The sequence below is a fragment of the Sorex araneus genome, chromosome 2, assembly GCF_027595985.1.
Source record: "Sorex araneus isolate mSorAra2 chromosome 2, mSorAra2.pri, whole genome shotgun sequence".
Lineage (NCBI taxonomy): Eukaryota > Metazoa > Chordata > Mammalia > Eulipotyphla > Soricidae > Sorex > Sorex araneus.
Window position 1 is genome coordinate 294,295,021 of NC_073303.1, and position 131,296 is coordinate 294,426,316.

At 48.7% G+C, this 131,296-nt stretch overlaps 2 protein-coding genes and 1 non-coding gene across 11 annotated transcripts; 1 reads left to right on the forward strand and 2 right to left on the reverse strand.

Moving 5' to 3' along the window:
- The first annotated feature begins 2,143 nt into the window (after nt 1-2,143).
- MAP6D1 (MAP6 domain containing 1) lies at nt 2,144-7,866 on the forward strand. Its single transcript, XM_055125162.1, has 3 exons — nt 2,144-2,582; nt 6,136-6,256; nt 6,490-7,866. The coding sequence occupies exons 1-3, from the start codon at nt 2,200-2,202 to the stop codon at nt 6,568-6,570; spliced, it is 585 nt and encodes a 194-aa protein (XP_054981137.1). The 5' UTR covers nt 2,144-2,199; the 3' UTR covers nt 6,571-7,866.
- A 2,170-nt stretch (nt 7,867-10,036) lies between these two features.
- Nucleotides 10,037-103,537, reverse strand: YEATS2 (YEATS domain containing 2). 9 transcript variants are annotated; one of them, XM_055125153.1, is made up of 32 exons: nt 103,391-103,537; nt 82,312-82,429; nt 80,042-80,139; nt 79,004-79,096; nt 77,188-77,433; nt 75,161-75,276; nt 71,664-71,825; nt 62,865-62,976; nt 58,962-59,006; nt 55,627-55,807; nt 53,530-53,769; nt 51,897-52,055; nt 49,342-49,445; nt 47,503-47,610; nt 46,306-46,488; nt 44,352-44,610; nt 41,518-41,679; nt 38,723-38,919; nt 37,831-37,989; nt 36,937-37,029; nt 33,635-33,811; nt 31,677-31,857; nt 23,838-23,966; nt 22,913-23,011; nt 20,712-20,814; nt 19,420-19,493; nt 18,299-18,378; nt 16,997-17,198; nt 15,865-16,091; nt 15,010-15,084; nt 13,312-13,406; nt 10,037-11,316 (listed from the first exon to the last, which is right to left on the reverse strand). In XM_055125153.1, exons 2-32 carry the CDS (start codon nt 82,409-82,411, stop codon nt 11,208-11,210), a joined length of 4,368 nt encoding a protein of 1,455 aa, XP_054981128.1. In that variant the 5' UTR covers nt 82,412-82,429; nt 103,391-103,537; the 3' UTR covers nt 10,037-11,207. The 9 variants fall into 9 exon arrangements, with proteins under 9 accessions (XP_054981128.1, XP_054981129.1, XP_054981127.1 ...); XM_055125154.1 differs by having other exon boundaries at nt 13,333-13,406; nt 53,530-53,772; XM_055125152.1 differs by having other exon boundaries at nt 53,530-53,772.
- Nucleotides 62,118-62,250, reverse strand: LOC129403043 (small nucleolar RNA SNORA58). Its single transcript, XR_008629033.1, has one exon. It is a non-coding gene; the product is annotated as a small nucleolar RNA SNORA58 (small nucleolar RNA).
- Nucleotides 103,538-131,296: the final 27,759 nt, after the last annotated feature.

Here is a 131,296-nt window from a genome sequence, read left to right on the forward strand (position 1 = left end):
CTGTGTTGTGAAGTGCCAGTTATTCTTACCAGGATTTGGTTCTAAATGAATGTCACTTGCAAGAGAATTGTTTTTATGCTCTTCCCCCAGGAAAATGGGGGCTGGGGATGAGAGAGAGGAGAGAGACAGAGAGACAGGAGGGGAACAGGAGGGAAGGGCCGTAAGCCTGGGGCTGAGCAGTACTGGGTGAAACCCCAAAGCCCTGTCAGAAGAGCATTTGCATGTCTGACACCCTGGGTTCCATCCCCGGCACCAAGAGACCCTTGAAAGCAGCTGCCCTCTGCCAGGAAGGACCTAGGCAGGCATGTGTGCTCATGGTCACACTGCCGTGTGCTTACAGCTCCAAATCTAAATAAACCTGAAAGTGTTTTTCAGGGAGAGGAGGCTGTTATCACATGACATCCCATCTGGAGTCCAAAGTGGAAGTCCTGGGGCTGGAGCTATAGTACAACGGGTAGGGCGTTTGCCTTGCATGTGGCCGAATGGGTTTGATTCCCAGCATCCCAAATGGTCCTCTGAGCACCACTAGGAGTAATTCCTGAGTGCAGAGCCAGGAGTAACCCGTGTGCATCGCTGGGTGTGACCCCCCCAAAAAAGTGAAAGTCCTGCTAGCTGTGGGCAGAACTGGCAAATGGGTGATGAAGACACACCTCTCCATGGTGGTCAGGAAAAAAAAAAAATTGCCATCAACTTGACCTTCAAAGAAGGTCAAGTTCTTTGGAGGTTTTTATATTTTGATTCCCTACTGCCTACCCCCCAGCAGTGCTCAGAGCAGGGCTTACCACTGAGGGGCTTGGGAGAACCATATAGGTTATTGGGGATTCAACCCAGGTCTGCCACATGCAAAGCAAGCATCCTACCCACTGTACTTCCATTGCTCTGGCCCCAAGTCCCTAATCATTTCTGTCCCCAACACCCCTTCACATGGTAGCCTTTTCACAGCCTATGCCCCCAGTACCGGAAGTGTGAGACAAGGTGGGTTGCTGGGGGCCTGCCTTTCTCAGCTTTGCTTCTCTGCTGACATTTGATCACCCAAGGTCACATTCTGCCTGATCCTCTGCTTCTTGCCTCTTCCTTACCGTACCCCCCAAATACTTTGTCCTCACATTTTTTTTTTCAGTGGGGGTAGTGAGCTTGGGGATTTCGGGGTCAGACCCAGGAGTACGCAGAGGCTATTCCTGGCATTGTGCTCAGGAGTGGGAGAGGCCCAACAACTCCCTCTACCCACCTTCATTCCCCAAATCAGCTTCTCTGTTGTCCCCTAGGAAAGGCTTTTAAACTCCTTAGTAGGACAGACAGCCTCTGCTGCCGGGCTGAGGAGCACAGTGGCTTGAGATGCTTGAGATCTGTGCAGCTTTCCAAGTGGAAAACCTACAGTGACTAGGTTGTCACTCCGCCTGGCGTTGCCATATGGAATGCCGGGGACTGAACCCAGGTCCTCCGCGAGCAAGGCAAACGCCTTACAGACGGTACTATCGCTTCGCACCCTAACGCAGATATCTTTAAAGGGAAAGGTCAGTTGAGGGCTCATGCCTATTCTCAATGAAAGCTGGGATGGTTTGTCACAAATTTAGCACCCCAAGGCGGTGACTCAGGCAGAGTCGAACACGTGTTCTCCGGGAAGCAGGGCGCCCACGTCTTCGCGGCGATCCCCTCTTTGCTGCCCCCCGCAGAGCTGCGGAGTACAAACGAGGCCGGCAGGAGGGCCGGCAGGAGGACTGGTCTCCACTCGGCCTGGGACCTCTGGCAGCCAGGTCCGATGTGGCGGACAACATTCCCCAAAACCACGAATCTTTCAAGTCGGGCACTAGCAAACGCCTCCAGGCTGAGCATCTTCCCCCACGCGCCCCACTTTCGCACCCACTCTGTGCTTACCTCTCCCCGGAGGACCGCCCCCACGCTGGGATTGGAGGGACCCGAGTCGGGGCGGGGCCTATCCAGGGGCGCGCAGCCTGACACGGGAGCGGGTCTGGGTCGGGGGCGGGAAATGGGGCGGAGCCTAGCTCGGGGCCCGAGCCTGGTTCGCGAGTGGCGAGGCCTCGCGCGGGGGCGGGGCCTGAATCGGAGGCGGGGCCTGGGATCTAGCTCGCGAATGGCCGGGCCTGGGCTAGGGGGCGGGGCCTGGGGCGGGGGCGGGGCCGGGCGCGGGGGCGGCGCGGCCGGGCGCGCGCCGAGCGGAGCGGCGGGCAGCGGGGCGGCATGGCGTGGCCCTGCATCAGCCGCCTGTGCTGCCTGGCGCGGCGCTGGAACCAGCTGGACCGCTCCGACGTGGCCGTGCCGCTGACCCTGCACAGCTACTCGGACCTCGAGAGCGACGAGCCGGCCTCGGGCAGCGCCGCCTCGCGCCGGGGCGCGCCGCCCGCAGGTGCCCGGGAGCCCGGCCGCGACGTGCCGCTCACTCAGTACCAGCGGGACTTCGGCATGTGGACGGCGCCCGCGGCGCCCCGAAATGCGGCGCCGGGCCGTGCGGCGGGGGCGGGCGGCCGCCGGGCCAGAGCCGCGGCGCCCCCCGGGCCTCGGGCGGTCTACGTGCTCCCCGTCGGCGATGCGGACACGGCGGCGGCAGCCACCACGTCGTACAGGTAAGGGGGCTGGGGGCTGGGGGCTGCGGCCGGCAGCCCCTGGAGAGCCTCCCGCTCGCCCCTGCGGCCCGGGCACCGCGGGCGCGTTCGCAGCGCCCCTGCGCCCCCAGCCCGCGCCCCGCCGGCCTCCCACCGCGCGAAACCGCCTTGCACGCCGCCGCCGCCGCCCAGCCCCGGGGCCCGCTGTCTGAACCTGGGGGGTGAGGCCTAGGCGCCCTTCTCCCGCCCACCTTGGGAGCCCCCTGCGAGGGCGGCCCCTGTCTTGGCCTTCTTGAGGGCAGGGGTGAGGGTCCCGCCGCTACGCACCCGGTCGCTGCTCAGTTCTGCCCCTGGACAAATACGAATTCTGCCCCTGTGTCCCTTCTCCTATTTCAAAATCCCCACTCGGCAGAAAAATGGGAAATTCCAGACATCAGCAGGGGAAAACGATGCTCTCCTTAAACGTCCCAATCCCTAACCTGCGCTTGAGTGTCTCCGCCGTAAATCCGCACCGCACGTTTCCTCCCTTGGATTCCGAACCCCGTCTTGCTGCTAGACGTTACTGTATAGTGTGAATGTGGACAGGTGCAGCGTTTCATCCGGTGGCTAAGCATGTGACCGTATATTGATACACATGCCCCGTGCTGTTCATCTTGAATGCTTAGGCCCTTTCTGATTTGGAGTCCTTACAACCAGCAATGTCCCTTACAATATCCTTGAACTCAGGGTGCCATCTGAGGTGGACCCCCCTACACCCCCCCACACCCACTGATGGGGTCGGCTGGGCTCAGGGAAGCCCAGGTCAGACATAGGGCGCAGAAATGCTTGTCTGTGGTTTGGTCTTGGATGCTCCGGCCATGGACAGGGCTTACTCCTGAATCTGTGCTCAGGGATCACTCCTGGTGGGGCATGCTCGGGACTGCTTTTAGTGCTGGAGGTGGAACTTGCTGAGTTGGTCACCTGCAGGACAAGCACATACCCCCATACTCTCTGATCCTCCAGTCCCCTTTTTTTAGAACCAAACAGCAGGGCCAGAGAGCTCGTACAGCACTAGGACATTTGTCTTGCTAGTTCAGCCTGACACTGCATATGACCCTCTGAGCACGGCCAAGAGTGATCCCAGAGCACAGCGGGGTGTGGCCCCCGAACCAAATACAAATAAGAAATAAAAAATAAAAGGGGCACTAGAAGGTACAGAGATTTGCTCCACCGGGCACCGAGTCTTCTCTGCGAAATGGGCAGGGTAACCTTTGGGGGGGTGGGGAAGATGGAGGCTGCGCTGGGTCGAGACTCACTTCGCTGTCTCTTTGGAGCCGTTTGCTTTTGGTAAAGGAGACGTGTGTGTGTGTGTGTCCGTCCCCATGCCCAGGGCCGCGTGTGTGTGTGTCCATACCCAGGTCTTCACACTTAGGAGCATGCGCTTTATTCCAGCCAACTCCCTGGCCTGTGCAAATGTAGTTTTACATTTTAGAAACGCTTTTAGGGACTGGAGTATGGCTCAGGTGGCCCAGTGCCTTGCCTGTCCGACCCTGCATCCAGTGCCTGGCACCAGACACTGCCAGGGTCTGTGACAGAAGCAGTACATTTTTGTTTGCGTTGGGCCACACTCGGCCATGCTTAGGCTCTTACTCCGGGCTCTGTGCTCTGATTACTCCTGGTGGGGCTTGGGGGACCATATGTGGTGCTGGGGACCCAACCTGGGGATGGCCACGCGCCAGGCAAGCACCGTATCTGCTGGACTGTCTGTGCAGCCTCTGTTTTCCAGCTGCATCCGAGTATGGTTTACAAACAACCAAGCTGCCCTGCTGCCCCAAGGCACGTGGACGTCCGCCCGGACTCCGGCCCTGAGGTCAAACCTGGGGGTTCCCTCTCGGGCCGATCTGCCCCGGACTCGGCAGTGCCTGCGGCTGAGCTTCGGGAACGCAGATGGGCATGTTGGTGGCTGGCAGATGCTGCCAGGGCCTGAGCCACCCCGGGGTGCTTCGTGGTGAGAAGCGGCAGCCGGGATCTCTGGGCTGAGCTGTGCCCTCCTGGTTAGGCCTGGGTGTGGGAGACGGTCCTGCTCGGCCAGGGGAGTAGAGGATTCGAGCCCCTGAGACCTCCACCCCTTCTCCAAAGGCTCCCCACGGAGCCTCTCCTTGGGGATTCCCCACGAGGCTTAACCCAAGGCATCCCCTGGGTTCTGCACGAGCCCTGCTTCTTTCCAGAAGTGTCCCTCCTCCTCACACACCTGCCTGTCTTCCCTGGTGGTGGGTGGTCCCAGTTCCAGCCAAGGGCTCACCATGAACACACCTCACTTTCCCAAGCACCCCACGCCTGGGCCAGTAGCATGGGGAGCCTCTTTAGGCTGAGGCCCCGGGCCTGCAGCCCCAGCAGTGTGTGTGTGTGTGTGTGTGTGTGTGTGTGGTGGGAGGGGGGCGCTGCTCTGGGGGTCCGGCTGAGGCTCACGCAGGTGGGCCTGGGAACCTGCTTGCTCGGAGGAGCCTGCCATGGCCTGTCCCGGCACTTTCCATCCGCTTGGCCAGTCAGTCTGCTGCTCTCCCGGGTGGCCACCTGTTCTGCTGACCCCAGCCCCGCAGCCCCCAGCTTTGTGCACTTCCTGCCGGGGGAGCCTGCGGCTACTGGCTCAGGACCCACTTCCCCGGAGAACAGGGCAGCAGATGGCGCGGGCAGCTGGCCTCTCGGGCTGGCGGCGGCCCTGGAAGCAAACAGGGCCCGCGCGAGCCCTGGCTCATCTCGCCTCCTGGTACCCCGAGTGCTGACCACACACTGCCCCGCGCGGCCCAGCTGTGCTGCCGCCACGGAGAAAGGGCAGCTTTGTGGCCCTTCAGGCCTGACACTGGCCAGGGCGCAGGCAGCAGGGCGGTGGGGGCGCCGAGCCGTTCCCCAGACCCCACACGGGCCGGGGCCCGAGTTCCCAGGCTTCTGCCCGAGCACCTGCCGCCCGCACAGGCGCTGGCAAATGGAAGGGGCCCGGAGCTTGGGGCTCCAGCAAGACCACTGCCCCCGCGTCTGAGCTGGCTGCTGTCATGGACGCTTGCAGGAGTTAGGGCGAGAAAGGGGGGTGGAAAGAGGGGGGAGGCATGCGCCCAGCCAGGGGGGGTTTTCTGCACCACGTGTCCCTCTAGCATTGCTGGGTGTGGTCCAGGAGGTGGGAGGGGGGTGGGGGGGAGGCACAGGGCCCGGCGGCATCACATTCTTGCACTGAACCTCTGCCCTGGCTGGCTAAGAATTGTTCATGCGGGCCCCTGGACCTCCTGAGCACTGCTGGGAACCCCTCAGTTCCCAGTAAACACCGGCCTTTTCCTGTGGCTCACAGGATCTCACAGACACAGTGAGACCATCTAGGATGCCCTGGCAGGGCCTGGCAGCTGCTGAGCCTCCCCTACAACCCCAGCCCCAGGTCTCTGGACTGCCTTGATGGGTGGTGTGTGGGTCCCAGTCCCAATAAGGGGCTCACCATAAATGCATCCCCCTTTCACAATGGGGCCAGGTCTCACAGTGGCTTGGCCATGGAGATGAGGGTTCAGGGGTCACTCACAGGCTGACAGGTGGCCCTGTCCTCTGCTTGCAGGCAGGAATTCCAGGCCTGGACTGGTGTGAAGCCCCCCAGACCCACCAAGGCCAAACCCGCCACTGTGGTCACCACCCGCACCTCTGGATGGGATGGCAGCAACCCGGGGGCCGGTTTTCAGGTCAGTGCCCGGTGGATCAGCAGGGACCTGCATGTGCTGGTGTGGACAGGGGGCGGCAGTCTCCCTGCTAGGGGCTCCGAGAGGCTGTGGGTGGGGGTGCCGGGGCTGCTAGGCTGCAGGCCGGGAGCTTTCTGCCGTGCTGTGTGGTCTTCTCAGCACTCGGAGGACAGAGGGGGGCAGGAGGGGCTCCCCACTGCCCTGCGGGCCACTGACGGGGCTCTCGTGTTTTCCAGGTCCCTGAGGTGAGGAAGAAGTTCACCCCCAACCCCTCAGCCATCTTCCAGGCCTCGGCTCCCCGGATCCTCAATGTGTGACGGCCACCGAGAGGAAGGCCTCGGGCGGATCAGACCAGAGCCCCAGGCAGCTCGGAGGCACCATTAAGGGGGGACACCCCTCTCCACACGCAGGGGCGGCAGGCCTGGCACAGAGCAGGGACAGAGGGACAGTGACCCTGGCCCCCACCCGCCTCGCCTTCCAAGAGAGGCTCCACCCCTGCCGCCATCCTTCACTTGCAGAGTCTCGTGGCTCAGTTCTTCTGGGACGTGATGCGGCCCCCAGGGGCTGAGGAAGAGGGGCCTCAGGGGTCCTGGGTAGGGCCAGTTTTCCTAGGCTGCATGAGAATTTCCTAGCCTGCTGCCCTCCACCGGACCACGCCGGGGAGCCCTGGGGGCCGGTGTGGCCGTGGACAGCCGGGGCAGTCACCTGCATGGTGTCACCCAGTGTGGCTGGGTGGCCAGAAGCTGCGCCCCTGAGGAAGTCTCACCCAGGGTTCTTTTCCGAAGCAGCATTTCCACAGGACCGACACCCTTAGGTCTTGTCTTGGGGGGTGTATGTAGGGGGGGTGCATGAGGGTGAAGGAGCAAAGGACGTTCTGGTTTCTAACCTGATCCAATCCCAGTCCCACATCATGGCTGGGGCGTGACCCTACACTGGCTTGGAACTGGGGGTGCCCTGAGGCACCTCATCAGACTTTGGAAGACCCTGAGAGACGGCCCCGCGCCCCTTCTACTCAGGGTGCCCACTCTCAGGCTCGGCTCACCTTGTCTCCTGATTTTTGTAACAAATTCCAGCCGGTGTCAGCCTGGGCCCTGCACCCCACCATTCAGTATCTGAAGGCCCGCTCGGTCCAATCGGAGACCATGGCTGGAGGCTGCATAGAAGGGAAGGCCCTTGCCTTGAATGTGGCTGTGGTGAGCTTGAGCCTGGTTCAAATCCTTGGCACCATCAGATGGTCACTGAGCACCACCTAGGGTCACCACAGAGCAAGGTGTGGCCTGAAAGTCAGAGAGATGCAAGGCAAGATTCGGGTGCTTCTGGTCAGAAGCTCACAGGAGAGCAGCTGTGGGGTGCAGGGGTGGCCGCCTGGGGCTGCACAGATGGCCCCTCAGGTGCTAGCACTGCGGGCACAGCCATGTGAGACCCTAAGCCCACACGTACAGGGGGTTCCCGCCCTGCAGGTGCCTGGGTTTGCATGTCGGCTACTCCCGCGGGCCCTCTGTGGGGCCTGGGCAGAGTTAACAGTACAATCTCAGATGTTACTAAACTGCGGAAATGTACGCCTCAGATTCCTTGTTAATTTATTTCCTGGCATCAATGACAAACCAACCCGAGCGCCGTTTCTGTCCTTGACTCTTGGCATCCCGGGGCCATCTGTGTCCCGTGGGTGACTGCACCCCTTGTGGCCCCCTTTGCCGGGGCTGCAAGGCCCCTCCTGGCTGGGGAGAGGTCTCCAAGGGCTGACTGAGCACTAACTTAGGCAGGAGACGGGGTTCCACCCCCGGGACATCCCCACATGGACTGGCTTTGAAGCCAGACTCTGGGTCCTGGCCTCCGTATTCACATCTGTTCCTGCACCTGCGAAGAGAGGCGGGGGGATGGGGGCTCTCTGCGGCTGGCTCTGCATCACTGCGCCGTCCCAAAGGCCGACCCGGGCTCTCTGCAGCTCTGGTTCCCCGGCCCTGCCCAGCCCCAGAGCGTGCCACAGACACAGCGGCCTGGGTCAGCAGTGCTGCGCCTCAGGTGCCGATCAAGGGGGCTCACCCCTTCCCACTGACATGAACTGTGTGAGGGCCCCAGGGGGCTGCGTCATCCAATTTGCAGACGCGCACAGGCTGCCAACCGCAGCCCCGAGTGTTGGGTAGCAGGGGCCAAACACCTCAGTCATGATGATAAACTTAGACAGTCTGAAATGCAAAGGGAAAAAAATAAAATTTTCTTTTTGGGTCACACCCAGCGATGCACAGGGGTTACTCCTGGCTCTTCACTCAGGAATTACTACTGGCGGTGTTCAGGGACCATATGGGATGCTGGGATTCGAACCCGGGTCGGCCGCGTGCAAGGCAAATGCCCTACCCGCTGTGCTATCGCTCTAGCCCCCCAAAATAAATTATTTTAGGTGCATTTCTCTTAGAGATTTGCTCACATCTCAATCCAGAAACATGCTCTTTGCCCTTCTCATAGGTCTATAAATTACTTCACTAAAAATATATTTTTATACCTTACTCTATTTGAAGTTTCTATAAAATACATTTTTGTATTCTGTTAAAGAGCAAGTTAAAAATAAAGAGTAATTAAATCTTTATCTAGTTTCAGCTAAAAGCAATGACAAATGTGCGGAAATGTCATTTCGGTTTGGTGCCTGGCACCCCACAGCCCCCCAGTCTGGCCAAAGCAGCCCACTGAGCCGGGCGTGGCCCTGGTGTTGCCCAAGGCTGCCCCCTCCCGGCCCGCCCCAAAGACTAATGGTAACCCTCATACTGAGTGGCTGCTCCGACAGGCACTGCTGGCTGTCGCCCCCAGCCAGCCAGCCCCTAGCCAGCCAGCCCGGGGGCAGGGGAGCAGTACAGGACCCACCCAGGAGGAGCCCCAAAGTCCAATAGAGCTGGCTAGCCGCAACCCTGCAAGCAGGGGGTCCCTCTTCCGTGGTGTGGGCCTCTGAAAGGCAGCACTTGGGGCCTCCTGACCCTTGCCGGGTGGCCTGTGAGCGGGGCCCTTCACACCGGCTGGGCTCGGGCCATCCAGTAAGAGGAGCTCCTGGGCCAGAGGGACAGGACAGCAGGGCAGGTGTTTGCCATGCTCATGGCTGACCTGGGTTCGATCCCTGGCATCCCATCCACTTCCCCTGAGCACTGCCAGGAGCACGCGCTGAGCATGGCCGGGTGTAACCCAAAAAGAAAAAAAAAAAGAGAAGCCTCTGATTTAAATAGTCCGTAACATTCGTGTCAGTTCACCGTAACATGCTGTCCACTCAGCAGCTCCTGTCTAACGCTGCCCGTGGCCACGAGCTGCTGTCCCACCTCCCACTTCGGAAACCATGTGAAGTGGAAACTGAAGAAGCTGGGAGGCATCACAGCGCCTCCAGCACCTGCTGGGATTCTGCCTCTCAGGCTCGAGGGCTGTCAAAGCCTGCGGCTCTCAAGTGAATGGGTCGGGAAAAGGTCACTGGGCTGTGGGGGCAGATGGTGGTGGTGTGGAGGGGGGGCAAGTCGCAGGGACCACCTCCTGGGCACCAGGAGTGGGGCAGAGCAGGCCTGGCTGCGCTGGTATTTGCTGCAAGCTGTCAGAAAGCAGCACGTTCAGGGGCAACATGTATCCTGCAAATCCTTTTCAGACCTTTATGTAACCATTCCTTGTGTAACTGCTAGCTTCTTTCCCTGCAAACTCCTTTCTGGGAAGGCGTGGTGGGAGCGTTCCTCTCAGCATGGCCTGGCACAGCCTGCCTCCTCGGCCCCAGTGCAAGGAGATCCCCATCCTGCAGCGCTGCCAGCAGAAAGACCATCCTTAATACTAAAAGATTTATTGTGGGTACTTCTGTTACACAATTATGTTACACATTTAGATACAAATACATTTGAAATGTTAACACATAAAGGGATGGTTAAATCACTGAAGATTTCTGTTGCAAAAAGAGGACGTCTTCAAGTTTTCATACCTGGAAGGACTCTGTCCTCATTTGGACCAATCTTCCCTCGGTCGAGCTCGGTCATGGTCCCCAGGACTCGGCTGCCACCTGCTGCCCCTGTTCCTACTGACCTGTAGGCCCCCACCCTGTACCTGTCCTCGGGCGAAGGAAGGGCGGCGGGCTTCTCAGTCCCCGGCGACCCTGCACTCAGACACTGCCCGGCGCCACGGGCCTCCGGCTCTGAGCACAGCCCCGCTGCTTCCCCTGGGCTCGGAGGAAGGCGGCCGGGCGTCCTGCGGGCTCGGCGGCCCTCTGTGCCTGCTCCTCGCCAGTCCTTTCTCTACCTTTAAGGCACTCACAAGTGCTTCTGCAGAAACACTTTTCTTCTTGGGGGAAAACACGGTGACAGAAGAACGGAACCCTAAATCCGAGAGGATGGGGCACCCCCAGGAGCTGCTGCTCCCCATGGCCGACACCGCGGGAGCTTCTCGGTCACGCAGGGAAGCCTTTCCCTGACCCGGGCAGGCTTGGCCGGCCCCCTCCGATCGTGCCGAGACGGCGTAGCAACGCTCCTGGGCTCTACCAACAATGCATTCTGGCTGGCTGGCGGCCTCCGGGGGCTGGGAGGCCCGTCACACCGTGGCTGCCGGCTGAGTTCTGACGCCCAAGCCCTCTCCAGAGGTTCTGGGTCACTGCCGATCACCCCACCACAGAGTGGGTCCTGTCCCTCGGCAGCCAGGCTCTCCTTCTGCCCCCTGAAGGGCCCCAGAGCAGGGGGAGGCACCAGCACGGCTGAGCAGCCACTCACGAGCCTTATGGGGCAGAGAGACACAAGCTGGCCACAATGAGGAACCAAACTTCCATTCTTCGGTGGGGCCCGACCTGGGACCGGACACTGGTGTCCCGCTGAGCGAGTGAGGTGGAAGAAACGGTTTGGGAGCCGCGATGCTCGGTGGCACTCGGGACTCCTTCCCCGAGAGGGAGGCGCCGAGGCAGGCCAGAGTCCGGGCCGGCTTCCTCCCTGCTTCTCCGAGGGGCGTGTGCCGCGGCTCACTGGTCCTCGTTCAGTAACCCCATGTGCTTGTTTGTCAGGAAGTCCAGGAAAGGAATGTTGCAGATGGCCTGGTGAATGTTACTCACCGTGATCTCCTTGGGGACCCTGGTCCAAAACACAAAGGATGCCATCAGATGACAATCATGTCACGGGGTGAGCAGAGGGCTCGGCCCGGCACAGCCCCTTGTATTCGAGAGGGGTGAGGGAGTGACAGGCTCGAGCCTGTAAAGTAAGTTATTTAGCCCCTGCAAAGGGAGAGGCTTGGGGGTGGGGGAAGCTGGGGACACTGGCGGTGGTGGGAATACTGGGAACCTGACACAACTTACTGTGAGCAACATTATAAATCACAATGTTTAAAGAGAGTGACAAGGGGGCTGAAGCGATAGCACAGTGGGCAGCCTTGCAGAAGGCTGTCCCAGGTTCGATTTCCAGCATCCCATATGGTCCCCTGAGCACTGCCAGGAGTAATTCCTGAGTGCATGAGCCAGGAGAACCCCTGTGCATCGCCAGGTGCGACCCAAAAAGAAAAGAAAAATAAAAGAATAAAAAGGAGTAAGCTATTTAATGTACATGGATAAATCTCAAAAACATTATCTGAACAATGAAAGACGCAAATGAGAACATATTATCTCATTTTGGTGATAGTAGGCTGCACAAATGAAAGCCAATTTAAGATAAAAGAAATTAAGAAAAATGGTAATAAAAAAGTGGGAAATGAGGGTCATATTTTAGATAGAAATGTCTGTGCCTTGATAAGGACAGAAACTCATGAGTAAGCATAGATACACACATATTCATGTATATACACACATATTTATCAGAACTGATGGTCTCTGCACTGTTTTATGTGAATTATATCCTAATAAAAGGCAACAATGATTGTCTAAGCTGCTGTGGCAGAACAAGGAAGAACACTGTACTAGTTGCATTACAAGCAGCAAAGGTTTTAAGGAAACTGAAGACTTTGGGGGCCTCTTTTCTGTCTGAAGTAACTATGAGCATCTGACAAAAGGAAAATCAGTGCTCAAGGCGCCAAAGGCAGCGAATTTGATTCCATCAATGCTTTAAGGAGTGCTATTCTCTCAAGAAGACATCGAACAGCTCTGTAATAAGTGAGCTGATATTATAGTTAAAACCTCCCCGATTAGGAAACCTCCAAAAGATATTACGACTTAGTATAGTACCAATTCTATAGACCAACTCAGTAATGAGTCAGGCCTCATTCAGATACCAATGCCAGACAGAAGCCAACAAGCTCCATAGTTTGTAATTCCGTAATTACCAATTCTGCAATTTCAAAATGAAGAAATTCTCTAATAAAATATCCTTGCTGGGGGCTGGAGCGATAGTTCAGCGGGTAGGGCATTTGCCTTGCATGCGGCCATCCCAGGTTCGATTCCCAGTATCCTGTATGGTCACCTGAGCACCGCCAGGAGTAATTCCTGAGTGCAGGGCCAGGAGTAACCCCTGAGCATCACTGGGTGTGACCCCAAAAGCACTAAAATAAATGAAAATAATAAAAATAAAATATTTTTGCTATTATCCTTCTTGGCCATCTGCACACCCATGTTCACCGCTGCACTTAGTACAACAGCCAAGATATGGAAAGAACCTAAATGCCTGAGTATAGAGGAGTCTGCTGCTCTGGCCCCAAGACCAATTTCTAAAAAGAGGAGCCCTAGCTGAGGGGTTTGACAGTGACAGTGTCAAAGAAAGAGCTGAGGGATGCGATGCCTTTCCACAATGCTCTGCACATCGCGGCCACCGTGCTCACCTGTCCCTGCAAAGAGCTGGCAGGCGGGTGTCAGGAGCAGCTATGGGAGGAGACAGACCTCCGGGCAGAGCGGAGCCTGTGATCTGCTCTGTCCACGGCCCACAGCGCCGCCTCCTACCAGAGTGACTGGAGCATGCAGGAGGCCCAGGTTCGAGTCCCCAGCACACACTTCCCGGAGCACAGCGCTAGGAGTTATCCTTGAGCACTGCCATGTGTGGCCCCGGTCCCCAAAATCAAAAGAAAACAACAACCCACAGAACAACCCAACGAAGTCTTGCTGGGGTGACAAGACTGCCCAAGGCCATGCGGCAGAATGTCTGACGTACCCGCCCGGAGTGATGCGGTACCTGTTGTGCGACGTGGCCTGGTACCCAACGGCCAAGGCCTGTCTCAGGATGTCACTCACCAGCTGCTCTGTGGCCTGTGACAGACAGAAGATGCAGTTACTCCACACAGCGGCGAGAACAGCTTTCCAGAACCCTCCTCGCCCAACCTCTGCAAACAGCTCCCACAAAGATCGCAAAGTTCTTTTCTTTGGTTTTTGGGCCTCATCTGGCGATGCTCAGAGGTTACTCCTGGCTCTGCACTCAGGCATTCAGTGGTGCTTCAGGGATCCTATGGGGTGCTGGGCATCACACCAGGGTTGGCTGCAGGCAGGGCCAACACCCTACCTGCTGTACTATTGCACTGGTCCCAGAATGCTAAGTTCTTAAGAAAAAGGTAAAGGCCCATTTAGCAGATCACAAATACCAGTGGCCGTCACAAAGGCCGAGAGTCTGAGAAATCACAAACTGGAACTGTCCAGTGACCCATGTTTCTAAGCAAAGACTGAGGGTCACTTGTGACTGGTGCAGGACAGGGCTGGGCCAAGAGGCCGGTTTTGCCAAGCCCCTGCCCAGGGACTGCTGCTGTGGAGACAGGTGAAGAGAACCCCCAGCTCTGTGCCCGTCACCCCCAAGAGCACTGACAGAACGGCCTCTCCCCTCTGACCATTTAAAAAGCTTCTCAACTGGCACTAAAAATATCATTTCAGAGACACTGGCACAGAAGCTCCTGTGGATGCTCCCGATACTGAGAGGAAACGTGGCCTGAAGTCAGAGAGGGGCCTGGGAGCGTACCGGGAGGTCAAGGTCCTGTCTTGTGTGTGGCTGACGCCCTCTAGGTCCCTGGCACTGTGGGAAATGATGTTTGCGGTGGAGGCGGGAGTTGCCCTCAGGAGAGATGGGAGTGCAGCACAGCTGCCACCCCCTCAAAACAAAACCAAACCCCAACACCGACCAAAGCTGCCTAGGAAGGAAAGGGCCCAGAGAGAAGGCTCTGGGTGTGGCCCCCCGAGCCTTGGAGCAACTCCTCAGCACTGCAGGGCCTGCCCCCCAGACAGCCTCACCCGGCGCAGGGGAGAGGCTGCTGAGTCTGGGGGTCTGGTGCTGCCCTGGCCCGGTCTCTGGCCCCAGGTGCTCCCTGATTCCCAAAGCCCTGAAAAAAAGAAAACTCTAAAAGCCTCTCAAAAGGCCCATCGTTTCAGTGCTCAGCACCTACCTGCACTGTGAAGAGCCGGCAGCTGGCTGGGCCCTGGCACTCTGCCTCCATTTACTGTTTGTTCAGGGGATACTATGGGGCGCCGAGGATCAAACGTGGGTCAGTTGCTTGCAAGGCAAGCACCCTCTCGGCAGGACTATTGCTCTAGCCCTATTTAATTTTTTTTTTTTTTGCTCTTTTGGTCATACCCGGTGATGCACAGGGGTTACTCCTGGCTCACGCACTCAGGGATTATTCCTGGCAATGCTCAGGGGACCATAGGGATGCTGGGAATGGAGCCCGGGTTGGCCATGTGCAAGGTAAACGCCCTACCTGCTGTATGTACCATTGCTCCAGTCCCCCCCCTATTTATTTTTGTTTGGGGGCCACACCCAGTGGTGCTCGGGGGATCATCCAGGGTGATGGGACCATCCAGGGTGATGGATCGAGCCCGGGTTGGCTGCGTGCCCTCCTCACTGTGCTATCTCTCTGGGAGTAGCACCCACCTTTAGAATCATGTCCTCGATGACCGACGCATACACATTCTTGTGGAGGGCCACGGGCTGCAGGGTGATCCCGATCTGGAAACAAGGCAGAACAATAAGACTCGCTCCTCTGCCTCTGTGGCTAACCATGTGCAAACCACTGCACTTCTCAGCTGCCTCAGGACATGTGTGGGGGAAGACGAGCCCTGAAAATGTACTGGACAGAATGCACAGCTCCGGAGCACCCGAAGGGGGCTGCGAGACATGTCAAGATTCCACTCCAGAGGACATGGTCGGGATTCGCTGTGAACTCTGCCTATGAGTGGGGAGCCTGGACTCCAACTCTAAGGCCTGGCCTACGGTGGCTTGTGAACATAAACCGACGACCCCCCCCTCCCCTTTTCTTTCCCTCTTGCTAGTGGAAACAAACCCCGCCCCGCGCCTGGGGTCTAACCAGCTGTGCAAGTGACAGCTTTTCATGGGCTACTGAAAAGCGTCCATGGGGAGAAACCTTCTCTCCTGCCCCACCAGGAGGGGTGGAGGCAGGGGCCTGTGGCACTCGGGCTGGCAGTGAGAGCCGCCCTTGGGGTCAGTGGACTGAGCCCCAGGTGGAGAAGGGGCTCCTCGGTAGGCGAAAAAGAAAACTTGGAAGCCAAAGCCAAATGCCACCCAGATCCGGCTGCCTGTGCTCCCACCCCATCCCAACAACTTGCACCTGGCATCATCCTTCCTCGCCCTGGGCCCCGGCCCGGAGAACAGGCCTGTCTGCCTGGCAGAGGGCAACCCTGCACGCAGTTCTCTAGAAAAACTCAGGAGTCTGTCAGCGCCACGGATGTGTGACCAATCGCCACCACAGACAGCCCCCGACCCCCTTACCTTCTGTGTGACGTCCCCGATAAATTCGGAGCCCGGGGTCGGGGGCAGGTAGAATTTCATTTCCTCCTGCTTCTCCTCCTGCTCTTTTTTGATGTTGACTTTCAGCGGCTCGGCGAGGTTGAGGACGTCCACCTCCTCCTCCGTCTCAGGCTCCCTTTTCTGGAACTGCTGCAGGTCCTCGAGCTTCCGGCAGAGGCTGTCGGCCGAGGACAGTGACGACGGGCACTCTAAACGGGAGGGGACGAGGCTGCTGACACGGCGGGGCACCCACCTCCCCGGGGCGCGGAGAAGGGGGCACTGTCGGGGCGGCTGCTGTGCCGGAGGAGCACGGGTGATCCACGCGGGCACCCAGGCGAGCACCGTGCGTGGAGAAGCGGGTACTGGATCTGCCATTGGCGACAATGGCATCCTAAAGCCGCCACGAGCAGGGCCGTCCCCTACCTGCCAACCACTACAACCAAGCTGCTTTTCCAAGTACTTAAGACCTGGAAAATTCAGATGTGAAGTGGAGACAACGGCAAGCAGCCCCAGTGTCGCTGCTTGGGGGTAAGTGCCGACAGCAGCACTTCAGTGCGCGCCCCACCCCCCCGACAGAGAGGGCGGGCCTGAAGGCGGCAGGAGCGCCGGGAGGCTCCTGGCGACTCACTGAGTAAGGCCCAGACCAGGTGTCAGGGGGTGAAGGGGCTGAGGGGCTACGGCCGAGGCCAAGCATGGGCTCCCGGCTGCTGCTCCCAATGGGCTGACGAACCAATCAGCGCTCGGACACAAGCTCGTCTCTGGGGCCGGAGCGCTTGCCTTGCAGGTGGCCAAGACAATTTCCATCCCTGACACCCATAAGGTTCATCGAACCCACCAGGGGTGAGCCCGTAGAGCACAGAGCTCGGAGTAGTCTCTGAGCACTGCTGGGTGGGGCCCCAAACAAAAACAGGAACAAAACTCAAACCAAAAAACAGAACAAAACAAAAACCCCAAAATCCAACAAAGGGAGAAATGGTGCCGGGGAGGTTTCCTGGCCGGAGCACTGCACTGAGTCCTGTGCCGCAGGGTGTGGGCCGGCGGGAAAGGGCCCGGGGGCACGAGGCCTGCTGAGACAGACCCTGCGCCTCTCTCCCGGCCCCGGCGGGCGGCTCACCCGGCTCACTGTCGATGCGGCTCAGCACGTCCTCGATGGAGTCGCCCTCGCCCCGCAGGCTCTCGGGGTCCGGCGGGGTGTAGCCGTGGCAGCGGCACCAGTGTGCGATGTGCTTGGTCTTCAGGGGGCTCAGGTGGTGGAACCTCGGGTTCTTCTCCAGGATTTCTTGCAAGACTTTTCTCATTGTCATGGCTCTTTGCCACTTAAAGATAAATACATGAAAGGATCACGATCAGACTTTTCTCCGACTGTTCAGACAAATCGATGCTTCTGAGATGACTTACTGTAATAATCCACCCCCCCGCCCCGGCCCCGGCAATTATCTAACCATGTTACTTTATGATTTAAGAGCAGAGAGAAAGAATTTCCACCTAATATTTTTTAAAATGAACAGCAGCTGCCTCGACATGGCGGCAAGGGTGCTTCCTCTGGTCGGAAGCCAGGACTGGAGCCCCCCTCCTCCCCAGGGCCTCGCCCAACTCGCTCCTAGCCCCCAGGCACGTCCCTGTAGAGGCCACCTGTTCTGAGGACCCCATTCTCAAGAGTCACGGTCATGGAAACAAGGACTCAATACATACCTGAATAATTTTTTCAGTTTTCAGAGTTTTGATTTTAATTTTACCCCACAGCAAAGCCACCTAGGTCAGGCATTCATGCAGGAAAGGCACTGAATCTCAGAACCCTTTTTCTTAAAGTGTTCTTAAAACACTTATGTACAAGAAGAGCTGGAAAAACGGTGTACTGGGTGAGGTGCTTGCCTTGCCCATAATGACCCAGATTTGACCCCCTGTACCCCAAGTGGCCACCCGAGCCTGGCAGGGGTGACTGATACCTGAGCACAAAGCCAGGAGTAAACCCTGAGCACTGCCGGGTGTGACCCCAAAACCAAAACCAAAACTCAAAAAAACAAAAAAAGAAAAAAATGTCTGTACGAATCAAGTGTTGCAAAATGATTATCACCAATCAATTCCATAAACAGGGAACTTGAACTTAACTGAGTGGATCTTCCTTTTTGGAATAGTACAGATTGTTTTAATATATTAAAACTCATTAAAAAAAAAAAAGAGAAAAAAGTAGTAGACCTATTAAGAAGACTAGTTTTACAGGCCTTAGAAGAGCCACGTTTTTAAAGGAGGGAAAAAAAAAAAAATCCCACCATGAACTATTTTCTCAGAACAGGCTGCGCGATCCCCCTGCTCCGAGGAGCAGCTGTGGCGGTGGCTGGAGGGCACGCAGCGTCCCCTCTCCCGGACCCCCCTCGTGGAGGGGGCCTGTGTGTCGCGTGGGCAGACGCGGGGTTACCTCAGCAGCTCTCCTTTTCCCAATGTTCCAGCCATAATACTGCTCCACAGACTTTGCAGAAAAACAGCTGGCATCTTCACCTACAAAGCACAGAGCCAGCACACTCTGAATGCAACCGTTAGGATTTCAATCAACTCATTTCCTGGAGGCATGTCCAAAAAAATAAAAAAAAAGTCTCTGCCTGGTTACTGGGTATTTGTTCCTTACTAGGCAAGTGCATATTCAACACGGTGCAGAGGAGGTTCTTCTCTGGTGACAGCCACGCAGCTACCAAAGTCAATGGGAACGGGACAGGAATGACAGCACAGTGGGCAGGGGCTTGCCTTGCATGCGGCAGACCTGGGTTCAATCCAGGCACCCACATGGTCCTGTGAACACACTGCCAGGAGTGAGCTCTGAGCGCAGAGGCAGGAGTAAGCCCTGAACACAGCAGGGTGTGGCCTCAAATCAAGATAAATCAAGAAAAAAAAATTAAAGTAGGAATGGTACTCCACTAGGAGCCCTGGGGACCAATACACCACCTGGTGAAAAACAGTAAAAAGAACAAACAAAAACCAAACCCACTAAGTCAGTATGAATTCTAACACCTTGCAAATGAGTCTCAGCAAAAGTTTAAATCCCCCAAGATAAGGGAATAGTGTATCAGTATTAATTTACCATATTAACTGATTTTAATTGACTCAGTATCCCAAGTAACCCAAACCTTAAGAACCGAATTTAAAAGGTGCCTGTCAAGATGGAGGGCCAGGCTGGGGCATGGGGGACCCTGGGCACACCGGGGAGGAGAAGCTGACAGGTGGCGGGATTGGTGATGGAACACTTTATATCAAAAACCCAAGTATGAACAACTGTGTAATTCACAGTGCTTTGATAAAATACTGGATAAAAAATAATTTCCAAGTAGTTCATAGCTTTGAAAACCACAGCCAGGCAGGGCTGGAAACAGCTCCCTGGGTAGAACGCACCACACTGCATGCAGGAGGCTGTGCTGGACTCCGAGCACGCATGGTCCCTCAGTACCCACGGAGTCTGGGCACTGGGAGGGGAGTGGCCCCTCCGCACCACCAGGTACAGCCTTCCCCGCACCCCCCAGATTCATGTACGTGGTATAAATGTCTTACCTTTTGCGGTGATTAAGGGAATCTTCTTTACTACCGCAGTTAAGAGCTGCTGAATAGTCTCTAAATGGTCTATCCTGAGGACAGAAAGCATTTAAGACATAAATACATGCAGTAATCTCTAGTCCCAAACACATTAAATGTCAGTTTTGCAGCAAAACAGCTGGCTTCTTCATGTAGAACAGCTGGAAACGCCCAAGTTCTAGCTGTGTGTACATTCCTCTAAACCAGTTACGCTGACACGGGTCTGCCCCCCTCAGAAAGCCTTCTTTATGGGCAAGAGCAATTTATGCTTAAAAAGGATATGTTAAGGCTAAATAAATAAGAAAGCTGGTAATATCTGACTACGCAAGTATCATATTTTAGTTTCATACATACATACAGCACTGTAGCATTGTCTTCCCATTGTTCATCGATTTGCTCGAGCGGGCACCAGTAATGTCTCCATTGTGAGACTTTGTTACTGTTTTTGGCATATTGAATGTGCCACGGGTAGCTTGCCAGGCTCAGCCGTGTGGGCGAGATACTCTCGGTAGCTTGCCGGGCTCTCCAAGAGGGGTGAGGTATCGAACCCAGGTCGGCTGCGTGCAAGGCAAACGCCCTACCCGCAGTGCTATCACTCCAGTCCTTCATATACACACATGTACGAAACTAAACAGTAAAAATCAACCCACTGACCAAGCTACTATGAATTCTAAATATCGATCTCTCCATCTAATCCATCTTTGTTTGGGTGGGTAGTTGGCACAGCAATGCTGGAGGTGAGGAGTGATAGAGGGTGTGTCCACTCTGGTGCCCTGAGCACTGCCCGGAGTGATCCCGGAGTGCAGAGCCAGGACTGTGCTCTGAGCACTGGTGGCTGTGGCCCAAAAAGCCATGGGGGAAAAAACCCCCAAAAGTGTGTAGAGTGTGTCCCAACTGAGGATTCAGTGAAGAAAGTACCTATAACAGCAAAGCACATACAGGAAAGCTCAAGCTGACAGACCTCTAAGGCCCCAGGCGGAGGCTTCCCAGGCAGGCTCCAAGTCACGGCCGGCCCTGAGCCACACTGATGTGCACGATACAGACCCAGTCGGGCACCAGGGGTGATATGGGACCCACCAAGGAACTGAACTACACACGCAGGCACTGTGGTGAGCCTGGCCTCAGTGCTCGCTCCGTGTGCGTATGGTGCCAGGGAGCAAACCAGGGGCTTCACACGTGAGGTGAGCACTGTAGGGCCGAGTGACCTCACCGGTCCGAACGCTTCCTGGGAATACCCAAGCAACACCCCTGGGGAGGATGGAAGGAATTACTTGATGACATAGTTGCCCAGCTCCGAGCTCTCTTCTGTTTTCACTGCCGTCGGTCCCTCCGGAGAGAGGCAGCTGGGCCCAGGCGCTTCTGGTTCTGTCTTCACTGCAAGGCAAGAGTGACAGGAGAGAGAGGTCAGGATGCACCATGGGGCGGCAGGCGGGCAAGTGCCACCGCTCTTCCATGGGACTCGGGGTGTGGGGGGGAGACGATGGACGGGACAGGACAGGACTGGGATGTGGGCCAAGGGTTGGGGCAGCATTGTCCATGGCTCTGTACTGCCAGGATGACGGATTTTCACCCCGTGTGAGCAGCCCTCCTCCAGGCTTCGTTCTTGAGGAGGGTCCATCCTTACTCCTCATGCCACTCCTCTGAGAGGCGGGACCACTGTAACTATCTCTGAGTCTTCAGCTTCACTTTCCCTTTGTCCCTCCGACCAAGCGCAGGTGCTGATGTTAGTAAGGTCCAGTGTACCCGACTTTCCTTTCCTGGCTAGCCTTTCCTCTCCGTGTCGGGTGGCTATACGCAGTGCCGCTTGGGAACCATTTCAGTCAAACCTGGGGCTTCTGCGTGCAAAGCACGTGCTCCAGCCTATGGAGCCTCTCCCGGGCCCCTGTGCTGGAATATGAGCGTGCACCTGCATTATTCACATGGACCGAGACACTGTGCAACTGTGCCATCAGCACTACACTCCCCAACCCTTAGGGACTCCAACACTTCAAAGACAAAAACAAAGTCCACCCCCGGCCCCCCAAGTTCTAATACTCCAGTTCTGTAGCACAAATATATTCATTATATTTAAACTTTCCCCACAGAGACTATGCGGTCGATACTGCAGGCTCTGCTGGTAACATCATCACAGTGGGAACTACCTGACTGTGATGTCAGAACACAAACATGCAAATGAGCAGGTGTGGTCAGGTGTCAAAATTTTGTTTGAAATTCAGGCAACAAGGGCTGGAGAAATAGTATATCGGGTAGGGTGCTTTGCCGTGCACGTTGCTGACATGGGTTCGATCCCCCACAGCCCACCTGGTCCCCTGAGCACTGCTAGGAGTGATCCCTGAGTGCTGAGCCAAGAGTAAGCCCTGAGCACAGCCGGGCTTAAAACAAGCAAAACAAAACAAACAATAAGGCAGTGGACTGTATTCAACCAACATCTGCCTTAAGTTCCCAGTAGTTACAAACTGGCCTTTTCTCAGGACTGCGAGAGCCCGGGAGGGCTGAGGAAGCCGACCTGCTGCCCCCTCTTACGGCACTGCTCTCTAGCTTGCCTCTCCTCCCGCGGCCGTCGCAACTGTCACTTCAGACCCAGGGACCCTCCTGCGGACTCTCGGCCTGCTGGGCAGGCGGAGCAATGTGAGCCCAAGGAGGCGGTGCCAGGGATTACCTGGGCCACCCCAGAGTGCCCAGAGGCCTTCAGGGTCACCCTGGTGGTGCTCAGGGTCCTCCAGGACTGTTCCCTGCGATGCCTGGGGGACCAAACCGGGGTCAGTCACATGCAGGCATGAACCTGGCCCTGTAACGATCTCTCTGGTCCCTGCCCTTGGGGGGTTGGTTCTAGGCCACGCTCAGCGGTGCTCAGGGTGAACTGGCCACGTGCAAGGACAGCACCGTCACCCGGTATCATCTCTCCAGGCCTGATCTTGCTTCCTACTACCCAAGGCACAGAAAGCCCACCCACAGGGGATTAGTTCCAGCACCCCCCCCCCCGTACGGATATAAATATCTGCCCACGCTCAAGTCCCTTCAGAAAACAGGGAGGGTAGCGCTTAGGTCAGACGCACCCCACTCTCCTGCAAGCCAGTCTCCAGATAACGCCCTCCGAAGCTCTTAGCCCCCCTCCCCCACTAAGCTCTCTGAGTGCCGGTCTCTAGCTCTCCACAACTAAACATGCTCCTCTCCCAGTGCTCACCCTCCTACTAAGCTCGGTCCCCTTCCACACTCTACAGCAAACTCTCTCGGCATTCCTTTCCCTTGTCCTCACCTATCACTGCTTGCCTGCCACCGGAACGCTCTTCGACCTGATCACCAGTGACTGACGATGTCTTAGACATCTGGGCTTCTCCCTCCATGTCAGCTCTACACTACAAATACCGAGTTCAGTTTCTCGAACTGATTCGGGTGCCGAGAATCCAAGGCACCAGACTACAGCGGCAGCATGCAGAAAGGCTGGAATAAATACTGTGAAGGAAACACGTACCTTTGGCAACAGTTGCCGGAACAGAGCTGGGGACAACTGGAGTCGGGGCTGCGACAGGCAGAATGGCAGGTGACTTGTTGGTGGAAAATGACTGCACCACTGACAGGCAAAAAAAGAGGAAGGACATAACTTAGAAACTTTTTTTTTTTTTTTTTGCTTTTTGGGTCACACTCAGCGATGCACAGGGGTCATTCCTGGCTCATGCACTCAGAAATTAGCCCTGGCGGTGCTCAGGGGACCATATGGGATGCTGGGATTCGAACCCGGGTCGGCCACGTGCAAGGCAAACGCCCTACCCGCTGTGCTATCACTCCAGCCCCATAACTTAGAAACTTCTAAAGATAATGATCTCTGTCATCAGCACCCTACTAAGCTAACAGCACAGAAGTCCATGCAAGAGATGGGCATGGCGGTGCCTTTTCACACAGTGATTTGACATGGTGGGCTAGCTATTCACTACTAGCTTTCAACCGCAGAAAGGGGGGCAGACACAGAACAGAGGAAATAAAAATGCAACAAATCTCGATTTTCCCCAATGCCTACAGTGTCCCCCCTCGACTAGCTTTACAAATGGGCACGCATATTAGAGCCAACGCCCGGTCCGGCATGAGGAGAGGGGGGTGTGGGGTGTGAGGTGTGTGTCACGCATATTGGAGCCAAAGCCTGGTCCAGCGTGTGTGTGTGTGTGTGTGTGTGTGTGTGTGTGTGTGTGTGTGTGTGTCTCGCATATTGGAGCCAAAGCCTGGTCTGGCGTGTGTGTGTGTGTGTGTGTGTGTCACGCATATTGGAGCCAAAGCCCGGTCCGGCATGGGTGTGTGTGTGTGTGTAGAAGGGGGCACACAAAGGCCTTACCCTTGACAGGCATGGTGTGTGCATGTGTGCCTGTGCCTCTGAGTGTGTAGGAGGGGGTGCACAAAGGGCTTACCCTTATTGACAGGCATCAGGATGGTCTGCACACCTCCAGATGTATTGACGCTGAGTGGCCGGAGCTGGCTGGGGAGGGTCAGGACGGCCTGCTGGGGATTGGACTGGCTGGAGTGAATCTTTAACAACCCTGAAACACGCCAGAAGATAAGGTGAAGTTGGAAGTCAGACTCCACCTTAAAATCCCCATCTTCACACACACCATTTCACAGGACAAACATTTGCTCCTTCAATAAAGAGACTCTTCAACGAAAAGCCAGAAGTAAGACGCCAGGGGCAGAGGGCAGATTCCACAGACACACAATGATGTCACAGGTAAAGGGAAGGGTGCTCAAACACAGCGTGACTGAAACTCAGTGAACAGCTCTATCTCATGGTAAGTTAGAACAAACAAACCGACCCATGCTGTGGCAACAAGGTTTTATTTTTCAAGTGTCCTTTATGAATCTTTACAATGCAGTAGGAATTTTTGGAAAAGCAGAGTAGGTGGGAGAAAAAGTCACCCAGAGGTTCTACTTGTCGAGTCCACTAGCATTAATATTTTGAGATGGTTCTTCCTGTCTCTATTCTATGACAAGTTTATTTGCCTTGCACACAACTGCAACATGCAAATTGCACATATTTTTGAACTACATAACTGTCGCTGTATTACTTTAAAAACATTCCCTGTATCCTGACAGCCTAGCAGGTATTTCCAAAATTAGTTCTGAAGCATTCAAGAGTTCACTTGAGGGCATGAAAGCACATGCAAAGCACAATTTCCACTTGGGAGGCCCAGGTTTAACCCCTGGTACTGTTAGCCTTGCAGGAGTGCTAGGCTAAGTAGAAGTACTTCTCCCTAAGTAGGAGCCTGTAGTAATTGACACCTTGAGCAGTTGTGGCCCCAAAAATAAAAAACATTGAGGGGTCCATTTTAATCTAGTTGCAATTCATATGCATCTCCTTCACACTATCTCCACACGTCAATTTTTTTTTTAGGTTTTCGGGTCACACCTGGCGGTGCTCAGGAATCACTTCTGGTGGGGCTTGGGGACCATCTATGGGGTGCACACCTGAGAGAGAACCTGCCAGTCATCTCTTTGACCCCATTCCCATACATCGAATACTTCGACCTGTCTTCTCACCACGCCTTATAATTTCCCTTATCTGTGTAGCATAGCTTTTTCAAGTCGTACATTTTCGACTATCACCGGCCAATCCACTATCATTTCTCTCACCGCCCCCCCCCCACCGTTTTGTGCCACACTTGCGCCCGGCTCTGGGCTCAGGGTCCCTCCTGGCAGTGCAGTGCTAGGAATCAAACCCGGGCCTCCTGGATGCAGAGCACACGCTCAACCCATTAAGGATTCTGACACCCCACCCACCACTTGGCTTTAAAAGAAATTTCCTGGCATCCATCCCAAGGAGCAGTAAAAATCGGGCCAATGAGCTAAGGAGAGAACAGGTATGCCCTTGCCTGGACAATCTGGGCCTGATCCCTGGCCCTGTTTTGGGGCGTACCCCTCCCACAAAGTGGCCCCCAGGTGCTCTCAGCACTGTTTAGGAGGGTTACCCACCCACCTCCAAATAGAATAAAAAGAATTTGAAATTCTATTTTCTATCAAAATGTTACATGTTTGTCAGCTGAAAATTAAAGAAAGGGCAAAGCCCCCTCGAAAGTGAAAATAGTTGTGAGTGAAATCTCCAGGCTTTCTCGGGGTCGGGATGGGCTACCTCCCCCCACACCTCCCTGTACTTCCAGAAGCCTCGGCAGTCATGTCCACACCCCAAAGCTGCCACGGGATGGCTGCTTACGTCGTCCATGGTAGGGCATATCCCATCAAAACTCCCTTTTCCTCTGCTCAGTTAGTGGAATTGTTTGCAGCTCTTAAAGTTTTTCAAATGTTTCCTTTACAAGCATTTAATCTATTCTCAGACAGCCAGTATGTTGTTAGATCATTAACTGTTTTGGAAACGGTTCCTTCCATTCAACCATCCTCTGCTACTTTCCAGTGGTTTTCTGACATTCAAAAATGCATCCATTGTCGGTCCCACCCTTTCTTTGTTGGGCACATTCGTGCACACTCTGATTTACCTGGACCTTTGTCACAGGGCAATGATTTGGTAGATAAAGCCATGCGCCTTGTTGCTCTAGCACTAACTCCTGATCCACTCAAGGACGCGCAAGAGGCGTGTCATCATTCCATGCCCTTCACCATTTAAATTCCTCCACACTACGCCAGATGTTTGGCATTACTAGAGAGCAAGCCCGGCTTATAGTTAAAGGCTGCAAGACCTGCCTACCTTTCATGCCCGAACCTCACTATGGCGTCAATCCCAGAGGGCTTATCTCTGGTGAACTCTGGCAGATGCATGTTACTCATATCCCCACCTTTGGCAAGCTTAAATATGTTCATGTTACTGTTGATACCTTTAGCAGATCCCTTTCTGCTTCAGCACTAGCAGGAGAAGCTACTAAACATGTGATTACCCACATGCTGTCTACTTTTGCAATAATGGGACAGCCCAAGATTATTAAGACTGATAATGGTCCTGGTTATACAAGCCAAAAATTCAAAGACTTTTGTGCTCGGTTGAGAATTAAATATGTCACCGGCATTCCATACAATCCCCAGGGTCAAGGCATAGTTGAACGTGCCCACCAGACACTCAAAAACACTCTCCTAAAGCTGCAGGCTCAGGAGACATTGCACACCTTCAAGGGCAATTCTCGCCTCTTGCTTTCTCATGCCCTGTTCGTCCTGAATTTTCTTACACTGGATGACGCTGGTCGCTCGGCGGCCGATCGCCTGTGGCACCCCTCCTCTAAGGATAATTATGCTCAAATACTCTGGAAAGACCCTGTCACCGGTTCGTGGCACGGCCCTGACCCCGCCCTCATTTGGGGAAAAGGACATGTCTGTGTATATGACAACAAAAATCAGGGCACTAGATGGCTCCCTGAGAGATTGGTAAAATTATATAACAAACCTCAGGAGTCAAGTGACTCCCCACAAGATTAGTTAAATTATATTATTGAACCAGGGGAAACCACCCCTGAGACAGACTTTTCTGTTCTCTTACAGGAGACATCATGGACCTGCCTCGAATGCTGTTTTTATGGACTTGGCTATTTTTTGCCTGAGCGTCGCCAGCTTCCGCCTCAGTCTATCAACTTTTTAACTATACTTGGTTGGTTGTGAATGAAGCGGGCGATGCTGTCTACGCCTCCTCTTCCACTGGCACTCAACACCACTGGCCCGAGCTTAGAGTGGACCTGTGTCAGCTGGCCCTAGGAGCCAGCTCTGACTGGGGCACCCATGAATATCTCTGGCCCCTGGATAGGACCCCTGACCTTCCTGATCGTTGCTTCTCTAGAGGCGTACCCGGCTGTGGTTGCTATAGTACACGAGCAGAACTTACTCACACTGACTTTTATGTGTGTCCAGGCCCCCATCGAGACCGCTCGCTCTCACATCAATGCGGCCAGGCCTCTGACTATTTTTGTGCCTCTTGGGGTTGCGAAACCACCGGCACTACGTACTGGAACCCCTCCTCCTCCTGGGACTTCATCACTGTAAAACGCCTCCCAGACTTCAGCCCCTCCAAGTACCGGTTATGGTATTCCGACAGAGTCCCCGGAGAGCCATGTGACCACTTGAGCCCCGCCAGTGGCTGGTGTAACCCCATTGTCATTTCTTTCACAGCCAGTGGCAGACAACATGATTGGCTTAGTTCTCGAGACCTGCAATGGGGACTGCACCTCTACATGTCCTATAGGGACTATGGTCTGCTTTTTAGTATCCGTCTTCTTAAAGAACTTCCCAATTTACATAAAGCAGCTATCGGGCCTAATTCAGCCCTTCACTCCCCTTCCCAAGAGGACTCACACCCCTCTCCCCCTCCAGTGAACGCCCTACCAGCAGTAGCCTAGCCTATGCCCACATACTTTCGCCCCACACTTCCTGAAGGGAGCCCTTCCTCCTCTGAACTAATTTTGGAAATGGTGAATGCATCTGTTGAAGCCCTTCATGCTACCCATTCAGCCCGATACGAGCAATGCTGGATTTGCTTTTCCCCAAGACCCCCCTTTTATGAGGGTGTTGCAATTTTTGCTCAGGTCTTATTCACCAATGACCCCGAGGCCTTGAGATGGGCCCCAGATGAGGACCACGGCCTTACCTTGGGTCAGGTCCACGGTGAGGTCTTTGTCTCCTAGGACCCGAAATGCTCCCTCCTTTTGAATTGCAGGACATTTGTAATGTCTCCCAGCGCGTGGACGCCTCTTTCACCTATGTCTCGGCCCCGCCTGAGTCTTACTTTGCCTGCTCTGCTGGCCTTACCACTCATGTCGAGACCAGTGCCTTCTTGCGCACCAGAGACTACTGTGTCCTGGTCCACCTGTTTCCCAGGCTCTCCATTCATGACCCTGAGGATTTTCTCAGTTTTTGGGGAAAAAGGGGCAGTCTTACCCCGCCACAAAAGAGAACCACTCACAGCAATAACCCTAGCTGTTGTCTTAGGACTAGGCGCTACAGGACTGGCACTGGCATTGTCTCCCTAATTACTTCCAAACAGCAGTACAATCAACTCAGCCAGGTTGTAGACAGAGACATTCAGGAACTGCAGAAAGGGCTGCAAGATTTAAAGGACTCTTTAACTTCCCTCTCTGAAGTAGTCTTACAAAACCACAGAGGTTTGGATTTGTTTTTTTTACAAGAGGGCGGACTCTGTGTGGCCCTTAAAGAGGAATGCTATTTTTATGCAGACAAGACAGGTCTAGTACAGGATAGCATTGATAAGGTCAAAAGGAGCCTGGAAGAAAGAAAAAGGGCTAGAGAAAAACAGGAGTCATGGTATCAAAATTGGTTTTCCACTTCACCCCGGCTGTCCACGTTACTGCCTAGTCTTTTGGGACCCCTCGTGGGTCTCCTGATACTACTATTCTTTGGCCCTTGGGCCTTTAGTCGCTTAACCTCTTTTATTAAGTCGCAGATTGACTCGGCCACCAGAAGCACGGTTGCTGTTCATTATCATCGCCTTGGACCGATACCGCCTCCTGAAGAGGGAGTTCCTGACCAAGTCCCGGAGACAGACCGGCTCAACTTCTCCCCTCTAGCCGAGAGACTAGGGTCCCCTTGGTACCATAGGCTCTGGGCTCATTTCCCAGGGACACGGCACCCTGACATCCCCTCTCCCACTATGGGTCAGCTGTGAGGTTAGCCTATGACGGGATATAGTGTAACGCCAGACCCGAATAGGAGCAGCAAGGGGTCTCCATGACGGGAGTAGTGTGAGGCCTTACCTCTTGAGTCCCCATCACATTTTCACTAAGCGCTTACCCTGTGCAACCTCCCCTTAGCTTCACCTTGGGGGCGGCTGGCAGAAAAAATAACCAAGCGCCACATATAAGAGCACAGTGATGGCAAGAGTAAGAATCCCCTCACATAGCCTAAGACAGAGCCCCTGCCCCCTCGGGTCTGGAGGCACGTTACATAGCCTAAGACACGGCACCTCACCTACCCAGGCGGCTCTCAGTAGCCCTCAATTTTTTATATATAAAAACACAGGGGGAGATGTGGGGGACCGGGACCCTGGGAAAAGGAGAACTTAGCCATTTCCCCAGACAGGGAGTGCCCACCAAGATATTGTATTATGTAACAGACATCCTGTACCAAGGGCGAGACCCACAAAGATGACAGGCATATCATGTTCCAGTCTGCTGATCCCCCTTACGCAAATGCCCCGCGAATGCCCCGCGTGATCCACCCTGGCCCCCTCGCAAAAGCCTTGCCCCTCAGCCTATATATTCTGTATACTTTCCTTCAATAAACGAGACCTTGACAACAGTTCCTTGCTTGGTCTCCCTCTTCTTTCTCGCCCTTGCTATTTCAGGTAGCGCCTCTTCAGACCCTGGAATAACTTAGTCCCGCGGGACGGGACACATACTTCCCTCCATTCCTATATTGCCCACTGCTGACTGACTGGATATTATGATAAATAATTTTCTCCTAGATTCTGGAAAGCAGCATTCCAACTTTCAGCATTGCTACTAAGAAATCTGATGATAATGTAATTTCTGAGTTGTTCTATTTCTTTTTCCCCTTTGAAAGCTTTTAAGACCTTCTTGTCCCTGCTGGGCAGACTGGTCCAGGCTTAGGAGTCTGGCGCTTTCTTGGAATGGGGGTGAATTTCCCTTTCTGCCTGAAGGCACAGCAGCCCCCACCTGACACCCTCCGACACAGAAATGGCCAAGCTCTACAACCGAACTGCACCGAACTGCCAAGCCACCAAATCATTCTGTATCTACAGCTCCTGGACTGGACACCTCAAAATTTCACAGGACTGTCAGCCTGGTCAAATCACATGAAATCTGATGGGACCGCTGCACAGAAGATGACCAAGCTCAACGGGCCGCAACAGTTAACAGAGAAGGTGCAATAGCACCACGGAGAGTAATGTTCCTCAGACAACGACTCTGGTAACACCCTCGTGAGACAGAACAATGATGGGAATCAAACCCGGGTCGACCGTCAACCACAAATCGGTATCAAGCTATGGTTTAATAATCTCACTTGCCTTCATGTTGTAACAGTATGAAGGAAATCTGTTTGTGCCTGCCAGGGGGGCAGACTGAAGTGGAGGGTGGGACACGGGGGACGTAACTGATGGTGGGGGGAGGTCACACTGGTGATGGGATTGGGGGCGGGACATTTAAGGTCTGAAATTAATGTATTATCAACATCCTAGAAAATCAGTGTTACAATAATAATAATAATAATAATAAAAAAATCTTGTCTCTGCTGTTCTGATCGCATGCACTAAGGCTTCAGGTGAGCCGTCTAAGGGTTCTGGAGAGGGTGGCCTCTGAGCCAGAAGCTCAGGCCCTTCAGGTGGGGGATAAACTGTTTCCTATTACTTCCTGGGTGATTTCCTTCCCTCTAGTCCTGCATCCTTCCGGGAATCCCTTTTAGCTGGCTCCCTGGCACATCACCAAATGTTCTTAGCGTCGACTTCTTCGTCTGTTCCCTGCCTCCACTTTGTGCCCTCGCTGACTCTGAACGCTGTAGCCAGCGATCTGGGTGAAAGGGAAGGTCAACCCCGTGACCCTGTAGCTTCAGACCCTCAAACGCCTTCCTCTGAACAAAAGGCAAAGCTCTTACAATGACCCACAAGCAGCCTGATGTGATCTGGGCCCATCGGTCTGACTTCATCTCTGAGGAGCTACTCACAACGGAGACCTTGTTCTGGACAGTTTACAAAGCAGAAAAGAAAAACTACAAAAAACAGAACCTTGCAAAACATAATTTAAAAACAAAAACCTTGACAGTCATTAGAGCATAGTTAATTTTTTCATCTTTATTTTTCTCAGAACCAGGTCTTCAAACATGCAAGGCATGTGCTCTGCCATGAAACTGTATTCCCGAGGCCCTAGTCTGTCTGACTCTTTTATGAAACTGAATGTTCAGTGCAGTATCTCAAGATAGTACACATTAAAGCAGAGATGTTATTTATTGGATGCTAAAGTGTGATCAGAAAAGAGAAAGCATTCATTTTTCAGAAGTCTCATTTCTTCCATAACTTCTGTATCAATCCTACCACAGTATCTCCAAACACTGAGTTTCACAACAGATTTTTGAGCTAGAGCTACAGTATAGCTGGGAGGGAGCTTGTCTTGCAAGAGGCCGACCTGGGTCCGATCCCCAGGCCTGCACGTGGTCCCCGAGCCCAGCCAGGAGCGATCCCTGAGTGCAGAGCCAGGAGTGAGCCCTGAACACAAACACAAACAACCAGTATATTTTCCAAAATATTCAAGCCCAAAGCTGGGGAAGAGAAACGGCGTCATCATGGCACAACTGACCTGATACTGTAGCTTTTCCTGAAATGGGGTTGGCGGTGGACACCAGGGATGTAGCACTTATGACAGAGGGGGCAGTGGCCTTGCAGGTTCCCATGGTGGCCTGGCTCACACACACTTGCTGCTGCCCGGAAGTTTTCACGACAGAACCAAGAGTCGATGAGCTGGGTGCTGCTCCTTCTGACTGCTCAGCCCGGGGACAGAAATCACAGAAGACAAGCAGTGTGACTGGCCACAGAGAACACTGAGTGCTAGCGAGTCAGGCTATCGCAGTCTCTCATAGCCTGTAGGCAGCACATGCAGAAGGGGTTACCCCATTTAGCCTGCTTGGGGGGTCTCAGTGATGCTTGGGGGACCATGCGGTGCCAGGGATGCGAACTGGGGTTCCCACAAGTGAGGCATACGCTCGAGCCAACTGAGTCAGCTCCCTGGCCAAGGTTACAGCATTTAAAATCTAGTTCAGTGATTGCTACACATGTAGATTTCGTGTGGACAAGTAAATGACTAAGGAGTGTTACATGATTACTACTCTTAAAAACATAAAAATGCATCACTCCTCTCACTTCACAAAATGCTATGTGAACACTCACTAAGTACAAGAATATAAGCCCTGCGCACAACCAAGGTGTGGCCTCAAAAACCAACCCCAAAATACCCCCCCAAAACCAAGAACTCAATAATATCATCAAGAAGGCAGTATAAAGAATGAGATTTAAAAAAAAAAATCTGACTTGAACTTATCTTTCAAAACCTTCTATATTGATAGCACAGCGGGTAGGGTGTTTGCCTTGCATGCGGCCAATCCAGGTTCGGTTCCTCCATTCCTCTCGGAGAGCCAGGCAAGCTACCCGTGGCGTATTTGATATGCCAAAAACAGTAACAAGTCTCACAATGGAGACGTTACTGGTGCCCGCTCGAGCAAATCGATGAACAGCGGGATGACAGTGCTTCAGCTTAATAAAATACACTAAGTAGCCCCATCAGATAATGGGCTAAGATTCTGAACAGCCTTTTCTCCAAAGATAACTCTAAGCACATGTTAAAATGCTCAGTATCATTAACTACTAGGGAAGTGTAAATCAAAACGAGATGCCACCTCACATATACACCGAGGGCTATAATGAAACAAAACCAAAGATGCCCCCAAAACCAAGTGTCCAGCATGTCAGTATGTGGGCAAACAGAACTCTTGCACATCACTGATGGGAAATATACAGTTACTTGGGAAAGATTTTAGTCATTACTCAAGCACTGCAATTCCTTCCCTAGTCCTATAGAGCAAAAGAAAAAACCAATGTTATTCTACAAAAATGTGTGGTTGATGAAAGAACATAACCGAACTGTGGTTGTGGTGGGGACTGAGAGGGAGGACTTGTATGTGGGGACTGAGAGGGAGGTGTGTGTGTGTGTGTGTGTGTGTGTGTGTGTGTGTGTGTGTGTGTGTGCGCGCAAGATAATGTGGGAATTTATAATTATTGGGGATCCAGTTTCCTTTTAAAGCGCTGAAGAAACTATTCTGTAATTAGATACTAGCCATGATTGCACAAACCTGAAAATATTAATTTAAAAAAAGCATTGATATACTTAAAAAATGGCAAATTTTATTCAAATTAAGTGAAATTTACAAAGAGCAAAATAGGGGCTGGACATGGTACAGCTGACAGAGCACACGCCTGGAATGTGCCAACTTGGGTCCATTCCCCGGCAGTACACAGTTGACACCAAGCATCAACGGGCAGCATGGCTGGGATGGCCCGTGTGTACCGGGCACTGCGGGCCCAAGCAGCACGGCACCCTCGGCCCTTGTGCTAAACCCGCTGGCCTGAGAAGCACCTTAAGAGCACCACCAGGGAGGGGGCGACCCCAGCCCCCCACAGAGCTCACTGCTATGTCTGCTCATCTTCCTTTCGCCTTCAGCCTTTCAGCTTCATTCCAGTTTTTTCTGTCATGCTAATTCTCACCTGTTGTGCAGGCCCATTGGCTGAGAGGGCCACTGCGGGCGAGGTGGCAGTGGTGATGACCCCTCCCGCCACCCTCAGCATGGTGGTGCCAGGCTTTGAGAGCTGGGAGGTTGCTGGCACGGTCTTCAAGGTGCTATCGGATATTTTCATCAGAGATGCCTGTCCTCCAGGGGCGGCCTGCGGAAATGAAAACGGACTGAAGCCGAGTACTGACGCCCGGGCGAGCCGCACACCTCCTTCCTCACTTGCTCTTGCCCCAACTAGAGCAAGTCTAACAGAGCCCTGCGAATTGAGACTAAAGATGCTTGTGCATCTTTCTCAAACGTTCTCAAGCTTACCTTTCACCTTCCACTGTTCTTGCCCCTTATATAAAGTAAGAAATGCATTTGGAAATAATTATTTGGCACCTGTCTTCAAAAATAGCAGGCCATTTGCTACCAAAATAACTGAGTCTGATGTGATAAACATACAGATCATCTAACTGAAAAGGGTCCAAATTTAAGTGGGAAAGTTCATGGTATCCAGGCGAGCACAGTCTAATATTTTAGTACTGCAGAACTACTCAACAAATTGCAGCTTCAGCAGTTCGACATTTCTATGAATGGCACGAGTAAGCATTTCTAGCTTGGCAGACCACTTGGTCTTGACTGACTCCCGTAAGTCAATGAGATCATGCAATGAGTCCAGCATGTTCCCAGAAGATGTTACATAAAAAAAACAGAAAACCTGCGGCTCAGTTTGCTGACCCTGGTGTGAAGGATAACTTAGCACTCAAGGTAAGTGCACCCCCACGGGCACCCCACTGCTCAGTCTCTGAGGAGTCACTGTTGCCAGGAATATCAGAAAGTTTTTATTACAGCTTTATTTCATCCAGTATTTTCATACACTTTGCACGACAGTTTCAGCCCCTATTAACTGATAAAGAGATTGCCAGGTTACTAGCTAGTGACAGGAGGAGCTATAATTAGAATCCAGAAAGAGTAGCCATGGGATAATTTGCATTGAGGCCTTACACAAATTAAAACCACATGAGATATCACTGCACACCCACAAAAAGATTAATATCCAGAACGATGATAACCTTCCATGCTGCAGAGGGAATAGTACTTATGGGAAAATCGAATGGTGCAAGTGCTTTGCAAAACCATTCATTACTGTACAAAGAGACCTGTACGACAATATTCCTAACAGGATCATCCATATGCTCAAGCCTGAAAATAACCCAAATCTCCATTAACAAAAATAGTCATGCAACAAACTCCTACTCAAGAATAAAAAAGAGGGGCTGGAGCAATAGCACAGCGGGTAGGGTGTTTGCCTTGCACGGGGCCAATCCGGGTTCGATTCCCAGCATCCCATATGGTTCCCCCGAGCATCGCCAGAAGTAATTCTTGAGTGCATGAGCCAGGAGTAACTCCTGTGCATAGCTGGGTGTGACCCAAAATGAAAAAAAAAAAAAAGAATAAAAGAGTAAGATATTTAATGTACATTGATAAATCTCAAAAACATTATCTGAAAGACTCAAAAGAGGACATATTATCTCAAAACACTTAAACGAGAACATATCATCTCATTTTGGTGATAGTAGGCTGCACAAATGAAAGCCAATTTAAGATAAAAGAAATAAGAAAAATAGTAAAAGTGGGAAATGAGGGTCATATTTTAGAGTGATAGAAATGTCTGTGCCTTGTTAAGGACAGAAACTCATGAGTAAGCATAGATTTACACACATATTCATGTATAAACACAAACATTTATCAGAACTGATAGTCTGTGCAGTGTTTTATGTGAATTATATCCTAATAAAAGGCAACAATAATTGTCTAAGCTGCTGTGGCAGAACAAGGAAGAACACTGTACTAGTTGCATTACAAGCAGCAAAGGTTTTAAGGAAACTGAAGACTTTGGGGGCCTCTTTTCTGTCTGAAGTAACTATGAGCATCTGACAAAAGGAAAATCAGTGCTCAAGGCGCCAAAGGCAGCGAATTTGATTCCATCAATGCTTTAAGGAGTGCTAGTCTCTCAAGAAGACATCGAACAGCTCTGTAACAAATGAGCTGATATTATAGTTAAAACCTCCCTGATTAGGAAACCTCCAAAAGATATTACGACTTAGTATAGTACCAATTCTATAGACCAACTCAGTAATGAGTCAGGCCTCATTCAGATACCAATGCCAGACAGAAGCCAACAAGCTCTATAGTTTGTAATTCCATAATTACCAATTCTGCAATTTCAAAATGAAGAAATTCTCTAATAAAATATCCTTGCTGGGGGCTGGATCGATAGCACAGCGGGTAGGGCGTTTGCCTTGCATGGGGCCAACCCAGGTTCGATTCCCAGCATCCCTATGGTCACCAGAGCACCACCAGGAGTAATTCCTGAGTGCAGAGCTAGGAGTGACCCCTGAGCATCACTGGGTGTGACCCCCAAAGCAATAAATAAATAAATAAAATAATAATAAAATATTCTTGCTCTTATCCTTCTTGGCCATCTGCACACCCATGTTCATCGCTGCACTTAGTACAACAGCCAAATATGGAAAGAACCCAAATGCCTGACTACAGAGTGGATCAGCAAACTGTAATATAAAAAATGGAATACCATGCAGCTTAAAAAAAAAAAAAACAGCATCATACAGTTGGCAGCAACATGGATAGAACTGAGGATACTGTGAGAGTGAAGTCAGCTGAATGAAAGGGCAGGCTGGAGAATGATCTCTCTTGTATGTGGGACTTACAGATATAGAGCCACACAAGTGAGCTGGGGCGGGGGAGGTAAGGGGAAATGGGGCTGGGGTCCTTTAGGGAGGAAGACAGGTACACTGCTGATAGGTGTAGTGTTGGAATTATGTCCATAAGAAACCATTATTAACAGTATTGTGAGCCCCTCAAATAATTAAATTAAAAAAATAATTTTCTTATAAAATTGTTTCGGATTCCTCCACCCCTCTCGGAGAGCCTGGAAATCTACCGAGAGTATCTCGCCTGCATAGCAGAGCCTGGCAAGCTCCCTGTAGCGTATTGGATATGCCAAAAACAGTAACAACAAGTCTCACAATGGAGACATTACTGGTGCCCGCTTGAGCAAACTGATGAACAATGGGATGACAGTGATACAGTGATAAAATAGTTAAAATTTTTTTTATCAACTTAAACTCAAACCAAAATTATACTAAATACAAATATTAAAAAAACAAAAAACAAAAAACCCAAACCCAGCATCAAAACCAAATATAATGACATTATCAAACAGGGTTGGTTGAGGGGCCGAAGGGATAGTACAGTGGGTAGGGCACTTGCCTTGCAAGCGGCTGACCCAGGTTCAATCCCCAGCGGCCCATATGGTTCACGAACCCTGCAAGTAGTCCCTGAGCACAGAGTCAGGAGTAATCCCTGAGCACAGGTGGGCGAGACCCAAAACAAACAAACAAAAACCATGGTTGGTTCAACATTGGAAAAATCAATACAATTGACCACATTAACAGAAAGCAAACTCAAAGATTCATTTCAATACACAAAATAAAAGCATTTGACAAAGTCACTGTTCATTCCACTTCCTGAAAACTGATGCTTTACAGTCATAGCAAAAGCATTGTTTCTTGACAAACGATACCAGATAGTCTATAACCTCTGCACGTTATTTCATGTTTTTAGAGACTTAGCTGCAGAGTTGTCTCAGCAGTCTCTTATTTAAAATCCCTGCCCTTATGCTTTGGCGTCTGCTAAGGAACGTTGCAGCAACAGGCACCAAAGCCCTGGGGGCAGTTACTACACTGATGCTGCGGCCGAAACAACCTGACACTATTCACAGAGTCCACCAGAAGCTTCCTCCAGAGAAATTTAAGAACGAAGTGCCAAGAAAAATTGTTGTTTTCTTCTAAGGAAATAACGTGCTTTCTTGTTCTTTTTTTTTGCTACTCACAAATAATGTGAATTTTATAACTGATGTTTCATTTACATTTTGCTTTAGTAAATTTTATTAGCTACCAACACCAGACTTCACTGTCTATGTAAGTAACTTTCTGGTATAGTGTCTTATTCTACTTATATTTTTCCCATTTCTTATTCTTCTAAAAAATGTTTTATTGTTCATTCCTATATAATCTTACTTTCTGGTGGGAAATAAATGGCATAGGCTCAAATAAATGCCACTATCACAACACATTGGGGCGGTGGTGGAGGAAGTGTATTTACCTGGGTAAACAGCGTTGTTTTTTGTCCAGAGATAACTTTTAATGTCTGCTGTCCTTGGGCAGAAGTTGTGCTGACCCCCAGCGTTCCCTGGACCACTGGCCCAGATGTCAGCTGTTTTCCAGAGGTCTGGGATGATGGCTGGCCAACTAAAAAGGTGCCCTAAGTGAGAACAAACAAACAGCAAGTTGGTAATCTCCAACTACGTATTCTGATGGCTCACATCACAGGGTCCCATGTCACAAGCGACAAATCACACAACCCAGAATGACGGGGCACAGCCCTGCTCTCTGCGCCAGTACCAAGGGTTATCCCCATGTCTCATACTTTGCAAAGCAGTTGCAGAGTGAGCTGCTAGAAATCCAAGTCCTACAATCTAGCCCTAAGTGCTATCTGAGTATCCAATAACTATCCATTCTTGTCAGTAAGGACCTCTGGCACCAAACCCCATGACCTTTCTTGGAGACAGCTACGACTTCCAATTCACGGGGAAGAACGGTAGAACCCTTCCAAGTTCTAATCTCGAGCCCCACCTAACTCCAAACACCCTAAGGTTGATGCCACCTCTTTGGTTACTCCGGCTTAAGAAATTTTTCAGCAGCACACTCAAAAACATTTGAGCTAGAAAGACCCAAGTTTAAGTCCATATTCTACGACTTTCTCACCAAAGATACCTTGGGTAAGTGACTGAACGCTTCCCGAGGATGGACCCAGCTGCTTCTAGGTATCTAGCCAGAACAAGCCCGAACTTACACGGGCTGTCGGCCCGGCCACGGGACATACCGAGTCCTGCTCCTGGAGCTGCAGGGGGAAACCGGCAGCCACCTGCAGTCCCTAGATAACTACGGGGGCGGGGGGGGGGGGGTTCAGAGAGGCCGGGTTCAAGCGGGCAGACCTGCGGGGTTTGCTTGAGGATGTACGATGTGTATGTGAGGTGCTGGGAGATGCCGCCAGGGCCGGCGGGGGCCTGGGTCCCGCCAGTCCCCGCAGTGCTCGCTGCTCCTCCGGCTCCTCCGCCTCCTGCGGCTGCGGCTCCTGCAGTGCTGCCACCGCCGCCTCCTCCAGCGCCCGTAACGGAGCCAGACTGCAGGTCTAGAAACACAGCAAGCGACACGTCAGCACACAGCCGTCAGGAAACACAAATGCAAAGGGGACACCGAGGACCCTAGAGAGAGGCGCCCGTCATAGCCCTATACCTCCCCACCCTCCCCTCCCTTTCTGGAACTAGCCTACTCTGCGGTAAGAGGAAGTCTGTTTTTGCGTTTTGGGTCACACCCAGCAATGCTCAGGGGTCACTCCTGGCTCTGCACTCAGAGCTGGCCATGCTCACGGGACCATATGGGATGCTGGGAATCGAACCCGGGTTGGCCGTGTGCAAGGCAAACGCCCTACCTGCTGTACTATTGCTCCAGCCCCCAAGAGGAAGTCTTTTTGAGAACTGAAGACGGAAATCAATTTTGAGGGGGGGGCAGCACACCCAGCAATGCTTGGGGGTTTCTCCTGGTGGTGCGTGGGGGAGGGTCGTATGGGATGCCAGGAAGTGAACCTGGGCAGGCAAGCGCCCTCCTGCTGTACTATCTCTCCAGACCCCGAAACCAACTTGCTATCATTGTCTTGTTTTCTCCGAGCCATACCTGGAAGGACTCAGGGCACCCCCTGGGGTGTCAGGGACTGAGCCTGGGTTGGCGCCAGGCAGAGCAAGGGCCCTTCCCTGAAATGAGTCTATTTTCGATAGATGATTGACTAATTCAGTTCTGAATACAAAAATTAAAAATAAAAGTAAAAGAACATATTCCTGCCAACTATTTGGACTAAGCTGTGGGAGATTAGACTGTCTGACAGATACTTTCTAACCAAATGCTGACTTAACCGACATTTCAATGTGCCTGGAGACATGTTTCCCAATGTGGTGGCAGCTGATTCCTGTCAGCGGAACTGTTAAAATTTCATATAACTGGAGAGTACTCTTGCTTATGTCTCCTCTGCACTGGAAAAAATGAACATTTTCTCATACTTACACGACTGCAAGGTCCCTGTGTTTTTTAATTCCACTTTACAATTATTATTTTTGTCACACCCAGTGATGCTCAGGAGTTACTCCTGGCTCTGCATTAAGGAATTACTCCTGGAAGTGCTCAGGGAACCATATGGGATATGGGGAGATTGGTCACATGCAAGGCAAATACCCTACCCACTGCACTACCACTCCAGCCCCTTTAATTCCACTTTAAAGCCTATGAACAGTTTTTACTTCCTGCTTGCTGACATAGCACACATAAATTAAAATAGAAATCGCTTTGGATGAATTCTATTATGCATTTCTCTTTCTCTCTCTCTTTTTTTTTTTTGTGTATGGCCACAAACAGATGCTCAGGGATTACTCCTGATAGTACTGGGTACTGAACGTGGGTCTGCTGTGTGCAAGGGAAGTGCCCTCCCCACTGTACTACTGCCCCAGCCTCCATATCTAACCTCCTGACACACCAGTTTAGGTACAGGTGAGGTGGGATAACAAGGGAAGAGAGGGGCCAGAGAGACAGCACCGTGGGAAGGGCATCTGCCTTGCATGCGGCAGACCCGGGTTCGATCCCCCAAGCACTGCCAGGAGTGATTCCTGAAGGCAGAGCCAGGAGTAACGCCTGAGCATCGGCAGGTGTGACCTAAAAAGCCAACCCCCCAATCGAACCCCAAAACACTAGGTGAGGGAGCACAAACCAAGCACCATGACCAACACACACATGCGATGAGCCCATGCATGCACTTTGGCAGGAGCAGCTCCTGGGAGGCTGAGAACCAGCCGGAGAAAGTGTGTTCGTGAATGTCAGGCTGTCAGTTTGGTCCAATACCACAAACACACACAGACATAGGCAGACACAGACACATAGACACACACACACATGCACGCACACACCCTTTAATTAAAAAACTAAAAAATAAAAAACTCCTTTTACCCTTTATGTTCTCTCTATGTAAGTTTAAAAGTCTTGATAAACACCCAATTTTTGGGGGGTTCTGAAGCTTATGCACGGTGGTCTGCATTGCTTTTTCCATCTCTAAACACAACGCACTGAGAAGCTCATTTCAGGAACGCGAGTAGAGACACCGATTCCAACCTTATTCCTGTCTCCGTCCAGATAAAACAAACACGGGCGGCAGCTCCTGGCAACACCCAGTGCCCCCACTCCCCAGACAGCCCTGCGGGGAGGAGCCCCCTCACTCAGCTCACAGCAGCAGCTTCAACCCCAACAACCGTGTCTCCCAGTGGCACATCCTGCACCCCGAACCCTGCATAAGTAAAAGCAGGATAACAGTATCACCGTCTAAGATTAAGACATTTAAGCCTATTTCTAATTAAGTCGTGGCTATGTGGGGTGAGAGTGACAGTACAGCAGGCTTGCCTTGCATATGCCCAACCTGGGTTTGATGCCTGGGGCACCTCATGTGGTCCCTCCAGCACTGCCGGGAGTAATTCCTGAGTGCAGAACCAGGAGTAACCCCTGAGCATCGCCAGTGTGGACCTGTGCCACCCTCGGCCCCCAATTGTGTGCATGTTAAGAATCCACTCGGGCAAATGCTGCCACTCACGATGCCCCTAAGTGGAGCTATGGAGCTGTGGACAGGCCTGAAGTAAAGCAGGAGAGCTGCCCTCCGTGGACAGCCACGAGCCAACGGCTCTGAGGAGCGACTCACTGGCACTGTTGGTGGCTCGCAGGATGGCGCCTTGCGGGATGAGCAGCAGCTTTCCTTTCCCGGAAGGGTTCTTGCTGTTCGTCGTCAGGTAGAGCTTAGTGCCCGGAGGCAGATTGGCCAAGTTGGCCAAATTGGTGGCGGGCAGTTGCAATGTTGCCATCACTGGAAGGGCACAGGGGGAGAGAAAAGTTAGAAAGAAAGGAGTAGCAAGAGACACTGTGAGGTCAGTGCCATCTCTGAAGCCAAAACGGAGCAACGAGACACTCCCTGAAACACAGTGACAGGAAGGCCAGCACCTGAGACGCACAGACAGGCCGACGCTTAAAACATATTTCGCTGATTACAAATAATTTACTGAACCCAAGAGACAGTACAGAGGGCAGGGCACTTTCCTTGCACATAACTGACCCGGGATTCCATCCCCAGCACCGCATATGGTCCCCTGAGCCCCAAAAAGTGCTCAAAGCTCATCCCTGACTTGGAGCCCAGTTACCTGGGCACGGCTGGGTGTGGCCCCCGAAATGAAAAAGATGATTTACATACCAGAAGAGATCCACTGTAATTATGAACGGGCTGCGCCTCAATCCCTTTTTAACCTTGTTCACTTCCTGTGCCCACCTATCCTACTGGATGGCCCCTTAGTCTTGTGTTGTGGCCCCCTTTCCAAGGTCTTCACCTAGGAACTCCCCACCCTGGAATATCCTGGGCCTGAGAAGGGGACCATGAGGACCCCTGCTGAAAACACTGGTTTAGAATAACATCAGCCTATCTATAATGGTGCACACAAATCCTTCCATTTGTTTAAAGCCCCTTTTGGTCCAAATTCCTAGCAAAAGGAAATCTACTGATTTGCAACAGTATTTTTAAGTCTTTCTCACTTCCTAAACACAGGTGCCAATATCTGGCACATAAACTGTGGAACTATTCATCACCTCAAAGCCAAAGGACAGACTTCTCCATGCCCAGGGGCCATGGACCCGCTGGGCACGTCTTCAAGGACTGCAGGGGAAGAGTTACCGAGACTGCTCTGGATGTAAACCTTCAGGCAACAGAAACCTCTGACCCAGGGGAGCCGGCCCAGGGAGAAGCTCTTGAGGGGCCCCTACAGCCCACTGGAGCAGCCCTACACCTCACTAGCATGCCATGGCATGGTTCCAGCCCCCCACGAACCCACCCATCTCCTCCTGCCCTGTTCCCTTCCAAATGCAAGCAGGGCCCCTCCCCTGAAACGCCTGCTGTGATGAGGCCACTCACACCCAGAACCCCAAGCTCGCTGCAGTCCCTCCTGCGGTCAATCACCCCACCAGTCATCTGGACAGCACCCTGTTTGCTGGGGCTTTTAGCCCACCTCTGACGCTGACACAGCATTAGAGGAGCCTTTGGTTTTTTTTGGCTTTTGACCCCTTGCTGCGCAAAGAAACCTGATTCCTTTGAGCCCAAGCTCACCATTCCGGTCCTTCTCTTGCTCTCCTTGAATGAGCTCCGCCTGCCGTCCCTTATCAGATTCAGACTCTGATCCTCTGCACTGCAGCTCACTGATTTCACTAACACTCTGACTCCCAGGGAGCCTGACCTTCTGAGTGCTAAGACCATCTCCTTTCAATCCATCTCAAGCACTTTCCTTGCTTTGTTTGCTTTGTTTTCTGAGTCACACCCAGAAGTGGCAGTGCTGGGGTGGGGGGTGGGGGTCCCCTCTTGGCAGTACATGAGGGAACCATGCCATGCCAGGGGAGAGAACTTGGGGCTCCTGTATGCAAAACTATTGTCAGCCTATTATGCTAGCCCCCAGCTCAGCACTCATCTTTAACATTACTGATAAATTTGGCCATTGCTAGCAACATTATCACTTCTGAAATCTTTATCTGCAGGATCAACTTGCCTTCTGATTTCATGCAAAATTCTTAAGCCTCATTAAGAGTTTCAGTTCAGGGGGCTGGAGAGATAGCACAGCGGGTAGGGCGTTTGCCTTGCACGCAGCCGACCCGGGTTCAAATCCCAGCATCCCATATGGTCCCTTGAGCACAGCCAGGGGTAATTCCTGAGTGCAGAGCCAGGAGTAACCCCTGTGCATCGCCAGGTGTGACCCAAAAAGCAAAAAAAAAAAAAAAAAAAGAGTTTCAGTTCAGCACGTATCTTTTTCCTGCATACTGTTCTCATACCTTCAGAGAAACACGCCAAGGCCTAAACAGTGACTAGGGCATTTGTTTAACTCTTGATAAGCAGAAAAGGCACGAATCAAAATAACTTCAAATGCCGGGGCTGGAGTGGCAGTACAGTGGGTAAGTTACTGCCTTGCATGCGACTACCTGGGTTTGGTCCCCATCATTACCCATGGTCCCCTGAGCACTCACCAGGGGTAAGTGCAGAGCCAGGAGCAATGCCTGAGCATTCCTGGAAGTGGCCCTCAAACAAACAAATGAACAAACAAAAATCTTTAAATGCTGCTGGCAAAACTTTAAGTCTGATCTGAGATGCAACTCAAAGTAATCTCAAGTTAAGTACAAATAAAAATTACTCTTCAGACCTGAACACTGTATAAATAACTAGACTTATTAATTTTTAATTATTCTTGCTAAAACAAAGTTTTCTGGTATCAAAAAACCCACATACCAAAAATCCCCAATCTATTAATTACACACACACACACAGACACACACACTACTAATGGTTTTTTTGTGTAAAACCTTACATGAAAAAGAGCAACAGCCATTTTCATGCAGTCCCTGTAATAACAACCCACTGGGATTCCTTAGAAGAACCAAGTTCCAAATATAATTCTCGAAAGGACAGAGCACACACGAGGCTGCCAAGAGGGTTCAGGTGGTCTGCATTACCTGAGCCCTGCGGTCCACTCTTCGGAGGGCCAGTGGTAGTGACCTGAGCCTTGGTTAAGGCCTGCACCGGCTGGGCGACAATGGTCCCTCCACCTCCGCTCACAATTGCCTTGGCAACTCCTTGGGTCACGACTTGCTTGGGACCAACTGCTTTGGTGACAGAAGAGCTGGCTTTGGCCACAAGGATCTGGCCACCACTGATGGCCACGGCCTGTTTCACTGCCGAAGGGAGAGCAGACCCCACGGGCACCCCAACAACCTGTTCAAATAGAGCAGAGGAGAGATAGCACAGTGAGTAGCCATTGGCTTTGCACAAGGCCAGCCCAGGTTCAATCCCCGGCATCCCATATGGTCCCCCGAGCTCGCCAGGAGTAACCCCTGAGCATTGCTGGGTGACTGCCCGCCTCCAAAAAACCCCCAAACAAACCAACATAAAACCAGAGCAGAGTTCAGAAGTGCTTCTTCACAGGATGATTGCTTTTCTTCATGTAACTTGTGTTAACATATTGCTGTGACGTGGGTGTGATACTATGTGGGTGACGGGGCTCCCCAAGCTGTGCTCAGGACGTGGACACAGGCCCTTTCTCCCTGTCTGTCTCCCCGCCAACCCCCAACTATACAGCAGCTCACCATTGCTGGATGAGTGGATCTGCAGAATGCCAAGTAACAGAAAGCGGCAACTAACATATTCAGGGATCCCAAACAGCAAAGCAAGACGACACTGATTAAAAATCCCCTCTCATCAATCCCAGGTATGTCTAGGCAAAGCCAAGCCAGACTCTGACGAATACAAAGGACGTGTCTGAGTAGGAATGGCAGATGGCAGTAAGGGATTCACTAAAGAATTCTGGCAAAACGCTTGCAAGAGGCCACAACAGTTAGCATTAAGAAGCAGATGACACACGTGTCAGTGACTGTGGCACGAAAGCCCCAAAGTCAAATCTGAAACGCTTGCTCCAACATTCTTCAATTTGCCTAGTAATGAGTTAGAAAGAAAACCTGTTAAAAAATCCATATCGGGGGAGACTGGAGCAACAGCACAGCAGGCCGGGCACGTGCATGTGGCCATCCTGGGATAAATCCCTGTGCAGAGCCAGGACCAAATCCCGAGCACTGCTGAGGATGGGCCAAATCCAAAAAAAAAAATGAATATATTTTTCCTCAAAGTGAGATCAATCAACTCTGAATGTTCTAAAGATACGCGTGGCGCGTGGGTGACGGAGAATATTCACACTTCAGTGAATATTAACCGGGAGTTTTACGGCCAGCAGACCTGGGCTCCCATCCTTGGTCACGTACCAGCTGCATGTTCTAAAGTTACGCTGCTTATATTTCTAGGGCCCCACTTGCAGAACAAAGGGCGGGAGGGGAGAAGGGTGGGGTGAAGACCTCCATCAATCCATCCACCTTGCAAGGTTAAGGATTAAAATGTGAAGAATACAGCATACAACGAACTTGCAAGTACTCAATGGAGGAAAATACGGATCTATGTGCTATTTTCTAGTTCTCCAATACATCTATGGGCACTTGCAACTACAGAGAAAACACACACTGTGGGAGCCAAGAATCACTAGCCTGGCCACTGTACACAAGACAGCACCTAAGCAGGAAGCCCCCGGCAAGCAGCAGGCCTTGTTCTTGTCAGGGACCCACTTCCGATGGAAATCAAGGCAAAAATGGTGCCCATTAAGCCAGTACTCCCGTGCCAGCGGGAGAACATAGCTCTCGCCCCTTCAACTGTTCCCGGACACTGTACTCCAACCCCGCGCCAGGTAGGGACCACTGCAAAAGAGCAAATGGGTTTCATGACAACTGACGTGCTTTCCCACCGGGGCTTCCAGCCACAGGGTTTTCTGGGGCGAGCAACCACGGCTCCTGACCCAAGCCCTCCCACCCCCTGCCAGGACAAACAGCAGCGTTCCCACACTGGCCTCCCACCCCGGCCCACACGGACCTTGGAAGGTTGGATCTTTGGCGACTGGGCAGCCCCTTCTCCGGCAGTCACGACCTGTTTCTGAGGGGACACGGCGATCATGTGACCCCCCTTCACAGTGACATACTGAGGGAGTGGCGACTGGCTGGCCGCTCCTGTCGTGGGGACGTGAGAGGTCTCCCCAGGCTCCTGCTTGATGATTACCTGGCAACAAACGAAACAACACAGATAAACACCCCGGGGAAGAAGAAAGCTTCCAGGGTCCGACCTACTGGCTCTCGGTAACACAATCAGCGCAATCCGAGCTGTGGAGAAGGACTCTAGCAGACGGCACAAGGGCACTCTGAAAGGCACCGGTCACAGCCACCCTACCAAAAGCGGGACGTGGACGCGGACTGACACGTCTGAATTCAACGCTTTTCACAGCAGAGGCCAAGGAGCAGCGAGGAGAGAAAGCCCCGTGCAGCCTGTGTTCTCCGAAGCCAGTCGTGCCGAGCCCAGAGCAACTAAGGAAGCCCAAGGATACCCCCGACATACGGTCTCAGAACCAGACATACTTAAAAAGGTCCACGGGGGGCCGGATTGATATTACAGCGGGTAATTTGCCTTGCACGTGGCCAACCCGGGTTTGACTCCCGGCATCCCATGTAATTCCCCAAGCAACGCCAGGAGTAATTTCTGAGTGCAGAGCCAGTGAGCATTGCCAGTGTGACACAAAAAGCAAATAAAATAAAATAATAAAGAGTCCATGATTGGGGACCGAAACTATAGTATAGCATGTGGGCACTTGCCTTGTACACAGCTGACCCACGTGCAATCATGGGGTGCACACCCCCTTGCGGTCCCACAAGTACAGCCAGGAGTGATCTGGGCTGAGAAAACCCTGAGCACTGCCAGGAAAGGCCCCCAAATAAAAAGAAACCAAAAAAGTTCCATGTTTGGAGAGAGTACAGAGAGTGCAGCGGGTAGGGCGTCTGCTCTGCATGCCACTGACCTGTATTCAATCCCTGGCATCCCTTATGGTCCCCTGAACATAGAGCCAGAGGTAACCCCTGAGCATCACCAGGTGTGGCCCAAAAACAAAACCACACATGCACAAATAAAACTTCCACGTTCTGAAGTCAGTCAACTCTGGCACAGTACGCCACAGAAAGGACGATGCAGTGGGCAGCGCGACTGTGCTGAGTTACGGGGGAGCAGCAGCCAGTAAGTACTCACTTTCGTGAAAGCGCCAAGTCCTCCAGTTATAGGCTTGGGACTCTGAACCTTAGGGTGACTCCCAATTGGGCAGAGAGGCGGCATAGACGCAAACAAAGAATCCTCCTGCTGGGTACATAGTGAGAAAAACAGTGAAATTGAGGTAAAATGAGCGATTCCTAATCTTTCTCTCTCATCTAGACCAGCTATCCTGACATAAAGGGAAATGAACATATACATTCTTAGACACACAAACCAAAACACAAACAAATAAAAAAAAAACCCAAAATCAAACAAAAATCAAAATATAGGGGCTGGAGCGATAGGACAGCGGGTAGGGCATTTGCCTTGCACGTGGCCGACCCGGGTTCGATTCCCAGCATCCCATATGGTCCCCTGAGCACTGCCAGGAGTAATTCCTGGGTGTAGAGCCAGGAGTAACCCCTGTGCATCGCCGGGTGTGACCCAAAGAGAAAAAAAAAATCAAAAACAGAAAAACAACAACAAACTCCCCACCCACCAAAATCTTTGAGCTCTCTATCTACACCTGCACAGTGACCCTATTTAGAAAACACGCTGCAGCTCTGAGCACCCAGCTCCACAGAAAGACGCCGTCGCTCAGCCTCTAACCCTCAGACAACTCATGTCCAGCCTTTTTCAATGACAAAGATGGAGCCTGAATTTTATTTGCTTTATAACCCTAGAGTTTTGGAGGTAAATAGTGAGTGATACAGGTGCTGTGTTTCAGTCTCTATGACCTACTGAGGGTATCAGAAGCTTGACTTGTTTCTATGTGAAGTACCCAGAATACAGGGGGAATTTTTCAAGGATTTAGAAACTAGGGCAACAACAAAAACAAACAACATGAACAATCAGCAAAGCCAACGAAGGTCGATGTTCAAAATCACCACAGTTACCTCTAAGTCTCAGGCACAAATCTCAGAGATAATTTGTCACAAAAAATAAAGGGCGAGAAACAGATTAAGAGCATGGCTTAACTGTGCTAGGAAGAGGCCATCAAGAAATACTAAAAGATAGAATGGCAGCATGTGAAGACTTGAAGGAAGTTATTACAGTTTAAGCATTCATGTAACACAGAGTCACAGAGAGACCGTAGTGAAGTTAAGGGAGAATCCTTGCCTCTGGCCAGGAAACACTCGACAGGACACAGGAAGTGTCAAAACATAAGGAATGCCATGTTAGGCATTAGTCACATTAGAGGTGACTTTTTGAATTCTCAGGCGTCTGTAACAGAAAGGCCTTAGTTTAATAACAGGATTGCAAGCCAAAGGCAACAGACCCTGAGAGCTGGTCTAGAGAACTGCACTTTCCACGGAGGGGGGCTGGGAATGGGGGTGGGGGAGGCAGCAAGCAGTGTTGGAACACCGCATGCAAAATACCCTATCATTAATAGCATTGCAGATCACTGTGCCTAAAAATAAAAATTTAAAAAGTAATGAATGCATTTACCCAATACCTTATATGGTAAAAATTTGTAACAGAGCAACAACAAAAAAATAAAGCAACTTCCTCATCACAGTCAGTGGGGCTGCCTGCTTTGTTCTTGCTTTCTGCAGTGCAGAGGGAGGAGCCCAGGGCCTCACCCCAGTGGGTGGACCCTGGCCCCTGCAGGTAATCTGCAGAGAGTAGAACACACTTCCACACCAGGAAAGGCCCAGGAAGGCCGGGGGAGGTGCCAGTGCTGAAATCTTCAAGAGACCTAGCAGCTGGAGATTCCACACCTTGTGAAACTTGCATTATCAAGTGGCAATTTTTTTTTGAGCTCAAACTTCTGTGGCAGGGGCGTGGGGGGTGTGGGGGGGCGTGATCGGGAGAGAACAGACAAGACATGAGTGTTACCTGGACGGCTGATGCTACAAAACTGCTTCCATGGATCTTAGGAACGGGAGACGCCGTCTGCTGGGCGGCCTGGGCAGCTGCGGAGAGTTTGCCTGTAGGACTCCCTGATACACAGGACGGGTGAAAAAGACACACTATAATTCAATTTATTGACAGAGGAATCTGATTTAAGGTAGTGCCCGTAATTCTCCTCCCCTGAGATTTTAGTTTTGGGCCACACCCAGCGGTACTCGAGCTTACTTCTGCCGCTGCACTCAGAGATCACTCCTGGCGGGGCTCAGAGGACCATCTGGGATCTGGGGATTGATGCTGGGCAGGGAGTGTGCAAGGCAAGAGCCCTGCCCATCGGAATCTCTCTAGCCCCCAAGATTTGTGGGATTTTTGAAAGGCTTTTTTCCCCCTTCTTTTTGGGTCACACCTGGCAATGCACAGGGGTTACTTCTGCAATCAGGAATTACTCCTGGCGGTGCTCAGGGGACTATATGGGTTGCTGGGAGTCAAACCCAGGTCGGCCGCGTGCAAGGAAAACGCCCTACCCACTGTGCTATCTTGCCAGCCCCAAGTTTTGTTTTTTCAACTTTATTTCCTCTGAGCAGAGAGAGGACAGCACGCCCTGGGCTGTGGTTGGGTCCTTCCGTGCTTTGCAGCTGTGAGGTGCTAAAGGACCAGATCTCTGGGGACAGCACTCAGCTCTGGGGGCTGGTGCCAGTGACTGACCTCCCCTCCTTGCCCATCTCACAGGGGCTCGACCTGGGCCACTTATTTCTCACGTTTCATATTAAAACAAACAAAAAACCCACGAGCCTAAAATTATCACTAAAAAGCTCCTTAGGATTTCTTCTTTCAGAGCCGACCCACTTGGCTAACCTAAGAAGGGACCAGACGTTCATACGCTGAGAGCGACAGCGCAGTGGGCAGGGTGTTTGCCTTGCACGTGGCCCACGCAGCAGTGACTCCTGATCCCTGACCCTGTTCGGTCCCCCGAGCTCTGCCGGGAGCGACCCCTCAGCACAGAGCCAGGGAGGAGTAAGTCCGGGACATCGCTGAGTGGGACTTGGAAAGGAAGAGACAGCACAAAAGTCTAGATGACCAAGCGGGCAGCCTTCGCAGACCCTGTGACTCAGAGATGCAAGGGCGCGCCAGTCCTGGCTAACATGGTGCCAAAATGGACACACTGCTGAGAGTGTGAGCTCCCAGCTACCTCACTGCAAGGTTAGACCGATTTCAAAGTGCTGTCAATACTAAACACGCTATACTGCAGCTGAACAACTGCCTCAAGGGTCTGAGATGAAAAGAACTCCATTATCTACAGCCATGCCGCCTGCAGTGTAAGTTAAGACCAAAATTGGTAGCTGATCACCTACTCCACTTATCAAACACGCAAGCAAAGACTTTTGGCTGATTTCTTTACTTTTGCTTGCTTATGAGCCATACCTGGGGGTGGTCAGGGTTTATTTCTGGCTCAGTGCTCAGGGGTCCATCCTGGCAGGACCCAGGAGATCATATGAGCTGCCAGGCACCAAACCCGAGTTGGCCACATGCAAGGCAAGTGTGCTACCCACTGTACTATCGTTTTGGTCCTTTGGGCTGATTGCTGAAACGACATATCCTCAAAAGCCATCTATCTGCCAGCCCTTTCACAAAGGGAGAGCAGGAAATCTCTGAAAGGAACATTTTTAGAGGAATTACAGAAATATAATAATTGCTAAAGTACACAATTTCACCCCAAAAATATACTTGGAATGTCCCACATACAACCTAACTTGGAGAAAGAAATACATGTGGCTCAGATGTATTTCCTGTACTACCTGTTGTCTACTTTAGTCTACTCAATCTGTTCTTGTACTAAAACTTAATTTGGAAAAGCTAATGATCACACTGTCGGTCCAAAACACAAGCCTTCCAGATAAAAAGAAAGCTTTCTTTGGATTGCTGTTCCACTTCCTTGAGGGAAGGACCGGGTCCTGGCACGCTCGGGGGCTACTCCCTAGTCCGTGCTCCGGGCACCGAGTGGTGTCAGGGATCAAACACTCACAGCGTGAGCTCCAGCCCACGGAGTGATCTCTCTACTCCCAGCCCTTGTTTTTTAAAGGAAAATAATGACTAATTTTATACAAAGGCAGCAAAGGGAAAACTTGACTAAACTCCTATAATTTGTCTTTGATAGAAGCAGTTTTTGGCAGTGACTGGGAGCCACCAGGGAGTATTAGTGGGATGGTGTGGACCCAGAAACCAGGGTGAGTCATATATTCCCTCTTCTATTTGTGGTTTCATAGTAAGTACTAAGTCACACTAGGATTTAATCTTTTAAAAATAATAAGAGGCCAGAGAGATAGTACGGTGCGTAGGGTGCTTGCCTTGCATACCGCTCACTTAAACTTGATCCCAGGCATCCCCATATGGTCCCACAAGCACCACCAGGAGACAATTCTTAAGTGCAGAGCCAGGAGTGACCTTTGAGCATCACCAGTGTGGCTCAACTCCCTCCAACCCCCCACCCAAAACAAAAAAACAAGGGCAAACCCTTTCATATTGCAAATACTGATCCAACACACCTGCAGTGGGAGTGGTGGTGCCAATCACCTGCCCTGGCTTGTCCAGGATAACATACGGGTTACTGATGACAGAGCTGGCAGTGCCCTGCTTCACATGGACTGGAGTGGAAGTCGGCGTTCGAGGCAACGGTGAAGGACTCGGAGTTGATATAGGAGAACCTTGATGAATTAAAAAGAGAAAGAAAACAGACATAGTCAAACCACCCAAGAAGATGCCGAGGAGAAAGGGGGAGGGGCAGGCGACTAGGGGGAAGGGGAAGAAACTGGGAAAAGGGACTGGAATCACACCTCAAACCCTGAGCAGAGGAGTCAGGGCAGGAGGCGAGCTCCACCGTCACCATCTCACCCAGGACCGGTCACAGGCCTTAGGAGCTAGTTAGAAACAGATTCCGAGTCCTACTCCACAATCACCAAATCTAAGTCTGTATTTTGTTTTGGGGTCACAGCTGGAGATGCAAGGGGGTGCCTCTGGCTCCGTAGTCAGGAATTACTCCTGGCAGGCTCATGGGATGCTGATTATTGAACCAGAGTTAGTTGCACACAAGGTAAACACCCTCCACTTACTGTACTATCTCTCGAGCCCTATGTCTGCACTTCAGTTGAGACATATTTTTAATCATGTTGCTGTGGCACATACCTAAAATTCAAAATTCAAGGTCTTACCTAACAGCATGGAACAAGTGCTAAGAATTTCTAGATAATAAATCTCCTAATAACTTGGCCAGACTCAGAACACTAGCTGTACTCCAAAACACCTAAAATGTGTGTGGATTTAGGGGAGGAGTGGAGATTTAATAAGTAAACTTTAAAAAACATAAAAATGGGAAAACTTGATTCATAGTTTAGCCAATTCAACCTCTGAAGCATCAAATTTCAGATTATTTCTAGATAGTTGATAAAAACTATATATTCTTCACCACCAATTTCAAAGACTTGGGTCATTTTTCTACTTAGCTTTCTGCTTTCAGTGTCTAAGATTCCCTTGATGCCCCTATTTAGCTTTGCTTTTTATTTTAAGGCCACACTCAGGGTGTTCAGGAAACTATGTGGTGCAGGGCCTGGGTCTCCTGCAGTGTGAGCTGGGCCCCCTGAGCCACTCCAGGTCCCAGCCTTTCCGCCCAGACAAACGTGTTTTTTCTCAGGTGGTTAAATCAAAATAATCAAATATAATCTCTACTAGCAGCATGCTTTACAGCAATGTATAAAACTTGTTGAGGCAATGGAAAACTGAACCTCGGTGAAAACAAAGCCTTAGAACTACATCCTAGCGAGAACGAACTTTTTTAAGTAGAAAAGGGATTTCAATCCCCAACCAATTCCAACATCTGTCTTAACGCCAAACTAAAAGGTCTCCGATCTCTCCTGCTTGTCACTCTGGTTTCCACATATCATTCCAAAACTTAAAACCCACTTTAGGAATTTTAGCTGTGCTGGTGATAGAAGGAAAAACAAAGGAAGTATTTTGAATTTCACTTCCTTTCTCATTCAAAAGTTTCCACACAGAACGACCTGTCTCTGCTCTGGGACTGCTTTGTTCTGCTAAGCCAAGATGCCACTTGGAGTTAAGTCCTAAGACTTTTGGCCACTCCATCGATTTTCAAACATGTCAACTTTATACACATCCTCTGCGTACCAGAAACAATCTTGCAGCTCATGGTGATGGGCTGGAAGGATTTCCCGGGTGACTCAGGGTTCGAAACCTGACTTTGCGGTACAATTTTGCAGCTTGATGCTATTGGCTGAAAAGCTGAATTGCCATGGGAACAAAAGGTGACCTTCTGGGATGTTGTTATTTTAGTAGGCGTTCGTTCCAAGGAGGACGGCAATGAGTAAAACGTCGCATGCCTCTCAGCTTCTGTGCTGGCTGGGAATCCTACTTGAAATAAAACAAAGGATAATCATTAATCATCATGTAAAATCTTAACCACTGTAGAAAAAGGAATAAAAGAGAAAAAAAAAGGAAGGGACAAGAGAGATGGCACAGTAGGCAGGGTGCTAGCCTTGCACGGGGCCTACCTACCTGGGTTTGATCCCCGGCACACACGATGGTCCCCCTGAGCCCTGACTGATTGATTCCAAAGAATGATTCCTAAGCACAGGGCCAGCGCGAAGGTCAGAGCACCACTGTGTGTGGCCCCAAAACAAATCTCTTCTTTGGACAGCCACTTAAAGTGATTTACCAGTAAAAAATATATACGAAAGACAGGACTGCCCCTTTTTAGACATTCTTCGTGAAATGCAAATAGAAGCCTATTCCTCCTCCCTTCCGACGGAGGCCAGGCTGCAGGTGGACGGTGCTTGGGCAGGGGGCTGGATCCCGGGGCTCAGCCACGCCAAAGACATGCTCTGCCACTTAGTTACCTACTGGCCTGGGAGTTTTATTTTATTGAAACGCTTCTGTCAAATCAGAAAATACATAAACTATAAACTTCGTACTTAAAGTATATAAAACACACTTAATTCACTTGTTTTATTTAAATGTTTTGAAAAGAGAAAACTAAAAGGAGAGTACTTGTTATCTTTAATGATACCTGTATTAGAGGCTTATAAAGATGCAACTGAAATTTAAAAGCGTAAATCTGAGATTTATAAAAAGAATTAAAATATTAATATCACATTGAAAAGTATAATGAAACCTAACACTGTTTAGAATTGGCTTTATAGTTTATGCATACATGCTAGATAAATGAAAATTTAAGTACTTGATTATATACTTCACTGAACTAGAACGTCTCCCTGCAAAACATTATGGAAAACCATTAGTGACATCGATGAATAAAAATTTATTGCTTCTCATGAGCACAAAGATGTATGGATCTGTAACTGTACCCTCACGATGACTCTCTAATTAAAAATAAACTAATAAAAAAAATAAAAAATAATAAAATTTAAAACAAAAAAAAAATTTATTGCTTCTTGGGGGCTGGAGCAATAGCACAGCGGGTAGGGCCTTTGCCTTGCACTTGGTCGACCCGGGTTCAATTCCCAGCATCCCATATGGTCCCCTGAGCACCGCCAGGAGTAACCCCTGTGCATCGCTGGGTGTGACCCAAAAGAAAAGAAAAAAAAAAATTATTGCATTTATTGCTTCTTCAAAAACTGAGAGTATTTGGGGTAATAGCACAGCAGCTAGGGTGCATGGCTTGCATGACATCAACCTGGGTTCAAGCCCCAGTACTGCACAGTCCCCACGCCCATCAGGAGTGCTTCCCGGGCACAGCTGGATGTGCCCCCAAACAGAAACCTATCACTTTTTAGTGCATTCAGTTTCTGCAAAATATCAGTTCAACTTTCAAAAAAAAAAAGGTTTTTTTTGAGAAAGGTAGTACAGGGGTTAAGGCACTTGCCTTCATTTAGCCAAGCCTAGTTCAATGCCCAGCACCACGTACGCGACTCTCCACCCATCAGCCACGCCCCCAGCACCTCCAGGAATGAGCCCTGAGCACAGCCCGGAGGAAAGTAAGCCCCAAGTACTGACGGGAATGGCCCTCCCTGCCCAAATAACAGGGAAGAAAACAATTCTTTTCTGAGCAGATTAAAGTCTGCAGCTGTCTTCCTGACAGGGCTGGCAGAGGCAGCGTGCCCGCTCAGGGAAAGCGCATGTCCCAGACTCTCTACGAGCCCAAAGCAGCGGGAGAGCACCCTCTCACACAGATGAGAAGAAGGCTCCAGAATGACCACCCCGCCACCCCTGCCCCAATGCAGGAAAAATTTAGGAAAAATCAGTTACCTTTCTCCACGGAGGCATCGGGTCCTGGCTCGTGGGAGGGCTTTATGGGAGAGGACGCTTTCACGGGGGCCGGGATGGTCAGAGGCAGTGCCGGGGGCGCATCAGAGATGTCCGACTCGGAGGACGCGGGACAGGCGGAGTCCTCCCCCAGAGAGTGCCGGTGCAGCTCCACGTCCACCACCTGTCAGGCAACAGGCAGGCTCTGGCATCCCACTCCGTGTCACGGGGCCCCCAGTGCCTGGCTGGGAACACGGTGCTCGAAGGAAGGGCACACACCACTTCTAATGACGCTCTTGGGAAGTTTCAACCCCCAAACTGAGGGGATGGAGCATGTAGCCGGGTCTAGCTGAGTGGGCCGAGAACGCAAGCGGAGCCCTGCAGAATCTGGAGCCGTCCCACCGGCCCTGACTGCCCAGGGAAACTCCACCCCCCCACCTTTGCGTGACTGACAGCCCTCAGGAGAGCATCACCGTCCCATCACCTTTTCATCGGGGCCTTTCTAACTCGTTTGTTCGGAAGCTGCCCTGTCTGCTCCTCTGCTTAGGGCTGGTCTTTCTCCCCATTCTCAATACAACCAAGCGTGTGAGTCCTTGGGAAAAACAGCACTGTCACTCGCTTCTGGACCCCAGTACCTGGACCAGGGTCTATCACACAGTCTGTGCCGAAGAATCATTTTAACAGTGCATCTCCCAAAGCAGAGGATGGTTTAATTAGCTCATTGTGAGTCAATGGTTATGGCTGATACAGGAGGGGAAAGGTAAAAAAAAAAGTTGGGGGAAGAGAGAGAATACAGTTAAAGGTCTCACTTTCTCATTTGGAAACTACTGGGATTTGGGGTGTGGCTCAGTGGTGGAGCACATGTCTTGCATGTATGAAGCTCTATGTTTGATCTCTGGTATCAAAAGCAAACAACAAAACAATCACCACCATAAAGCTATTGTAATCACACAGTACGGCAGAGCCTGGCAAGCTCCCCGTGGCGTATTCGATATGCCAAATACAGTAACAATAACAGGTCTCATCCCCCTGGCCCTGAAAAGAGCCTCTAATTGTTGGGAAAAATGAGAAGAGGCTGCTAAAATCGCAGGGCTGGGACGAAAGGAGATGTTACTGGAGCCCACTCAAGTAAACTGATGAACAATAGGATGACAGAATACTGGCATAAAGATACATCACTAGAATAAAATATGCTCATAAAAAATGGTTCAATCATGTATGGTTGTTCAAATTGTTTAAATCAGTTTGGGTGATACAGCTATAAGAATGCTTTTAAGTTTACAGTACTGACACATTAAGTTACTGCACCTTCCCCCCCTCCCCCCCCCGCCGCCAGCACCAATGTGCCCCCGGCCCTGCACGAGTGTCCACCTGTCCCCCATATTGCCACATCCCCCTACTGGTACTCTCAGTTCTGTAACTTAAGGCCAAGGATCTGTTCATGTTCAATATTGTCTACTCTCGTGTGTGTGTGTGTGTGTGTGTGTGTGTGTGTGTGTGTGTGTAGGTGGTGGAAGCTACACCCAGCTGTGCTCAGAGATCATTCCCGTGGGTGCCAGGGATCAAATCCAGGTCCGCCGCGTGTCAGGCAACTGCCCTCCCCACTGTACTATCTCTCCAGTAGATAGTACTGTTTTTGTTTTTTTTTTTTTTGGGGGGGAAGAGTATTAAGACCATTCACTGGGAAAAGAACAGTATTTATCAAACAGTGCTGGGGAAACTAGATACCAACATGTATTAGAATGAAGAAAAGACCTAGCCTTATATTTCATATAAAAAATTATCTCAAAATGGATGAAACACTTAAAATATAGATCCAGACTTTCATACCACTGGAATCAGCAATTCTTCCTTGAATAGGACACTAAGAACAAAGTAGTAAACTGGATCCCACCTCAACTTAAAATAGTTGTACACTGGGTCAGGTTGATAGTACAGGTGATAAGGTACTTGCTTTGCATGCAGCCAGGTCTGTGTCAACCCCCAGCATGTGTTGGTCCCCTGAGTCCTGCCAGGAGTGATCCCTGAGCACAGAACCAGGAGTAAGCTCTGAGCACTGTTGGAAGTGGCAGAAACCACCCCCTCCCCCACCCAAATCTGTGCATTACAAGACACAGAATAAAAAAAATTTTCAAATCATGTATTTGACAAGGGATTAGTACAGAGAATAAAGAGAAGTCTTATAATACAGTAACAAAAAGACCAAACCAATTAAAAAATGGACTAGAGGATATGAAGAGAAATTTCCCCAAAGAAGATACAAAATGACATATAAAGACTTGAAGTTCAACACCAACAACCATCAGGGAAATACAAACTACAATCACAAGGGATACCACCTCCTACCCGTTAGAACGACAACTACAGGGTCGAGAGAAAAGGGGGGAGGGAGAGAAGGAGAAGAAAACAAGAGCTGGCAAACATGTGGAGAACCCACTCCTGACGCGCTGTCCGAGGGCCCGTGGACGTGGGACAGCTGCCTTGGGAAGCACCGAGGTGGCTCGACCACATGCTCCGGCAACTGTTCTGAGGATATACCCCAAGGCCTCGAAAGCAGGAACTCAAGCCAGATTCAGCACAATCACATTCTCAGCAGAATTGTTTACAACAGCCAAAAGATGTCAGCAACTCAGTACTTGCCGACACCAATGGATAAACAAGACGTGGAGTACCTCAAACAGAACCTTACTCAGCCTTTTCATACCGACAGTGCTGACACATGCTACGAGGAGAGCCCCTGAGACCAGGCTAAGCGAAGCTGCGCCCGTCGTGAAAAGACAGACACTGTTGTGTTCCATGTGCACGGTACCAGGGTAGTCAGACTCAGGAAGAAATGGGTGGCCCTCGGGGCTGTGCATGGCACAATGTCCTTTTCCAGGATGGAAAGATGTCTAAGAACAGATGGCGGCAAAGGAAGTGTTAACCTAGGTATTTTGCAAAAGAAACAGGGTGGGCAGGGCCCACTGTGTCTCCTAAGCATGTCTGGGGGCCCAATGACACTCAACCTGGCCGTGAGAGTGACAGTTCAGCACCCGGGCCCGGAAGGGCTGGGCATCACTGAGGCCACTGTAGCCACTTGGGTGGTGCTTAGGGGATCAGGTGCCAGCATCAAACCTGGGGTCTCTGAACGCAAGGATGCACCCCAACCACCGAGCTGCCTCCCTATCCCAGGAAGTGGAGTCCCATGTAAATGTTCACTTACAAGGAGGAAAAGGGGAAGAAGATAAACGTTCTTATTTTTTTCAGCACTCAATCCCCCTCCACCCCCAATTGAAAAATGAAGATCAATTTTCATTCTACTTATTCCCACGTAATTATACAATGAGGACAAACCCTACCGTTTCTGCGCCCAGAGTCTGCAGGCCGGTGTAAGTTCTATCCAGCTATTGAAAGACAAAAGGAAGAATGTTAAATTTCAGAGTTTATGAATCTCGGGACACAATCTTACCAAGTCTTCACGCTAAAAGTTCTCCTTGCTATGATGTGAACCGCAAACTCATCACTTACTAGAAGCACCCCTAGTTTTCTAGGAGGCAAATTGAGTTTAACTGATACATATAATAATAGGTGATTATTATATCTTCTACCATGCAACTCTTTTATAAAAAGAAAGCAATATCTGTCTAAGAGCAACTTTAAGGTGGAGAAAGTTCTAGAATGACCTCACTACCGCCCATCTGTCTGGCCACAGACGAGAACAGCACATACGTTCAGCAATCACGAATCACCAATCGGCTAATGAAGTTCCATGGTTGGTATTTACAAAGACCATGTATTTAAAAAGACTAGCTATACGATGAAAGGCAACAGTATCAACATTTTAAGAGGGACACTGATAAAACTATTAACAAAATAGCAAGAGGCAGAGGATAGGTACAAGAAATGCCACAAGAACAAGATCTGCTTGGAGAAGAAAACCATTTGGGAGAGGTATGAAGGCTGTCGTTGAAATTACTTTTTTAAAACAAAGTCTTGTTCTGTGTCAGTTCCATAAACCAAACTGGGGCAACAGAGATCAAATTAAAAACAATAAAATAAAAAGGCAGTTTAAAAGAACTAAAGAGAAAATGTTTCAGTCATTTATAAAATGACCCAAAAGACTGTCCTGGGGAAACTACCGTGCTCCTTGGAGGTGGCGGAGGGGAGTGGAGATGACGGCCTGCTGGGAAGGCAGAATACAAGAATTCCGTGCCTTCTGGGAACTTTACACTGTAAAGTTTCCCTGGCGCTTCAGTGTTTAACTGTTAATGAGGGACTGATGAAAGAGGGACTGATCTGTAGTAGAAAATTCAGAGACTGTTACGGGCTTCAACAGCCAGGAAAAGGCGATTTCCACAGGGATTTAAAGCATGCAAGGAATCCAACCAGGCATTCAAGGGGCTGAGCCTGAGTGAAGACACCGAGGTACCAGGCTGCTCCGGAACCTGAACTGATCGGTCTGGCTGGAGAAGAGCTTGCAAATGTGGGGGTCGGTGTGAGGTGGCCAAGGGGAAGGATGGACATCGTGGGAAATCCTGAAGAGTTCCGCGCGGTGGGCAGGAGAGCGTGAACTCGAGTAGCAGAAACCCCCAGTGGCTTTTCAGAGAGCCCCGGGACACCGTCTGCCTGCACTGACGGGGAGACCGGCTGCAGGGCCGGGTGGAGCGAACTGAGGGGAAAGGAGACAGCAAAGAGCCAAACGGGAGCCAGGACAGGCCACGAGGAGAGGGGAGGAGGATGGAACAAAGATCATGGAGAATAATGGTGTGGAACAGAAGAAATATTTAGAACAAAGGTATCAAACAGCGCAGAGAATCAACCCAGAAATAACAAGAGAATATTATAATCCATTCCTGCAAACACCACACAGTGACAGCCAGGAGTATGCTGAGCACTGTAGGGTGTGGCCCCAAAACAGAAACAAACAAAAACAGAAACAACACTATTTTTCAACACACCTGGAAATACCTTATTGGAATTCTGGGGTGTGACGGGAGGGCAGCTGGGGCCACACCCCGTGGTGCTTGGCTTAGGATTTACTCCTGGCTCTGTGCTCAGGGATCACTCCTGATGGAGTTTATGGCTGACCTACATGCAGTGAACCATGCACAGTGCTGGAAATGGAACCACAGTCAGCTGTGCCAAGACAAGTACCTTAACCCCTGGATTCCCGCTTCAGTCCTCCCTTACTATAATTTGTTTTGGGGTATATCTTGTGCAAAGATTGCTCTTGCCTCTGTGCTCAGGGATCACGCGTGGCAGGCTTGAGGACCAGGACTGAACCTGGGCCAGCCGTGTGTAAAGCAAGAAGCCTACCCACTGTATATCACTCTGGCCCTTACTGTATTTTAAAGCACTGTGTCTCCATCTTCCAAATAGGAATTCTAAGAAACACAGTATGTGGGAAAACTCCATAAACAGTTTGCTTTATTCCGGAGATTGGGTCTGGACTAGTCCAGCATCAGACGGCGAGTGCAGTGCCTAAAATGACAGCAGAGATTTCAGATAACGCTCAAAGTAAGTGGGACTGTATCCTGCCCTCCTGAAAGCAGTGGCTCTAAGTTCTTGGGTTTTTTTCCTCTCTGAAGTCATAAGGCAACAGGCAACTGGTCTTACAGAAATCTCTGGAAAAGAGCAAACTCCTCAATGGGTAAATTTAAGCATGCCTTAAGAATGGGAAAGATACATTTGCAGAACCAAGAAAAATAAAAGATTTTGCAGATAATACTCAGCTCAGCTCAGTTTTGGGAGCTATTAATGGAAATGGAAACAATGTGGTAAACCACCAAGGTACTTTTGGGGTTCAATATTAAGCCAAAACAAGGGTAGGGAAGGGCCGGAGAGATCATACAGCAGGCAGGGTGCTTGCTCTGCACACAGATGAGGGGAGTCTGATCCCCAGCATCTCTTATGGTCTGCTGAGCACTGCCAGGAGTAATTCCCAAGGCAGAATCAGGAATAGCCCCTCATCTCGGCCAGGTGTGGCCCCAAACCCAAATCCCTTCCCACCCCACCCCCACACAAAGGCAGGGGAAACTGCTCACAATGTCATTACTTCAGACACTCTAGCAGTTCAGAGAATACTTTCTGGTGCTTCCTGCCTATCAATAATCACAGCTGACTCAGTGAAAGCACATGCCCTGCATGTATGACGCCTTGGTTCAAACCTCACATCACACACCCACACATACTCAGATACAAATCAGTTTACCTCAGCCTGTGCCATGTAGTTTTCTGTGCTTTTTCACTTTAATTATTTCCCCCATGCCTATAAAACACTCTTTAAAATATAATTTCTCGTGACACATGATACACTATGTTGCTGCAGAGTGAAGAATTTTATCCTTTTCATTTTGGGGGGGGCCACATCTGGCTGTGTCCAGGGGTTATTCCTGGATCATACCTGGCTATGCTCAGGGGAGCATATGGATTGCGGGGCCAGACCTGGGTTGGTCTCATGCAAGGCAAGCACTGCACGCTGTACTATTATAGCTCCAGCCCCCCCTGTTTTTAATTAATGTAGGAGTACTGCAGTTTCGTCAGCCATCCTGAAGCTGACTAGAGCTGGCACGGACTCCGTTACTCTCGCATACACTGTCCCCCTTGCCTATCCACGAGCTGAGACAGGCAAGGTCTACGGGTATGCCCTGAACTTCCTACAACACAAAAGTATGAATGACAGTCTTGTATATAAAGTACTTCATATTTTCTAAAGATGTCCACTATATTATTAGGAGATGCACGCTCTTTATCTGATAAACAAAAGAGTTTATTGTTTTCTCCATTCTATACAGAAACAAATAAAATTTTAAAATACTTCAGTGTCTAGGGGCCGGAGCGATAGCACAGTGGGTAGGGCGTTTGCCTTGCACGTGGCTGACCCAGGTTCGATCCCTGGCATCCCATATGTTCCCCCAGGAGTAATTCCTGAGTGCAAAGCCAGGAGTAAGCCCTGAGCATCGCTGGGTGTGACCAAAAAGCAAAAAAAAAAAAAGAAAAAGAAAAAAACCCTTCAGTGTCTAGCCCCAGGTAACAAAATACCAGGTCTGGTCAGAGTCAAGTCTTTCAAATTATCTGTATGGTTCATCTTCGGTAGAGCATTAAATATAACACACTCAAAAAGATCTATCCTGCGTCTATAATCCATGGTTATTTCAGTGGATCATGAACTACTACTGTTTTTAGCAGCAGGCTAAAGAAACACTCGCATCTAGGAAGCGGTACCTTCAGATTACATACGACATCTACCCGCATTACGATACCTTCAGATTATGAATGATATCTATCCGCTTGTTCTGGCTGTCCTTAAAGTGAACTTGAACTCTGACGGGAAACTCACCCCAGCCTCTTCGCGTCAGGTGGAAAGGAGGCTCTCTAGGGAAAAACAGGCATCAGCTCATCAGTCCCGCTCACCTTCTCAAGCCTTTTTATTTATGAGATTCCAAAGCAGGCATGTTAAATGAAATAATATTTGGTAATAAGAAAACAAGCAAAGTGTTGATACACAGATGACTAGATGTCTCGTGGACAACATAAATGAGCTTAGGAACACCACACGGTGAAGAAGCCAAACACAGAAGGCCATGGGATGCGTGATCCCTCCTCATCTATGAAAATCCCGAAAACATCGGTGCATAGAGATGGCAAGTAGAGGCAAGACTGACAGGTGTGAGATGAGAAGGGTGGGGTTAACGTGAGGGGCCACTGCACACAGGAGGGGAGATGAGAATCCTTTAGAACAAGTTGGAGGCCAACCGGTGCTCAACACACACACACACACACACACACACACACACACACACACACACACACACACACACACACACACACACACAGCAGTGCCCACTCCCAGGGGTATGAGGCCAACCCGTGCTCTACACACACACACACACACACACACACACACACACACACACACACACACACACAGCAGTGCCCACCCCCAGGGGTATGAGGCCAACCCGTGCTCAACACACACACACACACACACACACACACACACACACACACACACAGCAGTGCCCACTCCCAGGGGTATGAGGCCAACCCGTGCTCTACACACACACACACACACACACACAGAGCAGTACCCACCCCCAGGGTTATGAGGCCAACCAGTGCTCAACACACACACAGACACACACACCACACCCCCCTCCCCCCAAGTGCTGGAGTGCGACCAGGGTCTCCTGGCAGCATTTGGCTTGCCAGAATTACGCCCATGTCCTGCTAAATGAAACCCAGGGCCTGGAACATACAAGGCATGTGCACTACCACTTGAGCCATAACCCTGGTCCCACTTTCTCATTCTAAAGAGGCCAGGTTTCCTTATAGTAGGCATGCCAGAAGTTCACTTGCTTCTGACTCAGGTTTTCTTATCTGGGACCAGAGAATAAGCTCAATGGGCTGAGCACTTACCTTGCATTTGGGAGACCTGGGCTTGACCCTGGCACTACATGCCCCTCCCCCTGCACCAGGAGTGACCTTCAAGCACTGCCAGGTATGGTCCAAATCAAAAAATAAAAGCAAAATGGGTTCTAAAGTTAAATCAATCTGAATTTCTCTAAAATGCTAAATTATAATAGAAAAGTTCAACTTCACTAAAATTTTGTTACTAAATATTTAAGAAACTTATATCACGTTCCTGGAACAAGGATGAACCAACGGAATAGAATTAAGAGCCCAGAGACAGATCTACAGGTAAATGAACAGATAATCATTGATAAAGAAGCTAAATATATGAAGTCGAACAAGGAAACCCTCTTCAACAAATGGTGCTGGGAAAACTGGTTGGTCACATGCAAAAAGTGAACTCAGACCCCTTTCTTACACCATACATTAAAAAAAAAATTTAAAAAAATATTCAAGACCACAACATCGGACCTGAATCGTAAGTTACACAAAGGAAAACAAAAGCCGAGCACTTCATGGCACAGAAGCCAAGAGGGATCTCCAATGATCTGATACCACTGGCCACGCATGAAACAAAGACAAATCTGGGACTATATCAAACTCAGAAGCTTCGACACTGCAAAGGAAATGGATGAGCAGAATAAAAAGACACTCCATAGACTGGGAGAGAACATTTGCCCACCATGCATCTGATAAAGGATTGAATGCAAGATTTACATAAAGTACTAGAACTCTACAAGAGGAAAAACAAAATAACCTTATCAAAAAGCAGGGGGCCAAGGCTGGAGTGATAGTACAGGGGGTAGGGTCTTTGCCTTGCATGTGGACAACCCGGGTTCCATCCCCGGAATCCTATATGGTACCCCAAACCCTGCTAAGAGTAATACCTGAGTGCAGAGCCAGGAGTAACCGCTGAGCAGTGCCAGGTGTGGTCACTCCCCACCCAAAAAGAAAACCCCAGGGGCTGGAGCCTGAGTCATGAGAGCCAAGAGGAACCCCTGGGCATTACTGGGTGTGACCCAAAGGAAAAAAAAGAAAGACATTTGCAACCCTATGTTCACTGCAGCACTATTCACAATAGCCAGAATCTGGAAGTAACCTGAGTCACCAAGAATAGCCGACTGAATTAAGAAACTATAGTACACCTACACAATGGAATACTATGCAGCCATCAAGAAAAAAAGTCACGGAATTTGCTTATAAATGGATGGACATGGAGAGTATCATGCTGAATGAAATGAATCAAAAGGAGAGAAACAGACAAGAATGACTGCACTCATCTGTGGGATATAAAAAAATGTAACGTGAGACTAATACCCATGGACAGCAGAAACAAGGACCAGGGCAACTAGTTCACGGGTGAAGTTTGCCACCAGTGAAAGGGTGGGGTAGGGCAATTGGTGTAGAGAAAGGACCACTATGACAATGATAGCTGAAAATGATCGCAACTGATGGCTGAAAGAAGAAAAGTGGGGTGGAGGAGAGAGGGAAACTGGCAACACTGGTGGTGGAAATGCATACTGGTGAAGGGCTTGTACTGGAACATTCTGAGTGAAACCCAGTCCTGAACAACTTTGTAACTGTATTTCATGGTGAGCCAATAAAAATTATTTCAAATAAAAAAAAGATTTTGAAGTACAAAAAATAAAAGGCAAGAGCAGATGGCTGGGTCAAGAATGCGATCCACAGAGCTGGAGAGGCAGTAGAGCTGGGAGGGCCTTCGCCTTGCACACAGCCAACCTGGCTCACTTCCCGGACCCCAACAGGGTCCGCCAAGCCCCGCCTGGAGTGATCTCTGAGCACAGAGCCAGGAGTAAGTCCTAAGCACTGTGGGTGTGCACCCGCCCCCCCCCTTAAAAACAAACAATGAAGTACTATTCAGCTATATAAGGAAAGATGAAATTATGCACTTTGCTACCACAAGGATGATCTGGAGAGTAAGACAGGGAGACACTGAAGGATGTCTTTCATGTGTGATGTAGAGGAGCAACAAAGGCCCAAGGCAACCGCAGCTGAGAACTGGTCTTCAGCAGGAAGCTCAGCCCAGGAGGGGAAGGAGGCTCGGGAGTCCCGGGACAGTGGTGGAGGAAAAGGGGTCTGGCAGAGGGTGTGGCGCTGAAGTGTTCCACAAGTGAAGCCCTACTACGAACAGTGCCAAGGATTAACCAGCGAAAGCAACAAACCTTCCGGCACGTACTCCAATGCTGCTATTTTCATTTGGGAACTCGGGGAGTCCGGGGGCTACCACACTGCCCGGTACCGTTTCTCAGGAGGGTTCTGAGTGACACCGCGCTATCCAAGCACTCATTTATTTCTGCATGGCAGAAACAAAATGAACGTTTCATCTGAAAAGTGTTACTTTACTTGACACTTGCTGTGGAGAAGATCTGAAAGACCCTGTGTTGTGCCCGAGGACGGACCCTAAGGCGAGCGGGTCTCGCCGGATTCCCACAGGTGTCAATCAGGTGTGCAAACCCTGGGAATCAAAAACTCCACCTCCCCCCACCCACACCACAGCAACAGCAACGAAGGAAATGGAAGGGACAAGAGAAATAAAGCAAGAGAAAAACTGATGGAAAAAGACTGGCAAACTATTAATCACTGGTACCGGGTACCTGAACTCAATACACTCTGATTTTGTGTATGTTTGGAATTTGCCATTTAAAAAAAACAATGAACTGACAGATTTTTAAGTACTCAAAAAACAGAATGGCTTAAGTTAATGAGGAAAAGAATTTATGCTTTAAAAATTAAAATGTCCAGGGGCTGGAGTGACAGCACAGCAGACAGGGAGCTCACCTTGCATGCGGCCCCTGAGCACCACCAGGAGTAATTCCTGAGTACAGACTCAGGAGTAACCCCGGAGCAACACCGTGTGTGGCCCCACATCTAAAGTAAACATAATTTTTAAATGTTTATGTGCATCATTAGTGTGGCTTCACTGCTACAAGAGAGGATGTCAAGACTGCAGAGGAAGGAACTGTCACTGGGATGTGGGTTTTGTAAACTAGGGAAAGTGTGAATTTCGAGAGGACAGAGTCAAGAATACGACCTGTCACGACCTGAGGGCCTGGGGAAGCTGCACAGGCGTGTGCGCGACTCCCGGCAGTACCGTCTGGATCCTAGGGCCACAGGAAGAGAAGCCTCTGGCGGAGAGCCACAGACGTGTGCACATGACAGGAGGGCAAGCGCCAGGAGTGTAACTGGATCCGACCCGAGCTCGAGGCCGCAAGGGCAGCCTGGGACAGGAGCACACCTGGGAGGGCATCCTGGAGCACGAGAGCTGATCAGAAAGTAAAGAGAAGCACACTCGTGTTCTGAACCAGAGGAAAAGCAAGCCCAAAAAACCAGCACGCCCCAGGTGGAGAAGGACAGGAACACCGGCAGAGACGGAACAAGGAACCCCCACGATGGTGAGGGGGGTTCTGAAAAGAACAGCTTGGTATCAAGCAAGAGCGACCTGAGAAGACTGAAAAGGGAAACAAACAGACACAGTAGGGCAGAGAAGCACAATACATTTTTATTTTTGGGTCACACCAGGCAGTGCTCGGGCGTTAAGTTCCTGCGGTGCTGGAGGAAGCATATGCCCCGAAGTTTCCAGGCCTGCCCCTCGGCCTCCTGCTGCACGGCGCGAGGCAGTACCTCTCCGGCCTGATGCGTACTCGAGTTAAGCATAAAGCAAATTCTTTTTCTTTGGTTGGTTGCTGGGGCCACACTCAGTGATGCTCAGGAACTACTCCTGGCTCAGCACTCAGGGGTCAGTCCCAGCGGTGCTTGAGGGACCGTATGGGATGCTGGGGATCAAACCTTCGTCAGCCGCCTGCAAAGCACGTGCCCTACCCGCTGTATCAACGCTCCCGCCAAAGACTAAAGCAAATACTAATGGTGACACATTTGGCTCTTTTGAAGCAGAAAGCCTGAATCAATCTTCCGGTACGTGTCAATGACAAGCTGTGTGTGCTGCATAAAACTCTCCCGGTAGGATGCAACACATCCGCTGTGTTCAGAGCTCCAGATGTGCCGAGGCTCTGTCCTTGTACACGGAGAGGAAGGCAGGCTAGAGGCGACCCCGAGCACAGAGGCCTGCAAAGGGAGCCAAGTTTGCACCAGGAAATTCCTCGACAGGCAGATTTTTAATAAGCAAGAAAAGGAACCTAAGACAACACATCACTGACACAAACATCATTCTTCAAATAATGTATTTCAGCTCTGCAGAAACTGGCCCCCTGAGCTGCCTGCACCCTCAGGTCTCGTGCCTCTGCGCACACCTGAGTGGCAGTCGCTGTTCTTCACGCGCGCAGGAGGGACTGTGCCGGGGGGGGGGGGGGGGGGGGACTCCCAGGTGCCTGGACGCAGTGGGGGGACTGACCATGCCCGTGAGACCCAGTGAGGAAGTTCGAAATGAAACGGAAGTTGTTTGTTGCTGTGTAGGATTTGTTTATTAAACTAAAACTTTTCAGAAAAAAAATTTTTTCACCCACAGAAGGACTGCCTAAGCTCCCCGAAGACACCTCTAGAGTCCCCAGAGAAGGGAAAGTTTGTCAGTCACCAAGAGAGAAAAAAGCATGTTCTAGAGGGCCTTTAAAATGGCATTTTGAAGGGGGCAGGTGAGCCCCCCTCTGCCCTCACAGAGCCCCGGCAGCTGAAACCTCCAGAACCCAATCGCTGCCATGCTCATGGCCACCGGCTCAGACCAGCCTCATCCATGAGGGAATCTGCTGAAAAGCTCAGGTATGCGGGTTTGGGGACTGAAATCTCCAGGCTCTCCTGGAGTCGGGAATGGGCGACCTCCCCCGATTTCCATTTTTCCAGGAGCCTGACAGTCACGCTCACAAACGGCCTGCCTCTGGTGCCAGACAAGCTCACTAACGGCCATGACCCAGAGACTCACAAGTAAATCTCGGAAGAGAGCAGCAGGCTGCAGAGATGGCTCAGACCCCAAAGTCACCATCCAGTTAAAAATTTAACTCCAGCTGTATCACCTTATTAAAAATTTTAATTTCTGGAGTGACATCTCATACTGACGTACCCACTGACATCTCCCACTGATGTACCAGGAGTAGACAGTAAGGTAGAAGGCAACCAATCTCAAGTTAAAAAATACTAGGACACAAACCTCATGTGACAACCTGTTGATAACCTCGTATATGAGGGCTCAATGGCTCCAGGGTGAGATACAACAATCTTCACATACTTTCTTCTAAGGAAACCTTTTTTTTTTTTGCTTTTTGGGTCACACCTGGCAATGCACAGGGGTCATTCCTGGCTCAGGCACTCAGGAATTACCCCTGGCAGTGCTCAGGGGACCATATGGGATGCTGGGTTTCGAACCCGGGTCGGCCACGTGCAAGGCAAACGCCCTACCCGCTGTGCTATCACTCCAGTCCCAAGAAACCTTTTTTGATCATTTTTAGAAAATTATTCACAAGAAGCAATACAAAAGAAATTATTTAGGGCGCTACTGGGGCAGGCTTGGGATCGTGGTTGGGAAAATTTGAAATAATGCTGGTGAGTAAACTGTAATGGTGGTGGGATTGGTGTTGTGTAATAAATTGTGAACAACAATAATTAAAAATTAACATTCAAAAAATTTTAAGATGGCATTTTTGGGCTAGAGAGCTATTACAGGAGGTAGGATGCCTGCCTTGTATGCGACCAAAACTGAGTTGCAACCCCAGCATCCCAGATGGTTCCCTGAGCACCCCCAGGCGTAAGGTCTGAGCACAGCAGAGTGTGGGCCCCCTCCAAAAAAAGCAAACAAAACCCGGCAGTTCTAGAAACAGGACAGGCTGCAGTGCCTCATCCGACTGATAAACTCGGACAGACCATCAGTCTTTCAGGGTCATTTCCAGGGGCCCAGTACCCATTACTCAGTGAGGGTTGCCATTGCATTTCTGAATCTATCAGCTGTGAATATTCTGTCTTCCTTTTGCACATCAGTTCTGGGGTATCTTCTGCAATCACACATTGTTACTGTCCCCCCCCCATGAACGACCTTCAAAAGACCCCAAAACCTAAATACTCCCAGCTAGTTGTCTTCCCCTTCCAGATAAACAGTGTGCCCCTCTGCAGCAGAAAACACACTGTCTGCTCCGGGGCAGCCCCTGAGCCTGTGTAGTCAGTCCCTCCGTGCCCATTTCAGCTCTACAGCCGCACCATCAAACACCTCCTCTGTGACCGGCGCCAGGGGTCAATGGATGCCTGAACTCGCCAGGGGCAGTCTCCAAGTAAGGGAGCGAGGACTCGCCCCAGGGCCCACTGTGCTGGTGGAACTGGTGTGCCCACAACGAGGAGGAGCAGCTGCGGTCTGACGCTCCAGAGGCTTCCTCGGGGTGAGGAGATAAAAGGTGCTCTGAAAACCAGTTGTAATCAAGAAAAACACCTGCCCCGCGCTCTCCACCGAGATGCGACCCGGGTGGCCATATGTTTGTGTGGCCGCTCTGCGGCTGATTGACCATGATCCTGAGGCCAGCTAGATTACTTCTGGCACCAGTAGCTGCTTGCAGCCATGTCTCTAGACTGTGAACTAAGCCATAGCCCCACGCTGCCCCAGGAAGGGAAATGATGCAATTTCTAACATAAATCTCCCTGGACTTAGTTACTAAAATACAGAAATCCCAAACCGAGACTTCATTCATATCTCTTCATTCTCAGCAACGGAAAACTAATTATCAAATGCTTCCTTTTCAGCAAGGCTGTTTTTTTTTTTTTTTGGGGAAAACTCCAACAACAATAGTGAGTGCTGTGTTGAAATATGGAATGTAATCAAGGTAAAGAGAAAGTGAAGTGAAATTTATCAGCTACACAGGCGGGGGTGGGTGGGAGATATACTGGGGTTTTTGGTGGCGAAATATGTGCACTGGTGAAGGGACGGGTGTTCGAGAATTGTATAACTGAGACATAAGCCTGAAAGCTTTGTAACTTTCCACAGGGTGATTCAATAAAATAAATTAAAAAAAAGAAAAAAAGAAAAACACCTGCCCCAAGGCCCCACATACATGGAATGCCAAAGGAAAAGAGTGTACTCTGGAAGTGGTTTTCCCCCGATACAGGAAAGCAATGTGGGACCAGAACGATAGCATGGAGGGTAGGGCATTTGACTTGCATGCAGTTGATACAGGTTCGATCCCCGGCACCCCATATGGTCCCCTGAGCACCATCAGAAGCGATTCTTGAGTGCAGAGCCAGGAGAAATTAACAAAAACTCTACTAAAACTGGAAGCAAACGTAAGAAAAATATAGAAGCTATTTTAGAAAGAGACCACAAAAATTCCCCACATTATTTATGTAGTTCTAATTTCCTATTTCAATCTTTAGAGCTTCATATCATAAAAACAAAACAAAACTAACATTATTTTAACTTTAAAATATTTGGGGGACCACACCTAGAGGTGCTCAGGGCTCAGTTCTGGCTCTGTACTCAGTAGTATCACTCTTGGTATAGTCAGGGGACCATACGGAGTTCTGGGGCTCGAAACTAGGGCACTGCAGTCACGGTGAATGCCCTGTCTGCTGCTCCGGCTCCCCCAAAGCCTCAGCCGAGTAAAATAATAATAATACAGGATTTTAAAGGATTCTAAAATCAAATCACTCTTCCTCCATTTCCATAATTCTGAACTTCTGAGGTTAAATAATTCAGGTGTGCTTACCTAACTTCCACGAGGTCATTTGGTTTATAGCTGGGATGAAGGAAGAACCAAACTTTCTTGACAAAATGATTAATGCTGGGTTCTCTACGAGATCCTCGAACATATACCATCCACTTATGAGTTGATTGGTCATTTTCTTCTCTCTTATCAGGAGGTATGTACCTAGAGGAGAAAAAAGAAAAGGAAAAAAATCTTGATCCCCAGCACTGAGAAACAAAACACAGAACCTTTTAGGAATATACAATAAAGATGAAAAATCTGTGCAATGAAAAGTAAGAAATAAATGTAAATTACCCTGTGCTTATGGACCAGGAGAACCAATCAACATAGTTAAGATAACCTCACAGCCCAAAAGGGACCTGAGATGCAACATAAGCTCAATCAAAATTCCCACAACAGTTGGGATGTGGCTGGGGGGGGGGGAGGAGAGGGAGGGTGTCTGTGTCCAGCAGGTGGGTTCGATTCCCTGCAAAGTTAGTAACAACAACAATAAAACCAAAATCCCAATAGAAGTTCTTCACAGAAGTAAAACAATCATTGAAACGAGTATGGGGCCCCAAAAGACACTCGATATTCAAAACAATCTTAAGAGCAAAGTTGGAGGCATCACATTTCCTGATTTCAAACCATGTTACAAGCGACAGCAATAAAAAAAAAACAGGATGCAACTGGCCTACAAATAAAACACTTGTGCCAAGGAACAGAACAGTACAGAAATAAACCTACAGGGATACGGTCAATTAAATTACCCCAAAAAAGAGCTAGGACACTTTTTCAGGAAGAAAGTCTATTATCTTCAATAAATGGTACTGGAAAAACTGAACACATACAAAAGAATAAAACTGGGGACCTGGAAAATGGCTCAAAGGGATGGCGCACAGGCTTTGCATGAGAGCACACCAGGTTTGACCTCTGCATCAAGTGGTCTCCTGAGCACTTCTGGGTGGCAACCTCGAGCAGTCAGGCATGACCTCAAACTCCCAAAGAAAAATAAAACTGGACTCCTATGTACACCATACACAAAAATCAACTCAAGATGAAAGATTCTACATTAGAGCTATAAAACTCTTAGAAGAAAGCGCAAGTGGGTAAGCTCCTTCACATCAGTCTTGGCAATGATTTTGTTTTTTTAGTTGATGCAAACACAATAAAAGCAAAAATTAACAAATGGCCCACACCAAACTAAAACGCTTCCACCACCACCAACTATAAAAGCAATCTACAAAACGAGAAAAGACATTTTCAAATCAGTGTCTGACCAATAAACAGAGGCCGGAGAGACAGTAAAGCACAGAGAGCCCAGGGCTGACCCCCAACACCCAGCAGTGTCCCACGCCCTCCAGAAATGAGGCCTGAGCACAGAGCGAGAGTCAGGAGCAAGTCCTGTGCACCACCGGATATGAACCAAAACCAAACCAAAACAAACCAAAAAAAACCCCAATAAAAACCTAATAAAAATCTGATTAAAGGACGGGCAGAAAACTCAATACTTACACTGTTTTCCCAAAGGGAAACTTGAAATGGTGCTTACCACCACTAATCATCAGGGAAATGCACATCAAAACCAAATGCGTGCTTTGACACCTCAAACCTATCAGAGTAGCTGTCATTTAAAAAGCACGTGATAACAAGTGTTCGCATAGCTATGGAGAAAACGAATCCCATGTGTACATATTCTTGGTGGCAATGCAAGCTGTGCAGTCACTAGGAGGAGAAACCATACAGTGGCTCCATGAAAGCACAAAGAAACAGCCTATTTCTTCGAATATATTCAAATTAAAAGGAAAACAGGACTTTGAAAAATTAGCTGCACTCCCACATTCAATGCAACATTATTCACAATAACCTAGATACGGAAACAACCTCCAAATAGTCAAAGGATGAATGATTTAAAAAAAAAAAAAAAAGGTGGGAGGGCAAGGAGGTAAATAAAAGGGTTAAGGTGCAGGCAAAGCACCCAAGCCCGGTGTGGGTCCCTCGGCATAACGGGTCCCGTGTGAGCATGTGAGTGTGTGTGTGTGTGTGTGTGCGCCCTAACAGTCTCATGAAAGAATGAAGCAAGACCAATCCGAAACACCATCACGTATATGTGAAGTCGAAACAAAAAGATCAAGTTCAGAGGCAAAGAACAGAGAAGCAGTTGCTAAGGAACAGGGCGGTGAGCAAGCAAGCGTGCGCTCTCTCGCTACGAGCAAGGGCATGGAGATCGGGCAGGGAGACAGCGGCAAGAGCAGAGCGCACGCCTCCCGCGGCCCTGTGAAACGGAGTGGAGCCCCGGTGGTCCCAACTACCACTGGGGAGGTCCCCCCCGCAAAGGAAAACAAAATAATGATACGGTGACTACAGTAATAACACTATCACGTAACTGATGTTTACTGAGAAATGTTAAGTGTGCTCACAAAATATCGATGTGACGCATGTTAATGAACTAGATGGGGAGAGTATTTTCACAGAGCAATTATCAGATTTACGTTAAATATCTTTTTGTTGTGTCAATTACTCTTCAAGACAATTAAAGGGAGTAAGATGGAAACCCCAGCAATATTTAATAGCTGTGTTGCTTAACCACACTCTTTGTAGTTAACCTTTTCCTCATTCTTATAATGTGTCTCTAGCAGGAGGAGTCGTCTCTAAGCTAGCTTTGTTTTCAGCGCTGGGAAGGTAGCTCTGTGGTACAGCCTGTGTTTCTGTGAGACTCCGGGCTTGATCCCCAGCAACACAGTCAGTCAGTCAGTCAGTCAGTCAGTCAGTCAGTCAGTCAGTCAGTCAGTCAGTCAAGGAATGTAGCTTCATGGTACAGCCTGTGTTTGTGTGAGAACCTGGGTTTGATCTCCAGCAACACACACACACACACACACACACACACACACACACACACACACACACACACTTTTGCATACAATAAAAAAAAAAAAATCTTGTTTTCCCAACAAGTCTATACATGTGGAAGTAAACTGGAATCTTTTACTTGTGGGCTAAAGAACTTCTAGAAGCCAGAGAGCTAGTAGAGAATAGAGATAAGGCCCTTGTCTTGCATGAGAACAACTCATGTTCACCCAAGCATGACAAAAGTAGCATCTTTAGCCTTCCCATTTTCAGGCTATCACTTTATTTCATGAGGCAGCACCCTCACTGCATTCTGATGAAAAGTATGATCATGGCCTCCTGTACTTTTATCTATGTTTTCACTGTGTTTTCCTTCGTAATGGAGTTACCTAACCTGGTACTTGTCCATTCCTGCCCCTGCTGCTCTTTTTAACATAGGAACTACTCTGAAGTTTCATGCAGTCCATTAGGATTTTATTTAATTTCCCGATGATGCCGGCAACTGCACCGAGGGTTTCACACATGTAGGACCAGTGCTCTGCTACGAGGCAGATCTCAGCCCCGCCTCCCGTTAAAATTTTAATTGGAATATTTACAAACTTAATAAGAATATGCCAGAGTATTAACATAACTGGTTGGCTGAAAATGAGACAACTCAACAGGATACTCACTTGGACACATTGCCCACTACTATTGTTTTCTTTATAAAAAGCCGTGAGGTCTCATCTCCTGTGAGATCAGCATTTCGCTGCTCTGTCTTATGGGAGCCAGGAATACTAGAAGGGTCCTGAAAGAAATCATAATCATAATCAATTTTCATCTTCAATTTGGAAAATGCCCAGTAGTGAGAAACCACAATAATCATACAAAGTAAAGAGGAAAATATTCAGATTTTCTTCCCCTTTGGTTTTATTACCCAATTCATAGCCCTGTGCACCACTTCGAATGCAAGTATTTTTCACTGATTTTGGTGTTAGTTTATATCAAAGTTGCACAGCAGAAGCCTGAGTGTATGACTTGTAATAGGTAGATGCAGCTGCTTTGCCTCTACAAACAGGATACGGAAGGAGATACAAGAAACTGCAATTTCGGGAAATGAGAGTGCAGAAAGGGGTCAATGTAATTTATGTGCACGCATGTGTGAGCAGGAATCAGAGTTAGGACCTTGCACATACAAGTGTCCTACCTGGTGATCCACATCTACAGCCCCCTCCCTCACCTTATTCTCTTCTATACTAGTCAAAATTTCCCAATGAAAAATACAGTCCTAACAGCTAATTTAAAATTGTTATTATGAAGACAGAGTGTCATGGCTCATATCTTGCTTCTCCCAGGTAAATGTATACTGTATCCCAAATGGGCAATTACGCAGCCTGTCAATTTCTTCACCTACTAAGTCAAAATGATAATTATAAACCCATCCGCAGGTACGTGCTGTTGCTCAGAACGGCTCTTAGAGTAGTGTTCGGTACATAACAAGCACTACTTGTGACATAAAATGAGCGTGTATACTATGCAAGAGCAGGTGAGTTTCTAAATCTTATCACCACTTTTAATGACAAACCACTTTTCTAAAAACAAACAGCAGGTAGGGGCGTTTGCCTTAAAGTACAGCAGGTTGGTTGTTTGCCTGGTATGCAGCCAATGTAGGCTCAATCCCCAGCATTCCTTATGGCCCCCCAGAGCCTGCCAGGAGTGATCCCTAAGCACAGACCAGGAGTAAACCCAGAGCACTACCAGATGTGGGCACTCAAAAAAAAAAAAAAAAAACCACACACACACACACACACACACACACACACACACAAACAGGGCTGCAGACATGTCCAATAGGCCAAAGGACATGCACTGAATGCAGGAGACCCACATTAAACCCCTGTTATCGAGACAATCCACATCGTTCCCCACCACCACTGGAAGTGACTTCTAAGCACTGAACCAGGAGTAACCCTTGTACATCAGGTATGGTTCAGATACCAAAAAACAAAAAAAAAAACAAAAACCCAAGAGGTCTGATGTTGGCACTATGATTGTGGCCCTTTTCTGTTCTTTATGTTTTCATATCCTATAATTTTCAACAAACGTATTTATAACCAGAGTAACTCTATACTTAAAAAGGAAAAATTAGGAAAAAAAAATCATATCCCTAAATGTGGAAACCAACCTGGAAATTTCCTTCATCAGAACTTTGGGCTCAACAAAACCATTAGTCTAATCTCATAAGGATTCCCCAGAAACTCAAACCACTTGCAATGGAAAATTGAAAATCAAACTGGCAGAGCAAGCAACAGATGGTTTTCAGTCCTATTTACTACTAGCCAAATTTCCAGCAGTTCCTACAGCGTCTAGTACGTTCCAGAGTAAACTGGAGAACCACTGCTCTTAAAAGAACAGACTCGAGTGAGGCCAGAGCTTGGCCAGCCACAGCACGGCCAACTCCCGCGGGGTTCATTCACATCGCCATGAATGGCCTCGAGGGCTGGTGCCAAGTACGGGAGGCTGGAAGTAGAAAGCCCTACATCTAATTCTTAATCCTAACACTTTTGGACAAAGCTTTCACTTCGTGGAGATTCAGTTTCCTCACTTCTGAACACAAGTGATTAACTTATTTTCTAGGGTTCCTACGGAGGCTCAGCGTGTGCACGCTGTGATGCGGGTTCCTTGTGCCTCCGGCTCCCTCCCTCCCGGCCAACTATACCCTTCCAGTGTTTCGGCCTGATCTCTGCTCCATGTTGTTGGAGAGTCTTTCTTCAATATCCAAATTGCTGCTATTGTCTTTGTCAGATAAGAAGTCATTGTGCTGAGACAGAGAATCACTTTCTGAATGATTGGCAGATGGGGTTTCCGGTCTCTGATTGGCTGGAGATGATGACCTAGATGGTGATTCCAAAAACTTCTTGATAGCAGGATGATTAAAAACCATTGTGTCATAGGTCTTTGATCCCTGCAGAAATGAAAGCAAACACAAAAACTCTGAATCAAATCCACCCAAAGGAAAAAACAAATGTTTGATCCTTCCCAAATCATTATCTACTTTAGGATCCTGCTTGAATCTTTCAACTAACCTCACTCATAAAATGAAGCCTGAACTCCTTTACATGTCAGCACTCCAAGGAAAAGTTACAGAGCACTAAGTATACAAAGTCATAACACCAACACCTGAAGTAGTAAAACATTCTGCAGGAAAATGGAAGATACAGATAAACAGTATAAGGATACAACTTAAAATTACATCTCACGGGCTGGGGAGATAGCATGAAAAGACGGGGCAGACACTTTGCACATGTGGGACTCTTAAAAAGACAAACTCAATCTAATCAAATTTTTAGGCCCAACCAGCAGTAGGAAAATAGAGGGAAGGAAGGAATTGCCTAAGCAAATATAGAAATCCATAATGAGGAAGAGTCTACAAGACCAAGCCTCAATCTCCTCAAGTAAGTCAACATTACAGGGGCCGGCCGGGCCGGGCAGATGAGGGCCACTCTAGATGAACTAAGATTACAAGAACCTTTTCTCTGTATCTGAACTTTTCCTGGCTAAGTACATGTGTGGCTTTTATCCTTTCCCGTCTTAGGGCCCAAAGAATGGATCCCACTAAGAAGGACAGTGAGAAAAAGAAAGTTCTGCTATGGGGGAGGGGAGGAGGAAGTGAGAAGAAAAAAACACCATCAACATTCACAAGCGCATCCACAGAGTGTGCTTCAGGATTCTGTCAAGAGCGCACATGGATTCCAGCCTCAGCAAAGCTGCCCGGGCCAAAGAACAAGGAACCTCCCATGCTGTTTCACTGTGTTCCTGGCCATAAAACACCACAGAAATGAAAATTCACTAAGAAGACTATACACTGGTTAATTCTGTGCCTGTCTCTAAAAGGAAAGGGCAGAGGGAAAGCAATTGGGAAATAAATGACCTCAGAGCCAATTGCAATCAAATGAAGAGGTATATGACAAATTAGACAGGGGCTCACTCTTACCTTTATATCTGCAAAGCTGAGCAACAGTGCAAACAACTGACCGGAGGACTAACCAAAGAGGAAAAAAGTGCGGCTAGAGAGGCAGTATAGAGGTTAAATTTCTTGCTTGGCACATGGCCAGCTCTGGTTCAATCCCTGGCACTGTTTACGGTTCCCAAGCACCGCCAGGATTAAGTGCTATGCTTAGCTAGTTGCAGCACAATAAATACCCTATCCAAATAAGTAAAATACAAATGCATTACTTGAGCCAAAGAGACAGTACAGCAGTTAAGGAGCTGCCGTGCAAGCGGCTGACGTGAGTTCAATCCCCTACACCACATTATGGTTCCCTGCTCACTGTCAGGAGTAACCTCTGAGCATAGCTGGGCGAGAACCCTGCCTCCTCTCAACAGAAAGGGGCAAGATGATTCGGGCTTATGGGCAATATAAGAAAGTAATATGAAACGATACGTCTGCACACAGTTAAGTTTACCCAACATTCATTTGCCCTCCCCTGACAAGTACGAGTGAGCCCAGAAGTGACTACACGAGAAAAACTTACCTCAGAAACTTTTAGAAGCCCAGCAGAAGCATAGTAGTTTGCAACAATGCAGGCACGAAGTTTATCCATCATTCTCCTTGCCTCAATCAGCCGCTAAAAGCAAATATTTACTCATTGTTAAGAATGGGAATTTTTAACAAAAGGGGGAACACACAACCCACACAAAAAAATAAGAAATGCAAGCGACTAAAAAGATTTCAGCTTCTCAAATAAGCAGAGGAAGACACATAAAAACCAGGGCTCGAGAGAAAGCACAGGGGTTATGGCACTGGCCTTTAACTTAATGCAGCCATGCCCGGTTCACTCCGCAGCACTGAGGCACAGAACTTACTGAGAACACGCTCCAGAGCACTGCTGGGCACGGCCCCAAGCTCCTCAACTCCCAAAGAAGAAAATCGTTCTAATAGGGGGGGCAGAGAGATGCAGATCGACAGGCCGGGCCATGCTGCACACAAGGGCCCAGCTGGCTCCCAGCACCCCCTAACACTGTCTCCAGAGCATCTCCAGGAGGGTACTGGGAGCACAGAGCTGGGAGCGGCTCCTGAGCACTAATGGGTGAAGGCCCTAAACCAGAGCAAATAAAAACCAACTACCTCTGATCAGACTGGCAAAAACATGTATAAAGGCACCTCTACCAATGGATACACATATTCTGTGAGAAATAATCACAAAGAGATTGAACACAACAGCAAAAAAGGGTTTCTGGGTTTTTTTCTGAGATGAAATTTTAAGTGATTTGTTTTCCCTCTCCCTTGTCTGCAATTTCACTTAAAGGGTGGGGGGGAATGTCTTTTTCTTCAAATCTAAAAATGGAGAGGCACAGACACACACATACACACACACACAGAAAAAGGCGCGATGCTAAAATAATCATGATTGGGGCCAGAGTGGCAGTACAGCGGGAAGGACGCTTGCCTTGCATGTAGCCAATCCCCAGCACCCCATTCGGTCCCCCAAGCTCGCCAGTTAAGTCCTGAGCACTGCCAGGTGTGGCCCAAAAACAAAACCAAAAAATAATATATATATATATCATGATACCTGATCAATGACTTCAATTTCATGTTCTTTATTCTTCATTTCAAGTGCAAACTGCTCCTTGATTATAGTCTCGATCTTTTGCACGGCGGCATCTCGAGCTACACAGAGAACACTCTTATGTATTATCTTTAACACAAGGCCTAGGTAATGAGTGGCTGTCTTGATTCACAGGCAGCAGAGAACAAAACTCAGGGAGCAGCACGTGAACGGAGAAACTTAGCTATCATCAACTACCCTCGGGTAAAAGCTCACTTCACTAATAATGCGGCATATCATTTTAAGTGTTTTCTGGTATTTGAGAAGACCGCAATATTCTGTCATTCCTGGGGGGGAATGCTGAGTCTAATCACTGGGGACATCAGACTGACCTAAACTCAAGGGCAGTCTGTAAAATAACTGACATGCTACTGAGATATTAATATGACGAAAGACGAAGAAAGGTCAAGGAGGGGTCACAGAGACATCTCCACGGGCTGGGCCAATGCTACGCATGCAAAAGGCCCAGGTTCCATCCCTGGCACCTCCTAGAGAGCAAGTCCTCGCCATCGGGATGTGAGGAATCCCTCACCAGTGCAGGGGAGGGTCTCCTCCAAAGAAACAAAAGCAACGAGGCGAGGGAGAGAGTTCGATGGCTGGGATGCTTGTCTGTCATGCAGAAAGCACAGGTTTGATTTTGATCCCCAGCACCGTATAATCCCCTGAGGTGGTGCCTCCAACACTGCAGGGTATGACCCCAAACTTTTGTTTTTGTTTTGGGGGCCACAGCAGGCAACACTCAGGGGTTACTCCTGGCTCGCACTCAGGAATCACTCTGTGTTTTGGGGGACCATATGAGATGCCGGGAATCGAACCCAGGTCAATCACGTGCAAGGCAAGCTCCCTAGCTGCTACACTAGCTCTCCAGCCACCCCCCCCTTTTTAAATAAAGTAATTGAAGATCAAGGCGATCAAAAAGAATAAAGAGAGGCTGCAGAGACAAAACAGAGGTTGGCACTAGCCTTGTGTGGGGCTGCTGCCACGGCTCTGCTTTGAGTCCTGGCACCACCAGAGCACTGGCAGGAATGGCCCCTGAGCAAGAGCCGGGAGTGGTCCAGAGCACTGTGGGGTGTGCCTCCTGTGTCCCAGCAAACAAACAACATGCAAACGAGAAAGAGACCGAAGGACAGTGGCAACTGCATGTCCCCTGTGATCTTGCCTAGCTCCCAGCTTAAGAAAGGGGGAAAGAGCTATAAAAATTAGCACAGGAACAACCGGTAAAACTGGAGTGTGGATGACAGATTATAAAGTACAAATCTGAAATGTCCTTATTTATTTTTTATTTTTTTGCTTTTTGGGTCACACCCAGCAGTGCACAGGGGTTACTCCTGGCTCTGCACTCAGGAATTACTCCTGGCGGTGCTGGGGTACCATATGGGATGCTGGGAATTGAACCCGGGTCGGCCGCGTACAAAGCAAACGCCCTACCCGCTGTGCTATCGCTTCAGCCCGAAATGTCCTTATTTTGACCACTGATCTGTACTTGCAGCGCATTCACTCACTGGGGGGTGGGGTGGGGTGCGCGGGGCCACACACAGCAGTGCTCAGGGGTGACTCTTGGCTTGGGACTGGGTGGCTGCTCCCCACAGAGGTGCTGGGGCCGGAACCAGAGCTAACCTCAAGGCATGCGCCCCGCCCTGTCCCTGTGGGCTCGTAACTCAATGCCTCTGAGCCTTAACCACCAGCTGCGTAAAGTCCTGTGGTTACAATAATCAATGTTTCCCAAATTTTCATGATTCATAGACCACCTTCAAGAAACTCACCACGTCTGAGAACTGTGTGAAGCGTCTAATTAACACAATTACGTAGCATTTAATGCAATTTAAACCTCATCCTGAGGTTCTGAAGCTACAGGCCTGATGAGCTCTACCCCTCCCCCCATGACCCACATTAAAGGGCCAGATAACTAGCAAAGACCAAAGCTGCCATCCTTGCCGCCCCTGTCATCTCCGCACACGATCCCACACTGCAGCGTGCACCAGCTTTGCAACTACTCAGGACAAGCAATGAGGGCTGACACTTGGGGTCCGTCTCACCGGGACACTTTCACTGTCCACGCAAGGTCCCACCTCTGGTGCCACACATGGTGGACGGACGTTAAACGAGGCTCGGAGCATAGCTCCCTCACAGACCTCAGCAGATGGTACACAACGAAAGACAGGGCATTTTTGTGCCTCTTACACGGAGCTGCTTATCAACACAGTTGTGATTTTCTAAGGCAGGTAAGGTTCTACCTGAATTCTCGATGGCCTTGTGCCGCTTGTTCGGAAGGTCCACGGATATGTCCTCATAATCAGGGTCTGTCTCTTTGATTGTTCGTTTGACTCCAGACATGATGACATTCGTCCCTTCCTGTGAAGCAACAATAAAATAATGAACGACACTGTGTGACACTAGTACTCGAAATACTATGTGATATTAGCACTTCTGTCTGTGTGTAAGTGGGTGTTTCCCTTCTTGGCAAAGGCATAACTTCAAGAGTTTACCAGAAAATAAATCATCTGTTAAAAAGCATAGGTTTCCCTTTCAAGGGAAAAAAAACTTTAAGGGAGCACATTACTCAGACTTTTCAAAAGAAACCAAACTGTCACAGAAAGTCTCTCATGAGAAAAGGAAAATGAGAATTTGATGAGAACAAGATAAGCCCTTGGAGTACCTTGGAATTCACAATAAAGTCTCAGTAAACACTTTATTATATAAATCATCTCTTTGGCAAATATAATATCTGTTATATAACAGGTACACAGTAATTGTTACAGACTGTTTTTTCAGAACTTGATTCATAAACACAAGCTTTACAGACTTGCACTAACAAATTCGCAACATGGCAAATAAGTGTGAGGGCTACATCAAAACAATTCCATAAACTCTAAATGGCCATTTAAAATTAGTTAAAATCAACAAATTTAAATTCAGTTCAGTTTTTCCAGATTTCAATTTTTCATATTTCATAGCTAGCCACATTTCGAGCACTTAACAGCCACATTTCATGTGCTTAACAGTGGCTATGAGCTATTTTAGGGATGGCAGACAGAACATTAAAATAATTGCAAAGAAGTTGTCCTCCTCTTCAAAAGGCATCTCACTGAACACTGATCAGTATTTCACATGTCAGTTTAGGAAATGTTGTTTAGACTACAACGTAGACAGCGGGCAACTTAGGGAACTTAAAAATTTCCAGCAGGAAAATGAAAGAAATGAAAGTAAAATTTTAATGAAAGGAAAAAAGTAAAATTCAATCATTCAAGAACGTAACCAAAACAACATCTACACAATGGAATACTATGCAGCTGTTAGAAAAGAAGCCATGAAATTTACATATAAGTGGATCAACATGGAAAGTATCATGTTAAGTGAAATAGGGACAGACATAGAAAGATTGCACTCATTTGTGGGATATAAAGTAACAGAATGGGAGACTAACACCCAACAATAGTAGAGATAAGCACTAGGAGGACTGCTCCACAGCTTAGAAGCCAGCGTCACACGCTGGGGGAAAAGGCAGCTCAGATAGAGAAGGGAGCACCAAGGAAAGGGTGCTTGGAGGACCGGCTCGTGATGGGGATGAGTGCTGAAAATAGACTATAGACCGAACACGATTGCCACTCGACACCTCTATTGCAAACCACAACACCCAAAATGAGAGAGAGAAAAAGGGAATGCCCTGCCACAGAGGCGGGGCGGGGTGGGGTGATGGGGTGGGGGTGGGGGGGAGGAGCACTGGGATCACTGGTGGTGGAGAATGGGCACTGGTGGAGGGATGGGTGCTGAGCACTGTATGACTGAAATGTAACCACGAAAGTTTGTAAGTCTGTAACTGCACCTCAAGGGGATCCATTATAAAAAAACAAAAGGTTTGGGGTTGGAGCGATAGCACAGCGGGTAGGGTGTTTGCCTTGCATGCGGCCGATCCGGGTTCCATTCCCAGCTTCCCATATGGTCCCCCGAGCACTACCAGGAGTAATTCCTGAGTGCAGTGCCAGGAGTGACCCCTGTGTATTGCCGGGTGTGACCCAAAAGCCAAAAATAAATAAATAAATAAATAAATTTTTTGAAAGTGACCAAAACAAATTACTATTTTATAGTCGCATCTTTCCACTGTCTTTAAAATCCAGAACCCAGGGAACTGCCCAGCTTCTCCAGATTCCTGGCAGGTCTCTAACGGGGCATCCTGGGGCAGGGCATGTGGGCGTGTGTCAGTGTGTGGCTTCTGTGGACCAGCCAAAAACAAGCTCAATGGGAGCCACAGGGCCACAAGCAGGATCTGCCGTCTGAAAGCTGCATCCGAACAGAAGCAGCGGGAAAGAGAGGGCACGAGAATGTGGCCTCTGAGAGGCCTACCCGGGGAATTCCAGAACCCACCGACCCCCAGGGGCACATCTATTTCCAGCTGACCCCACTCTAGGTCAGTGGTAACTGCATCTCTGGCCCCTGTGGGTCACGTGTGCTGGGGACTGGGAATGGGGGAGTCGAGGGGAGCGTCTCCACCTTCACTAACCCGACAGTTCCCAGGCAGGGGGGTGTATGTTACACTTCACGCACATCCCATTTTGCGCGGTCCCCCTTTCGAGGGCTGCCTTCTCCGTAGGCGGCCAGGGCCGGCTGACCTACAGCTAAGAAGAGGCCAGCGTGCTTACATGAGCTCCCCGACGACACCACGACTCCAAGCGCCGCATCTCCCCACCTCTCCGCTATCGCAAACAGGTCATTTCTCTACCCCAGGGCGAGAAGACACAGTCTGGAGTAGGTGAGGGGCAAGCCTCTCACATAGTAAGTCCCAGATTCAAACAATGAAGACACGTTCCCCTACAACTTTAAAAAAAAAAAAAAATTGCTTTTGGTCCACAGCTGATGGTGCTCAGGGGGCTACTCCTGGCTCTGCACTCATAGAAATTACTCCTGGCAGTGTTCAGAAGAGCAAATAGGACATCAGGGATCGAACCTGGGTCAGCCATGAGCAAGGCAAGTGCCCTACCACTGTACTATCACTCCAGCCCCAACTCTTACCTTATTTAATATCCCTAAGCTTAAAAAAATAAAAATGTCATGGGCCAGAGAGATTGTACAGGGGTTCAGGTCATTTGCCGTGCAAATGGCCAATCCAAATCTGAATCGCTGGCATCAGGTCCAGTACTCCCGGGAACAGCAGGGTTTGGCCCCACCACCCTACCCCCTGCCCCAATGTCTCGGGCGAGAGAGCGCTCAGTTGGCCGAGGTTCCTGCCCTGCAGGAGAAGGCTTAGGTTTGATCTCCTGCGCTGCAAAGCCATGTGCCCGGCCTGTTCAGCCGTCTCCCAAGACAAAAGGAGCATTTCTTTTACTTTTTTCCAAGAAAAAAAGAAAAGAATTTTTTATCAGAGACTATGACACTTTTAGAAATGCTCCTGTTGGGGCCGGAATGACAGTACAGCAGGTGGGGCGTTGGCCCATCCCAGGCCTCCCATGTGGTACCCAGGCACAGCCAGGAGTGACCCCTGATCACTGCAGGGTGTGGCCCCAAACACAGACAACAAAGAAATAAACTTTCCTGTTGTCTGGAAAGACAGTGCAACAGGCCGAGCGCAGGCTGTGCGTGCAGGTGGCTCGGGTCCCAGCCCTGAACCCAATGGTCCCGTGAGAGCAAAGAGCTGCGAGCAGCCAGCAGCACTGCAGATGTGGTACCAAAAAACACCAAAATCAGAGCCAGCAAGTCCAGCGGGTAAGACCCTGTGTGCACTGGACCCGGATTCGCTCACCAGCATCCATTTTGGTCCCCTGAGCTCCTCCAGAAGTGATCCCTGAGTGCAAAGCCAGGAGTAAGCCCTGAGCACTGTCGGTGTGACCCAAAAATACACAGAACACAAAAGAAATGCTCCAACTCGATCCGTATCTGGCATGGACTGCAGAGCCAACTGCTGAAGTCCTGCAGATGTGCACGGCACACGTCAAGCCAACCAGATCTGCTGCTAACAAGAACAAAGCCCTCGCACGGCTCCTTCCAGTCTCCGCTCGCCACGGCTCGACACATCTGTCGAGGCATGCGCTCATCACCATGGAACTCACATGTATGCGGAACGTGTAACAGAAGACCCCTGGTAATACTAAGGCCTGGATTCTTGTCTGACTATGGAATTTATGAAAAGGAAATGTGTGCAGCTGTTAGACATTGTCAGTTTTAAGTCTGGAACAAAAATTTCCTAATCCGGTTTGAGTTTAAAACCAGATGAGATTAGAAAGAATATTGAAATAGTAAGCTATTTTTAAAAGAACTGTTACTGCACCTAATTTCTCAGTGAGAAAATATTTTCTCCATACCATGTGACCGAATACAAAACTGTATTTAGATGTAAAAATGATTCCTCCAAGTTAAAAAATTTATCTCACTGGAAGAGCCTATTTCAAAAAATAAAAGCCCATTTCAACTTAGAAAATATTGTTTTCCCATGTATAATATAATCAAGCAAAGCCACCCTGTTCAAATAACAAGTCTGACTTTTTGACAAATGTTAAAGACCAAAACAAAATGTTCTAAGCTTGGAATGTTCTAAACTTTGAAATAAACTGCAAGAGAAAAATATTAAATTATGTAATTAGAAACAAAAATTAGGCAAAATAATCTCAAGAAATTCTTAGCAAAAGGTCATGTCAGCGAAGGCTCTAGAACTCTTTTCCTAACACTATAATCAATAATAAATGGTCAATTACAGGGTGAAAGAGTAACGTCTGATAAATAAGACACTAAAAGAGGTGTGTGGAGGAGGAGAGGCAGCAGTATGGTGGGCAGGGCACTTGCCTTGTGCTCGGCTGACCGGGGTCCAATCCCTGGCATGCCATATGGTTCCCCAAGCACCACCAGGCATGATTCTGAGAGCAGAGCCACGACAGGGGTCAGAGAAAGCTCCAAAGGTGGAGCGCAGGCTTTGACCAGATTCCAGGCAAATCTCTGCCAGAGAAGGATTTCCTGACCGCCCCATCCAAGCCCCACTCTGAGGCCCCCCTCCAAAATTCCTAGAGGCTCTGAGCAGATTGTTTGTTGGATACTTGCCAAAATATGCAGACCCACAGGGAACAAAACAAGGAAAAAGCCTTCCTAGTCTCTCCCTAGTACTTCCAAGTTGATCTGCTGCTATTGCTGCATGCTCAAAGGCACTACCGGTGTTTAAAGTAAGAAGGCGTAGGACAGGACAGCCCAAGGGACTAGAGCGAGGGTTTTACACGCAGGAGCCCCAGGCTCTACCTCTGGCACCTCAGGGTTCCTTAAGCACCATGTACCAGGAGTGACTCCTCCAGGTCAAACTAGACGATGTGCCTAGTTATACACATACAAAAGGTAGCAGGTGGTGACACGATCAGTGACAAAATAATTTAAGGCACAAAACATTTAATGTATAAAAACTGCTACTATAAAAGATGATCACAAAAATGTCATATACCAGAGACCAAACACACCAACACAATCTACAAACCATAGGACAAGTCAGAAATACAAAAATTTAAGAGTGCCATGGGATGGAGAATAGTACAGTGGTTAAGGGGCTTGTCTTGCATGTGGCAGACCCAGGTGCAATGCCCAATACCACATGTGGTCCCCTGGGCATCACCAACGGTAGCCCCTGAGTTCAAAAAAAAAGGCGGGATGGGGGTGGGGAGAAAAATCACAAATATGGTACAGTAACTAAACACATCTTTCTAGAAATAAAGAGATCAAGAATAGATAAAAATAAATGATACAGGTAATATATAACACAAACAAAACAGAATCCGCCTGACAGAAACACAAAGACACGCACAACACACGCACAATTAAGTTTTCGGCTACACACAACTGTGTTCAGTGCCTATTCCTAGCTCTGTACTCAGGAATCACTCACGGCAGTGCCTGGAGAGCCCTGTGTGGTGCCAGGGATCAAAGCAGAGTCAAGCGCGGGGAAGCAAGCACCTTTCCAGCCGTATTATCTCTCCAGCCCCATTTGCTTGATATTTTTTAAAGTTCATTAAAACAAGAAAGTCAACAGGCCGGAGTGATAACACAGCAGGCAGGGCATTTGCCTTGCACACAGCCGACCCAAGTTCATTCCCTGGCATCCCACATGGTCCCCTGAGCAGAGTGATTCCTGAGTGCAGAGCCAGGAGTAACCCCTGAGCATGCTGGGTGTGACCCAAAAAGAAAAACAAAGCAAAACAAAACCCAATAAAGTCAATTGTTTTAAAGTGTGAGAATATTGTAGCAATTTTCTCAAACCTTAATAAAATGAAATAGGAAATTAACAAAATATCATATGGAAATATACTGCACTCTCCTACACAACTCAAGGTTCAAAGAGAAAATGAAAATAATACATAGTATGGCGGGTAAGGCACTTGCCTTGCATGCGATTGACCCAGGTTTGATCCTAAGCATCCCATATGGTCCCCCGAGAGCAGCCAGTAGTAATTCCTGAGTGCAGAGCAGGGAGTAAGCCCTGAGCACCACCGGTATGGACCCCAAACCAAAAAGATTAAATAAAATGAAATAAAAATAGCAGGCTTCAAACATCACTGTTTCCCGAGGATGGGCCCCATAAATTTGTATTCCAAAACTATATAACCACTTGGGGCTGAAGAAATAGAACAGGGGTCACACACTTGCCTCAAATCTCACCAACTCTGGTTAAAAATCCCAGCACCGTTAAGGGTCACTCTGAGCAGAGTTCAGTCTGGCCCCTCATCATCACTGGCTGTGATCTAACTGTTGTCCTCCACCCAAAATATATGCCCATTTAATATTATATTGAAAAAATCATTAGGCACATAGAAGTTCTAGTAAATTATGTGTGTGTATATATATATGTGTATATATATATATAAAAAACACTCTGGATATGGTTCAAATAGCAGAGCATATGCATGTATCAGACTCTGGGTTCATCCCTGAAACCACATACCACATGGTTTCTAAACACCACTTACAGTGGTCCTGAATGAGTGCCCCCCCACATATATGTGTGTACATATATGTATATATATATATACACACATACATATATGTATATTTTTGTCAACTTAAATTTTCCCTCCCTTTTAAGAATTACTCATGAAAATATTCATATATTCCATTGTAACAGATAACTCAAAAATATACACAACTAATTTTCTCCCCTAAATTGTTTCTTCATCACAGTATAATCAATTTGCAGTAACAACTTGTTACAGGAAAGTTTCAGATCAAGGTAAGTCAGACACACAGAGAAAAGATTCTGGCCTGAGCACTGCTGGTGTGGCACAAAAAAAGAGGGGGGGAAGAAGAGAGAGGGAGAGAGAGAGGGGAACAGAGAGACAGAGAGGGGGGGAGAAGGAAAGGGGGGAGAGAGAGAGAGAGGGGGGATTCTGTTCTTAGCGCTGGTATTGACAGCACTCTCATTCTAAGCCAAGCCTGATACACAAAACCATTTGAATATGCTCTCATTTGTTGGCCAACATAATCACTGTTTTTTCAACTTACCTGGTAGGGGGGGAAAATAGATCTTCAAGTGAAAGCAATCACAACCTTACACTGGCACAGACGCAAAATAGGCTGAACAGAAAAAAAAGTTTACTATTTAAACATTCTATATTTTTCTAGATCCAAAAGATCCATTTTCTATTCTAAAATAGAAAGATACTTCAAAGCTGAGAATTACTGTGTGAAATATGGCCAACCCAGGGCCCACTAGGCCAGCTCTGGCAAAATAATGTCAGAAAGTTTAGGAGAAAGCAACTATTCCCAGTTATCCACAGCAGTGTCTGCCCTGAGCGGAGCAGCCAGAGAGTTGCCTTTAGCCAGGATTTCCCCACCTCACACCAAAGTGACTTTGCCGAAAGTTTTTATTTTATTTTATTGTTGGTAAGCGGTTCATTTGTTTCTTTTTCTTAAATTAAAAAAATATTATTAAAGAACTGTGATTTATAAAGATATTGATAGCTGAGTTTGAGGCATATAATATTTCAACACCAATCCGGCCACAGTGCCAACTTCCTGCACCAGTGCTCCCAAACCTGCATCCCAACCCCCAACCATCCCCTGCCCGCCTGTCAACTTGGCAGGGACCTTACAGAGGTCCAGTGGTTGCAGCTTAGGTCACGAGTTTTCAGCGTTGCTGAGCCTGTGTTTTGGCAGATGGCTCTACCCCTCACCCGGATCACCTGAGGCCTGTTCACCTGTGGCTTCCCGTTCTCTTCTTCCCTTCTGATTTCTTTCCTTCTGTCTCTTCCCTCACTATAAACGCTGGGGAAAGGATGATCTAGGCACTTCCCCCCTTACTACAATACTTCTTTTTTTGGTGGTGGTGGTGGTTTGATTTTATTCTGCGTTTTTTTTTTTTTGGGGGGGGCACCTGGCCGTGTTCAGGGCTTAGTTCTGTCTCTACACTCAGGGATTACTCCTGGCAGGTGAGGTGGACCAACCTGGGTCTCTGCATGAGGCAAGCACCCTACCAGCTGTGACATAACTCAACCGCCCAACAAACTTTCTGGGCAGAGTGGATCATGTGGGATGTTTAAGGATTCTGCTTCCAGGGGAGCTGCTTCCGAGATCAGGCAGCGCTGAGAGTGGAACCAGGAACCCTGAGGCTGCACAAGTGAGGCACCTCTGAGGCACACCCCAGGCCTGGCAGGGAATCATTTAACACAGAAGCCGTGAAGCCACAAAAGTTTCCTTTCCAAGAGAAACAAAAAGAAAATAATATCTGTCTGTCTACAAACCACACTGGAAAGGAAAAAGGGAACTGGACTAGATCACAGAGTGCTGCTGTCCGGGGCAGTCATGGAAAAGAAACGGAGCCAAATCTGCACATTTCACGGAACAGGGACTCCCCACTGGGGCTCCCAACGGACTGAATCCTAAGGGCTAAGCCTTCCTATCAGGAGCTTCCAGTCTAGGAGGGGAACACACCTTAAAGCATATAAATAAGGAAACTGATCTTTCTTTAGATCGCACTGCCTACTCTAGGAAATCAGCAATCTAAGTAACCTCATCACTGCTGAACAGTTTCTGGAATTAAACATATTGATGGTGACATAACTTTGTGAAGCTATTTTAAAGAGCACTGAATCTGGTGTTGGGGATGCAGCTCAATGACAAGCCAATATGCTTTGAATGTGTGTGAGTGAAGGTTTGGGTTAGATCCTTGGCACTGCCCACCCCGACCCCACACACACCCCTACTGAACTTTACACTAAAATGAGTGAATTCTACCATATGTAAATTAGAGCTCAACAAAGTTGTTGCAAAAAATAAGTGATGGAATGGAATACGTATAGCTCAGTAGTAGAGCACATGCCTTCTCTGTAGATTGTCATCCCGTTGCTCATCGATTTGTTCGAGTGGGCACCAGTACTGTCTCTCATTGAGACTTATTGTTACGGTTTTTGGCATATCCAATATGCACGGGTAGCTTGCCAGGCTCTGCTTGCGTGGGTTCGATACTCTCGGTAGCTTGCTGGCCTCTCTGAGAGGGGCGGAGGAATCGAACTCGGGTCAGCTGCATGAAAGGTGAATGCCCAACCATTGTGCTATTGCTCCAGCCCCCTCTGTAGACTATAGACTAATCACCAAAAAATAAAAAACTTTAATCAATGACAAATACAGTGTGTATTAACTTCTAACAGAAACCTACTTACAGAGTGCCCTGCCCCAAGTGTATGTCTGCATACTGTGTACACCTGCAGGGAGTCAGCTGAAGATCACTGTTAGAAAGCCTGGCTGGGGAGGTGGGGAGCGTGAAGGGTCATGTCGACAGACCACTTTTAAATGTATCATATCATGAAGTATCTCAGCAAGTCAAAAATGCATTAAATTACCAGTAAGGTGCAGGGAGTGGCTCAAAGGACCAAGTGCATGCTCTGCACCCAGGAAGCCCAGCACTGACCCTGCGGAGATGGTAGCCCAGTCCAGAGCCCAGAGGGACCCTCCGAGCACCTACAGGGGACGGCGTGCAGCAATACCGAAAACCAGAATACAGCAGTGAGGAGTACAAAACGCTCAAGTATTAGTAATTTTTTTTAAAGCTGGATGGTAGCTAGGAAGGTTATCTGTTGTTTCATTATTCCTTTTTAATACTTTAACATGTTGACACGAGTCCTGCAATTTGTGTTCATTAAACCAGGCTCAAGCGTGAGCCACCAGTGCTGTGCACCAATGTTAAGGTGTTTAAAGCACACCACCAATGACACATGCTTCTTAGCACGGAACGTGTGTTCCACTATCTAAAACTCACAACAGGGACTGAGTGATAGCCCAGTGGTGAGGGCGACTGCCTTGCACATGGCCAACAGGGGTTTGATCCCCGGCATCCAATCTTGATGCACCACCAGGAGTGATTTCTCGGGGCAGAGCCAGACGGAACCCCTGAGTATGCTGGGTATGGCCCAAAAACCAATCAGAAAAAAAAAAAAAAAAAAAAAAAAACCTAGCTCAACGGGCTGCCCGTACACCTTGTATGCAGAAGGCCTGGGGGCTTGACCCCCAGCACCCCAAAATCCTCCAAGTAGAGTCGGAGGAGCCCCCTAAGCACTTGAGGCTTGGTGCCGGACCCAAAACTCCAAAATCCAGTCAATGCTGAAACTGGTACTTTACCTCCGCATAGGACCTCATCTACTTGTCCAAGTGAGCAACAAGAAGCGACAGCTTTTGAGTTACTGTCACGTAGGGAAGCCTACCAGCATGGCGCCGGGGCAGCCGTGGTCATCGTGGCGCAGGACAAAGCAGCCAGTGAGGACGCCGCAAGCCGGGAGGCTGGTGCCTGCACGCATCTGGTGCAACCCCCCGCGGGCCTCTCCAGCAGCTGCTCTACATTCCCCGCCAGCACCCCGTGCAGATGAAATCACACATAATGAAACGTGAAATTCGCATTACCCTCCAATAGTTGTCTAGTTATAAACGACATGGGAACAAATCTGCTTCTTAGAACAACAGACCATCCTACCGTGAGACTATAATCTATCATTTTAAAAAAACTGTGAAGTGGAAATATCTCTAAAATAAATTGCAACATGAAAAACAAAAACAAAAAACCCCAAGATTCAGAACACTATTAAACTGAGGGAGAGAGAACAGACAAAAGAAATACTGAAATAGATTTGCTTAAGGTTTTCTGTAAGAAAAGATTAAATCCTACTAAAGGGGCTGGAGCGATAGTATGGCGGGTAGGGTGTTTGCATTGCATGCAGCTGACCCGGGTTCAATCCCTAGCACCCAGTCTGGTCCCCCAAGCCCACCAGAAGTGATCTCTGAGTGCAGAGCCAGGAGCAAGCCTTGGTACTACCCCTCCACCAAAACAACAACAACAACAACAAAAACCTACGAACAATAGCTTTCTGCTTTCCATTTTAATCCAGACTACAATGTTTGAATTTTACAGCCATGCATGCACACGCATCATTTGAGGAAAACTCTTTTAATGTCTTTCTGGTTTCTCTTTACTTCTCTATGTTAAAAAAAAAATGTATAAGAGAATGTGGACTGGAGCCATAGCACAGCAGGTAGGGCGCTTGCCTTGCACGCGGCCGACCCGGGTTTGATTCCTCTGTCCCTCTCAGAGAGCCCGGCAAGCTACCGAGAGTTATCTCGCCCACACAGCAGAGCCTGGCAAGCTACCCATGGCGTATTCAATATGCCCAAAACAGTAACAACAAGTCTCACAATGGAGATGTTACTGGTGCCCGCTTGAGCAAATCGATGAGCAACAGGAGGACAGTGGTACAGTGGTAAGAGAATGTAAAACCAGAACTTGCATGCACTGCTAATAAGAGTGGAAAGGGAACAGGCACTTTGGAAAAGTGGAACCTCCCCTCCCCTCCTCTTCTCAGCGCTGTGCTGTTGGGATGACCCAGGTCTGAAACACCACACACACCTAAGTGCTGCTCACCACGACCATGCACCAGGTGGCACTTGCAGCTGTGGTGTGGCCAGGGGGTGCTCACACTCTGTCTGTGGTGCTCGAACACGGAGCTGAGCAGTTTCCTTCTGCTTTTGGTTTGTGAGATCAGGCAAACAACATACCCTATACTATTAGTTCTCACGCCTCAGCTTAGCCTTTTCTGTTGTTAAATTTGGGGGCACACCTAGCCACGCTCAGGGGTTACTTACTCCTGGCTCTGCACTCAAGAATTAGCCCCGGCAGTTCTTGGAGGAACCATATGGGATGCTGGGGATTGAACCCAGGCCCACAGTGTGCCTTACCCGCTGTAGCACCCAAATGGTTTTTGGTTTTTTTCAAATGTAAAACATACTCGACTATCATATGACCCAACCAGAGAGAACTAATAAACACAATGTCTGCCCCAAGCAAAAGGGGGCCAAGGAGGAGGGGTGCTAGAACAGGGTAGAGAACAAGCCCTCAGGCTCACGGCCTCCAGTCTCGCCCCTGATACTCCATGACCCTGAAGCACTGCCAGGTGTGGCCCCGGTGACACATCACTGGGCCTGGGCACAGAACCGTCAGACCTGCACAGCCTGGCCAAGCATGACTGGAGGTGGTCCCGTGACCCCGGTGGACCTCTAGGGAGGCACCTGCTAAATAAAAGAAAACACACAGAATAGAAACCTTCAAACTCTGCTGGGGGAAACGTAAAATGGTGCAGCTGCTGTGGAAAACAGCTCAACAGTTTTCCAGAAAGATAAACACATTCGCTTTTTGTCTTTTTTGTTTAAGGGGAGGGGGCAGGGATCACTCCTGGCAGGGTTCCGGGGACCGTATGGGGTGTGTGCAAGGCAAGCACCCTACCCGCTGCAGTACCTCTCTGCCCCCAGAGACAAACACACTCCTGAACATCGCAGGGAGGAGCAGCATATCCGAGCTGCTGCTGGGTCCGACGGTGATGCACAGGCTGCCTGGGCACTGCCTGGGCATCCTCTAGGTCAAGTCCAATACAGAACCAAGGCACCACCTATCAAGTCCGTTCCCAGGTGGGCAGCCACGAGGCCTGGAAACACACGTCCACACGAAATTCTGTCTCGCAGATCCATCCTGGTGGTACCTGGCATAGCAGGCAATGCCCAGATCAGACAGAGGGCCTCTGCATGCTGGCACGCGCGCCAGCCCTTCGCACTACCTCTGGGCGCCCATAATAACATCATTTATAAATGGCAGAAACAAACCCAGACCTTATCCATTGGTGACTGGATAAATGGAATGTGGAATAACCTCTAATGGAGATTATAAAGCAAAGCAAAAAAGAATGGACTGTAGTTACTACACGCGACAACATGAACGTGTGACACTGGACTGTACTAAGTGAAAAAAGCCAGATAACTATAAATAAAAAACTACAGGCTATAAAATTCTATTGTATGAGCTGCCTGGAAAAGAAAGTGGTTGTCAGGAGCTTCAGGGAGTGGGGGAGACTGGAGCTGACTGGTAATGAGGGTGCGTTCTTTCTTGGGAGAAAGAAGTGTTATGGAATTCTGGGACTGCTGGACGGCTGTACAACCTTGAGTATACTACAGCTCACCAACTTATTTTAAATGGGAAATATTGTAAGAAATATACGTGTAATTTAAATTAGATTCAATTAAAAATAATTTTTTTAAAATAAAAAAACAGAAGAACGAACATGATCTTACAGCAGGTAGGGAGGGCTCTGGCCGTACACAGCTGCCCCAGGCTCCATCCCAGCACCCCCTATGACTGTGATCACTCTCAGAAGTGATGTGAGTCGAGTCAGTAGTAAGCTTGAACACTGCCTGGTGTGACACAAGATCCAAAATTTAAAAAATTTAAAAAATATTTTCACGGTGGTTCAATAAAATATTTCTTTAAGAAAAAAAAAGAATAAAAAATAAATAAATAAAAAATAAAAAATTTAAAAGAGAGAAAATGGAGAGATAGTTTAGGGCATGCTATAGTACTTGCATGCAGTGGACCCTAGTTTAATGCCCAGTACTGCATATAGTCACCAAGAGTGATCCCTGAGCACAGAGATAAGAGTAAGTAAGCCCTGAGCATCGCCACGTGTGGTCCAAAAACAAAACAAACAAAAACATTCTAAAGCTGAAGTCTCATCAACTCATCTTGGCCTTCTCCTTCGGCATGCAGTCTTCATTAACCTGCCCCCCCGCCCCCCCCACGTTTCCCTACAACTCAATCAGCATCAGATAAGCAGAGTAAACAAGCCTTGGCCAGGAGAGCTAGTTCCAAGGCTCCCTGTCTGCAGCCATCAAACTCACAAGCCCGAACATCTCAGGGTTACCTTCCACTGGGCTCCGGTTTCACCTTTTCTCTGAGGAAACCGGTGTTGATCCTTCAAGAATCGAATTATAGCCTGACTCATCCATGAAGTGCACTCCAGTCTTCAGAAACGTTCCCCTCTCTCCCAGAACACGTAAGACAGAAACGATCTGCTTCGTGAATCTTGTTTTCTATGAGGGAGAAGTGACCCAATCTTTGCCCTCTGTTGTGTAACGATGTAAAAAAGCAGGATGAAAGGAGAGCACGACTAAAATGGGGAGCCAGAGCAACAGGACAGCAGGGAGGGCATCTGCCTTGGTTCAATTCCTGGCACCCCATCCGGTCCCCTGAACACTGCCAGGAGTGATCTCTGAGCATCGCCAGTGTGGCCCACCCCCCGCCCTAAAATAAATAAAAGGAATACATTGGAACCAATTTCAGAAAGCATAAACAAATAAAATTCACGGCTGCAGGAAAGCAAAGCCATTTCTAAGACTCTATCCAGGGGCCGAGCAACAGCACAGCAAGTATGGGCATCTGTCCTGCACGCGGCCAACCCGGGCTGTGTCCCCGACACCACATATGCTCCCTCGAGCACTACCAAAGTACTGAGTGCAGAGCCAGGAACAACCCCTAAGCACTGCCGGGTGTGACCCCAAAACCAAGCAATCTGTCCATCTACCCTAATGAAAACTCTCAAGGCTGGGTAATAAGTCATCATATGTGGGCTCACATATACATAATTTAAATGCTGGGTGTCCATTTCCTATATATTTTATAACAAATGGAAGTGGAAACAGCCTACAGCAGGTTAAGATTTCGTCCACTGAATGACTATATATATATATGGAATGTTATAATCTTTGATGTAGAAGTCCTAATGATTTTACACCAAAGATTGTCAGAAGAAATGAATTCAGCAAAATACGATGTCCAATAAGCACATGAAAACACATTCAACATCACCACTATTTGTTGTTTGCATTTACATCTTTTATTTTGTTTTGGAGTACCCGTGGGGCCATTTGGTGCCAGGGATGTAAGCCGGACGGCCCGGCCCACTGAACTAGCTCTCCGGCCTCAACACCACTACCATCAGTGACAAGAAAAGCAAAACCACAATGAGGAAGCCAGAGGGTTGAACAGTGAGTAGGGTGCTGGCCTTGCATGTGGTCACTTTGGACTTGATCTCCGGAACTACATATGGTCCCCCAGCGCTGCCAGGAGTGATCCCAGAGCACAAAGCCAGGGAAGAAAGAATACTGCAGAGTGTGTCCCCCCAAACAAAAACCGCAGTGAGGTGTCCTGGCACACCCAACAGGAAGTCTACCCCCAAAGAAGACAAACAAGTGATGGGGAGGATGTGGAAAAGTAGGAGCCTGGGATACTCTTGGAAGAAATGCAAAACGGAGCAGCTGATAAGGAAAACAGTGACAGTTCTGCAGAAAACCCACACTCAAAATGCTGGGAGATAAAGAAGCATCCGAATCTGTGAACTGATCCACAGACCTAAACTTTCCATGATGGGGGAGGGGCTGGAAGCTGGGGTGGGGTGCAGGGCCTGAGACCATGGGGGGGTAAACAGGACACTCTTGGGTAAGGGTGGGGGGAGTGGTGCTGGAATGCTGTATGCATGAAGTCCAGTCACTGGCAGTACTATAAATCAAGGTGACTAAAATAAAATTAATTTCTATTAAAAATGGACTCAACACAACTGACCAGCAAGCCCATTTCTGAGTGTATACCCCATAAACTGAACCCAAAGATATTTGCAGCCCTACATCTCAGTAGCATTACTCAAGAACAGTCCGAACAGGAACAGCCCAAAAATTCATCTTCAGATGAATGAATAAACAAAATCTGATATATACAAAAATCTGATATAAACAAAACCTGAAACACCATTCTGCAGTAAAAAGGAAGAAAGTTCTCTTTGTTTGAACACAGCACCAAAAAAGGGGGTATGTAGAATTCTAACACTCACTACAAACAGGATGAGACAGAGGACACGACACTCAATGAAATAAGTCACTGACGAGCAACTGTATGATTCCACATATATATATATATATACACACACACACACATATATATGATTCCACCCTGTATGATTCCACTTATATAAGGTATTCAAAATCAGACAATAGAACAGAAGCTGTTGACTGCCTCGCTTCATAGCCTGTGGATCTAATTGAGTGTGGGAGTCCTTTTCAGATAACTTTATGATTATCAGTAGATGTTGGATTTATACACCTATTTTATATACCTACATATGCAAGACCAGTTAAACATTCCTCAACCAAACGGAGTCACAACTGGAAAAAAGTTTAATTAGTCCTGGTTTAATAAATATCTTTAGTTTCCTACTGCTGAAATGATAGTATGATCCAGCAATGATAATTCTTGATATCCACCCCCAACACAAAAACATTAATTTGGAAAGATATATGTATCTATGTTTACTGCAACATAATACGGCCAGGATAGAGAAATAACCCAAATGTCCAATAATAATAGAGGAATAGGTAAAGATGCGGTACACAAGGGGTTATTACGCGGTTTCAAGAAAAGATGAAATCAGGCAGTATGCTGCACTTTGATGAAACTGAAGGGTAACACCTTAAGCCAGTCAGAGGAAGGACAAATACTGGATGACCTCTCACCTATGAAATAGACAAAACAACAGTACAGACAATCTCCGACAATGACAAACACATGGCCTTGGTTACAAAATTTATCATCAGCAGGGGAGGCACTGAAGGGGACACTGGTAGAGAGCAGTAACTTACAACATTATAATCATATTACCTAAACTGTCACTGTCATCCGTTGCTCATCGATTTGCTTGAGCAGGGACCAGTAACGTCTCCATTGTGAGACTTGTTACTGTTTCGGGCATATCGAATACGCCACGGGTAGCTTGCCAGGCTCTGCCGTGCGGGCGGGATACTCTCGGTAGCTTGCCAGGCTCTCTGAGAGGGGCGGAAGAATCGAACCCGGGTCAGCCATTACCTAAACTATAATTTAAAATGTGCTGGAAAGTGCTGATGGTTGCACTCTTAATGTCTGCAACACTTAGAAACGTTAAGCTGGGCAGGAGACGGCCCGACGCGCTTGATGGCATGTACTACATGCAGGAAGCTCGGCGGATCGGGGCAGCAGGGTGACCCCTCAGCACTGAGCTGCGGGTGTAGCAACAGTAGAGCAGGGAGGGCGTTTGCCTTGCACACGGCCAACTGGGTTCAATCCCCAGCATCCCACATGGTCCCCCAAGCACTGCCAGGAGTGATTCCTGAGTGAAGAGCCAAAAATAAACCCTGAGCATCGCTGGGTGTGACCCAAAAATGCAATAAACAAAAACAAAAAAATACTGAGCTGGGAAATGGTCCAACACAGAGCAAAAAATTTAAAAAACTTTTTTTTTGCGTGGGGCGGGGGAAAGGGATCTGATGGGGACGGACACACACACAGACAACACTCCCAAGCAGTGCTCAGGCTTACTCCAGTCTGTGATCATGGGTTATTCTCTCCTGGTGGGCTTGGGGGACCATATGTGATGTCGGGGATAGAAACCAGTTCAGCAGTGTGCAAGGCAAGTGCCCTATCCACTATACTATCATTCTGGCCCTCAAAAATTTTTTTAAAAGAAAAATAAAAAGTGATAAATTTTGTTTTATGTACTTTACCACAATTGAAAACTTACACACAGGAGTAAAATTTGTACTTTTTTCCATTAAACATGTTCTTTCTGATAAAGCATTTGCAATAAACCCAGGTATTCCCACAGGGGAAAGAAAATTCTGCAGGCTCAATCTAGACACACACACACACACACACACACACACACACACACACACACACACGTTGGTGAGCTATATATGGCAGTGCTCAAGACTCACTCTGTGCTCAGGGGTCATTTCTGGCACTACTCAGGGGAACCGTAAGTGATACCAAGGATCAAACCAGGGCTGGCCACTTGCAAGGTAAGCGCCTTAGTCCCTATGCTCTCTCCCCAGCTCGTTACAAATCTACCACATGAAAAACTTGACAATCAACTACGAAACAGTATACACAGGAAGATGCACACAGGACAAGAGAAATTCCCAAATTAAAAAAAAAAAATAGTGAAAGACATTCACATATTAGTAACCAAAAGCTAGGGGGAAAAATAATCAAAATAGATTCTACTTTCATTTATCAATTTCACTTAGGGTGAAGGTGGAAAAAATGACCTCTCAGAGCGGAGCAGAGAGAGGTAGTTCAAAAGGCTGGAGTGCATACCTTGTACACAGAGGCACCCAGCTGGATCCCTGGCACCTTAAACCATTGTAAACCCCACCCCATCCAACCCCTAGGTGTGGTTCTAGTGACTCCCAGCCTAGCTGGGCAAAAGCACCCAGAACAGAGCCAAGCATCACTGGCCATAGCACAGCTGTGACTGGCCCGCTGCCCCCATGAAAGGTATTCAGATTCACTTCATCTTCCCCAAAGTCACTGGTCTTCTCTTAGGATCCCCCATGCCGGGGCCGGAGCGATAGTACAGTGGGTAGGGCATTTGCCTTGCAAGCAGCGCACCAGGGTCCCATCCCTGGCATCTCATATGGTCCCCAGAGCACTGTCAGGAAGGAGTGATTTCTGAGTGCAGAGCCAGAAGTAATCCCTAAGCAAGGCCGGGTGTGACCAAAAAGCAAAAAGATTCCCCTGCCCCTCCTTCTAAGAACTCCTTCTGTTTTCACTTCCCACCTCTGAAATTCCTCAGTGATGCCAGTGACTGAAGCCAGTAACCTCCGAATCCAATGAAGCCGCTTAAACATCTCAGAAGCACCACGAAGAGAAACCAGTTGTCTGTGTTCCATTAACTATTTTCTCTGCGCTTCTATGACACGCAGCTCCTGTTACCCCCCCCCCCCCCAACTCACTGGCTGTTTCTCCCTGGGCTCAATTTTCTTCCTCTGTAAATACCAGTGCTACACGCCTCAATTTTCACCCCTTTCCTCGCCCTGGGAACCGAAGTCAGGTCCTGGTGCACAGGAGGCAAGTGCTCTACCACTGTGCCCACCCCCAGCCTCGCCTGACCTTCTTTCCAAGTAATCTATCTCAGAGTCCCTCCATCCTTCGACTGTCATCTCCTTTTCGGTGATCTGCGTGTGGGCACATGCAGGGTGGCACAGGGTCTGCTCCTGGCTCTGTGCCCAGGGATGATTGCTGAACAGAGCTGGAGAGTGGGGACTGAACCTGGGTCAGCTGCGTACAAGGCAAGCCCCCGACCAGGCGTTCTCCCTCCAGCCCCAAAGGAAGCACCCCTTTCAAAGAAACTGCTCTCCGGCGGGAGTTTCTCTCTTCCCTGAGTTCCAAGCCCGTGCAGGCAGATGTCTTCTCAGCATACTGGCTTCCTATCTAATATCCAGCTCAAATGTTAAGACATACAAAACCAACTCATCATTTTTCCCACCTTGACATTTTTCTCTTCCATTCCTCTGAGCAAATATCACCAATTACCTGTGTGGAACAGCTGTGTGGAACCTATCAAAGGCCATTCTCCTTGTTCCTGACCAATCCATTCCCAAGTGTTGTCTTTTTTTCCCCTTTTTTTCTTTTTGGGTCACACCTGGCAGTGCACAACGGTTACTCCTGGCTCTGCACTCAGGAACCACCCCTGGCGGTGCTCAGGGGACCATATGGGATGCTGGGAATCAACTCAGTTGGGCTGCATGCAAGGCAAACACCCTACCCGCTGTGCTATCGCTCCAGCCCCAAGTGTTGTCTTGTTTTTTTTTGTTTTTTCTGCAGTGCCCAGGGTGGTACCCAGGGCTCACACAGGCAAGGAAGTGCTCTACAGCTGAACCATTTATATCCTGTGACCCCATGGTTTCCCCATTTAAGTTTGGGGGGTGCGGGGGTTTACAGCCTAATGCTTCCATACATGAGGCTTTACATACACACATACATACATGAGGCCTACATACACGCGGGCCTACTGAGTCATATCTACAGCCTCCAAAATGCGTTTTAAATCTTTCCACTCTTCTCCATCTCCACCCCCTTATACCAACCTAGTCCAAAGTACTGTTATAACAGAGCATCCAAACTGCCTCCCAGCTCCCACCCCTGCCCACTTCCCCGGCTGGACATGGAGACTGTGCTTCTTGCTCTTCAAAAACCTTCCAAGAATTCCAATACAAACTTAAGCCCTATCAGGTCATCATCGGCTCCTATCTCTGAAAAAATACACTGCCCCTCCCCCAAAGGAAAAAAATCCACTCAATGATATGATCTCTGTCCAAGTACGGGTACTTTTTCTCCTTTGGGCGTTTTTGGTTCGTTTCCGAGTTTTCTATGAAGACTTGCTGCTTACTTGTTAAGGATGAGGGCATTATATTGTCAAATGCTAATCATGCATGCATTTTACATGGCAACAAGGGAGTGGAAATTTGCAGGTTTAAAAAAAAAACAAAAAAACACCGCTTACAAACTTCGATTAAAATACGAGCACACACTACCTAGTATAGGTTTGAACCTAATTACATTAATAGAAAAAAAAATTTTTTTTAAAGGATTATGGTCTAAACCTCATTGTCTTCTGCAATCTGGCTACAACCCGCCAAACCAGCCTTTATCTTCCAAGAACTAGCCCAGCTCTGCACGCCAACCCCGCAGCGTCAGTCTCGCACCTCGGGGTGCCTGGACGCGGGCATCCCCTCTCCCCAGCACCCCCCCTCCCCGGGGTCTCCCCCAACCCTGCAGCTCCTCCCCGCCCCCTCCGGGAGGAGGCCCGCGGGGTGGGCGACAGTTCGGAGGGAGATTCCAGCATTCTTGGGTCAATAACACAAACGGTGCTGGCGGGGCCGTCCCACTTCTCGGCGGCGCCCAGGGACTGCCAGGCTAAGCCCCCGACCGCTCCCGCCACTGCGGGGGCGCCCAGGGCCGTCCCCTCCCCTCCGAGCGCGCTGCGCCCCCTCCCGCGCGCGCACCCCCCCCATTCCGGGCTCCCGCTCCTGAGGCCCCCCGACGCACCCCCGGCCCGCGCCGCGGCCCGTCCCCGCGCGGAGTGGGGGAGGGGCGGCACGTGCGCGCGCCGCCCCCGCCCAGACAATGCCCCGGAGAGCGGCGCGCGCGCCCGGCCCGTCCCACCCGCTCCCGCCGGCACTCACCGTCTCCCCGGGTCCCCGGCTCGAGCGCGGCGCGGGGGGAGGCGCCGGCGTGGGCGCAGGCCGCCCGAGCCACCCCGCCACGAGGCCCCAGCGACCCCGGAGCCCGCGGAAGCACAAGGCGCGGCGGAGCCCGCCCGGCCCCGCGCGGCCGCCCCTCACGTCAGCAGCAGGGGCGGGGCGCGCGCGGCGACGGCGGCGCGCGCGCGTCTGGGGGCGGGGCGAGCGGGCCGGGGGCGGGGCGAGAGCGATGGGGCGGGGCGGGAGGGCCGGGTGCCTGGCGAGCACGATGGGGCGGGGCGAGCGGGGGTGGGGCGGAGCGAGCGCGATGGGGCGGGGCGAGCGGGTCTGGGGGCGGCGTGCACGCGTCTGGGGGCGGGGCTGTATGCCCGGGGGTGGGGCCGGATCTGGGCCGTCCCACACCTTCTGGTGCGAACAGCTAGCGGGAGAACCCAACCCCCGCTGCTTTCTTCAGGGCAAAAAGCACCATCACTGCTCATTTTCCTTCCTGGAAGATGCCGTGTTCCACCCCGACATTTGACAGAATATTCATTTTGCTGGCATTTATGAAGCTCCCACAACAGTAGCAATACGTGCAGACTATGATCGTGTGTCTATGAAAGAGAGAAACCTTATGCCAAGTTTTGTGACGGGTGTAGGAATTTATTACTAATCTATTTTGCAGATGCAGAAACTAGGGCACAGGAAGACTGACATCTAGGAACTCCAATTTTCCTTCGATTTATCCCCTTGAGCTGTCGTTTCCTTCTACATTCCTCTGCCACCCAACCTTAGATCCCATTATCCTTCTGCTTAAGACCCTTTCCAACTGGTCTCCGGGGATCTGTTTCTGTAATGCTTCAACCAGTTCTCACTAAGTAAAAGATTTACAATTGGAGGGCTGGAGAAATAGTACACTGGGTAGGACACTTGCTACACACACTGCTGATCTGGCTTCGACCGCCCCCCACACCCTGAGCCAGGAGAAAGCAAAAAAAAAAAAAAATATATCACTGGAGCAGGATGGTAGGTCTAGAGAGGGTTTACTTTTTAATTGTTTATATTTAACATGTGTTATCAACTTGGGGATATATTTAATTATATTTTTAAGGATTTACTCATATTTCCAATAGCAAACACTATGCATTGCATAAGATGTACCCTAAAAAAAATGAAACTAGATCAATGAAACTCAAAGCAGGGTAATTGGAAGAATAGGCAACATTGAAAAACCTAGGGCCAGAGTGATACTACAGCGGAAAGAGCATTTGTCTTACATGTGGTGAACAGAGGTTAGATCCCCTGCATCCCCGAGCACCACCAGGAGTAATTTCTGAATGTAGAACCAGGAGTAACCCCTAGCGTGACCAAGTATAGCCCACAAACTAAAAATAAATAAATAAAAGCAAGCAAACAAACAAAAAGTAATACTGACAAACCTTTAGCTAGGCTCATGGGAGTGGGGGTATTCTAATAAATAGCATAAGAAATGAAAGGGGAGAAGTTACAACAGATATCACCGATTTACAACAAGCTACGAGAGAAAGGTACTACAAACAACTCTAAGCCACTAAATCCATTTTTTCTTTTTTTGCTTTTTGGGTCACACCTGGCAATGCAGGAGGGTTACTCTTGGCGATGCACTCAGGAATCACTCCTGGCGGTGCTCAGGGATGCTGGGAATCGAACCCCGGTTGGCCACGTGCAAGGCAAACGCCCTACCTACCCACTGTGCTATCGCTCTAGCCCCAAAGCCACTAAATTCTTGAACCTAGAACATTTTAGCATTCATTTTTAACATTCATACAACCTCCCAAGATTGAATCGTGAGGAAATAGAAAATATGAAAAAGCAAATATAAAAAGGAAACTGAAATAGCAATAAAAATTCTCCCCCAAAACAAAAGCACAGGGGCCAGAGAGATAGTACTTGCTTTGCACACAGCTTACCTAGTTTTGATCCCCGGCATTCCGTATGATCCCTTAAGCACCACTAGGAATAAATAATTGCTGAGTGCAGAGTTAGGAGTAAGCCCTGAGCACTGCCGGGTGTGGCCCCCAAACCAAAATAATAGTAATAATAATAATAAGTTAATTAATTAATTAATTAACTTATTAGGGTGCCAGAGAGTAGAGAGGTTAAAGGCATGTGTCTTACATACAGCCAACCCCACTTCAAATCTGTGGCACCACATATGGTTCTCCCAAGCACTACCAAGAATAATAGCTCCTGAGAAGAGCTGGGTGTAACCCAAACCACTCCCCCCAACACACACACACACACAAACACACACACACACAGACAAATGTAGGGGCTAAGGAGAGAGCACTGGATATGCATGAGGTGCTGAGTTTGATCTCTAAGCATAGATGTCACATGCCCCTCAGTACCGCTGGGTTGTTTGTGGTCCTGGTGACCTCCTGTCAGAGGACCCAGTCCTGGGCCCTCTGGCCTGAGCAGCTAGGCCAAGTATTCCTGGGAGCGGCCCTAGGTCCCTGAGCACTGCTTGGGTGCATCCCAATTTTTAAAAAGTTTTTGCTTCTTTGGGAGCCACTCTCAGGGGTGTTCCTGGTTCTGTGCTCAGGGGGACCGGATGCGGTTCTGAGAATGGCACCAGAGTTGGCTGAATGCAAGGCAACCCTCAACCCTATCTCTCTGGCTGATGCATTTTGGTTTTCTGGAGGTAGCACACCTGGCGGTACTGAAGGGATCCTACCTGGCTCTGTGCTCAGTGGTCACACCTGGTCCTCTGCTAAGGGGCCAGACCTGGTGGTGCCCCCAGGACCAACGTGCAGTGCCAAGATTCAAACCATTGTCCTGACTCTGCTGTGAGTAATGCAAACGCATACACCTCTGTACCTTGGCTCCTGTTCCTCAGGGCTGTGGCCCCCAGTGCTCCCAGCCTCCTCCCTGATCACGACTTTCAGTCTCTCGGCGTTTCCTTCACAATTCCCCAGTCCCTCTGCTTCCCTCTAGCTCTTTTGCACGGGAACCCCTCAGATGACTTCTTATTCTCCTACGGCTGTCTCGCTACTCTGTTCTCACTGGCCTCTTGGGTATGGACCAGCACCAAGGCTGCTTGACTCTCAGGTGCCAGGCCCTGGGCTCATCCCCAGTTACAACAAACTAGGTATATACCTGCCCCTTACTTATTCTCACCCTTCTGGCAGGCACAGCAAAGCAAAAGCCACACTTCTGGTTGTTTTGTTTTAGTTTTTTTTTCTTTTTTTCTTGGGGGGGGGGCGCATGGCATTTACCTAGTGGTGCTCTATTCCAGGTTCTATGCTCAGGAATGACCCCTGGCAATGCTCTGCACTGTAGCTGTCATCCAGTTGTTCATCGATTTGCTTGAGCAGGCACCAGTAACGTTTCCCTTGTGAGACTTGTTACTGGTTTTTGAATACGGCACAGGGAGCTTGCCAGGCTCTGCTGTGCATGCAAGGTACTCTCGGTAGCTTGCTGGGATCTCCAAGAAGGAGGAGGAATTGAACCTGGTTCGGTTCAGGCCGTGTGCAAGGCAAACACCCTACCTGTTCTGCTATCACTCCAGTCCAATGTTTGCAGTATTAATAATAATGTTTACAAAATATAAAAACAATAGGCAAGAGGGTTTGGGGTGGGGGTGGGTTTTTGTTTGTTTGTTTGTCTTGGTTTGGCTTTTTGGTTATGGGGCCACACTCAGCAGTGCTCAGAGGTCACTCTTGGCTCTGCACTCGGGAATTACTCCTGAAAGTGTTCAGGGAACATGTGCAATGCCAGGGATTCAAGCCAGGTTGGCTGTGCGCAATGCAAGCAAGCTACCCCCTGTATTGCTCTGGCTCCCAAAAGGTAAGACTTTTTAAAAACAGGGCCAGAGAGATGAAACAGTGGGGTAAGATGTTTGACTTGCAAGCAGCGGATCCGAGATCCAGCACCACATATGCTCCACATACGCTTCTCTGAGCAGCACCAGGAGTGATCCCTGGAAGTAAGCCCTAAGCACCACCAGGTATGGTACAAAAACAAAAACAATGGAGCTTTTAAACAGCTGTGGAAAATATGCTCAAGCACTTAAAAGTAAAATAGAAAAATATTAAAACTTTACTGAGGGGAATTAAAGGTAGACTGAAAAGTACAGAAGAATCATTAAGCTAGAAAACAAATCAACATAACTGAAGTAGCATAATATATGACTTGGAGCCCCAAAAATACATTAAGCATGAGACAGGGAAAATATTCAAAGATATAAAGGCCCCAAAGCTCCCAAGTGTATTGAAAATTGAAAATACATGGCAGAGCCTGGCAAGCTACCCTGTGGCATATTCGATATGCCAAAAACAGTAACATCAAGTCTTACAATGGAGATGTTATTGGTGCCCGCTCAAGCAAATCGATGAGCAATGGGATGACAGTGATAGTGATATTGGAAATATCAACCTATGGATCAAGAAGCTCTATGAACCCCAAGCATGATCATTACAAAGGTAATGTTACAATTAGTAACATCGCTCAAAATGCAGAAAACTGAAGATAAAGAGAAGAAAAATAGGCAGAGGAAAGGACAAGTTATATGGATGAGGAAAAGTATATTTTTAAGGGGCTGGAGTGATAGCACAGTGGGTAGGGCATTTGCCTTGCACGTGGCCAACCCGGGTTCAATTCCCAGCATCCCATATGGTCCCCTGAGCACCGCCAGGGGTAATTCCTGAGTGCAGAGCCAGAAGTGACCCCTGTGCATCGCCGGGTGTGACACACACACACACAAAAGTATATATTTAAAAACAGCTCATCAGAAACAGTGAAGACTGGAAGGCATCGGAGTGACCAAGTGTCAACCCAGAGTTCCATATCCAGCAATAGTGTCTTCCAGAAATGAGGATGAAATACTACTGGAGCTTAAAGTCCATAGCACAAGGAATGGGGCTTATGATGATGCACAGGGGACCATATAAAGTGCCCTGGATCCAAATCCATGGGATGCAAGACAAGCACCTTCTTTTACTGTACTATCTCTCTAGTCTCTCGTCTCCCCATTCTCGTTCTCTCTTTGGATGTTGGTTTGAACACTGGCAAAGTCTTCTTGGCTTTTCAGATTAGGTTGACTGCAAATTTCAAAAGTTCAGCAAATGCTTTGTTCCTTTCTATATTTTTAGTCCCTACAGCCCTTCTTGCCACGCCATGCCATAACACAGAATAGAAACACAATAAAAATTTGTTGAGTAAATATGCTTAATCTGCCTTTACCGTTAATAAGAGATTAAAGTAAAAAAATAGTCAGGGACAAAATCTCCTTAATTCCTCTATTCCCTCATGCAGGATGAAGGAGTATATGCTTAGCCCCACCATGCAGTCACTCTTTTTGTTTTTAATCGAGGTAACATTGGTTTATTTATTTTTATTTTGGGGACACACCCAGCAGTACTCAGGGGTTACTCCTGGCACTGCACTCAGGAATTATTCCTGGCAGATCTTGGGGGACCATACAGAGTACTAGGAATAGAACCTGGGTTGTCTCTATACAAGGCAAATGCTCTACCTGCTGTAGTATCACTCCAGACCTGAGGTAAATTGGTTCACAGTAGTGTAAATGCGTATAAGCTTTAGGGCCCCCCTGTTACTATGCCATACCCACCACCAATGTGCCATGTCCCTCCACCACAGTCCACTGAACCCTTTTAGTGCCTGCCCTTAATTCCCCAGTCCCTGTGTTCTGAAGTCAGAGTCTGAGGGTTTTTGTTTTCTTTGCACGGGGTTCCTCCCTTGCTTTGTTTCTTTATATGTCACAGGAGTGAGGTCATCTGGTATTTGTCTTTCTCTTTCTGACCTATTTTGCTCAGCATGACCCCCCCTCCAGCTTCATCCATGTTGCAGGAAAAGGCAAGATTTTGCTTTTTAGCTAAATAGAAATGTTTTTGTGTGTGTATGTACATACATATATATATATATATACATATATATATTACAAAACTATGGACATGTGTGTGTATACCTATACCATTAGATGGAAATGTGCATATATACCACAATTTCTTTTTTTTTTCTTGTTAGTTCTTGGATAGACCCAAGTCATGCTCAGAGTTTACTCCTGGCTCTGTACACAGGGATCACTCCTGGTGCAGATGGACTGCATGCAAGGCAAGCACCTTGCCCATTGTGCTATCTCTTTGGCCCCTTTACCACATTTCATTCTTATCTTCTCTTTTGGTTTTTTCACCCAGCTATGCTCAAGGCTTTTACTCTGGCTTTGTGCTGGAGGTCACTCCTGGTGGTACTTGGGGGAACAAGATGTGGTGCTGAGGATTGAACCAGGGTCTGCTGCATGAAAGGCAAGCGCTTAACCCCTATACTATCTCTCTAGCCCCAAACCACAATTTTTACGTTCCTCTCATCAGTGGCTGGGCACTGGGGTTGTATCTGGATCTTGGCTCCTGTGAACAGTGCTGCAATAGACATAAGTGTGCATGTATCTCTTTGAATTGGTGTGCTGCGGTCTTGGTGTCTCTACCCAGGAGTGGAATTGCTGCATCATATAGAGATCCATTTTTAATGTTTTTATAAATCTCCGTACTGTTTTTCTGAGAAGTTGAACCCAATGACAATCCCACCAACAGTGAGTGAGGATTCCTTCTCCACAATTCTATCAGCTTGTTTCTGATCTTTTTGCTATAGCTCATTCTCACCACTATGAGGTGATATCTCATTTTAAATCCCCCGACATTTAGTGGTGATGAACTAAACTACCACTCTTTGCAATGACAGGTAATAATATACATTGAAAACTCAATAGATTCCACCAACAATGCTTAATAGAAATAACAAACCCATACAGCAAAGTGGAAGTTTACAAAACCAATATGCAAAAATTCCTTGCACTGTGTTTTTTCCCTTTCCTAGTTCCCCCCTTTTGTGGGGAAGGGGGCACACTCAGCTATGATCAGGACTTATTCCTGGCTCTGCACTCAGGAATTACTCCTGGTGGGCTCAGAGAACCATAGGAGGTGACAGGCATCGAAACCAGCTCAGTTGCATGCAAGGCAAATGCCCTACCTGCTGTGCCATCGCTCTGGTTTGTGGCCTTCTATTTTTAAAATGAAGATGGTTTGATTAGTTTGGGGAAAGGGGGTGGGATGGTGAGAATTGCTTACAAGGTCTCTTTCTTGCTAAAAGAATGGGAGGAGGGAAAAGGGAGGCTAGTGGAGGTTCTAGGTGTTATATTTCATATTAACGAAAGGAAAAGCAACTAGAACTGAAGTTAGTCAAGAAGGTTCCAGGGGTGTTGATGCTGACTGAGGAAAAGGAGTTGTTGATGGGTGGAGACAGGAAGCTGCTGCCAACTGTTGGGTGGATTGGTGGCGGCAGGAATAGGAGTGTGTGTGTGTGTGTGTGTGTGTGTGTGTGTGTGTGTGTGTGTGTGTGTGTTTCGGGGAGTGGAGGGGGTACAAACTGAAACCCAGAGAAGGATGGTGACTCCAAAGCTCCGCTGGAGCAGAAGCTGACTCACAAGGAAGATTGTTGCTAGAGATTCCCAGACTAGGGGCTGGCAAGAGAATTCAAAAGACTGAGGGCTTCCTCTGTGTGTAGGAGCCCAGCTTCAATTCCATTTTTTTTTAAATTTTATTTTATTTTTATGAAGTTGTTCACAATAATTCATTACATTGAATATTCAAACACCAATTCCACCACCATTGCACCTTCCCACTATCATAAAAGGAAAGTGTGTGAAGATTGTTGTATTTCATCCTGGAGTCATTAAGTCCTTGTGTAAGAGATTACAAGCATGTTAAACCCAAACAAATGTGTGCTACTCCTGGTACATCAGTGGCGTAGAGTATGAGAGGTCACTCCAGGAATTCTGAAATTTAGAGTGTGATTATAGAGCAGATTCACTCATGGGCAAGGCCTACGTTGCTCTCTTCCGGGAGCTTTATTTCAGAGTCTCTGGATCTTGGCCCTTGATGAGATTATATGGATGGCGCTTCGAGCAGTGTGTGGGTGTTGCTGCAGAACTGCTGGAAAACTTGGGAGCTCGGGGGAGGAGGTCCAGTCCCGCTCCAACCAGCTTCCATTCCTAGCACCACCAGGAGTGACCTCCAAGCACAGAGCTGGAAGTGGCCCCTGAGCATCACAGGGTGGGTCCTCCCCTTCAAAAAAAAAAAATTATACCCATGTCAGAGGTCTCCTGGAGAGGAGACCCCGGGGACCTGGCCTTAGGAGATTCAGGATACGATGCTAATGGAGAACCTCACCTAGTTAGAGCCCCAAGCAAACTGTCAATGTAGTTAGAACTTGGTAATTACCTTCAGGCCGTTATGAACTAATAATCACCCCAACTGTATTTTAAGAAGAAACCAGAGTTGGGGACATGTCTTAGCAGGACAGCACTTGCCTTGCAGCATTGAGGCTCTGAGCCCGAGTCCCTAGCACTGCAAGAGAGCATGTGAAATAAATGGGAAATGAGGTGTCTTGTTAGGTTACTTGGATTTTTGTAAAATTACATCTCACCTTTGTAGGCTCATCACTTGCATCACTTGTCATCCTGTTGATATTCGATTGGCTCAAGCAGGCGCCAGTAATGTCTCCATTCATCCCTGTCCTGTGCTAGTGTAGCCCAATGATATCTGCTCGCTCCAGGAACATGAAGAGCCTCAAACCATTTGTTCAGGGTTTTGATGAAGAAATCTGACCATCTTGTAGGTGGGAGGCCATGTGGTCTTTTAATGTCCCGTAGAATCCAGTAGATAACAGCTCTAGTTCAGTGGTTGTCTCTAAATTACATTACGTGTCCGGCCCATCTGATTTTTGATGTCTTGGAAAAAGAGACAGCGTCCCTGATTCTTTTTTTTTTTTTAAATCAATTATTTATTTATTTATTTTTGCTTTTTGGAGGGGTTACTCCTGGCTCTGCACTCAGGAATTACTCCTGGCGGTGCTGGGGGACCATATGGGATGCTGGGAATTGAACCCGGGTCGGCCACGTGCAAGGCAAACGCCCTACCTGCTGTGCTATCGCTCCAGCCCTGAGTCCCTGATTCTTGATCGTCGACTGAGGTCAGAACTCTGGATTCCTTCTCTCACTTGAGTGAAATGTGATATTCCAAGCATAGCTCTTTCGAATCCTCTTTGGGAGACCCGAATAGCATTCTTGTACTGTTTTCGTAGGGCCCAGGTCTCTGAGGTGTATATTAGTGCAGGAAGTATGGTGGAGTTGAAAAGATGTGTCCAGAGCTGGAGGTTCTTCATTCTTGTAACCACTTCTTCGACGCTCTTGAAGGTGTTCCACGCCACTCTCTTCCTCCTGCACAGTTCTGGCGCCATTGTTCCTCATGTTGAGTTCTTGTCACAGGTACACATAGCTACTGCATTCGGAGATGTTCTTTCCATTGAGAGCAAATGGAATGTCAGGGACTAGTTTGTTCTTCATGAACATTGTCTTTGTGAGATTCAGCTGCAGTCCGACCTTTTCACACTTGCAGTCGAGGTCGACGAGCATTTGTGCCACTTGCCTAATGCTTGGTGTTATGAGAACAATGTCATCAGTGAAGCAAAGGTGGTGTAGTTGCCGACTATCTATCTTCACTCCCATTCCTTCCCATTCCAGTCCTTGCATGATGTTCTTGAGGGTGGCACTGAAGAGTTTCAGTAAAATAGTATCGCCCTGCCGAACCCCTCTCTTTACGTCAGTGATTACTTCCTTGTAGAATGGTGAGGTCCTGGGGGTGAATCCGTAATACAGCTTGTGGAGGATCCTTATGTACTGAGTTTGAATGCCCTGTTTGGCTAGGGCTTCGATGACTGTTTCAGATTCAGCAGAATCAAAGGCCTTTTTAAAACCGATGAACATTAGATAGAGCGGCATCTTGAACTCTCACGAAACTTCAATGAGCTTGGTTACCATGTGGATATGGTTGATCATGCTGAATCCTTTTCAGAACCCGACTTGCTCTCATGGTTGTCCTTTGTCTAGTGTTCTGCCTATTCTATTTAGGATGACTTGAGTGAACAACTTGTAGATGACAGACAACAGGCAGATTGGGCGATAGTTGCCCAATGTCGTGGATATCTCCCTTCTTGTACAACAGAATGGTCCTGCTGGTTTTCCATTGAGATGGAATTTTGCATTCGGACAGGTAGCCGAGCCAGTGTATTGACGAGTACTGGCAGAAGACTCTTCAGATGTTTGGGTCTGACCTTGTCTGGACCAGGTGCTATACGCATCTTTACTGACAAAATGGCATGTCGGATTTTGGAAGGGAGAACATTAGGAATGACATATCCATCCTGCGGAATTTGGTATGTGGGCAGGTGGACGTGCTATCAAAGAGATTTGAGTAGAAGTTGTGAATAATCCTCTCCATTGCCCTTCTGGAAGATGTGATAGATCTATCAGGACGTCGGAGGGAAGTCATCTTGGTCTTGTGGTTGGCGAAGGACAGGCAAGTGTTGCAAATACTTTTCCCAGCTTCTGTCGCATCGGCCAACACTGCTGCTCTTCTCTCTTTGAGGTCTTCCTTTATGGCTTCTCTGCACAGCTTTGCGAGCTCAGATGTTAGCTTGTGATTGCCTGAGGTGCGTGCCAAATCATGTTGGTGAATTAGCTCGAGAGTTTCCGAAGAAAGGCGTCTGTGGCTTTCCCACTCTCAGCATTCCTCGCGCAGTCATGGAGGTGCTGAACCAGTAGATCGTATTCCTCGTCAATGCTGTCGACGACGGCATCTTCCAAAGTTGCCACAATAGTGCCAAAGAGCTCCCAGTGTGTGGTCATTCTGGGAGTTCTTTTCTTAAACTTAAACTTTGCAGACATTTCTTCCCGCTCTGTAAAGTAGAATTTTGCACAAAGAAGATGGTGTGGTCCGATCCCGTTTGGAATTTTGGGACAACAGCGACATCAGTCAGGCAAAACCATCGATTGAATATGATGTGGTGAATTTTGTTGTGGAACTGTCCACCGGGAGACTCCCATGTCCAATGTTTAGATTCGGTTTTCTGGAACTGTGCGTTACCATGGATGGTCTTGGTCGACATGATGAACTCAGACAGTTGCTCACTCTGTTTGTTCCATTCTAGGTCATGGGTCCTGATATGGAGTTCTTCCGGTGACCTTCTCGGTCCTATCTTGACATTAAAATCACCAACAATGATCTTGTAGAAGGTGTGGTCTTCTTTATAGAACTTCTCCAGCTCCATGTAGGACTTCTTAATTTCTTCTTCATCGTAGTTGGATGTTGGTGCATAGACAACGAAGATAGAAACTGCCGGTAATGAGCCACATCTATTCAAGTGTAATCATCCAATTTGGCTTGTTATGCATTTAAATGAAACAATGCTCATGGCCAAGTTTGTGCTGACAAGGACACCGACACCACTGATGCCTCTATTGTCGCATGTTCTGAGGAACAGTTCTTCTCGAGTATCAAAAATGGCATGATGTGACTGATGCCTTCTTATCTTGGTCAGACCAATGATGTCGCACTTGATCTTCTGCGCTTCCATCATCAGGTCCTTAATGGATGCTTTCGATGCCAGCGTATGTGCGTTGAAAGTACAGACAGTCATTTTAGTCCTTCTTCATTTTGGCAGTCCAGTTCGCCCCTGAGATTTTATCAGCCTTTCCTTGTTCATCTTTCTTAATGCTGCCATATTGGGGGCCCTTTCAGTGTCAGAGGAATGAGACCCATTTGTTGTTATTGTTTTTTGGCATATCGAATACACCACAGATAGCTTGCCAGGCTCTGCCATGCGGGTGGGATACTCTCGGTAGCTTTCTGGACTCTCTGAGAGAGAGGCTTTTAGGGTGGCCTCTAATTGCCTTTACAGGTGTTCCCATGGTTCACACCATATTTGAACCCCATAAAATATTGTGCAGTTATTATGGGAAATGGGTATTAAGTGTCTTATGATGTGTTGTGCGGCCGCTTTGCGGCTGTATGGTCTGGAAAGCAGCCTGAAGCGTGGTGGTGGCTGGGTAGTAGAGGTAGTGAAGGCTGGCCGATGAGGTATTTATCTAGTGTTGTAGGGTGGGTAGTCTGCGTGTGATCCCTGGGACGCTGGAGATTGGGGGAAGCAGGCAGAGGATCTCTTTTTCCGGGTCCCATTGAGCCTGGAGTTCAAGGTCACAAAGTTCTGCTTTACCTGGTTCTGTGGGGCTTCACTCATGCATGTGGCTTGGCCCGAGTGTCTGGAAAGCAGCCTGGAGTGTGGCAGTGGCTGGGTAGTGGAGCTGTAGGCTCATGAAAAAAAATTATTTTGTGAGGTTGGAGAGATAGTATGATGTGTGCTGGACCCCAGTTCAATTTCTGGCATCCCAGAAGGTCTCCCCATGCCCTACCAAGAGTGAACCCTGAGCACAGAGCCACGAGTAAGTCCTACGCACTGCTGGGTTTCGCCCCAAAACCAACCAAATAAATAAATAAATAATATCTTTATTTAGTTATTTTCAACCCCTCCCTTTTTAATTTTTTAATTTTGTTTTGGTTGTTGTTGCTGTTGTTGTAGTACAGTGACTGGACATTACACTTGAGTTGCTATGCTCATGCACTTGGTTGTGGTGTGCCAGAAACTGCATACTTCATGGAGGTGGTGGGGTTTCCAAGCGGCAGTGCCAGCGGGGTCATGCTCCGGGCATGTGGGGCAGTGCTGGATATCAAACTCGTGGCCTCATGCTCACAGGCAGAGACTTTTGCCACAGCGCCATTCGGGGTTTCCTACTTGGTCTCTTTGTTTCTTTGTTTCTTCTTTAACAGAATACATTATTTCAGGCACCATGATTTACAGTAGTGATAATGGCCAGTTTCATGCATAAAACGTTCCAGCACCACACCCTCCACCAGAGTATCGGCTTCCCTCCACCGCTGCCCTGGACAACGGCCTCTTGCGAAATTCTGAAAAGTCCCACAGAGTGTGCTTCTCTGCTGTGTGGGTTCCTCAGGCACCGCAGAATGCAAACTTTGGAATCGGGGAGATGATGCAAGATGTTTGCATTCATTTAAAGAAAAAAAAAGAGGTTAGTCCTAAAAATAAAAAATTTCTAGACCTGGAACTGATTGAATTCTCCGGGGATTATTTATTTGTTGTTTCTGTTTGTTTTGTCCATAGTGAAGTAGAGAGTATTTTTGTTTGTTTGTTTAGGGGGCCAGAGATTGTACAGGGAGTAATTTTCATGCCTTGCGTGTGGCCAACCTGGGTTCTATTGCCAGCACTGTGCACAGCCTCTGAACTCCAGCAGGAGTGACCCCTGAGCAGAGAGTCGGGAGGAAGCCATGAGCACCACGGGGGCTCTCCCTTGAGTTCTCTCTCCAGTACTCTGTTTGATATATAAAAATTTAGCATCCTTAGGGGCCAGAGTGGTAGCACAGCGGGTAAGGCACTTGCCTTGCACGCGGCCGGCCGACTAGGGTTCAATCCCTGGCATCCCATATGGTCCCTCAAGCACTACCAGGAGTAGTCTCTGAGTGCAGAGACAGGAGTAAGCCCTGAGCATCACTGGGTATGACCCAAAAAGCCAACGAACAAACCAAAATGAAGAATTCGTGGCTGAAGAGATTGTACAGTGTGCAATTCATTTTTCTTGCACGTGGCTGACCTGGGTTGGATCCTCAGCATCCCCCATAAGATCCCCTGAACCCACCAGGATCTAGTGATCCCTAAGCATAGAGCCAAGAATGGGCTCTGAGCACTACTGGGTGTGACACCCCCCCCCCAAAAAAAATGAAGTGTCTAGACGTGGAGAGATTGGAACTGTCCTATGTCACTGGTGGGACTGTCAAAGGGTGTAGCCACTCTGGTGAGGAGCTTGGCAGATCCCCAAAATGTTAAATACAGAGTCACCCTCTGACCCAGCACTGACTCTCCCAGGCAAATCCCGAAGAGAATGAGTGTCCAGGAACATCGATGGCTTGGTGAGCAGGAGAACATGCTATGTGTGCAGGAGGCCTGGGTTTGACCCCTGGCACTGTAGCGTCTCCAGGAGCAGTGCCAGGAAAATAATTTAATTTCTTTTTAAAATGTTGGGGGCACACCCAGTTGCTCTCAGAGTTCACTCCTGGCTCTGCACTCAAGTATCATTCCTAGAGGGGTTCAGGGAACTGTCTGGGGGTGCCGGAGAGCAAACCTAGGTTGGCTGTGTGCAAAGGCCAGTATCTCACCTGCCGTACTATTTCTCTGACCTGAGAAAACATTTTTTTTAATTTTTCAGGGCTGGCACCATTGGGAGCGACCCCGAGCATAAAGCCAGGGTAGCTCCTGAGCACTATTAGGTGTGGCCCCAAAGCCAAAACCAAACAAACCGAAAGACCAAGTGTGTATCCATACAAAGTTTGCACAAGCAGCTCCACCACAAAATCCTGTCTCCAGGGCTCAGGGGTGTGGTTCAGTGCAGCACAGTGTTCTCCAACTTCTTCCCACCCCGGCACCTTCCAACCTTATCTCATTCCCGTGTTCCCTTCCATGTCCAGCGAGTTGGTCCCCCAGTCTCGTGCCGGGGACCCCACGGACACTATTTCACTGGTGGCCCCTCAAAATACCCTGGAGGCCCATGGAAGACAAGGCGCCAGCTGAGAAACTGAGATGCAGAGCAAAGTTAAATTAATCCCTGGCACAGCAAAATTAAAAAAGAAAGAGGAGGGAAAGAAAGAAGGGAGGGAAAGAGGAAGGAAGGAAAGAATAAAAGGAAAAAAGAAAAACCGAACTGTAAAGTCTATTAGAGCTGTTCTTACAAAAAGAAAAAAAAAAAAACAACAACTCTGTACATGGGCTAAAAATGCCTAAAAGCTACTTATGCAGATAAGTTAATCAGGAGATTCCACCTCAGCATTTGCTCTGGGAGCATCTAAACGTTAAAAGGGAAATAGACAAAATGAGTTCTACTTTTGTGCTTATTTTATTTTACTTATTCATTTTGTTTGTTTTTTTTTTTGGGCTACACCCGAGGATGTAAGCTCAGGGCTTACTCTTGCTCTGCGCTCAGGAACCAAGCCTGGCAGCCTCAGGAGACCAGATGAGATCCTGGGGATTGAACCCAGGTCAGTTGCCTGCCAGGCAAACACCCTCCCTGCTGTGCTATCACTCTGCTCACACTGACCCACAAGTTCTACTTTGGAGTGATTGTATGTGCGCGTGAATGGGCTGAGGAGCAAATCCAGTGGGTGCTCTACCACTGAGACACACCCCCAGCTTAATGTAAGGTGTCTTGGTTTTGTTTTTGTTTTGGCTTTTTGAGTCACACAAAAAAATGCTCAGGGCACTCAGGAATTACTCCTGGTGGTGCTTAGGGGACCACATGGGATGCTGACAATCAAAACTAGATCAGTTGTGTGCAAGGCAAGTACTATCTCTCTGGTCCCTGGGCTTTTGTTTTTTGGGAGAATTGTGATTATTATTTTAGTTTCCGTCTTATATTTGGCTTTTTCATATTTTCTATCTCCTCATGATTCCATCTTGGGAGGTTGTATGTAATTTAAAATATGTCCCCAGTCAGTCACATGCAAAGCAAATACCCTACCCATTGTACTATCACTCTGGCCCTCTCCCAAGTCAGGTTTTTAGTGTCCAGTTAATATAACCCTGAGATCTTTCATTGCTTCCTTCCTTCTCCGCCTCTCCCCCCCCACTTTTCTCTCTCTCTTCTTTCTTTCCTTCTTTCTTGACATACCTGGCTATGCCCAAGGCTTACACGAGGCTCTGGGCTGAGATCACTCCTGGCTGTGTTTGGAGTGCTGGGGCTCAAATCCAGGTCAGTGGCACGGAAGGCAACTGGACTGTCTCTTCAGCCTCAAAATTGAGAATTTTTCTTTCTTTCTCTTTCTTTCTTTCTCTCTCTTTCTCTCTCTCTTTCTTTCTCTCTTTCTTTCTCTCTTTCTTTCTCTCTTTCTTTCTTTCTTTCTTTCTTTCTTTCTTTCTTTCTTTCTTTCTTTCTTTCTTTCTTTCTTTCTTTCTTTCTTTCTTTCTTTCTTTCTTTCTTTCCTTCTTATCTTTTTTAGGTCTTTTTCAGGCCACACTGGATGGTGCTGGGGACTGGGTGAGGAGGCTTTCACCCCAAAGGGAGTCATGCCATGCAGGAATGGCGCCTGGCCTGTAGCTCATCTGTTGAGCTACCTCTGACCCTGAGATATTTTCATTTATTGTCTATTGCTTTTTAAATTGCTCTTTCTCACCACAGCTGATAAAAGATAACCAATGGCATTAGTGCTTAGCTTATTTATTTGCTGACTGATTTCTGAAATTTTAAGCAGCAATTGATACCCTTGATGGTATTTGCTTGCTTTCTCTTCTGCTGGCTTTCATCACGCTCATTTCCCTGGCTTCCTGTTTTCATGGCCCATCTGCTCTAGACATGCCCCTGGATGCCCTTGGCTGGGAGGGAGAGTCCTGACTGTAAGTGGTCCTCTTTCCCAACTCTAACAATACGTCTCTGGTGACCGAGATGGAGCCAAACCAAATAATGTTGCTTCTATCATTTCCAGAATCGATCACTGCCTCGAGAGGATCTTGATCATCCTGATGTGAGATGCGAGTCAGCCTGCCCAAAGGCAGAGGGATGCAGCTTCTGCTGCTCTAGCTTTCCTCCCTCCAACGCAAGGGGACCCTGGAATTTAAGATGGGAGGAACTCTTTTCTAGAAAATGACCTCGGCAGGGAGTTGGACTTCGTGCCAATCACCTTTCCTTCTCCAAACAGCTCCATAATATCCCCTTCCGTGTGACTCTTAGCTTTCTTCTTCTATGCTTATAAAGTATCTTCTTCTGAGTCAATGCCCCCAGGTTTGGAGTCCCCCTAGCCCCCTCTCTCTTCAGTTAATGTCAGGTCAGTCATCAGAGCGCTGACAGAATTGTTCATACTCTTAAAGAAACAAAAGGAGTGAAAACTGTCAGATTTCTCCTACTGTGTTGTCTTCTAATCACAGGGTTTTTTTTTTGTATGTTTGTTTTTACAGAGTGATTCACTCTATTTACTTGATTTTTTTCCTATCTTTATTGAGGTAACTTAATTTACAATACAGTTAATGATAGTTTCAAGCCTACAATATTTTTTTTAAGTTTGATCACAGAAATTTTAATAATACTATGAATGAACAAAAGACTTCAAAGATAAATGCTTAGGTACAGTCCATAAAAAGAAAATTTAGTTCTTTGTACAGTACTACTCTGAACTGTAAAAAACTAAGGCTCACGGAAGGGCGTGCGCACTCGCGGGCTCTCTGGGCGGCTCTGTCTCACCGCCCGCGTTAGGTGCTCTGGAACCAGTGTGGGTGCTGTCGGTCAAGGGCAGGCGACAGAAGAAAGAAGACCAAACTGGTTTCTCGATCAGTTTATTTCATTCTCTCTCTCTGCTTCTCTCCCGGCTCTCGATCTCTCTCAGGATCTCTGGATCTGGCCCCCCAACCCACTCTTACAGCCTAGTTAAATCCCCCCAGCATGAGGGGGTTGGGGCATACACATAGGTGTGGTCACGATCAATAGGGTAAGGTTCCTTTCCCTCAGGGGATGTTTCTCCTAAGACTTAATTCTCTTTCAGCAGGAGGATCCACCCAAGGGTGGAGTCCCATGAGTGTGTTTCTCCTCTTCTCATCCAGCAAACATATAAGCATTCATAACATTAATCATTTTGTATGGACACAATAAGAGATGCATTAAAACTTATAGAATTGCTCTCCTGGGGTCATCTCAGTCTCAGACTACAGTGCTCAGGCCAGATCAGTCTTTCCTATCCCTAGCAGGGTCCTAGTCTCGTCATTATTTTTGGATCATAACAGCATTTGTCTATGATCAAGCTCTTAACTTATAGTTAAGAATTAGGCACTTTGGTCAGGCCCATCTCGATGCCAGGGTAGCACATTACTCACCGCTTGCCCTGGATCCGTCCCGTCCCTTGTCGGGACCCTGCTTTTGGGGTGCTAGGAACTGAGAGCAACTGAGGCTTAAGTGGAGAAAGCAGATGCCCGAGAATGAATACTATTCGAAGCCAATTAAGTCCCAAGTTACAAAAGCATAATATTGTCTTTTTGTGTCTCTACAAAAAGGACATTGCTTTAAAGTAAATTATTCAAAAGGCATAAAGAGAGGAGAAAGGCAATATTATAATATTCAGTGTCCTAGGAAGGTCTGACCTTACAAATTAGCGTAGTCAGATTAAGGGAAAGCAGATTAACTCTTTTGGGGAAGAGAGCATAGAGAAGTGATTACAGCTAAACAAAGGGATGGGAGAGATTCGGGAACACCTTGATGGGTGAGACTGGGGTAAGCCTAAACTCCGGGAAACACCGGGATAAGCTCCTCGTGGCAAAGGGGGGAGAGGACAAAGTAATGTCATCCTACACTGAACCTACATGGTTTTAATCACTTCAAATACTTCACATTTTATAATTTAAACTTCTATTTCTCATTTCATGGTGTTCATTTGAATGTCTCTCATTTATGAAGCCTACAATCTTTTTTAGACAGAATTTGAGTCGTCAAGAATCTGTGCACAGCGCAAAGGGCACTTGCCTTGCATGCAGGTTCAAACTCTGGCACCACAAGTGGTCCCCTGAGCCCTGCCAGGAGTGAGTCCCTGAGCACGGAGCCAGGAACAAGCCCTGAGTAAGTCTGGTGTGTCCCAACACTCCCCCGCTCTCCCCCAGCCCCCTAAAAGAATCTGTGCGTTGAATGAGTTTGGCTCTTCATGACTCACACACGGCAGGCATGCATGTTAATTACTGTTTTGATTTTGGGGCCACATCTGGCCGTGCTTTAGACTCTGTCCTGGCTCTGTGCTCAGGGGTCACACTTGATGGTCCTTGGGGGACCAGATGCTGTACCAGGGACCACATCCAGGTCAACCACGTGCAAGAAGCAAATGCCTGACTGGCTGTCTGATCTCCCTAGCCCTAGCATGTGTTTTAAGGTGAAAAAATCATAGTAGTGTGTGTACTGGCTGGGAAGGCTTGGTGGGGTCTGGCCCTCTACTCAGTACTTGTTGTGTAATGTTTACACTTGTAGTTTTCATGACGGATTTATGTATGTAACTAGATAGGAACAGGAAGCCAAAGCACAGCTTCCCCTTAGCCTCTTTCATCACCTCCAACTCCCCCTGAAAAAAAACTTCAGGGGGGTTGATATATACAGTAGTTTGGCCAACTTTCCATCCATTCCTAAGCCTTCTCCCTTGCCTACTACTATAGGAGATGGAAAGCTAAGCACTCAATTCTCCCTTGGAGCAAGGAACATGACCCAGTTCTCATCGCAAAGGTGGAACTGAAAATTCAATAAATAACAAGGAGACTTCTAAAAGGAAAAAAGTGTGATGGGGCCGGAGTGCTAGTGTAGTGGGCAAGGCATTTGTCTTGCATGTAGCTGACCTGGGTTTGTCCCTGGGTTTGATCTCTGACACCCTGTATGGTTCCATGTCCCTGCCAGGAGTGATCCCTGAGTGCAGAGCCAGGAGTAAGGCCATGAGCACCGCCGGGTGTGGCCAAAAAACCCCAAGTATTAAAAAAATCAAAAATAACAAAGGGGATGTGTTGTAGCATTGGAACCAGTCCTGCCTTTGTTCCTCGAGCCCCACTTCCTGTCTTCAGTTTGCACATGATGCCTGAAGGCATAGCAACCATTTTCCAACCCAGCAACCAAAGTTGGCGGTGCAGAAGGCAAGCGGGCTTGTGGAACTTTAAAGTTAACTGTGGACTTTTGTACCAGACCCAGATCTGCCAACGTGGCATTGTAAGAAAAATATCACTTATTTGCTTAAACGACTTGTAGTTAGACTTTTTCCTATTTGCTACCAAGCACATTCCTGTATAGCACAAGAGATTTTTTTTTTCTTTTTGCCTTTTTGCTTTTAGGGCCATGCCCAGTGATGCTGGGGGTGGGGTTATTCCTGGCTGCACTCAGGAATCACTCCTGGCAGGTTCAGGGGACCATCTGGGGCGCTGGGGATCGAGCCCAGGTTGGCCGCATGCAAGATAAGCATCTTATCCTCTGTACCAGTGCTCTGTTCCCTACACATTTTTGACATTTCTTTATTCTTCTCAGATTCCCTCATTGTTCTTTCTGTCTCCAGGTCCCTCCACTCTCTCTGCCTATGCCTAAGCACTGCGGTTTCTCCCTCTTCTATCCTTGATCTTTTTCATTTCTTGAATAACTTTCTCCATGAGTATAGCGTCACGTGCCCTTTACATACTAAAGAGTTTCCAATCTTTATGAACTTTGGTGGCCCTTCTGAACCTGAATCATGATTTTATTTTATGTATATATGTACTGTTTTAATGAATCATCATGAGATACAGTTACAGACTTACAAATTTTCATGATTACGTTTCAATCAATGTTCAAATACCCATCCCGCCACCAGTGCCCATTCACCAGCACCCATGTTCTCAGTGTCCCATTCGTCACCCCCACCCCTCCCCACCCCCTGCCTCGGTGGCAGACACTTTCCCTCTTTCTCTCTCCTTTTGGGTGTCGTGGTTTGCAACATAGGCAATAAGAAGCCATCATGTTTGATCTATAGGCTGCTTTTAGGATGCATCTACTATTCTGAGTAATCCCTCCAATCATCATTTGCCAGAATTCTATTTTCAAGAAACTTTTAGACATTTCACATCTTGCTGGTTCCTGAAGTCAGTGGAGGTAATTAACTGAAATTAAACTTGTCTTTTCCCAGACTTTCAGTTCCATCTTTTTAATTTCTTTCTTTTTGAGGGGGGTGGAGGGCCATCCAAGCAGTGCTTGGGGGGCCTTGGGGGCCACTCATGGCTATATTTGGTCAACCAGGCCAGATGGTTCAATGCTCAGGTCCACTGCTGCCAGGGACCACCAGAGTAGTGCTTGGTGTGTATGTGGTGGGGGTGGGGCAGGTGTCATCAAATTCAGGGTCTACATACCTTGACCCCTGAACCATCTCATCTTCTCAGTTTCTTTCCTTTATTTTTTTCTTAAAAAAAAAAAGAGGTTTTGGGTCACACCTGACAATGTTCAGGGGGTTACTCCTGGCTTTGCACTCAGGTATCATTCCTGGTGATGTTGGGGGACCACAGGGGATACCAGAGATTGAACCTGGGTTGGCCGAATGCAAGGCAAACGCCTTCCCCATTGTATTATCTCTCCAGTTCCCTCATTTCAGTTTCTCGCTAATATCCTTTAAACTAGTGTTTGGAGTCTGTGTTTGACTTTTCCATCTTTTGACTTGAACAAATTCCCTGAGACCTGAACTTCCCCCCACAGTTTACAATAAAATCAGCCAACTCTGTGTGAAGGGGACTGGTCTGGGGCGTGAGCACTTGGTCTGCTCATTTTGCCTTTTGGGTGGGAACGTCCGTTGGACAAGTGGGGTGGAGCGATGGTACCACATTCTCTCAATGTTACTCACCTGGAAATGAGCCTGAGCACTTCCAAGATGTGGGGGTGAGAAATACTGGTTATTTAATTGGAAACCAATGGGAGGAAGCCTTACCTCCTTCACCATTCCTGCTCGGAGTCTAACTTCCATCACACTGATTGGATATTGGGGGTTGGGGCAGGGTGAGGGAGAGTGTGGAGGGTGCCTGGGATAAGGCAGGATTGGAAAATAGAAAAGATGGTTGATTTCCAGCGGTGACGAATGATCTGTATTATTGGTACCAACTGGAAGAGATAAATGAACAGGTTTTTTTTCTGTTTTGTTTTGTTTTTTGGGTCACACCTGGCAATGCACAAGGGTTACTCCTCTGCTCTGCACTCAGGAATCATCCATGGTGGTTCTCAGAGGACCATATGGGATGCTGGGAATGGAATCCGGGTCAGCCGCGTGCAAGGCAAACGCCCTACCCGCTGTGCTATCACTCCAGCTCCATGAATGAACAGTTTTGGAGAGTTCTAAGGAGCCTGATGAGTGGGGTTCCGAGTTAAGAGGGAGAAAGGACGCCTTGATCTGTAACGGTGAGAACAGCAAAGGAGTATGGACTGCAAGATGTGGAGATTCTCCCTCAAGCCCTTGGAAGGAAAAACCCTTGAACAAAAGGACAGGGAGTCCTCTGGAGAGGGGGAGCATGCTGGGACAGAGGAAGGAAGAGCGCGTGAGGAATACTCAGGCTGCCAAGAATAACATGGTCCAGCTGCAGTTGGAGATCACATTGTAGAGCTATCAGGTTGCATACATTGATCTTCCTCTACCAAAGCTCAGTAGCTTAGGAATTGGAGGAAGAAGGTCAACACTTGGGTTGATTCGCTCACGGGCAGTAGGAGAGGAAGAGGAATGAAGCACAAAGGGGAGAGCAAACCTTGAGTGCTGGTGAGGGTGGTTGGAATGACATCGTATCTGTGGAATGCAGCCGGGAAGGGACTGGAGGCAAACCAGGGACCTGGACCAAGAGACAGTAGGAGACTGGAGATGTGCATAAGGTTGCAAGGAAAGTCACAGAAAGACAGAAAGGCAGGAAGGTCATGGCAAACGACGGGCTTTTCAGGTTGAGGTTTTAGAAGAATGAACCGATCTAAGACATGACGACCTTGCAGGTAGTGAGTTGTGGTAAAGGTCTGTCGTTCAAAATTCAAAATAAGGGCAGAGCACACAGGTGGGGCCTGAGTATGGGAAAGTCCAGGACAATGGCGGAGATTAGAGATGATGAGGTCAGACACCCACTTGGCTAATAAATCACATTGCGAATTGTAGGTACAAGGAAACTGTATGTGGAGAATGCGACAACTGGGATGTTAGTATATTTTCATGGCTCAGCAAACAGCCCTTCCCTGATTGCCATGTAAGCCCCAACTTAACAGAAAGCTTCCGGTGGGCGGGGACTGGTGCTGTCTCCTTATCAATGTACTGATGTGTGAATGCCACAGCACCAACCCCCATACTTGGCAACAGAAAGTCGCTTGCCTCTAGAAATGGTGCTTCTTTATACCACTTTAAGCAGTTTTCCATTCCGGGAATACCCACCACTCTCTCGAGCCTAGCCTACATAGCCCATTGGTTTTCATGCAGGCTTCTCCCATCACTCTGAGCTGTTCAAGGACAGGGATTTTCATATTCATCTTTTTGCCATCTCAGCATTCTACCAGATCCATAGCGATTACTCTTGACTAATTGATAAAGGCAGGAACTCTCCCTAAGTGGTTAGCAACTAGAATTCCTGACAACACCACTGCCAAGTCCTGGGATAAGCACTTATATTCTCATAAATAAATTACCCAGTAATTTATTTTGGAAAATAGCAATTATACAAAAAGCTTATTTGGATAGAGCAAGAGCAGACTCATATAGGCTGAATATCTTACCCCAACACACAGGCAGTGAAGATTCAAGTTGGTAGGTGAACACAGCTTTGACTTTAAGACCACTTTTCACATTGTTGCCACAGTCTCATTTAAGTCCCATTTAAGGAACAACTGGGGTTTCAGAACACTGGGATTAGGGAGGCTCCAGAGAGTGGAATGAGTCTCAAAGAGGGTTTTGAAAAGTTATCACATGTACTAGTTTTGTATTCTTTGAACAGATGCCAAGAGGAGCTCAAACCTGCAAGGAGTTTATTTGATTTTTGATTTTGGGCCACACTGGCAATGCTGAGGGGTTACTCCTCGTTCTGCATTCAGGAATTACTCCTGGGAGTGCCCGGGGGACCATATGGTATGCTGGGGATCAAACCTGGCTTGGGCACATACAAGGCAAGTGCACCCACTGTGCTATCTCTCTGCAGGAAGTTTAAACAATGACAGCATCATGTTCCACTGGTGATTCGCACCCGGGTTGTCCCATCTACCACCAATCAAATACAATATAGTTCATTAAGTTGGTTTGGTAAACAAACAAACAAACAAACAAAACCTGCCATGTAGTTAAAAATTAATTTACGTATTGATAGCTTCCAAAATTTACATTTTTGAAAAAGAGTAGGATTCATTTATTTGTTTGTTTATTTGGCTTTTTGGGTCACAGCCAGTGATGCACAGGGGTTACTCCTAGCTTTGCACTCAGGAATTAACCTTGGCGGTGCTCAGAGGACCATATGGGATGCTGGGAATCGAACCTGGGTTGGCCTCATGGAAGGCAAACGCCCTACCTGCTGTACTATCATTTCAGCCCCTAGGATTTATTTAATGAAGCCACCAGATAGTGAGGCACACAAATCACGGAGCTGGAGTCAATGTGTCAAAACAAAAACACGCAAGGAAGGGCCAGAGCAGTAAGAGTACAGCGGGGAGGGCGTTTGTCTTGCACATGGCCGACCTGGGCTCAATCCCTGGCATCTCACATGGTCCCCTGGCATCCTATGGGGTCCCCTGGGCACTGCCGGGAGTAATTTCTGAGTGCAGTCAAAAGTAATCCCTGAGCATTGCCGGGTGTGACCCCAAACTAAAAACAAACAACCATCCTTCCCAAAAAGTGCAGGGAAATGCCCTGGACGGGAAAGAACAGAGGGAAGAGGCATAGGCGGCTGAAGAGGAGGAAGGCTGGATACAGTGTCCCACCAGGCCACGTAGTCCGAGGCAGGCTGGCCACGCAGACAGACCCAGACCGACCCTCAGAAGACACTTGTCTCCCCTCAACAGGCCTCGTTGTCCCTGTTGCCACTCTCAGGGAGCAGCTGGGACACTCCCTGGCCGATGCTGCGTCCAGTGGAGGTTGGAGACAGGCCAGCTCTGTCCCAGGGCCGCCTCGCTACAGAGTGTCTTGGAGAAGGTTTCTGCTTTATTTACTGTTCCCTCTGCTCAGCTCTCTGTGGACACTGAATTCCTGTCAGTCTCACCACCTTTGGCATCCATCAGCAAATGGAAAGTGTGTGTTAAGCAAGTAGCTTTTATTTTTTATTTACAAATTTTTCGCTTTGATTTACAAAGTCACTGATATTTGCGTTTTAGGCATACAATAATTCAACACCAACCCCTCCACTAGTGTCAGCTTCCCTCCACCAGTGTGTTCAGATTCCCTCCCCATCCCCATCCCCACTCCACCCCGGTCTGTCAGCTTGACAGGCACATTACAAAGCTTCAGTGGTTGCTACTTAGCTCTCATTAAACAAGCAGCTTTCAAAAATCCTCTCTGGGCCAGAGTGAGAGTCCATCAGATAGGACCCTCTTTGCACACAGCTGACTCCTGTGGTTCCCTGAGTTCCACGAGGAGTGACCCCTGAGCACATAACCAGGTGGAAGCCCTGAGCACTGCCAGGTGTGGCCCCCAAAATCAGTCAATAAAAAAATTTTTTTTAATCTTCTTTCCTCCATTTGGATGTGACCATTTTCTTTTTTTTTTTGAATGGATGTGACCATTTTCCCTACACCTTCCCCCCACCACATTTTCTCTGAATAAGAGTACTCAGTCTTAATACTTGTACTGATTTTCATTTTAGTATGAATTATTTTATTGAGCGGTGCCTATTTTATTGAACTCAAAGCCCTGTTCTAAAGTCTATTTTACTTTTTATTTTTGGGTCACGCCCTACAGTGTTTTGGGGCAATGCCTCGCTTGTTGCTTGGGGGCAAGGTGGGGGCTACTCCTGGGCGTGCTCTGGAGACCAAACAGTGCTAAGGGTCAAACCCAGGTTTCCTGTAGCACACATGTACCCTAACGCTTTAAAGCCTATTATTATCACCATCATCATCAGCAGCATCATCATCATCAGTACTGTAGCACTGTAGCACTGTCGTCCCATTGTTCATCAATTTGCTCGAGTGGGCACCAGGAACGTTTCCATTGTGAGACTTGTTGTTATTGTTCTTGGCATATCGAATACATCATGTGTAGCTTGCCAGGCTCTGCTGTGTGGGTGGGATACTCTCGGTAGCATGCCGGGCTCTCCCAGAGGGATGGAAAAATCGAATCTGTGTTGGCTGCATGCAAGGCAAATGCCCTACCCACTGTGCCATCGCTTCAGTCCATTAGTAACACTGTAGCACTGTCATCCTGTTGTTCATTGATTTGCTTGAGCGGGCACCAGTAGCGTCACCATTGTGAGACTTGTTGTTACTGTTTTTGGCATATTGAATACGCCATGAGTAGCTTGCCGAGCTCTGCCGTGCAGGCTGGATACTCTCGGTAGCTTGCCGGGCTCTCCGAGAGGGAAGAATTGAACCTGGGTTGGCCTCATGCAAGGCAAACGCCCTACCCGCTGTGCTATCGCTCCAGTCCATTAGTAGTAGTAGTAGTAATTGGCTTTGGGACCACACCCATTGATGCTCAGGGGCTACTATTGGCTCCATGCTAACGGTCACTCCTGTTGATGCTCAGGATACCAAAGCTTTGAACTTGGGTCAGCTGCATGCAAACAAGTACTTCCCTCGCATGCTGTTTCTCCAGTCCCAAGATTTACTTTAAATAGGCTAATAAAGCTTTTTGAATCAGTTTTGTTGTTGTTTTTGAGTCACACCTGGTGGCACTCAGGGCTTACTCCTGGCTCTGCACTTCAGGCATCACTCCTGGCAGGGCTTGGAAGCCCATATGGAGTGCCAGGGATCAAACCTGAGTTGAACACATGCAAAATAAATACCCTACCCACTGTACTATCACTCTGGCCCCAGAATTGATTCTTTTAGCACTAGGACTTCAAGCACCTCTGTGTCAAGCTTTGATCAGAGTGCAATAATCAACACATGACTTATTTTGAGTCTTGTTTTAAGGGAGGCTGAGTGACATGGAGATGTCAATACTAGAAGTTTGATCTTTGGAGTTCCTTTAGAAACAGAGGCACAGCATGACACACGGGTGCTAGAAGCACCAGTCTCAGAAATGAATGAGGGGACAGTTTAGGCTAATCCTTATTGCTTTTTTCACAAGGAAGTCAAAGTGTTTTCACAGGAAAACAGGGCAGGGAAGACAGTGTAGGGCTGTTCAACTAGAATAACCAAGACAAGGTCGAGGACCCATGCGCTGTGCTTAGTTTTCTGGACCCTGACCAGGGAAACTGCTGCTTGGTATGAGTTAAAGGTATGAGCAAGGGATTGGTTAATTTATATGTAAAAGGCGGGTTTACGAGCAAGTAGTTTACTATCTCTAGGAATTAGTTCCAGGAGGGGCCATCTCTCATCAGCTAACAAAGTCCTTCCAAAAGTGTCAATCAACATAAAATATAGAAGATAGTGGCCAGGTAGATGGCAGAGGGGTTGAGGCACTTGCTTTGCGTATGGGTGAGCCCGGTTAGAATTCCTGGCACCACACACAGTCCCTTGAGCACCATTAGGAGTAAACTCCCGAGCAAAGAGCTAAGAGTAAGGCTCGAGCCAAAACATACAGCCAACACACACACACACACACACACACACACACACACACACAGAGTAAGACACCACCACCAACATAATCAGGACGAAACCGTTAGCATTAACGGTTACTAGCAGAGAAACTGAAGGCAGATCAAGCCCCGTTCTTATTCCAGTATGGCGGGAGTGTTTGTTTCCCTCGAGGAGGGATTCCTCAGAGAGATGCTCAGAAAATCTGGGCACTAATAGCTATTTTCAGACAACAGGAATGGTGGCTGAGAGTCACGGACTGAGGATGTAGGGTTGCTTATGAGCTGTGATGCCAGGGTTCACTGAGGCCACCCCAGCAGTGGTCCAGGGTTCAAACTGGGGTCAGCTGCATGCAAAGCATGTGCCTGAGTCCCTGTAATGTATCCTTGACCCCGAGGTGGTTTTTTTCTTTAGAGAAAACTTAACATACAAGTTTCTTCTATTCTTTGGCCATTGCTTAAGTTAACAAATACTTTTCATTCTTCCAACTCCTCTGCCTTTGCACGCTGCAATTTTGTCCTGAACCGGCCGCACAGAGAAATCAACAGTTATGCTCTCTTCTGTGCCAGAACTGAGCATAACTGTTCTCAACTTAGGTTCCATGATCTCATCTGCTTGTGAGTTATATCACATATTTTTCCTAGCAGAAAGGAAGTTGGGCTTAGAGATGTGAGGCAGCTGTGTATGGCAGAGGACTGGCTGGAATGAAAGGTTGAGGCCCGTGTTCTTTCAGTGATGGCTGCAGAGAATGAAAATAA

Excerpts from the sequence above, each read along its gene's own strand:
- MAP6D1 (XM_055125162.1), top strand. The coding sequence starts at position 2,200 with ATGGCGTGGCCCTGCATCAGCCGCCTGTGCTGCCTGGCGCGGCGCTGG. Across the intron at positions 2,583-6,135 it reads GCAGCCACCACGTCGTACAG|GCAGGAATTCCAGGCCTGGA; the intron begins GTAAGGGGGCTG and ends CTCTGCTTGCAG. Across the intron at positions 6,257-6,489 it reads ACCCGGGGGCCGGTTTTCAG|GTCCCTGAGGTGAGGAAGAA; the intron begins GTCAGTGCCCGG and ends CGTGTTTTCCAG.
- YEATS2 (XM_055125152.1), bottom strand. The coding sequence starts at position 82,411 with ATGTCTGGAGTCAAACGAACAATCAAAGAGACAGACCCTGATTATGAG. Across the intron at positions 62,977-71,663 it reads AATGACCTCGTGGAAGTTAG|AGAGCCTCCTTTCCACCTGA; the intron begins GTAAGCACACCT and ends GTTTTTCCCTAG. Across the intron at positions 33,812-36,936 it reads CTGGGTCAGCCGCTTGCAAG|GCCGCCCCTGGAGGACAGGC; the intron begins GCAAGTGCCCTA and ends TCATTTCCGCAG.